We start from the raw sequence: 144,179 nt of genomic DNA on the forward strand, positions 1-144,179 counted from the left end.
GACAGCCGATGGACACAGTTGCCAAGGTTACACTCATTTCCATCTTCAAGCTTGTCAGTAGTTAATACAGTATATTAAGTGTCATTACTATGAAAGGTTGTTGCGGTGACCGCATTACCGTCACACCGGCAGTCATGAGTCAGGGCTCCCGAGTGGCACTGCATCTCCGTGCTAGAGGTGTCACTACAGACCCTAGTTCGATCCCAGGCTGTATCACAACCAGCCGTGATCGGGAGTCCCATAGGGCAGCGCACAATTGGCCCAGTGTCGTCTGGGTTTGGGCAGTGTAGGCCATCATTGTAAATAAGAATTTGTTCTTAACTGACTTGCCTAGTTAAATAAAGGTTAAATAAAAAATCAGGTTGCTAATGGTCTGATACTCTGGGCTCTATTGTCCCTCCATCAGGTCCTAATGGTCTGATACTCTGGGCTCTATTGTCCCTCCATCAGGTCCTAATGGCCTGGTAGTCAGGGCTCTATTGTCCCTCCATCAGGTCCTAATGGCCTGGTACTCTGGGCTCTATTGTCCCTCCATCAGGTCCTAATGGTCTGATACTCTGGGCTCTATTGTCCCTCCATCAGGTCCTAATGGCCTGGTACTCTGGGCTCTATTGTCCCTCCATCAGGTCCTAATGGTCTGATACTCTGGGCTCTATTGTCCCTCCATCAGGTCCTAATGGCCTGGTACTCTGGGCTCTATTGTCCCTCCATCAGGTCCTAATGGTCTGATACTCAGGGCTCCATTGTCCCTCCATCAGGTCCTAATGGCCTGGTACTCTGGGCTCTATTGTCCCTCCATCAGGTCCTAATGGCCTGGTACTCTGGGCTCTATTGTCCCTCCATCAGGTCCTAATGGCCTGGTACTCAAGGCTCTATTGTCCCTCCATCAGGTCCTAATGGTCTGGTACTCAGGGCTCTATTGTCCCTCTAACCAGTCTGACATCAATGCAAATGCAATCAAAAATCACATCAAATACTTATCAAAACAGGATGTTCTTTTAAAACTCACCTCTCCTCACTATAGTTCTGTATTTATAGTGTATGTTTTGATTTCTATGGCATTCTAAGGTTTGTATCATACACTACTAAAGTTCCCAAATAACTCTAAATCTAGCACATAGGACCTGTTTCAAATGATCACTTTTACGCTCAATATAGCCACTTCATATGGGCACGCTCCTCCGGAATGCGAAAAATATCCTATCTATTTTATTCAATTAAGTTCAATTATAATTGTCTTACTATAAAATCATATAATATAAAATAATGGCAAGGTGATTATAAGCATATTGTATCTTGTCAGCTAAATGAATAATCCTAGAGCCTATGGCATGGTGCATAGCCAGATAACATACAGTAGGCCAACTCATATTCTGTTCTTCAGAAATACATTTTCTTCATATCATAATGTTTCTTCAGATCTGCCTAAGATAAAAAAATAGATTTATTGTGATGGTGTATATTACATTGATTTATTATACTTTTTTAACTGCAGATGTTCCAAAAGCTCGCATCATCAGCTCTAATGCATGGTGGCCTGGAGATGCTAAACGTGTTTATGTTAATTAACGGTTAATTACCGTGAGACCAGCAGTCTGTTGCATGACAATAACCGGCTGACAAAATGCCACGGCCGCCACAGCCCTATATAGGTATTTACAAGTTGGAACACTGGAAAGTGAGATGTAATCTACACCTTGATAAGGCTGATAGAAATCCTCAATTTCATTTAATGATTTTCAATTTGAGCAACATTATTTCTATATAGGCTACACCTTCTATTTCCAAGCTGTAATTGTATTGTTGTTTATTTGATTTTGGTTCATTTTGAAGATATTAATGAGTGCCAGGAGTCTAACCCGTGCAACCAGCACTGTCTGAACACCATCGGTAGCTACCGCTGTGCCTGTGAGCCCGGATACCAACTCAGGAACCGCCGCTGTATAGGTGAGCACAGTACACTACAGATTGGGTCGGCACAATAGTGTGAAACGGGTTTTGAAGGTTTCAGTTCTGGACCTGACCTGCTTCTCTTTCTCTCTCTCTCTCCTCAGACATAAATGAGTGCAGACAGAGGGTGTGTCGTTCAGACCAGCAGTGTAAGAACATGCGGGGAAGCTACACCTGTATTGACCTTTGCCCTGCTGGCATGACCAAAGGTGCCAACGGGACGTGTGTGGGTGAGTGTTCCAGAACTGGGCATCAGCCCCTTCATACCTCACTCTTACCCCACTTCAAAAGACACTATTCAAAACTGAAAGGAGGATTTTGTGTCTAGTAGATCTGAGGATAACCTGCTATAAATGTTTAAAGAAAAGGTTGGGTTTGGGTGGATTTTATATACAGCCCTTTCTGTTTGGTGGGGTAATGGTTTCAATGTCAAATATGTATATTCAATATAGAACCTCTCCATGTGTCTTCTCCCTATAGATATAGATGAATGCAGAGACGGGACCCACCAGTGCAGATACAACCAGATCTGTGAGAACAGCAGAGGGAGCTACCATTGTACATGTCCCAGGGGTTATCGCTCTCAGGGTGTAGGACGCCCCTGTGTGGGTACGTACCCCCTCTACCCCCAAACCACCTCACCCACCACCCCTCACCCACTACCCCTCAGACCGCGACCTCAGCTGCCCTGCTTCTGCACGCAGACCTCCACTATCCCTCACCCACTGTACCTCACCTACTACCCCTCACCTACTACCCACTACCCCTCACCCACTATACCTCACCCACTACCCCTCACTCCTTACCCACTACCCCTCACCCCTTGTCCACTACTCCTCACCCCACTACCCCACCACCCCTCACCCACTACCTCTCACCCACTACCTCTCACCCGTCACCCACTATCCTTTACCCACTACCCCTCACTCCTTACCCACTACCCCTCACTCATTTTACATTTACATTTTAGTCATTTAGCAGGCGCTCTTATCCAGAGCGACTTACTGTAGTGAATGCATACATTTCATACATTTTTTTCTCTGTACTGGTCCCCCTCGTTACCCACTACCTCTCACCCTTCACCACTACCCCTCACCCGCTATCCCTTACCCACTACCACTAACCCACTACCCCTCACCCACTACCCCTTACCCAATACCCCTCACCCAATACACCTCAGACACTAAACCTCACCTCAGGGGGTCCTGCTTCTGCACGCATACCTCTCTCCATCTCTCCCCCAGTCCCTGCTCTAAGCTGCAGTCATACCCCAGCCAGCTGTGGCATCACATCCTCCCTCTGCCTTTCTAATGCTAATGTAGCTAAAGAACTGTTGTCTTCTGTGGAAATCCCTTACTATCTCATAACTATCACAAAGAGAAGATGAGCACTAGGTACTGAGTGGCTGTGTAGTTAGAGTGTAAACACAGGGTTAACAGAAAGGTAAGGAGCCACAGACAGGACAACAGGAAAGGGACCTGGAATGAACCTGTCTATCTGTCATCACAAGGCCAGCATCTCTCTCTCTCCCTCTTGGCTCTGTCACTCTTACACCTGAGTTTCCACCTTTGGCCTTTTGACCTTTCACTCTGGGTTGCACCTTAACCTGGGGTCGCTTTGCTTTGTAATGGCATACACTCACTGTCTCTGTCCGTATCTCCTATGACATCATCAACACTGGACACTGATGTCTACTCTGTACCTACTTACCTGTACAATTTGAATATTTTGTTGCATTAAATTAGATATACAGTATGTTTCATTTAAATTTCAAGTGGCAACATTTTAACTGAGCATCATAGTGAGTTAAGAGACTGTTTGGAAAACCTGAAAAAGTATGTGTTTACAATATATACAGATGTAGGTCTCTATCCAATCCGTATTGCGCAAGTTCCGCGTTACAGCATGATTGGAATTTAAAGGCAATGCTCTCACGTTAGCGGAGACTGCATTCATGGTAAACGCTGCATATATCGGCTCAATCGAAAATGATCTTGACATTTCTATCGCACAATCTGTAAAGCTTCAGCGATTGAATAGAGCCCTTGGATTTTATTTAATTCAAGCATTCTTGTTTGGTGTGAGATGTAATGTATTCATTCTCTCATTGAAAAAGTTAAAAGGTGGGCCTCCCGAGTGGCGCAGTGGTCTAAAGAACTGCATCGCAGTGCTAGAGGCATCACTATAGACCTGGGTTTGATCCCGTGCTGTATTACAACCGGCCGTGATCAGGAGTCCCATAGGGCTGCGCGCAATTGGCCCAGCGTCATCCGGGTTAGGGGAGGGTTTGGCCGGGGGGGCTTTACTTGGCTTCTCGTGCTCTAGTGACTCCTTGTGGCGGGCCGGGCGCCTGCAGGCTGACCTTGGTCGTCAGTTGAAAGGTGTTTCCTCCGACACATTGGTGTGGCTGGCTTCTGGCTTAAGTGGGCGGGTGTTAAGAAGCGTGGTTTGGCGAGTCATGTTTCGGAGGACTTCCCGTTGGGAAGTTGCAGTGATGAGACAAGATCGAAATTGGGGAGAAAAAGGGGGTAAAATACAACATAAATAAAAAGTTAAGACACTTTTTAGATGAATACACTTATGCCTTAGGGACATGATATGTATTGTCAAACGTTGGGGTGATTGTTCCTGTACGTTGGGGTGATTGTTCCTGTACGTTGGGGTGATTGTTCCTGTACGTTGGGGTGATTGTTCCTGTACGTTGGGGTGATTGTTCCTGTACGTTGGGGTGATTGTTCCTGTACGTTGGGGTGATTGTTCCTGTACGTTGGGGTGATTGTTCCTGTACGTTGGGGTGATTGTTCCTGTACGTTGGGGTGATTGTTCCTGTACGTTGGGGTGATTGTTCCTGTACGTTGGGGTGATTGTTTTCCATCTCTTCCTTTCTCATCCTCTTGTCTTCCTCACACCACTGTATTCTCCCACTTCATCTGCTTCTTCCTTAACTGCCTTATCCTCTGTCTATCTGTATGTTTCCCCTGCTCCATATCCCCCTCTTTACTCAACTTTTACTCTTGCCTGTTTTCTTCCTTTTCTCCTCCTCTTTCTCTTCCCTCCTTCCTCCTCTCTCTCTTCCCTCCTCCCCCCTCTCTTCCCTCCTCCCCCTCTCTCTCTTCCCCCCTCCCTCTCTTCCCTCTCTCTCTTCCCTCCTACCCCCTCTCTCTCTTCCCTTCCCTCCCTTCTCTCCTACCCCCTGCCCCCTCTCTCTCTTCCCTCCCCCCTCTCTCTGTGGTGCTGTGACATCACCAGACAGTAATGAGTGTGAGCATGCGCCCCATCCCTGCGCGCACCAGTGCCTCAACACCCCCGGCAGCTTCAAGTGTGTGTGCCCGCCAGGGCGCCACCTGCTTGGGGATGGAAAGTCCTGCGCGGGGCTGGAGAAGCTGCCTCCCAGCTACCAGAGCTTCTCATACGGCTACAGCTCTTCCCAGGACTCCCCTGAGCGGAGCGCCTTCCAGCGCCAGTACCACAGCCTGGCCTCTCAGAGCTACCCCTCCTACGCTGCCACAGGGGGGCGCTATAGGCAGCGTAGACGCAGGGAGGCCCTGGCCTGTCCGCAGGGGTACGAGGCCAGGGGTGGCCGTTGCCTAGGTAACTATGGAGGAGGCAGGGGGACAGGCAGAGGGGGAGGAGTTTGAAAGGAGAGGAGGGCCTGGCTGCATGGCTGTGCTACCTGGGGTTTGCTTCCCCTTGTTTTCTAAAACACCTTTATAACATGTTTCAACTGATAAATGTTTCCTGTGTGTGTGTGTGTGTGTGTGTGTGTGTGTGTGTGTGTGTGTGTGTGTGTGTGTGTGTGTGTGTGTGTGTGTGTGTGTGTGTGTGTGTGTGTGTGTGTGTGTGTGTGTGTGTGTGTGTGTGTGTGTGTGTGTGTGTGTAGACATCAACGAGTGTGAGGTGAGGGACACGTGCCAGCATGAGTGTATGAACACTCCAGGGAGCCATAGGTGTCAGTGTCCGGCCGGCTACCGCCTCATGACCAATGGCAAGACCTGCCAAGGTGAGCAGAACCCCTCCACCTCAGTCAGTCAGTCAATCGATGAATCAGTTATTCACATATCTATCCATTCGTCATTGCTCAGAGAGCATCCCTATATTCTACTATAAGAAAATACATGAAATGAAATAATTTGATGAGGAAAATGTATCTATGTAAAAGTTGCAGGTACAGTATACTCAATAACTGCATCGGTTTAACTACCTCCTGTATTGTGGTGTTATGTATCGGTACATGTTGTATAACTAACTCCTGTATTGTGGTGTTATGTATCGGTACATGTTGTATAACTAACTCCTGTATTGTGGTGTTATGTATCGGTACATGTTGTATAACTAACTCCTGTATTGTGGTGTTATGTATCGGTACATGTTGTATAACTAACTCCTGTATTGTGGTGTTATGTATCGGTACATGTTGTATAACTAACTCCTGTATTGTGGTGTTATGTATCGGTACATGTTGTATAACTAACTCCTGTATTGTGGTGTTATGTATCGGTACATGTTGTATAACTAACTCCTGTATTGTGAGGGCAGATATAGATGAGTGTCTGGAGCAGAATGTCCAGTGTGGGACCAACAGGATGTGCTTTAACATGAGAGGAAGTTACCAGTGTATCGATACACCCTGCCCGCCTAACTACCAGAGAGACCCAGCAACAGGGTAAACAGTAAACACACATTGACTCACACTCTTATGTGCATTTGGAGAGTATTCAGACCCCTTGACTTTTTCCACATTTTATTACGTTACAGCCTTCTTTTAAAATTGATTAAATCGTTTTTTCCCCCCTCATCAATCTACACACAATACCCCATAATGTCAAAGCATGAACTGGTTTTTAGAAATGTTGGCACATTTATTAAAAATAAAAACCAGAAATAATACATTTACATAAGTATTCAGACCCTTTACTCAGTACTTTGTTGAAACACCTTTGGCAGCAATTACAGCCTAGAGTCTTCTTGGGTATGATGCTACAAGCTTGGCACACCTGTATTTGGGGAGTTTCTCCCATTCTTCTCTGCAGATCCTCTCAACCTCTGTCAGGTTGGATGGGGAGCGTCGCTGCATCACTATTTTCAGGTCTCTCTAGAGATGTTTGATCGGGTTCAAGTCCAGGCTCTGGCTGGGCCACTCAAGGACATTCAGAGAGTTGTTCTAAAGCCACTCCTGCGTTGCCTTGGCTGTGTGCTTAGGATCGTTGTCCTGTTGGAAGGTGAACCTTCATCCCAGTCTGAGGTCCTGAGCACTCTGTTGCAGGTTTTCATCAAGGATCTCTCTGTACTTTGCTCTGTTCATCTTTCCCTCGATCCTGACTAGTCTCCCAGTCTCTGCCGCTGAAAAACATCCCCACAGCATGATGCTGCCACCACCATGCTTCACCGTAAGGATGGTGCCAGGTTTCCTCCAGACATGACGCTTGGCATTCAGGCCAAAGAGTTCAATATTGGTTTCATCAGACCAGAGAATCTTGTTTCTCATGGTCTGAGAGTCTTTAGGTGCCTTTTGGCAAACTCCAAGCGGACTGTCATGCACCTTTTTAGAGATGTCCTTCTGGAAAGTTCTACCATCTCCACAGAGGAATTCTGGAGCTCTGTCAGAGTGACCACCGGGTTCTTGGTCACCTCCCTGATCAAGGCCTTTCTCTCCTGATTGCTCAGTTTGGCCGGGTGGCCAGCTCAATGGCGGGTCTTGGTGGTTCCAAACTTCATCCATTTAAGAATGATGGAGGCCAGTGTGTTCTTGGGAACCTTTAATGCAGCAGAAATGTTTGGGTACCCTTCGCCAGATCTGTGCATCGACACAATCCTGTTTCGGAGCTCTACGGACAATTCCTTCGACCTCATGGCTTGGTTTTTGCTCTAACATGCACTGTCCACTGTGGGACCTTATATCGACAGGTGTGTGCCTTTCCAAATCATGTCCAATCAATTGAATTCACCACAGGTTCCAATCAAGTTGTAGAAACATCTCAGGATGATCAATGGAAACAGGATGCACCAGAGCTCAATTTCAAGTCTCATAGCAAAGGGTCTGAATACTTATGTAAATATGGTATTTCAGTTTTTTGTTTTTATGAATTTGCCCAAAAAATCTAAATACCTGTTTTCATTTTGTCATTATAGGGTATTGTCTGTAGATTGATGAGGATTTTTTATTTATTTAATCCATTTTAGAATAAGGCTGTATCATAACAAAATGTGGAAAAAGTCGAGGGGTCTGAATACTTTCCGAATGCGCCGTACCATCATACACACAACCACTAACACACACTTGCATACCGGTACCTTCTCCAGCACGTTGTTTACTATACATTTGTTGCATTTTGTCTGAAGAATCATGCAGTATACACACTTAAGACCTAGACTCAATCAGATCAAGTGTTAACCAGGGATAGCCGACACCCACATAGCTGATGTTTTGGCCGTGTCGGAGGTGGAACTATGTTGGAGCTGTAAAATTGGCAAGCAGTTGCTCTTGTGATCATTGTCACAAAGCCATACCCGTCCCACTCACGTTAGAAGTTCAGAATGAGAAGGTGTAGCCTATATAGAAATAATGTTGCTCAAATTGAAAATCATTAAACGAAATTGAGGATTTCTATCAGCCTTATCAAGGTGTAGATTACATCTCACTTTCCAGTGTTCCAACTTGTAAACAGACTGCATTAGATTTCTGTTAATGTGACTCGGTGCAGCCAATGGCAATGTCCCCTTTAGGTATAATTCCAGGAGCCGCTTGTGTATTTGACAGCTCTAACGCTATGCGGATGTCGGCTAAAGCGGATCTGATTGAATAGAGCCCTAAGTACAGAATACCCTAGCGAAGTGTCCATGTTTTGTGTTCTGTGTTCTAGGTTCTGTCTGAAGAAATGCCCTCCCAACGACCTGGAGTGTGCACTGAGCCCTTACGCACTGGAGTACAAGCTGCTGTCCCTCCCCTTTGGCATTGCGGCCAATCAGGACCTGATCCGGCTGGTGGCGTACACGCAGGACGGCGTGGTGCATCCCCGGACCTCCTTCCTGGTGGTGGACGAGGACGTGACGTTGCCCTTCGCCCTGCGAGACGAGAACCTGAAAGGGGTGCTGTTCACAACCAAGGCCCTCCGAGAGCCCCACACTTTCAGGATGAAGGTGCGCTCCCTGTCCTACAGCGCTGACGGAGGCATCGAGTACCAGACTACCTTCATCGTCTACATCGCCGTCTCCGCCTACCCCTACTGAGAGCACTTTAAAACGACGGTGTAAAAAAGGGGGGGGGGCACTGAAAAGGTTGCGACCTCTGTATGCAGCACCACTGCGAACGAGCATGTGTGTGGATGTATGTATGTGTGTGTGTGTGTGTGGTTGGTTGGTAAAGCTGCCACATAAGTAAATGGGAACTAGTAGAAAAAGACTGTTCGTATATGAGAACTAAGGTGGGACAGAACAGCACTGCAATCCCAGGAGGCAGATTAGGAAATGACTCAACACTCGCCCCTGGTGCACACCAAAAAGTTTACAGAATAGCGAGTTCCCCTCGGATGGAAGTAAACATCTATTTATTGGCCAGATATCCTAAATAGAATCCTGTTCTCTCCAATGTTAAGAGGCTTTGTGGATCTAGAATGAATTGTTTGACCCTCTTGTACTTTACACTGCCCTCTCCCGTCCACAAAGTGTTGTGATATTTACAGATGACCCAGACTGCTTCTCCAGGTCCCATGATGAGTCCACCGTTGGCCCAGAATGTAGTCTTCCTCCCCTCCTCAGGCTTAAAGTGGTAGAGACAAGAAACATTAGCTAGCCTTTATTTACATCTACCTATTAACTTATTGGGAAGTGCTTGAATACCAAAAAAAGGGTCAGTTCCCTCCTTTGCTCAACTCTTTGGCTGGTTGCTCGCAGAATGTTGTGACATCAGACCGGAGAACAGAGCAAGTCATTTGATTGGTCTGAAATGGTGCCTGTAGAGACTTGTTGGCGAGAGGAGTTTGGCTGTCTCAGTCAAACTCAGACTTAGATAGACATTGCATCATTGTATCACATCATCTCTATGGTCAAACTCTTGCCCACCTCAGGTAATCACCCCTCTTCCTCATCCCCAGAGTACACAACACACTCCTCCTCCATTACCAGTGTGTCCGATAGGAACAGTAGTAGTCATTACACTCAATACAATCACAACATTAAAGGTTCATAGGATTCTTTTAACCACTTCATCCTTAGTCAGTTACCAAGATGTATTCTATTTTTATGATTTGTATAGAAGTGTTTGCTTTTTCTTGTAATGTATTTCTATACTGTATTACATTTTTATAAAAAATAAAAGATATACAATCATGATAGAGGTGTTTCTGTGACCAGTTATCTGCTGTACCACAAGACTACTTTTCACCAGTAAAAAACTCACAACTTCAAAATCTGTTTTCACAACTTTTATATTATTTAATCACAAACAAAGGAATATTGTTATCGAGTAAGGCAGTTTGTACACCAGTTTGATATGTTCCTTACAATTTTTTTGCAATTGAACATTTCAACTGCATAATTATAAAAACAGATACTAATGTATCACCACTGATGAGATTATTAAAACAAGAAGAAATCCACACATATTTAAAAAAAAAAAAAAAAAGTCATCATTAATCAAAATGTGGTTTCCCCATAGATGATTTATTACAGAGACAGGTTGCATCACAAATGGCACCCTATTCCCTATATAGTGCACTACTTTTGACCAGGGCCCATAACCCTATATAGTGCACTACTTTGACCTGGGCCCATAGGGCTATGGTCAAAAGCAGTGCCGTATATAAGGAATAGGCTGCCATTTGTGACTCGGATATAGAGATAAAACACATAGTGATTCTCAAACAATAAGGGCTTGGGAGGAATGAACAGAAGACACCGATTTGAACGTAAATAATTAGAACATAAAAAAAAAAACTTAAGGACAATTTTTACTTCTCATCAATTACACTGTAGCAAGGTTTTTTTTAGAGCGAGAATGAGCAAAAGCCATAATTTCATGTCAATTTATTAAAAACGGGGCTAATTTATGTCATCAATCATGAAAAACATGATACAGTACATATTTCACCATTATCTGCAAGTCCTGATAGTTCAGTTGACATGGGTTATCTAAACACCTCCCAAGGGCTACTCAGAACATGGATGTAAGTGGCAGTTTCAGTTCAAAACAGACAACTTTCAGAAAAGCAATCAGCTATTTTGGCAACAAATGTGATCTACCAGTAAAGGCAGATAAAGCAGACAGAGAGTTCTGGGTCCCACAATGAATGACACAAAAGCCAGGGAAAGTGTTTGGTTGTGCACCACAAAATACTGTCCTATCTAATGCATGCTAGTATTTCAACCAAACACATTTCCTGGGTTCATATTTCAAATACTTGGTCTTATACAAAAGAAATGCAAGCCCACTGAGGGTACAAAACATTATGAACACCTGCTCTTTCCATGACAGACTGACCAGGTGAATCCAGGTGAAAGCTATGACCCCTTATTGTAGTCACTTGTTAAATCAACTTCACTCATCAGTGTAGATGAAGGGAAGGAGCCAGGTTAAAGAAGGATTTTTAAGCCTTGAGACAATGGGCAAGACAAAATATGAAATGCATTTGAACGGGGTATGGTAATAGGTGCCAGGCGTACCGGTTTGTATCAGGAACTGCAACGCTGCTCGTTTTTGACGCGCAACAGTTTCCCATGTATCAAGAATGGTCCACCACCCAAAGGACATCCAGCCAACTTGATACAACTGTGGGAAGCATGGGAGTCAACATGAGCCAGCATCCCTGTGGAATGCTTTCAACACATTGTAGAGTCCATGACCTGATGAATTGAGGCTGTTCTGAGGGTACAATTCAATATTAGGAAGGTGTTCTTAATGATTTGTACACTGATGGCTTTTTAAAATACTGATCAATTATCAGGAAGAGACCCAAAGTGCCATTTACAAATCACAATAGAAAAACCATGACACTTTAACAAACACAGGTTAAATGTGGGGGTGGCAGGTAGCCTAGTGGTTAGAGCGTTGGGCCGGTAACCGAAAGGTTGCTGGAACGAATCCCCGAGCTGACATGGTAAAAATCTGTCATTCTGCCCCTGAACAATGCAGTTAACCCACTGTTCCCCGGTAGACCGCCATTGTAAATAAGAATTTGTTTTTAACTGACTTGCCTAGTTAAATTAAAATAATACGTCTTGAAAGATACACCATGATTGACTAGCAGTGATGGCATACAAAATATACTGGTGAGGGAATGTGGCCCAACAGAGACAGAGCAAAGAATACATCCAAGGCAAATTCCCTGCTAGTCAAAATACTAATAATCATAGATGAATGAATGGGTCCTTAGTAGGGTTGGAAAATTCTGGAAACTTTAAATAAATTCCCTAGGTATGCGAAAGGATTCCCAGAATCAAGAGGGAATAAATCCGGAATCCTACAAACACGATTTCTGGAAAACCAGGGAATTTATTGAAAGTTTGCAACCCTAGTCCTTAGTAAAACTATTCTTATGTCCTGGAAGCACTACAAATGCATCCCTTACTAAACAATATTACAACAGTCTGACATGATAACGTCCTGTACGTGATTCAGTGAGTGAGAGAACACTGTGGAATAGGCATAGATCTCACCATACTAGGACACCACTTAGACTGCATGCCCTTTATATTAGCTAAGTGGTAGGGTAGTGTTTTTACAGGAACACAGTCTAGGATTAATAACAGTGGTGCTAGTAGTAAAGGGGGCCGTAATGCATCGTGGGTATTAATCCCTAACTAGGGCAGGCAGGATGGCTGGTCCACCCCTGCTGGTGAAAACTTCCCCCACCCGCTCCATCTCTGGCTGTGCTTTTCAGGAGCCTCCCTCCCTCTGCCCCCACGGGTCACAGAAGGGAAAATTAGGGATTTTCTGTGGAATTATAAGCTTTTGTTCCATTAGGAATTCTCTGATCAGCTTTTTAACAAAGACACCAGCCTAACAGAGCTTTAATAAAAAAAGAGTAGCAGTTATAGAGTAGGAGTTATAAAATCGATTTTTTCCTGAGAGAAACAAAGCCATACATACATAAGAAGAGTTCTGTAGCATTGTGCTGGTGTGTGTTTGAGGGTCTAGGGAAGGAAAGGAATGGAGTAAAAATACTAAAAACGATGCCAATTTGGCATGTCTTATGTGTTTGGGTGAATGTGTGAAACAGCTGTGTGTGTGTCGGTGCAGGGAGACAGAGGGAAGTGAGATGTGAAAAGAGAGACAGATAGGAGGGATCTCCTCTGTGACCTACTGGATATCCTCCTTGTGTTTTAATGTGCACCAGAGCAGACGGTCGCTGTGAAGAACATGGCTCCTCTCCTCCTCTGTTAGTTAGACAGTCTTCCTGGCTGTTAGTACTCTAACGATGCATCCCAGGCCACCTGCAGATAGAGCCTGGGACAGAGGGGAAGGAAATTAAGGGATGCCATGTCACTTACATACCTTATCATATGCAACTGTGTTTATCAAGTCTAATTAGTGTGTGTATGGCAGTACTTTTATCAAGTCTAATTTACATGTGTGTTTTTTGTTATCCTCACAGGGATAGTAAAGCAAAGAACGTTCAGACAAGTGGGGATACTCACCGGTATCCACAAGGAAAAAGGCTATTTTAGGCTTAGGGTTTAGGTTTACAATTAAGGTTAGGATTAGTGGTTAGGTTTATGGTTAGAAGTTAGGGTTAAGGAAAATAGGACTTTCAATGGAAATCAATTGTTTGGTCCCCACAAGGACAGTAAAACATATGACGCGTCGATGGCAGTACCTTTTCATGCCACTGCAGCAGGACGGCACTGCTGTTATCCGATGGCGTCTCAAAGCCTTTGTAGATGTACTTCATGAGCAGGTCCACTCTGTTGCTATCCAGAGACTGGACCCCCTTCTCTACGTCACTGCTCTTAAAGGCACTCAGCACCTTCAACACAAGGCCCTCTGCACAGTCCTGACAAAACACAATAAAGTTCCCCTAGAATGTACGCAAAGAAATCTCCAGGGAACCCAACTTAGTAACAGGTCAAAAGAAGCTACGACATAGTCATAGGAACCATGAATGTAGGCTAAGACTCTACTAAATACATTAGGTGGACCTAATGTTGATGTGGGCCTAAATGGAAGTCAGACACATATCAGCTCATTGTAAGTCTTCTTCCAGACTCACCTTGACGTTCTGGTTCTTGGTGTTGAGTGGTGGGTTCTTCAGGACTGCCTGCAAGGCCTCCATCAGGTTCCCTGTGCAGAGAGGGGTTAAGGAGGCAACGTGGACAATATCTGGTAGTCTGGATTATAACACCGTCCTAGAACAACTGTCTGTCCAATCAACCCTAACCTTGTCTTTGGAAAATAAAATAGAACCATTACATCATATCAATACATGGCCATTCAAATCACATCAATACATTGATAGCAAACTGTGACATTCAATCAGACACTTGACAACTCAGTGTATGTAGCTACTGAACAGACAAGCAATCTGGGGTGTATTTACTAGAAACCAAAAGGAATCAAACAGAAGCCAACAGAATGAATTTGTCCAATAGAAACTCTCGTTTTCCGTTTGGAGTAAACGGATTCTGCACTTTCCGCTGCAAAGCGTTTTAAAACGGTTTGCTGAGGTTTTGGTCTGAATGAAAACCCCCCCGGCTACACCAGACAGGAAGCGAGAGGGTTTACTCCGCCCAAAATCTGTCCACGTTAAGCAGATCATTCATTATTAGGAAAGTGAGGATTTTTGAATGGGGGCAATGAGAGAGTGGCGAATTTGGTCAAGACAAAAAAACAAATTGCTATTTTTAATCGTGACGGTTATTTGATCTAAAAGAAGTTTCATAATGCTTAGGAAGCCTAGCGGTTAACCGAAAGGTTGCTGGTTTGAATCCCCGAGCTGACATGTGAAAGATCTGTTGATGTGCCCTTGAGCAAAACACTCAACCCTAATTGCTCCTGTAAGACTCACTGGATAACAGTGTCTGCAAACTTATGTAATTGTAGAAATATAAGTGTTAGTGATACACCGATGTGACATTCTTGGCCGATATTCGATATTTTCCTTGCCAAAAAAATAAAATAACAGCGATACCGATATTAAAAATTTTAGCAGCCTTTATGGTTGGATCCTTTATGGTTGGATCCTTTATGGTTGGATCCTTTATGGTTGGATCCTTTTAAGCATTCTAGTACAGTTAAATAGTTAACACACACACACACACACACACACACACGGACGCAGCGGTCTAAGGCACGAGGCGCTACTACAGTCCCTGGTTCGAATCCAGCCTGTATCACATCCGGCCATGATTGGGAGTCCCATAGGGCGGAGCACAATTGGCCCAGCATCGTCCGGGTTTGGCAGGGTAGGCTGTCATTGTAAATAAGAATTTGTTCTTCACTGACTTGCCTAGTTAAATACAAGTTACACACACACACCAAAAAGTTATTTTGTTGGCATTTACGTGTGTCCCCATTTCCAGTAAAACATAATCAAAACCTATTTCTTTCACTTACTTGCTTTGCTGTTTCGTTGTTCAGTCGTTTCATTCTCAACCAGGATTTCATCATACATGTCAAGCAGTGAAGTGTCAGCTCTGTCTGTCCGTGGCCTCTCTTCCTCGGTGCGCACTGTCACTGTGTCCGTTTCCATCTTGTCCAGCTGTGTATGTAACATTTCACGTAAACCCTGTTTCTTGTCTGCATCGAAGTAGCGATCCTTATACATAGCATCGAGCCGACACAGTAAAGAGGCTCAGAGAGAATACCACCGAATCACTTGTTCACAGCCTCGAGTACTTTTGTAAGTTTTAACCCCAAGGTCTGTGTGGGCAGTTTTGTTGAGGAGGCGTTTCAATGCCATGACAGAGGGTATCACATCTGCTGCAGACACAGTTGATGAGCTTATTTCTCCATTCAGTTGTTCAAATGGCGCTAGGAGTGTGTTCATGTTTCAAACATGTTCTCAAATGCCATTGAAATGGCAGCAGCGGTATGACAACCAGTACATTCTTGAGCATGCAATACGGCTTTCCTCAGTGCGAAATCCTCGTCGACCCACTGTGCTGTCAGACTCAGCATGCTCATGGGGCTGACATCGCTCGTCCAAATGTTAGTCGTGACGCCCATAGCAAGCAGTATAATGACTTCCATTATCTTGGCGTTAATGGATTTCACCTTTGAGTTGTCTCGCTGAAATGTTCTTACTCTTTCAAAAGACTGCTCAACTTGAACTAGTTTAGTTATTGGAAGTGTGCGCTTAGTATTTTTCTGCTTTTGTTCTGTATTTTACGTGGCATCATTACGTCATCTACCTATGTTATATAGGTATGCACGTCATCTACCTACGTTATATAGGTATGCACGTCATCTACCTACGTTATATAGATATGCACGTCATCTACCTACGTTATATAGGTATGCACGTAATCTACCTACGTTATATAGATATGCACGTCATCTACCTATGTTATATAGGTATATAGGTATGCACGTCATCTACCTATGTTATATAGGTATATAGGTATGCACGTCATCTACCTACGTTATATAGGTATATAGGTATGCACGTCATCTACCTACGTTATATAGGTATATAGGTATGCACGTCATCTACCTACGTTATATAGATATGCACGTCATCTACCTACGTTATATAGATATGCACGTCACCTACCTACGTTATATAGATATGCACGTCATCTACCTACGTTATATAGATATGCACGTCATCTACCTACGTTATATAGGTATGGTATGCACGTCATCTACCTATGTTATTATAGGTATATAGGTATGCACGTCAGCTTTGACATCGGTTTTGCACATCAGCGTTAAACTAGACATTGGGCCGATGCTGATGTTGTCATTTTTAGCTAATATCGTCCGATTCCGATATGCTCACCGATATATCGTGCATCCCTAATAAAGGTGATACATGTAACATCCTGGTAACTTTGAGAACTTTATATCATTGTTGTCCCTGATGAAATTCAAGGCCGTCTTCGCATATTCATGACGCTAGCACAGCATCTCGCTCTCGACTGACTACAGGAGGTTAACGTCAACACTGCTCATCGAAAAATAAGTATTCAAATAACGAGATGTATCCACCAATCCAAAGAGAGGAATAGGTGAGAGCTTGACAGCCCACCCTTCCGCTCGATGGACAACAAATCCCATTGTTAGAGCGGAGACACAAGCATCTCATCATTATATCCATTATCTCTGGCTACACCCACCAACACAGAAGACCCGGAGGCAGAATAAAGTGACTAAGGGGGCAATTGAAATCGGCCAGGGGACAAAACATTTTGGGTTTCTTGCGTTGGAATTATACTGAACTCTGCTTATATCACACTATAAACAAAGTTCAAATCCAGAGACTCCAAGATCATTGAGTGCTTTTGAAGATACAGGTTGGCAAGAAATTGGTAGCGTAACATAGGGGCCTTCTAGCAGTAGTAAGGACAAAGATTTAGCAGGAGGCAGGCAGGTAAAGGTGCAAATAAGTGTTGGATTTTTTACACAGCGCCTGTGTTTCAAAGATTATGCTGATATTTACAAATATACACTACACAAAAGTATGTGGACACGCCTTCAAATGAGTTGATTCAGCTATTTCAGCCACACCCATTTCTGACAGGTGTATAAAAATCAGGCACACAGCCATGCAAACTCCATAGACAAACATTGGCAGTAGAATGGCCTTACTGAAGAGCTCAGTGACTTTCAATATGGCACAGAGCCCTGACCTCAACCCCATCAAACACCTTTGGGATGAATTGGAACGGCGACTGCGAGCCAGGCTTAATCACCCAACATCAGTGCCCGACCTCACTAATGCCCGTGGCTGAATGGAAGCAAGTCCCCGCAGCAATGTTCAAACATCTAGTGGAAAGACTTACCAGAAGAATTGAGGCTGTTAAAGCAGCAAAGGGGGGGGACCAACTCCATATTAATTCCCATGATTTTGGAATAAGATGTTGGACGAGCAGCTGTCCACATACTTTTGGTCATGTAGTGTATATAAAATGTTTGGACTTGTCAGCATTCAAAAGATCAATTTAGCCACACCTATTCTTGGCGTGCAGGCCAGGTATATCTATGCACGCTGAAGTGCGCGTGTTCACTCAACATTAAACATGACAGAGAAACAGGACACATGCTCTCCAAACAAAGAAATTGACAGTAAACTGGTAAATGCAATTAAATAAACCTAAAGTGTTGCGCAGTTTGTGAGCTCTCCAAAAAACGTTTCCACTTGGAGAATGAGAATGGTATGAATGTATATTATATTTAATGAATGATAAAAATGTCTATAACCAAACATTCTAAATGAATGGGGGAAAATGTTGAGATTAACAGTAATTTGACTGATGAATATATATTTCACGGGGCATTGATAAAACCTGACTAACAATTGACACAATGAAAAAAAAAATTGTGCGTCTCGAGAGAGACGCGCCCATAGGGGGGAGAGAGACGCGCCCATAGGGGAGAGAGAGAGACGCGCCCATAGGGGGGAGAGAGAGACGCGCCCATAGGGGGGAGAGAGAGACGCGCCCATAAGGGGGAGAGAGAGACGCGCCCATAGGGGAGAGAGAGAGACGCGCCCATAGGGGGGAGAGAGAGACGCGCCCATAGGGGGGAGAGAGAGACGCGCCCATAGGGGGGAGAGAGAGACGCGCCCATAGGGGGGAGAGAGAGACGCGCCCATAGGGGGGAGAGAGAGACGCGCCCATAGGGGGGAGAGAGAGACGCGCCCATAGGGGGGAGAGAGAGACGCGCCCATAGGGGGGAGAGAGAGACGCGCCCATAGGGGAGAGAGAGAGACGCGCCCATAGGGGGGAGAGACGCGCCCATAGGGGGGAGAGACGCGCCCATAGGGGAGAGAGACGCGCCCATAGGGGAGAGAGAGACACGCGCCCATAGGGGGGAGAGAGACGCGCCCATAGGGGGGAGAGACGCGCCCATAGGGGGGAGAGACGCGCCCATAGGGGGGAGAGAGACGCGCCCATAGGGGGGAGAGAGACGCGCCCATAGGGGGGAGAGAGACGCGCCCATAGGGGGGAGAGAGTCGCCCATGGGGGGGAGAGACGCGCCCATAGGGGGGAGAGACGCGCCCATAGGGGGGAGAGACGCGCCCATAGGGGAAAGAGAGACGCGCCCATAGGGGAAAGAGAGACGCGCCCATAGGGGGGAGAGACGCGCCCATAGGGGAGAGAGACGCGCCCATAGGGGAGAGAGACGCGCCCATAGGGGAGAGAGAGACGCGCCCATAGGGGAGAGAGAGACGCGCCCATAGGGGGGAGAGAGAGACGCGCCCATAGGGGGGAGAGAGACGCGCCCATAGCGGAGAGAGGCGCCCATGGGGGGGGAGAGAGGCGCCCATGGGGGGGAGAGACGCGCCCATGGGGGGGAGAGACGCGCCCATGGGGGGGAGAGACGCGCCCATGGGGGGGAGAGACGCGCCCATGGGGGGGAGAGACGCGCCCATGGGGGGGAGAGACGCGCCCATGGGGGGGAGAGACGCGCCCATGGGGGGGAGAGACGCGCCCATAGGGGGGAGAGACGCGCCCATAGGGGGGAGAGACGCGCCCATAGGGGGGAGAGACGCGCCCATAGGGGGGAGAGACACGCCCATAGGGGGGAGAGACGCGCCCATAGGGGGGAGAGAGACGCGCCCATAGGGGGGAGAGAGACGCGCCCATAGGGGGGAGAGAGAGACGCGCCCATAGGGGGGAGAGAGAGACGCGCCCATAGGGGGGAGAGAGAGACGCGCCCATAGGGGGGGAGAGACGCGCCCATAGGGGGGGAGAGAGAGACGCGCCCATAGGGGGGAGAGAGAGACGCGCCCATAGGGGGGGAGAGAGAGACGCGCCCATAGGGGGGAGAGAGAGACGCGCCCATAGGGGGGAGAGAGAGACGCGCCCATAGGGGGGAGAGAGAGACGCGCCCATAGGGGGGAGAGAGAGACGCGCCCATAGGGGGGAGAGAGAGACGCGCCCATAGGGGGGAAGAGAGAGACGCGCCCATAGGGGGGAAGAGAGAGACGCGCCCATAGGGGGGAGAGAGACGCGCCCATAGGGGGGAGAGACGCACCCATAGGGGGGAGAGACGCGCCCATAGGGGGAGAGACGCGCCCATAGGGGAGAGAGAGACGCGCCCATAGGGGGGAGAGACGCGCCTATAGTGGAGAGAGACGCGCCCATAGGGGAGAGAGAGACACGCGCCCATAGGGGGGAGAGACGCGCCCATAGGGGAGAGAGAGACACGCGCCCATAGGGGAGAGAGAGACACGCGCCCATAGGGGGGAGAGACGCGCCCATAGGGGGGAGAGACGCGCCCATAGGGGGAAGAGACGCGCCCATAGGGGGAAGAGACGCGCCCATACGTCATTAACAGTTGCCCAGAGGCAGATGAACACTTTGCCCAGGCGCGAAACACTGTCCAATAACCTTTATCAAACCCTTTGGCAAAGCGGGGGTACAAACTTCCCCGCATGGGCCTTTGTTGAAGCAGGTTGGGTGGTATCCAGATGTTCATATCGTTTCTGTACCATACCGGGGTATACAGTATCACCAGAAGTGCACACAAGGGGCACTATTTAAAAATAATACAATTTAGGCAACAAGGATCTCGATCCAGGAGGGCATTAAAATGTCTCTAGTCTGGGTTACCAGTCTTTTTAACTAACATTCCACTCCTTGCCATCCATGTCATTGACAAATAGACTGGCCTTTCGGCAATCTCAACGTTACATATGCAGCTGGATTTATGGCGGAGTTGCTCATTGGTTGTTGGAAATAACATTAATATACTCTATATATTCCATGTGGAGCCTCGAAAATAGAATTAGAATTATAACAAAGTCAAAAACAAACATTTCGATGTTGGCAAAGCAAGTTGTTGTATTTGAGGCTTAAAATCAAAGCAAAGAGGTTTTGTGGTTGGAATTGCAGTATGTATTTAGTTTGAGGATTTAGAAATGAGCTAGCAACTTTTGACAAGACTGGTTTGATCAGGACAACAACAAAAAACAACGGTTGCTTAGCAACTGGAAAACAAGGTGTTCTGTGGAGAGAAAAAAAAGTGAAAGAGTTCCAATATTTGGATAATCCCTGTGATTGGAGGATAGCAGTGAGGGCTATCAAATCAGGATCAATTCCGCTGTTCTCCTCGAGCTCATTAAGGATAGAATGTTTATATTTGAAAAAGGCAATGACAAGGAGTGGAATGTTAGCTAGAGAGACTGGCACTCAGGCTAGAATGTCTCTGCTGTAACCAAGAAGCTTGATCTTGAAATCTAGCCACTTAGGTAGCAATTTAGCAAACCAAATACAAAGCTGGACCCCTGAACTGGACATAATTTATTTTACACATCTTAAATGTCTTAGAGTTATCCTTAACGTATAGTTATAAGCAGTTATAAGCAGTGGCATAGTATTGAAAATCCTATGATATTTTGAAATGCCCCGGTATATCGTCCAAGACTAGAGCATTCTCTCCCGAACTTGACCCCGCCCTTATAAATCAAAAGCAAATATTACAGGCGGAGGTGTATGACGTTATTCACTTAGCCTACCACAGACATGAGAAGCGTTTTTCCCACTTTTTATGGAAACCCAAAAGGAATCATACCTAACCGCCCAGTGGCTTTCCATAGCCCCCCTAGACACACCATGGCTTGCTCTGTCCATTGTGCTGACAAGATCTATATGAGAAGATCCTAGTTACACAGAATTCATCTGATGGCATTGAAGAGTATACCACTTCAGTCACCGGCTTCATTAATAGAAGCCATAGATTACAGGCAACATCCGCACTGAGCTAAAGGCTAGAGCTGCCGCTTTCAAGAAGAATACTAATCCAGACGCTTATAAGAAATCCTACTACGCCATCTGACAGACAGGCAAGGCATCAATACAGGACTAAGATTGAATACTACTACACCGGCTCGGACGATTGTCGGATGTGGCAGGGCTTGCAAACTATCACGGATTACAAAGGGAAACCCAGCTGAGAGCTGCTCAGTAACGCAAGCCGACGAGACGAGCTAAACACCTTCTATGCTTGCTTCGAGGCAAGCAACACTGAACCAAGGCGTGAGAGCACCAGCTGTTCCGGATGAATGTTTGATCACGCTCTCCGCAGCCGATGTAAGGAAGACCTTTAAACAGGTTAACATTCACAAAGTCGCAGGGCCAGACGGATTACCAGGACGGGTACTCGGAGCATGTGCTGATCACCTGGCAAGTGTCTTCACTGACATTTTCAACCTCTCCCTGACACTGTCTGTAATACCTACATGTTTCAAGCAAACCACCATAGTCCCTGTGCCTAAGAACACCAAGGTAACCTGTCTAAAAGACTATAGCCCCATAGCACTCACATCTGTAACCATGAAAGGCTTTGAAAGTCTGGTCATGGCTCACATCAACATCCCAGAAACACTCGACCTACTCCAGTTTGCATACCGCTCCAAAAGATCCACAACAACCTCTCCCTCGGGCCTCCCGAGTGGCGCAGCCGACTAAGGCAATGCATCGCAGTGCTTGAGGCGTCACTACAGACCCGGGCTGTGTCACAGCCCGCCGTGTCTGGGAGAAGGCGCACAATTGGCCCAGTGTAGTCTGGGTTAGGGGAGGGTTTGGCCGGCCGGATCTCGCTCCAGCGACTCCTTTGTCAGGCCAGGCGCCTGCACGCTGACTTTAGTCGCCAGTTGTACGGTGTTTCCTCCGACACATTGGTGCGGCTGGCTTCCGGGTTGTGTCAAGAAGCAGTGCGGCTTGGCAGGGTCGTGTTTCGGAGGACGCATGGCTCTCGACCTTAGCCTCTCCCGAGCCCGTACGGAAGTTGCAGCGATGGGACAAGACTGTAACTACCAATTGGATACCACGAAATTGGGGAGAAAAAGGGTTAAAAAAAAAAACCAACAAAATAAAAACTCTCCCTCAACATCAGCAAGACAAAGGAGCTGATCGTGGACTACAGGAAACAGAGGGCCGAACACCCCCATTCACATCAACGGGGCTGTAGTACAGTAGGTCGAGAGTTTCAAGTTCCTCGGTGTCCATAAATAGATTTGGCATGGGCACTCAGATCCTCAAAGTTCTACAACTGCACCATTGAGAGCATTATTGTTACTATTTCCTATTTATTTAGCAAATGTGTGTCTTGCTTTTTAAAACTCTGCACTGTTGGGAATGGGCTCGTAAGTAAGCATTTCACTATAAAGTCTACACCTGTTGTATTCAGCATGATTTGACAGCACAGTTAGAGATTTTTTTTGCCCCAACCTGTCACTCAATCATTTGAACTTCTTATTTATTTTTATGTAACGTTAGGGACATAAAACAAAAAACTGAGGGTGTACAAAGTTTGAACTGAGGGGGCAAGGCCCCTTTAGCCCCCTTGTGAAGCCGGGTTCTCAACACTCACACAGGAAGTTCTGCAGAGAGATTCGTCCCGCTGCTACTGACTTATAAGGCATTGAACTCCACTTCCCCATTCAATGTTTATCACAAGCCTCAGATGACATTGTCGTAAAACTTACTCTGAAGGGTATATGAGGGAATCTAAAGGAACCAACGGCTAGTTATATCCCTTTTCTGAGGAGTTGTAAAACAATCCCTGGAATGTGACTACCAGACAGGGTTGGGGTTCTTCATTGGGGTACTTAGGTTATCTTGAGCTGAAATTGAATTGATATTGACCCCAATAATCCTTCTTATCAATGCTTGTAGATAAGTAGCCTCAATCATACGAAACAGCGAGTTTACTTACTTGTGCACATTCACACTTCCCGGCAAATTGAATCTAGACGAGTATTAACGTTTGACATCAATTGGTGCATCTGAAATAGCGTGTACTCTTGTCATTCGTATCGTTTCCAAAACAGGCAGAACCATTCTCAACAATGTTATCCCAGCTTTCATCATCTAGCAATCAAGCAATATCAAGTAGTCCTAATATACTCAGACCTTCTTATTATACCTCAGTGAGTCCGACAGATAACAAGCTAGCCAGCTGCCAACCCTACCACACCTCGCCAGTTGAGACATGATGGCGCTTGGCACCATAATTACAGCAGCACCAACACTAATGCATGCAAACGAACCGGCAGATACACTGGCCAAATGAGCAAAAAAAAAAACATTGCTTTGCTAGCTGGATAAAAGGATATTGTCTGATTAGCGAGTCCACTTCTGCCACGTCAGGACCCAGCTGATTTTCACCTCCATCCTCTTCGTCAACAAATTTGTTCTCGTCGTATTCGTCAACGTCTACTGTTCTGAATCGATTAGACACTGTATTCTTCGACATTGTGCTAAGTTTATGTCCCTTCTTTAGATACAAAATAATGACATTTAGTGATAAAATATGCCGTTTACAGCTCTAGTTTGGGAGGCTTCTTCCTGCCTCTCACCAGCGTCTCGTCAGCAACAACAACACCAAAAACGACAATATTCTAAATAAAAGTGTCTCACGTAACAGTATGAAAGTGTCAATATCCTGTATTTATTCATGATATATGAAAAATAATTGTCCAAACATTAACAGTGATTCCTATTTGTTCATATTTAAGTGACATTTGGGTTTTAAAACATGTTCTAATGTCAAACAAATGTTTGATTTTGTATCATACACATATTTACGTTTTACCGTGGACTTTTATTTTAAAGGCAAAATCCGAAAACCGGAAGTCTTAATGTGGATGGGATTAGAGAGAAAAAGGAGGAAAAGAGAGGACCAACTCGGCAGAAAATCTGTCTCCCTCCAGCAGGTGGCGTTTTTGTGTTGTTTCGCCCACCAAGCAAGCAGTTTTTGTATGTAAGTCAATGAGAGCGTGGAATTTGGTCAACAACAAAAATTATGGCTTATTTGCTACGTGAAGTTTATTTGATCGAATAGAAGTTTTCGTAGTCCTTAACCCTCCTGCTGTGTTCCGGTCGAATTGGACCGATATACAAGTTTTCTCTCTGAAAAATGTAGTTAATTTAATCTGATTGTCATAAGGTTCCATTACTTTGTCCACACACGGCATCTGAACACACAAAATACATTTTGATGCTTTTCATAAAATGTTTGGTGTTTTATTTATCTTTTGTACAACCTTGGTGTTCCCGGTCAAAAATGACCGGTCATTAGAAATGAATGGGTGAGACTACAATTAGTGTATAAAATTGAGTTCAGGCACATGCCCATTCATCAGATGGACACACTTCCTCTCCCAGACCCCCACATGCGTGTGTGTTTGAGCGCACACACACACACCCCACTCCCTTTCTTGGCTTCCATGGCAATCCCCACGGGAACCTTTCCCCAATAGAATATTTCCGCCACGGGAACCACACCTGTTGGCATTCTCACAAACAATCGCTACATTGTATCAATAATATATAGAACTTTTCTAGCAGCTCTGGTATATAAAGCTTTTTTGAGGCCTTGCTCATAATTAATTCTGTGGAACCACAATGATCAAACGATATACTATATGTGAGGCTCTTGATCATATCTTTGATCATGACACTTGTGAGGAGGAGAGAGTCCTTGTTAAACTTTGACACAAGGTAATCTGTGGTAAATAGCACAATACGTTTCATCTGAGTATTTGTTATAGTCAAAATAATCCATACGTTATGTTTTTTTTACTAAAAAACTACTTGTATGAGCTCAAAACTTGTAATGTTCACCAGAACTTAAGTTGATAAAAAGAGCTAACACAACAGTAGGTGATAATATATGTATTATTAGGGATTTATAATCAGCAATAATGGGGCGGTCATTTTGGACCAGGAACACAGAATGAATTAACATGAAACGAACACAACAGGAGGGTTAAATTGTTATGAGTGTACTGATATAAGTAGGGCAGGTGACATCCCAGCAACTTTGAGAAAAATACTTTATATCGGAGTTGTCTCGAGATGGCTATGCATACACAGGATGGCGCTGACAGACATGGCAGCTCTCTACCACCGGCGGAGAAGAGGTATTCGGAGTGGACTTCTAGTCTGACTCAGGAGGCGTGCACTCATCCACCGCTTCCGAGTATATCTCTGGACAATAAAGTAGACGAACTCAGGGCGAGGATCTCCTTCCAGAGAGACATGAGGGACTGTAGCATACTCTGCTTCACGGAATCATGGCTCTATCCGGATATACTGTCCCCGTCCACACAGCCAGCTGGGTTCTCAGCACATCGCGGAGACAGGAATAAAGAACTCTCTGGGAAGAAGAAAGGCGGTGGTGTATGTTTCATGATTAACTACTCATGGTGTGATTGTAATAACGTACAGGAACTCAAGTCCTTTTGTTCACCCGACCTAGAATACCTCACAATCAAATACCAACCATATTTCCTCACAAGATAATTCTCTTTGGTTATAGTCTGTGAGAGAAAAATAACGTATTTACCTGATTTATTTGATATTAATGGTTAACAATTCATATTTAACTAATAGTAAGACATTTCTGTCCTACTAGTGTCTGTGTTTTTATGGTCTCCATTTTAGTTCCCTGCAGCTAATCTGGGCATATGGTCACCAGAGATGGCTTGAGCTGACAAATTAGTTAAAGACTGCTTTACATAGACAATAATGTGTTTTACTAGGGATAGCTTAGGAGTAGAACAATCCCTCATTGTCTCGAAATCATCCTTGCATCTGGGGAATGAGCCAGGGTGGGTTACAGACAACAACCCTGTGCAGATAACGACCGGATGCACCCAGAGTGGCTTATGATGCCCCAATCTGCATGGGATGGGTGGAACCAACCATGACTAAGCATTTTTAGTATCAGCTATATATAGTACTCTCCATTTGTGTAAAGGTTAAGTTACTCAGTCCAACACTCAAGGGTGTGGGGTCGACCAGCTTCATTATTGCAATAATTAATCGATATTGAATAAAGATGATTGTTTGAAGAAATGACAAAGTCTCTCTCACTTGATTAGAATATTCCACGACAAGTCACAGATGTGTATAATCCCCCTCAAGCCGATACCACAACGGCCCTCAAGGAACTACACTGGACTTTGTACAAACTGGAAACCACATATTCTGAGGCCGCATTTATTGTTGCTGGGTATTTTAGCAAAGCAAAGTTGAAAAAAAAATGCTACCGAAGTTCTATCAACACATTGACTGTAGTACTCGCGCTGGAAAAACATGCGACCATTGCTACTCCCCATTCTGGGATACCTACAAGGCCCTCCCCCGCCCTCCCTTCGGCAAATCAGATCATGACTCCATTTTGCTCCTCCCTTCCTATAGGCAGAAACTCAAACAGGAAGTACCCGTGCTAAGGTCTATTCAATGCTGGTCTGACCAATCGGAATCCATGCTTCAAGATTGTTTTAATCATGCGGATTGGGATATGTTCTGGGTAGCCTATGGAAATAACATTGGCGTATACCCTGACTTGGTGGCTGTGTTCATCAGGAAGTGTATAGGGGATGTTGTTCCCACTGTGACTGTTGAAACCTACCCAAACCAGAAACCGTGGATAGATGGCAGAATTTGTGCAAAACTGAAAGCGCGAACCACCGCATTTAACCATGGCAAGAGGACTGGAAATATGGTTGAATACAAACAGTGTAGTTATTCCCTCCGTAAGGCAATCAAACAGGCAAAACGTCAGTACAGAGACAAAGTGGAGTCGCAATTCAACGGCTCAGACACGAGACGTATGTGGCAGAGTCTACAGACAATCACAGATTACAAAGGGAAAACCAGCCACGTTGCGGACACCGACATCTTGTTCCCGGACAAGCTGAACACCTTCGCCCGCTTTGAGGATAACACAGTGCCACCGACGCAGCCCGCTTCCAAGGACCGTGGGCTCTTGTTCTCCGTGGCCGATGTGAGTAAGAAATTTAAGCATGTTAACCCTCGCAAGGCTGCCAGCCCAGACGGCATCCCTAGCTGTGTCCTCAGAGTGTCATGGTTCCTCCTGGCGCCAGAGGGCAGCAGAGACCGCCCTAGAGACTTTTATTGGACTCACGTGTGTCTTATTATTTCATGATTGTGTCCCTGTTAAAAGAGATGTGTTTTCTGTGGTCCTTTGCAGAAACTTGAATTGTTGACCGTGTGCATTTGTTTCCTGAGGGAGTTTTCAAGACTTAGTGTTTGTTGTTTTTTAAAGTGTACTGTGATCCTGCGGCTATCGTTTCTCAGTAAAGTATTATGTTTATCCTTAACCACTGATTCCTCGTCTGGTCTCTTCTCTGCACCTGAGTCCAACCTAACCACGTCACACAGAGCATGGGAACTGTACTAAATGACTATCGCCCCGTAGCACTCACTTCTGTCATCATGAAATGCTTTGAGAGGCTAGTTAAGGATCATTTCACCTTTGCCTTACCTGTCACCCTAGACCCACTTCAAATTGCATACTGCCCCAATAGAACATTCATCGCACTACACACGGCCCTATCCAATCTGGGCAAGAGGAATACCTATGTAAGAATGCTGTTCATTGACTATAGCTCAGCCTTTTACACCATAGTACCCTCCAAGCTCATTATTAAGCTTAGGGCCCTGGGTCTGAACCGCACCCTGTGCAACTGGGTCCTGGACTTCCTGAAGGGCCGCCCCCAGGTGGTGAAGGTAGGAAACAACACCTCCACTACGCTGATCCTCAACACAGGGGCCCCACAAGGGTGCGTGCTCAGCCCCCTCCTGTACTCCCTGTTCACCTATGACTGCGTGGCAATGCCCGCCTCCAACTCAATCATCAAGTTTGCAGACAACACAACAGCAGTAGGCTTGAATACCAACAATGACGACACAGCCTAAAGGGAGGAGGTAAAGGCCCTAGCAGAGTGGCGCCAGAAAAATAACTTCTCCCTAAACATCAACAAAATGAAGGAGCTGATCGTGGACTTCAGGAAACATCTCCTGAGGGAACACACCTCTATCCACATCGACAGGACCGCAGTGGAGAAGGTGGAAAGCTTCAAGTTCCTCGGATTAGACATCACTGACAATCTGAAATGGTCCACCCACACAGACAGTGTGCTGAAGATAGCACAACAGTGACTCTTCAACCTCAGGAGGCTGAAGAAATCCATCTTGGTCCCTAAGACCCTCACAAACTTTTACAGATGCACAATTAAGAGCATCCTGTCAGGCTGTATCACCGCCTGGTACGGCAACTGAAACTCCCGCAATCGCAGGGCTCTCCAGAGGCTTGTGCGGTCTACCCAATACATAACCGGGTGCACACTGCCTGCCCTCCAGGACACATACAGCACCCAATGTTACAGGAAGGCCAAAAAGATCATCAAGGACATCAACCACCCGAGCCACTGCCTATTCACCCCACGATCATCCAGAAGGCGAGGTCAGTACAGGTGCATCAAAGCTGGGACCGAGAGACTGAAAAACAGCTTCTATCTCAAGGCCGTCAGAGTGTTAAATAGCCATCACTAACCGCTTACCACCCGGTTACGCAACCCTGCACCTTAGAGGCTGCTGCCCTATATACATGGACATGCAATCACTGGCAACTTTAATAATGGAACACTAGTCACTTTAATAATGTTTACATACTGCTTTACTCATTTCATATGTATATACTGTATTTTAGTCTATGCCACTCCGACATTACTCGTCCTAATATTTATATATTTCTCAATTCCATTGTTTTACTTTTAGATTTGTGTGTATTGTTGTAAATTGTTACATACTACTGCACTGTTGGAGCTGGGAAAACAAGCATTTTGCTACACCTGCAATAACATCTGCTAAATATGTGTATGTAGGTGTAGAATGTTCTGCATGCTTTCTCTCTCAGTTCATTCACTGCCTCATTAGGTGTCCAGTTGAGCTTCTTAAACCTCAGTAGTTGTAGTGAGGGCAGTATTCTATATATTTTAACCTTAGTAGTTGTAGTGAGTGCAGTACTCTGTATATTTAAACCTCAGTAGTTGTAGTGTGTGCAGTACTCTGTATATTTAAACCTCAGTAGTTGTAGTATGTGCAGTACTCTATATATTTAAACTTCAGTAGTTGTACTGTGTGCAGTACTCTATATATTTAAACCTCAGTAGTTGTACTGTGTGCAGTACTCTATATATGTAAACCTCAGTAGTTGTAGTGAGTGCAGTACTCTATATATTTAAACCTCAGTAGTTGTAGTGACTGCAGTACTCTGTATATTTAAACCTCAGTAGTTGTAGTATGTGCAGTACTCTATATATTTAAACCTCACTAGTTGTAGTGTGAGCAGTACTCTATATATTTAAACCTCAGTAGTTGTAGTGAGTGCAGTACTCTATATATTTAAACCTCAGTAGTTGTAGTATGTGCAGGACTCTATATATTTAAACCTCAGTAGTTGTAGTGTGAGCAGTACTCTATATATTTAAACCTCACTAGTTGTAGTGTGAGCAGTACTCTATATATTTAAACCTCAGTAGTTGTAGTGAGTGCAGTACTCTATATATTTAAACCTCAGTAGTTGTAGTGAGTGCAGTACTCTATATATTTAAACCTCAGTAGTTGTAGTGTGAGCAGTACTCTATATATTTAAACCTCAGTAGTTGTAGTGAGTGCAGTACTCTATATATTTAAACCTCAGTAGTTGTAGTGAGTGCAGTACTCTATATATTTAAACCTCAGTAGTTGTAGTATGTGCAGTACTCTATATATTTAAACCTCAGTAGTTGTAGTGAGTGCAGTACTCTATATATTTAAACCTCAGTAGTTGTAGTGTGAGCAGTACTCTATATATTTAAACCTCAGTAGTTGTAGTGAGTGCAGTACTCTATATATTTAAACCTCAGTAGTTGTAGTATGTGCAGTACTCTGTATATTTAAGCCTCAGTAGTTGTAGTATGTGCAGTACTCTATATTTTTAAACCTCAGTAGTTGTAGTGAGTGCAGTACTCTATATATTTAAACCTCAGTAGTTGTAGTATGTGCAGTACTCTATATATTTAAACCTCAGTAGTTGTAGTGAGTGCAGTACTCTATATATTTAAACCTCAGTAGTTGTAGTGTGAGCAGTACTCTATATATTTAAACCTCAGTAGTTGTAGTGAGTGCAGTACTCTATATATTTAAACCTCAGTAGTTGTAGTATGTGCAGTACTCTGTATATTTAAACCTCAGTAGTTGTAGTATGTGCAGTACTCTATATTTTTAAACCTCAGTAGTTGTAGTGAGTGCAGTACTCTATATATTTAAACCTCAGTAGTTGTAGTATGTGCAGTACTCTATATATTTAAACCTCAGTAGTTGTAGTGAGTGCAGTACTCTATATATTTAAACCTCAGTAGTTGTAGTGTGAGCAGTACTCTATATATTTAAACCTCAGTAGTTGTAGTGAGTGCAGTACTCTATATATTTAAACCTCAGTAGTTGTAGTGAGTGCAGTACTCTATATTTTTAAACCTCAGTAGTTGTAGTGAGTGCAGTACTCTATATATTTAAACCTCAGTAGTTGTAGTGAGTGCAGTACTCTATATATTTAAACCTCAGTAGTTGTAGTGAGTGCAGCACTCTATATATTTAAACCTCAGTAGTTGTAGTTTGTGCAGTGCTCTATATATTTTGTACCAATTGAGAACTTTGGTATAATTTCCTGAGAACTTTGGTCTAATTTCCTGAGATCTGGATCTTCTCTGGAAAATCATGTTTTTTTTCTTTTTGGGGTTTACTGCCAGGGCCCAGGTCTGGCTGTACTGTTCTAGCAGGTCCAGGTTCTGCTGTAGGTCATTTGCTGTGGGTGACAGCAGGTACAGGTCATATGCAAGGAGCAGGCATTTAACCTCTGAATTATGGAGACTAACACCAGGTGCTGAGGATTTTTCGAGAATAGTGGCCAATTCTTTGATGCAACCCCGCCCCTGGTTAAAGAATTCTGTTATTTTCTTGCCAATTTTGATGCTGCAAGTATTGCCAGTATATGTTGATTTAATTATGTCATATGTTTTACCCCCTACATGACTTTCAATAACTTTGTAGAACATTCCTGTATGCCAAATAGAATCAAATGCTTTTTGGAAGTTGATAAAGCAAGCGTAATTTTTTTTATTATTTTGGTGGACATGTTTATCTATCAGGGTAAATATGACCTGTCATGCGATGTTTTGGTATAAATCCAATTTGTCTTTTACTTGAGACATTGTGCTTATTGAGAGCACCAATAATTGTTAGGGTCAAATTTGTCTCCGTTCATAAAGATTGGGGTTATGAATCCTCGATTCCAGATGTCAGGGAAATAACCGTTCTCTCTCCCTGTGTTTTATATTTTTGTTCAGTATAATATTTTTTATCTTATATAAAGGAGCCATTTTCTTTCGTTTAGATATTCCCTCCATGTAGTCCATTTTTTTTTTTTACATTGGTAGGCCACAAGCTCACAGAACGGTCAAGTGTCGGCTGAAGTTGTGTAAAGCTCGCAGCCATTGGACTCTGGGTTTGGCAGATGCAAAGAAAACGCTACCTGCCCCAATGCATTGTGCCAACTGTAAAGTTTGGTGGAGGAGGAGTAGTGGTCTGGGGCTGTTTTTCATGGTTTGGGCTAGGCCCCTTAGTTCCAGTGAAGGGGAATCTAGACAATGCTGTGCTTCCAACTTTGTGGCAACAGTTTAATGAAAGCCCTTTCCAGTTTCAGCATGACAATGCCCCCGTGCACAAAAGGAGATCCATACAGAAATTATTTGTTGAGATCGGTGTGGAAGAACTTGACTGGCCTGCACAGAGCCCTGACCTCAACCACATCAAACACCTTTGGGATGAATTGGAACGCCGACTGCGAGCTAGGTCTAATCACCCAATATCAGTGCCCGACCTCACTAATGCTCTTTTGGCTGAATGGAAGCAAGTAAACGCAGTAATGTTCCAACATCTACTGGAAAGCCTTCCCAGAAGAGTAGAGGCTGATATCGCAGCAAAGAGGGGACCAACTCTATAATAATGCACATTATTTTGGAATGAGATGTTCGACGAGCAGGTGTCCACTTATGTAGTGTAGTTCCATCCTCTCCCACTACCCATGACTGGACTTCCTCTCACTACCATATTTGGTGGTGAGAAAAACATTCTAAATGTCTGTTGTGTCACTAGTCATGAGGCTAATCTGACTGTCATCACAGTCACCATTTTATTTAACTAGGCAAGTTAGTTATGAACAAATTCTTATTTTCAATGACAGCCTAGAAACAGTGGGTTAACTGTCTTGTTCAGGGGCAGAACGACAGATTTGTACCTTGTCAGCTCAGGGATTCAATCTTGCAACCTTTCGGTTACTAGTCCAACGTGCTAACCACTAGGCTACGTTACCGCCCCATTGATTCCACTTAGTTCCGCAAACTGCTCCCTACTCTGGTCAGAATGTGGTACTGCGCTGAAAGACATTTTTAATTCAATTCAAGGGGCTTTATTGGCATGGGAAACATATGTTAACATTGCCAAAGCAAGTGAAGTAGATAATATACAAAAGTGAAATAAACAATACAAATGAACAGTAAACATTACACTCACAGAAGTTCCAAAAGAATAAAGACATTACAAATGTCATATTATGTATATATACAGTGTTGTAATGATGTGCAAATGATTAAAGTACAAAAGGGAAAATAAATAAAAATAAATATGGGTTGTATTTACAATGGTGTTTGTTCTTCACTGGTTGCCATTTTCTTGTGGCAACAGGTCACAAATCTTGCTGCTGTGATGACACACTGTGGTGTTTAACCCAGTGGATATGGGAGTTTATCAAAATCGTGTTTGTTTTTGAATTCTTTGTGGATCTGTGTAATCTGAGGGAAATATGTGTCTCTAATATGGTCATACATTTGGCAGGAGGTTAGGAAGTGCAGCTCAGTTTCTCCTCATTTTGTGGGCAGTGTGCACATAGCCTGTCTTCTCTTGAGAGCCAGGTCTGCCTACGGCGGCCTTTCTCAATAGCAAGGCTATGCTCACTGAGTCTGTACATAGTCAAAGCTTTCCTTAAGTTTGGGTCAGTCACAGTGGTCAGGTATTCTGCCACTGCGTACTCTCTGTTTAGGGCCAAATAGCATTCTAGTTTGCTCTGTTTCTTGTTAATTCTTTCCAATGTGTCAAGGAATTACCTTCTTGTTTTCTCACGATTTGGTTGGGTCTAATTGTGTTGCTGTCCTGGGGCTCTGTGGGGTCTGTTTGTGTTTGTGAACAGAGCCCCAGGACCAGGTTGATTTCTCTGTAGGTGATGGCTTTGTTATAGAAGGTTTGGGAATCGCTTCCTTTAAGGTGGTTGTAGAATTTAACAGCTATTTTCTGGATTTTGTTAATTAGTGGGTATCAGCCTAATTCTGCTCTGCATGCATTATTTGGTGTTTTACATTGTACACTGAGGACATTTTTGCAGAATTCTGCATGCAGAGTCTCAATTTGGTGTTTGTCCCATTTTGTTCATTCTTGGTTGGTGAGCGGGCCCCAGACCTCACAACCATAAAGGGCAATGGGTTGTTATTGGTATGTCACATTTGATGTTCCTTTTGATGGCATAGAATGCCCTTCTTGCCTTGTCTCTCAGATCGTTCACAGCTTTGTGGAAGTTACCTGTGGCGCTGATGTTAAGGTCGAGGTATGTATATATTTTTTTGTGTGCTCTAGGGCAACGGTGTCAAAATGGAATTTGTATTTGTGGTCCTGGCGACTGGACCTTTCTTGGAACACCATTATTTTGGTCTTACTGAGATTTACTGTCAGGGCCCAGGTCTGGTAGAATCTGTGCAGAAGATCTAGGTGCTGCTGTAGGCCTTCCTTTGTTGGTGACAGATTTGACATTTGCTCAGAACATTGTTTTCACTGAGAACATTTACTAGTCTGCTGTTAATGATAATGCAGAGGATTTCCCCAAGGTTGCTGTTGACGAATATCCCACGGTAGTTATTGTTGTCAAATTTGTCTCCACTTTTGTGGATTGGGGTGATCAGTCCTTAGTTCCAAATATTGGGGAAGATGCCAGAGCTAAGGATGATGTTAAAGAGTTTTATCATAGCCAATTGGAATTTGAGGATACCATCAACACCACAGGCCTTTTTGGGTTGGAGGGTTTTTATTTTGTCCTGTAGTTCATTCAAGGTAATTGGAGTCTAATTGGAGGACTGGCAGTCTTTAATCGTTGATTCTAAGATTTGTATTTTATCATGTATATGTTTTTGCTGTTTGTACCTTGTTATAGAGCTAAAAAGATTACAGAAGTGGTTTACCCATACATCTCCATTTTGGATAGATAATTATTTGTGTTGTTTGTTTAGTGTGTTCTAATGGAAGTAGTTACATTCTATGGATTGAGCTGATTTCTGACATGTTGTTCCTTCTTTTTCCGTAGTGTATTTTTGTATTGTTTTAGTGATTCACCATAGTGAAGGCGTAGACTCAGGTTTTTTGGGTCTCTATGTTTTTGGTTGGACAGGTTTCTCAATTTCCTTCTTAGGTTTTTGCATTCTTCATCAAATCACTTGTCATTGTTGTTCCTTTTCTTTGGTTTTCTAATTGACATTTTTAGATTTGATTGGGAAGCTGAGAGGTCAAACATAACTGTTAAGATTTTCTACTGCCAAGTTTACATATTCACTATTACAGTGGAACGTGTTGTCCAGGAAGTTGTCTAAAAGCGATTGAATTTACACTACATTCTGTCCATCTATAGCATTTCTTAATATTACTCAGTTCCTTTCGGCTTTGATGCCTCATGACTGAGTATTGCTCTGTTCAAGTAGACTGTGATTTTGCTGTGATCTAATAGGGGTGTCAGTGGGCTGAATGTGAACGCTCTGAGAGACTCTGGGTTGAGGTCAGTGATAAAGAGATGAGCTATAGGTGTACCTACCATAGGAGTTCCCTCAAAGCCTACCATTAACTATGTACATACACAGCGTGCGACAGAGCTGCAGGAGTTGTGACCCGTTGTTGTTGGTTATGTTGTCATAGTTGTGCCTAGGGGGGCATATGGGGGAGGGAATGCTGTTACCTCCAGGCAGGTGTTTGTCCCCTTGTGTGCTGAGGGTGTCAGGTTCTTGTCCGGTTCTGGCATTTAGGTCGCAACAGACTAGTACATGTCCCTGGGCCTGGAAATGATTGATTTCCTCTAAGTGTGAGCAGAGAAGGTGAGTGTCTGGTACTTGCCATTAGCTTGGGCTAGTGTAAGAGTGGGGGTGGGGCTTGTTTGCCTGCTCACGGCTTGGGTGTATGTTTGACTTCCATGTTGAGGCCCTCTTAGCGGGAGGGGGGGGGGCATGGGGTCCCGCAGGTCTGGGAGAGTGTCTCGCTGGTCTGGGCGGGGTGCCTATTGATCTGTTGCTCCTGTGTGAAGTGTTAGGGCTGCGTTTGAGTGCGATGTCCTTTAGGGTCAGGACGAAGGTAGGCATTGCTGCCTTGTATAGGTGGACCTGGTCATAAAGGCTGTTCAGGTCTAGGGTGGAGTGGTGGGCCAGGTAGGCATTTGGTTTTGAGGCACAGTCACATGAAATACTTGCGTTTATCCGCTGCATGGTAGCAGGGTGGAAGTCTTTTCGTGGTAGCAGGGTGGAGATAACCACTTGTGCGTTGGGGAAAGTAGAAGAAGCTTTTTCAGTCTCTCCCTTGAATGCTGTGGCCACCCTTTCCTGCTGTGCTCTCAGGTCGTTTGTTCCTGTGTGAATTATTATGTGGCTGGGTGAACCTAGTTGGTCCTCACCTCTCTAGTGGGTTGTTCTCTGTCACACGCCATCCCCCTCACACTCTCTTCCAGCAGTCTGATCCTCTCCCTCCATCACCTTACCCTCTCCTCCAGCAGTCTGATCCTCTCCCTCCATCCCCTCACCCTCTCCTCCAGCAGTCTGATCCTCTCCCTCCATCCCCCTCACCCTCTCCTCCAGCAGTCTGATCCTCTCCCTCCATCCCCCTCACCCTCTCCTCCAGCAGTCTGATCCTCTCCCTCCATCCCCCTCACCCTCTCCTCCAGCAGTCTGATCCTCTCCCTCCCTCCATCCCCCTCACCCTCTCCTCCAGCAGTCTGATCCTTTCCCTCCATCCCCCTCACCCTCTCCTCCAGCAGTCTGATCCTCTCCCTCCATCCCCCTCACCTCTCCTCCAGCAGTCTGATCCTCTCCTCCATCCCCCTCATCCTCTCCTCCATCCCCCTCACCCTCTCCTCCAGCAGTCTGATCCTCTCCCTCCCTCCCTCCATCCCCATCACCCTCTCCTCCAGCAGTCTGATCCTCTCCTCCATCCCCCTCACCCTCTCCTCCGGCAGTCTGATCCTCTCCTCCATCCCCCTCACCCTCTCCTCCAGCAGTCTGATCCTCTCCCTCCATCCCCCTCACCCTCTCCTCCGGCAGTCTGATCCTCTCCTCCATTCCCCTCACCCTCTCCTCCAGCAGTCTGATCCTCTCCTCTAGTGCTCTGTTCTTCTCCTGCTCTTGCTTTTTATATTGTTGAAGTTGTCTCAACAAAGTCCAGAGTGCAGATGTGTCTCTCTCCACCTCCAGCTCTCTGGGTCTGGTTAAGGGGGTGTTGTTGTGCTGGACTGTTGTCTGGGTCTGTGCTGACTGGAGTGTAATCACCTGCTGTTCCAGCTCCACCTGCCTTACCTCCAGCTGGGTGAATGTATCCTTCATTTCAATGAGGGAGTAGTACTCTGTGCTGGGAGGTTGACTTTCCGCTTGGGGTGGCTCGTCTGTGGGGTTATATAATGAAGAGGTCTGGTCTGACCCGCTCGGGGTGGGGGTATCTGTCTCAAGGGAGAGCTTCTCCTGCTGGGCTAATTCTTTGATTGTCTGACTGTCTTTCTTAATGTATGTTAACAGAGGGGTAGTGTGCTAATATAGCACTGTGCCATGCCAGGGGATGGTCTGGTTAATATAGCACTGTGCCATGCCAGGGGATGGTCTGGTTAATATAGCACTGTACCATGCCAGGGGATGGTCTGGTTAATATAGCACTGTGCCATGCCAGGGGATGGTCTGGTTAATATAGCACTGTGCCATGCCAGGGGATGGTCTGGTTAATATAGCACTGTGCCATGCCAGGGGATGGTCTGGTTAATATAGCACTGTGCCATGCCAGGGGATGGTCTGGTTGATATAGCACTGTGCCAGGGGATGGTCTGGTTAATATAGCACTGTGCCAGGGGATGGTCTGGTTAATATAGCACTGTGCCATGCCAGGGGATGGTCTGGTTAATATAGCACTGTGTCATGCCAGGGGATGGTCTGTGTTAATATAGCACTGTACCATGCCAGGGGATGGTCTGGTTAATATAGCACTGTGCCATGCCAGGGGATGGTCTGGTTAATATAGCACTGTGCCAGGGGATGGTCTGGTTAATATAGCACTGTGCCATGCCAGGGGATGGTCTGGTTAATATAGCACTGTGCCATACCAGGGGATGGTCTGGTTAATATAGCACTGTGCCAGGGGATGGTCTGGTTAATATAGCACTGTGTCATGCCAGGGGATGGTCTGGTTAATATAGCACTGTGCCATGCCAGGGGATGGTCTGGTTAATATAGCACTGTGCCATGCCAGGGGATGGTCTGGTTAATATAGCACTGTGCCATGCCAGGGGATGGTCTGGTTAATATAGCACTGTGTCAGGGGATGGTCTGTGTTAATATAGCACTGTGCCATGCCAGGGGATGGTCTGGTTAATATAGCACTGTGCCATGCCAGGGGATGGTGTGGTTAATACAGCACTGTGCCATGCCAGGGGATGGTGTGGTTAATACAGCACTGTGCCAGGGGATGGTGTGGTTAATACAGAACTGTGCCAGGGGATGGTGTGGTTAATACAGCACTGTGCCAGGGGATGGTGTGGTTAATACAGCACTATGCCAGGGGATGGTCTGTGTGGAAGATAAGGTTGCTGATGTTCCCATTTTTATAATAGTCAGCAAAAAGTGTCTCTTGGTTTTCCATAAGGAGCTTCATTTTGTGATCTTTTCTTGCCTTATCATTCTTTACATACACAGAGTACCGTATTTTAATTACCTCTGAACAGCGGGAGGCAGCTTCTAAGGCCTCTCCTTCTGGTTGGAGTAGACAGCGACTCTCCTGCTATTGTTGGGCTAAAGGGTCAGTGCTAATTGAAGTTGTATCAAGCTTGGTAGCCTTAACTTAGCATTCAGTCCTTATAAAGTAACGTAATGTATTTTTCTTCTTGGCTTTTGGAAATAAAATATAGCTTCAGACTAAACATGACTCACTCAGTTCCAGGTTGGATGGTGTTTTCAGGTTTCTGTTGTTTTCCAGAACATTTGCTGTATAGCGTTGAAAAAAATCCACGTTTATCTAACTCTAAATCTAGCTTTTTTTTTAAGAACATGCTGAAAAATGCAGGAGCTCATCTGCTCATGATCTCTCTCTCTCTCTCTACCTCTCTCTTTTTTTATCTACCTCTCTCTACCTCTACCTCTTTCTACCTCTGTTTAACTACCTGCCTATTTAACTCACCAGGTGGCACCAGAGCATAGGAAATAGATTAGTGAGGTAGTATCAAAAGCTGTACAGTAAAGGTTTATTAAAGAGTTAAACAGACCCAGTGTGTAAAGTACTTAAGTAAAAATACTTTAAAGTACTACTTAAGTCGTTTTTTGGGGTTTCTGTACTTTACTTTATTATTTACATTGTTGACAACTTTTACTTCACTACGTTCCTAAAGAAAATAATGTACTTTTTACTCCATACATTTTCCCTGACACTGTTTGTAAATGAATGTCAGAGTGTTATAGTGTACTGTTGGCTATCCGTAAAAAAATTAAGAAAAAAAAGAACATTGTGCTGTCTGGTTTGCATAATATAAGGAATTTGAAATTATTAATACTTTTACTTTTGATACTTAAGTACATTTTAGCAATTACATTTACTTTTGATACTTTAGTATATTTAAAACCAAATACTTTTACACTTTTGCTCAAATTATATTTTACTGGGCAACTTTCACTTTTACAAGTCATTTTCTATTAAGGTATCTTTACTTTTACTACAGTATGACTTTGGGTTATTTGTCCCCCACTGAATAGGCCTTCATTTTAAATAATAATTTGTTCTTGATTGACCTGCCTGGTAAAATAAAAAAAATAAAAAAACGAATGTATGTGCAGTGCATCTACTGAAACATATGTTTGGTAATTAGACCATGTATTTCTAAACCACTGTAGTGTTTTCTTTTAGATCAAATGAACTACTATCATATGTTCACTTTAATGGATTAGAGTTGAATACAAGATACATGTACTTCCTCCATTGATAGAGAGCATGGTTTACTTCGGAAGCTGAGGATCTAAACAGATTACATAGTACAGCTGTTCACTGTGTGACTCACCACACTCACTACTCGTAAAAGGCTATGATGGAAGTATTTACTTTACCGAACATGCTGTGCTGGTCACGGGTGGTAACTGCCTGCAAGTCAACCATGGTGGTCCCCCATATAGGAACTCCGTGCAGCATACACTCCACCGCAACTCCGTGCAGCATACACTCCATGATGTCACGACAGCGTCAGATGATGAAAGTGCTATTTTTTGTTTTGCAGGAAATAGAGACAAAGTTTCCCATTTCCAGCTGGTTTTTATCTTTGTCATCATGAACCCCACAGATGGTCTTTGTTAAAAGAACATATTCCCAAAAATTGCACATGAAAAATATTCCTGACTCATAATTAACTTCACTTACTGGTAGAGCCTGGATATCAAAATACTGGTGTGGCACTCATGAGAATGGACACACCCTAATATTAGTGGGAATTAAGAGTAACATTTCTAATGGGCCGTGTCTAGATTGTTGGCCTTTTATCTCTTGTTGAAGATAAAAGACAACACAAACATTATTTCCCACTGGGTCAGACATGATGGACCTCACCACTGGGTCAGACATGATGGACCTCACCACTGGGTCAAACATGATAGACCTCACCACTGGGTCAAACATGATGGACCTCACCACTGGGTCAGACATGATGGACCTCACCACTGGGTCAGACATGATGGACCTCACCACTGGGTCAGACATGATGGACCTCACCACTGGGTCAAACATGAAGGACCTCACCACTGGGTCAGACATGATGGACCTCACCACTGGGTCAGACATGATGGACCTCACCACTGGGTCAGACATGATGGACCTCACCACTGGGTCAGACATGATGGACCTCACCACTGTATCTGACGGGCTGCCAAGTCCCGGTCTGTGCCAGCTGTGTGAGAAAGGACTGCTCACTGTGTTATGTGTGTGACTGTGTTGGGTGTGTGACTGTGTTGGGTGTGTGACTGTTTTGGGTGTGTGACTGTGACTGTGTTGGGTGTGTGACTGTGTTGGGTGTGTGAGTGTGACTGTGTTGGGTGTGTGTGTGTGACTGTGTTGGGTGTGTGTGTGTGACTGTGTTGGAGTGTGTGGTGGAAGAAAATGGAATCTGACAAACTGGACTAGAATAGTACTGTGTGGTGTAGGAGAAAGTGTGAGTATAATAGAGACAAGACGGACCTGACTGACCTGATATGTACCACACACAGTCTGACTGACCTGATATGTACCACACACAGTCTGACTGACCTGATATGTACCACACACAGTCTGACTGACCTGATATGTACCACACACAGTCTGACTGACCTGATATGTACCACACACAGTCTGACTGACCTGACATGTACCACACAGTCTGACTGACCTGATATGTACCACATAGTCTGACTGACCTGATATGTACCACCCACAGTCTGACTGACCTGATATGTACCACACAGTCTCACTGACCTGATATGTACCACACACAGTCTGACTGACCTGACATGTACCACACACAGTCTGACTGACCTGATATGTACCACACACAGTCTGACTGACCTGATATGTACCACATAGTCTGACTGACCTGATATGTACCACACAGTCTGAATGACCTGATATGTACCACACAGTCTGACTGACATGATATGTACCACACACAGTCTGACTGACCTGATATGTACCATACAGTCTGACTGAACTGACATGTACCACACACAGTCTGACTGACCTGATATGTACCACACAGTCTGACTGACCTGATATGTACCACACAGTCTGACTGACCTGATATATACCACACACAGTCTGACTGACCTGATATATACCACACAGTCTGACTGACCTGATATGTACCACACACAGTCTGACTGACCTGATATATACCACACAGTCTGACTGACCTGATATATACCACACAGTCTGACTGACCTGATATGTACCACAGTCTGACTGACCTGATATGTACCACACACTGTCTGTCTGACCTGATATGTACCACACAGTCTGACTGACCTGATTATTACCACACACAGTCTGACTGACCTGATATATACCACACAGTCTGACTGACCTGATATGTACCACACAGTCTGACTGACCTGATATGTACCACATAGTCTGACTGACCTGATATGTACCACACACAGTCTGACTGACCTGATATGTACCACACAGTCTGACTGACATGATATGTACCATACACAGTCTGACTGACCTGATATGTACCACACAGTCTGACTGACCTGATATTTACCACACACAGTCTGACTGACCTGATATGTACCACACAGTCTGACTGACCTGATATATACCACACAGTCTGACTGACCTGATATGTACCACACAGTCTGACTGACCTAATATGTACCACACACAGTCTGACTGACCTGATATGTACCACACAGTCTGACTGACCTGATATATACCACACAGTCTAACTGACCTGATATGTACCACACAGTCTGACTGACCTGATATGTACCACACAGTCTGACTGACCTGATATGTACCACACAGTCTGACTGACCTGATATGTACCACACAGTCTGACTGACCTGACATGTACCACACAGTCTGACTGACCTGATATATACCACACAGTCTGACTGACCTGCCATGTCCCACACAGTCTGACTGACCTGATATGTACCACACACAGTCTGACTGACCTGATATGTACCACACAGTCTGACTGACCTGACATGTACCACACAGTCTGACTGACCTGATATATACCACACAGTCTGACTGACCTGCCATGTCCCACACAGTCTGACTGACCTGATATGTACCACACAGTCTGACTGACCTGATATGTACCACACAGTCTGACTGACCTGATATGTACCACACACAGTCTGACTGACCTGCCATGTCCCACACAGTCTGACTGACCTGATATGTACCACACAGTCTGACTGACCTGATATGTACCATACAGTCTGACTGACCTGATATGTACCACACAGTCTGACTGAACTGATATATACACCACAGTCTGACTGACCTGCCATGTCCCACACAGTCTGACTGACCTGATATGTACCACACAGTCTGACTGACCTGATATGTACCACACAGTCTGACTGACCTGATATGTACCACACAGTCTGACTGACCTGATATGTACCACACGCAGGTTGATGCCTGCAAGTGTGCATAGGTTATTGTAAATCTAACATAGGTTATTGTAAATCTAACATAGGTTATTGTAAATCTAACATAGGTTATTGTATATATTTATTTCATAGTAAATCTAACATAGGTTATTGTATATATTTATTTCATAGTAAATCTAACATAGGTTATAGTAAATTGTTCTCCACAATGATACTCGTTCTATAGTTGATACACAGTACACTGTATGATAGTAGAGGCCTGTGTGTGTCTGGTTGCGTGCGTTCCTCCAGAGCAGCCCCGTCTTGGTTACTGGGGTGCACCACAGCCTGTCTGTGTGCGGTGAGAATGACTCAGCACATCAAGAAGAAAACATGCAGGCACATACATGACCCTTACGTGTGGTGTGTGAGAATAACATAATAACACGCCAATATGAAAATCATTCTCACCTCACATACATTAAGAAAGACAGGCAGACAGCACTCTAGGGCGACAAGGCTTTTGAGTGCAGCCTTCAAAGGTCTTGAAGGTTTCTGAATGGCTGTCTGTGTGTCTGCCAGGCATGGCTGTGCTGTGCAGCTAGGCTACAGTAAGCGGAGCACGTTAAAGTCAATCCAGAGGGCGTTAGGCGAGTGGTTTTCATGCCAGAGAGGAGGCACCCTCAGACGTGCACCGCAGCAAACTATCCTAAGCACATAATTAGTACTCTCACATGATGGGAATATTACTTTTGCATGATGATTTAATTGGAAAATGTAATGATTTACTGTGCGATGTGCTTCAACAGGTTTCTAACCAGCCTGTGGGTGGCTACGGTTATGTTCTGTAGCTAGAGGAAGATTCTGCTAAGAAACTGCCTGGGCTTCATTTTCTGAAGGTTTCAGGTGGATTATTTTACTGTGGCCACATTGTCCTTGTTGTGATGGGGTTTCCCATAGTAGCAGACTATGAAAAAGACACAGCCAGATCTAGGTCATTTCCTTTCATAAGCCTAAAATATGTTTTCCAGTCCAGTGAAAGTTACAGTGTGTGTGTTAAACCTGATTTCCGGGGGCTACATGGTCGTGAATTCAAGCATCAAGTTGCCATTTTTATAGTGGAAACGTTGCATGACATGAATAGTGTTAGCAAGTACTTCTACAACCTGGATGTTTTCCCTTTTCCTAGTCACAATAACATGTATAGTGGGTGTTGGACTACTGAGAAAGAAGAAAACGGGGGACTTTTATTCAATTACATGTACGTTGTACATAAACATGGTGTATGTTATTGGTTAAAAGAATAAAAATGACATAGTAAGAAAAGCAGAAGTGTATGACTATACTACTTGGGTATTCTCAGTTTGAAACCCTTTTAACACTTTATTTCCCATAATTGTAAAAATTGCAAAAAAACAAAAAAATAAGACTATAGTCCATATTTACTGTAGTCCAAGACAGCTTTACATGAAAAAAAGACAAATATTTCCTACTCTCCATGTACTCATTCTACCTAAGAGAATAAAATCCATTAAATAAAAAGGTGCCACACAGGTGTCCTGAAAAGATCAAGCGGTATGACTGTCATTGCTTGTGCGACGTTGCACAAAGTACAGTATGAAATGGAATTCAGTATGAAAATAGCCAACAACAATATGACAATCTCTGGGAGACCTAAAGCAGTGGAGGCTGCTGAGGGGAGGACGGCTCATAATAATGGCTAGAACAGAGCGAATGGAATGGCATCAAACACCTGGAAACCAAGATTTCTTGGAAACCATGTGTTTGATGTATTTGATACCATTCCACTCCAGTCATTACCACGAGCCTGTCCTCCCCAATTAAGATGCCACCAACCTCCTGTGACCTAAAAGTAATAAACAATAAGGTTAAAGGGTCAAAGAATGCAGAAATATTAATTTGCACAAAAGAAAATACACAGTAAAAACACACAAAAAACAAGTTGCCAGCTAGAAGTAATTGAAGTTTGGGCTACTGTGATAAAAGATTAAGAAAATCACCTGTTTTACATAACATTGTTTTAAAAACTAGGCTTAAATGTGAGCTCAGGCAGACCATGGTCAGCAGACAGTGTTTTCTGTTCTGTGTAAAATTCCACAGCACACTGGATACCCCTTGACCCCTGCAAGTGAAGGTGTAGTATGTCAGACAGTTCTCTTCAGACGCTGCTGCAGGTGTAGGTGTAGTGTTTGAAATTCCATTGTGTGCCGACAAGAGCCGTGAAGCCATCACACCACACCCTCTCCAGGGTTACACCCCACCCCTCTCACCCCACCTCAGCACAGACACACCAGACCATATCTGCGGGGAAGAGTATGGGAGGATGGTGGGGGTGAGGAGGGATCACAGTGGGAGGAAATTACTCTGCCCCCAAAAAAACTTGGTCTGAGTATATAAGGGGAAGCCTGAAATAACACAGTCAGGAAAATAAACACACTCTAACGTGAGAGAGGACTATAAAGGAGGCAGACAGAAAGGCCGTTTCTATGGTGTTGAGTGTTGTTTGTTGTTGGAGCCACTCCCTGCGTTGAATAAACATAATTGAGATGTTTGAGGAATCCAGACAGTTGCACTTGGCGGTGTTTTAGTAGTTGGCATCGAACACAACCTGATGGTTTAAGGACGCCTCTTCTTCTATGGTTTCCATGGTTTCCTATGAGATCACTTGTTTAGATCAGTAAGAACTGTTTACAACTATACTGTAGGAAAACCCTCTACATTAAAAACACATAATACATACATGAGTAGCACTTATAAAAATGGAAAGTCAATTAAGGAGCCTAGAGTTTAGTTTACTGCTATTTTAACATCTCTTCAGACTTTATATCACTCAACTTTAGGGTCCATAACAAGTCTTTGTCATGTTGTTCAGTGATATCCACCACTGGTTTCCATGTTTTACACCAAACCCTCTTTATTCACATTAGATGGACAAAACAAACCAACAAAGTTTCCCTAATGAAAAATTTAAAAATATAGGAAAATCTCCACTCTCCAATTGCACAGTTTCGTCTGATAGCTTGACCTTGCTCTTCCCAGCATTCCGGCTCTCACTTCCGGGGTTTCTCCCGCGTCTCCCGCTTCAGGAACATTTTGTTTTGGATCTCGTTCAGTGAGAGGGACACGGAGCAGCGGGATGGATTCTCCTTCCTGTACATGATGCTCTCTTTAATGGCCTCTTTTATCACCTGGTCAAGAGAGAGGTGGAATGGATAAAACACTCTGTATTAACCTACACAAGTGGTTAGTCAAATGACCGTTAACAAGAAATCATAATTAATTTAAATGTGGTTAGAGGTTAGATAAAAAACAATCAGCATAGGCCTACACAGATGTTTGAAGTTCCATGTCCAGGGGACCCCTAGTTACTGACGGATAATTGAGCAAACATTGATGTTGCTGGAATGTTTTACATACATTACATCTGCCTGGCTGAACTGACATTTACGTTGTTGCAATGTTGTTTTACATACATTAGTTCTGGCTAACCAAACTGACCTCTGTTGAGGGTGGTTTGAGCAGGAATCAGGAGCAGGAATCAGTATCTACCTACATACAGTACTTCTGTCATATCGAGAAACCCATTTAGTCATTGGCATATTAGGTCTGACCGACTGAACTGACCTTTTGATTCGTGGGATCTTTTTAGACAGCCACACAAAGTGCATAAGAGCCAGAACAACTGAATGTCAATTTGACCTTGATGTTATAAAACACACCAACACCATAACACACCAACCCCAGAGAAAACTAGTATGGCTCCAGCATTCAAATTGACCTTGATGTTTGAACATTCCATATCGACATACCCGTTTTTAGAGTTCCTAATTGATTTAACTCTTCCAAAGACTGTCCGACCTTCTAACATATTTAAAAATGGAGGTACAGTAGCCAGTGGTGAGGCAGTTGAAGGCTGAAGTACCTCGATGTTGTTGAGCGTGTTGAACTCCATGAGGTCGTGGAGCTGTGTGAAGGCCTGGTTGGAGTACTGGAAGTTAAACGTGGAGTACGGCGTCTCAGGGTCGTCGAAGATGTCAAAGTCAGCCATCTCCTTCTCCTTTTCTGTCTCACGAGGAACTCCTTCAAACACACAGCAACAGGATGATATGTACTTCAGAAAGTATCAACACCCCTTGACTTTTTCCACATTGTGTTGTGTTACAGCCTGAATTTAAAATGGATTAAATTGAGATGTTGTGTCACTGGCCTACACACAATACCCCATAATGTCAACGTGGAATTACATTTTTTTACAAATTAATAAAAATGTAGAGCTGAAATGTCTTTAGTCAATAAGTATTCAACCTCTTTGTTATGGCAAGCCTAAATAAGTTAAGGAGTAAAAATGTGCTTAAAAAGTCATGGACTCACAGATAAGTGTTTTTAACATTATTTTTTTAGGACTACCTCATCTTTGTACTCCACACATAAAATTATCTGTAAGGTCCCTCAGTCGAGCAGTGAATTTCAAACACATGTTCAACCACAAAGACCAGGATGGTTTTTCCAATGCCTCCCAAAGAAGGGTACCTATTGGTAGATGGGTAAAAAAAAGGAGACTTCAAAATCCCTTTGAGCATGGTAAAGTTATTAATCACACTTTGGATGGTGTATCAATACATCCAGTCACTACAAAGATACAGGAGTCCTTCCTAACTCAGTTGGCAGAGAGGAAGGAAACCGCTCAGGATTTCACCATGAGGCCAATTGTGACTTTAAAACAGTTATAGAGTTTAATGGCTGTGACAAGAGAGAACTGAGGATGGATCAACAACATTGTAGTTACTCTCCAATAAAAACCTGAATGACAGAGTGAAATGAAGAAAGCCTGTGAATACTTTCTGAAGGCACTATATGTCCTTCAGGATGATAGTGACTATGACTAACTAATAATTGGCCATATACCATTCTTTCCCTGTGTGACAGTGATAGCTAATACTAGCCTATATCATATGACTCATTCAGAACTATGGATGTTTCAGCCCAAGCTCCAGGGTGATGGTGAGCTGTCAACCCGTTTTAACAAACGATGGCTAGTCATTTTATTTACATGGCAATTTCTCCTCCTGTTAACAGGCAATACGAGTGCCTGTTATCATCTTATAACTGTAACAGTATCTCTTAAACCGTGAGTTATGGCTCTGAATGTCATGGGTTCAATAGAACATCCCTAAAAGATGCACAAAAAACAATATAAGGTTCAGAATGGTTGACTCTTTCCTTTTAACAACTCGGAATGAACGCCTTAACTTAACCCTTGAGGTTAGCTTCGATTTCACTGTTGAGTTAGAGCTGGGACGATAAACTGCAAATGATTGACACCGACCATACCGATCACTTATCGCAGGAATTTTGCTGATATCGTTCATTGTGATAAGTGGTCTGTACATGAGAAATGTGAAGTTTGAAATGAAATAAGTTTGCTAATACGGGTGATTGTTAATTGGACAATTGATGGCTACAACCATAGTACTTTACAACCATAGTCCGACGGGCCTCGACATTATACATCGAGTCAGGGCCTGTTTTTCCATCAATAACTAGGGTACGGGCAAGGCTCGGGTATCACTAAATCGATTACTAACATTTTTAAGCTGAGCCATTTGCTTGTGCTCTGCTGCGCAATACAGCCATATCTGACTGAGATCGAAGATCATAACATGGTGTCAGAAGTGCTTCTATCTCAAATATATTTCACAGAAAATAATAATGTTCCTCGAGTTTTGTCAGAGTTTAGTGGTAAAAAGTAGCTAACCGCTAACTGCTTTCTCATGTCTCATCATTGAGCAGAGCAGCCCAAGTGGAGCCGTTGCTTTGGATACTCACAGACGCAGAGCCACCATGAGCAGAGCGCATGCAGAGTGAGCAGCGCACAGGGAGCGGGTGACAGACAGAGAGGAGCAGCTAATGGATTTACTAACAGAGGAAGTTATTTCTGATTTTGGGTTTCGGGCAGGGTCGGGCCTTTAAATTTGGCAGAAGCAATCGGGCATGGGTAGGGCTTAACATTCATGCCCATGCAGGGCTCTAAGTGAGGACGTGGACTAGACAAAATGGCCACACACTACGTAATCTGTTGCCTGCAGGTACGGCAACTATTTCCGTCTGCCTTACGAGGTTGGGTTGGGTTGTTAAAACATGTCTTCTCATGTATTTCCTAATTCCATGAATGAATGATCACTAAATGATGGCACACTTGTCACTGACTCTACAGGGAAATACCAGACCAGTGATATGGCCTACTCTCTCTCCTACACAACACAAATACAGCAGAGGATATATACATGTGAGTGTTCCTCGTTCGTGAGGCCCTAAAACACTATAATTCAGTGTGTGAGCTGAGGAGAGAGGCCTGGCCAATGTCTATGTGTGTCCCTGTCTTCCTATGGCCGATGATGTATACCCTGTTTACACACACTTCGCTCCCAGCATAGCAAGAGATTCCCACCATAGCACCTGGTCACAGATCTTCTCCTTATGAGTCACCCCACCAGGCAGCTTTTAAGATACCAATCCCACACACAACCCTCTTTTCTAGCATAAACCTTCAACTTCCTTAGGAGCATATTCCCTATGGGCAAACACAGTCAGTAAGGAGCATACTCTTATGTATGGAATACACTACCGTTCAAAAGTTTGGAGTCACTTAAAAATGTCCTTGTTTTTGAAAGAAAAACACTTTTTTTTTGTCCATTAAAATAACATCAAATTGATCAGAAATACAGTGTAGACATTGTTAATGTTGTAAATAACTATTGTAGCTGGGACTTATTTTGAATGGAATATCTACATAGGCGTACAGAGGCCCATTATCAGCAACCATCACTCCTGTGTTCCAATGGAACGTTGTGTTAGCTAATCCAAGTTTATCATTTTAAAAGGCTAACTGATCATTAGAAAACCCTTTTGCAATTATATTAGCACAGCTGAAAACTGTTGTTCTGATTAAAGAAGCAATAAAACTGGCCTTCTTTAGACTAGTTGAGTATCTTGAGCATAAGCATTTGTGGGTTTGATTACAAGGTGAGAAATTGCCAAGAAACTGAAGATCTCGTACAACGCTGCGTACTACTCCCTTCACAGAACAGAGCAAACTGGCTCTAACCAGTATAGAAAGAGGAGTGGGAGGCCCCGGTGCACAACTGAGCAAGAGGACAAGTACATTAGAGTGTCTAGTTTGAGAAACAGGCGCCTCACATGTCCTCAACTGGCAGCTTCATTAAATAGTACCCGCAAAACACCAGTCTCAACGTCAACAGTGAAGAGGTGACTCCGGGATGCTGGCTTCTAGGCAGAGTTCCTCTGTCCAGTGTCTGTGTTCTTTTGCCCATCTTAATCTTTTCTTTTTAATGGCCAGTCTGAGATATGGCTTTTTCTTTGCAACTCTGCCTAGAAAGCCAGCATCCCGGAGTCGCCTCTTCACTTTGCACACATTTCTAAAAACCTGTTTTTGCTTTGTCATTATGGGGTATTGTCTGTAGATTGATGAGTAAAAAAATGATTTAATCCATTTCAGAATAAGGCTGTAACGTAACAAAATGTTGAAAAAGTCAAGGGGTCTGAATACTTTCCGAATGCACTGTATTATGTTATTTTATGGCTGGTTAGGACACCTACATGAGTGTCAAAAATGTATTTCTGTTTCAAAGTTTGTTTCTTAAGTCCTTTGTTGTTGTTGTAATGAATTATGTATATTGTGATTTTTTTTCTTCATAATGTATTTAACATATTATGTTAAATATCTAGCAGAAAATACGCTTCATGACACTGTCATGAAGCATTATGACCATCCTGTGTCATGTTACTTGGACTAAGTAAATACACTTTATGACATTGTCAAGAAGCATTATGACCATCATAATCATATAAGTCAGATAGGCCTAGTCCTGAAATCTTTTTCTGCATTCATCCCAGTCATCAGCAACAGAACATTAAATAAAGGTTAAAAAAACAGTATGCTAGGGCTGTCCCCGATAAATTGTTTCCATATACAGACACATCCTATGTATTTTTGTCAAATCAACTATATGCACTGAGCTTGTCTGATGCTTTAAGAAAATTGTAATTAAGACACACAAATGACTAGAGGATTGCAATTGACTTGATTGTGCTGGGCCTGGCTCAGACTTGCTGCACAGTGTTAAAAAAAAGACTCTCCTCCCTGCTGTGTCAAACCACCACAGAACATCAACAGTGTTTATCACGCTGTACGTGTTCCTGAAGCTGCAACATATTCACAGCCATTTCTGACTGAAAAGTTCGGTTACCGAAATCCATCATTTGTTAAGAAAAACATTCCCTATTCCCTCAACCCTTGCTCTCTTTATGTGACACATATATGCTTTACATGCACGTGACCAATAGGGCCTGACATATAGCATATCATTACCACATCAATAAACTGGTTATATACTCGATAAACTGGTTATAAACTCGGAGGCTACCGAGTGGCGCAGTGGTCTAAGGCACTACGTCACTACAGACACCCTGGTTCGAATCCAGGCTGTATCACAACCGGCTGTGATTGGGAGTCCCATAGGGCGGCGTACAATTGGCCCAGCATCGTCCGGGTTTGGCCGGGGTAGGCCGTCATTGTAAATAATAATTTTTTCTTAAGTGACTTGCCTAGTTAAATAAAGGTTAAATAGAAAAATCAACTCACAACGTAACACATTACATAAAAATGGATGCACACGACGTGACAAATAAACTTGAAACGGGTGAACGTTTACTGGTTGCACAGGAGGTAAAGGGGAAGTCAGATGTGTGGAATACATTTGACTAGTTGTGGAAAATACTGGAGATCAAGAAAAATAAGGTAATGAGCAAGCGCTTGGTACATATTATGTGTGCCAAACAGCTGCTGTTAGATTACAACAATTTTTCTGACCGTTTGGAACAACGTAAACAACACTAAATAAATTGTAAGCGTACTAGAGAGTCTGTTGTAACATTTTTTTTTGTTTTTTTTGTAAAGCCTCTATTACGTCAAAGTCAAAAACAGTCGCATTCATTCGGTAATGAAATTTCCCGAAATGGAACAGTTTAGGCCTATTTATTGTTTATGCTAATAATTATTTTATTTTAAAACTTAAATGCTTGATTGCATTTCAAATCATGAATAACTCGTATGCTGTGTGATGACATGAACAAATAAATGATTGATTGATACAGTAGCCTATATAAGTATTGAAATATAGGCCTACGTAAGTTACGTTATTAAGACTAAAGAGGATGCTCTCTTTGGCCTACAGCTCAATGGTGGTTCTACAAGACTGCTATACTAACCTTACTAATGATAATGACATTACTTATTATTATAATGATGATCATAATAATAGTAATAATAACAATAAGAAGGAGATCAAGGAAAAAGGAGGGTTATTATTATTATTATAAATTATAATTTGGAACAGTGTAAACAACATTAAATACATTATAAATAATACCAGAGGCTGGTCTAACAAAACAAGTGTAAAGCCTTTATTACAGCATAGCAAAGATTAAAAACAGCAAGAGGATTGCTGCTCACGGAATCATTAGACCACCAACCAAACAGTAAAACAGGCAACAGAAGCAGCATGTGTCTTATTTCTGTAGATATGGATGATTTATAAAGCCAGGCACATTTAACGGTTAGGCTATTGATTATAGACCTAATTAAGTTGGGGTTTCCTCTCTCCTCACTTTTCTTAGACAATTAAGGCAAGGATTGTTTTCTCATCTCCTAACTCCACTGCTGCCTCCGCCACATTGTTCTCAACACCAATATGCTGTTTAACTTTACCATTATGCACATAGCAACAAGCGCCAATTCAACAGCGCACTGATGTGTTTCAGAACCGCGGATAGCGACCATTTGTTATAAAAACTGTATTTGTATTGCACCATTGTACATAATATAAGTCTTAGACTGATGGACTGTGTCATCCCCACGGCCTCCACAATGGATCAGTCCACTCAACCAGGCACGAATCAGACAGGTGTCTTATACACCATGATTTTCTTTTTCTTTTTTTTTCTTGTAAACCAGACTACTGCTCGACTAAAGAAATCTAATATATTTCCCATACACAACCTGTACAGACATGCATATGGTATACACAAGAGTTGTGGACTCGAATAACAGTGACTTGGTCCTACCTCAGTTATACAGTACACATACAGTACTTACCAGGGGCTTTGAACGTCCTGAAGTTGATGTTGACCAGGACAAAATGGATGACAGTGGGGCAGTTCCTTTCCCCCTTTTTTGGCTTGAAGACGTAGCACTCTTTCAGGCCCTCGCGGTCAAACACTTTAGGGTCGATCTTAGGGAACGGCAGTTTGTTCATCCGGGCCCACTTCTCAGCCAGCAGAAGCTCCTATATACCAAACACAAGTAAAAAAGCTAGCCTCTTGATTGCTATTTCATAGTTCAATTATTAAAACTTTTATCTTAACACCTTAATAATTACACAGAAATTGCTCACAAAAAAATTATCAATGATAAAATGAAATAAACACATAAAGATTTTAAAACCAGGAAGTACTGGCAGGTAGCGCTTGTCATCACAATGACCTTGAAGGGCGGGCTGGAGTCGCTGGGGCGAGCTGAGAAGTCAAAGGAGATGATGAGGTCGACGCCACGCTGCGGCCGCAGGATGAGGGGGTACGGGAGGTTATAGGTCAAACCACTGTCTACTATATGGATCTTCTTACTCTTCACGTCCAGGGGCTCGTAGATATCAGCAAACTCATCGGGGTCTGAGAACGTTATGGAATACGATGCAGAATAAATACAGAACGTGTTAAGGTAGAAATGTTGTGTGGATGGGTATGTGGAGGTGTGGGTGTGTGTGTGTGTGTGTGTATGGTCATACTATAGCGGTTTCCATTTGTACACAGTCTGGCATTTAGTAACGCTATTGTGCTGTAACTGTACTGTAATTGAGGCAGTTTTATTATGCACTCAGACTTAAATAAAATCACCACCATAACCTTTCAATAACTCCACCGTAAGTCTATTGAATAGTACACAGCTCCAACAAGAGCTCTATTGCCAAATTCTACTGGATCTAGAATCTGCTTTATTTAGACTGTAACAACAGTCATAGACCTGTCAAACAGGTATATCTGGAATCTAGAATCTAGAATGTGTTACATCTAGAACTCCTGGATCACCAGATTTGACATCTGACCTGTGACAGCGTCCACCTCATCCTCAACGGAGGCGCAGGAGTTCTGGTACATGAAGTCTCCGAAGGTGGAGAAGGGCATGTTGGTGTTGAGGTTGAGGCCCAGCATGAAGTTATGGACCTTCCCCGCCCGCCCCTCCCGTGTGTTGAACAGGGAGGAGTCGCTGAAGAGGGAGGTGATCATTCGCTGGACCCAGCTGTTCTGGGCAGTGCGGTGGTACTCATCATCCGGGTTCTCACTGCCTCCTGGAAAGGAGAGATATTGAAATCAGAAAAGATGCAAGGGAGAGAGAAGGGGACAATGTTGATAAAGAGAGGCACATGGGATGCACTTGTAGGCTTACAGGATAATTGGTAGCTAGAGGTGCTTGATAGTCCTTGATCTGAAGTGCACACCTGTAGATCTTGACTTTTCTCCCTGGCACTTACAGTTGAAGTCGGAAGTTTACATACACTTAGGTTGGAGTCATTAAAACTAGTTTTTCAACCACTCCACAAATTTCTTGTTAACAAACTATAGTTTTGGCAAGTTGGTTAGAACATCTACTGTGTGCATGACACAAGTAATTTTTCCAACAATTGTTCACAGAAAGATTATTTCACTTATAATTCACTGTGTAACAATTCCAGTGGGTCAGAAGTTTACATACACTAAGTTGACTGTGCCTGATGTCATGGCTTTAGAAGCTTCTGATAGAATAATTTACATCATTTGAGTCAATTGGAGATGTACTTGTGGATGTATTTCAAGGTCTACCTTCAAACTCAGTGACTCTGCGTGACATCATGGGAAAATCTGCCAAGACCTCAGAAAAAAAATTGGAGGCCTCCACAAGTCTGGTTCATCCTTGGGATTTCCAAACGCCTGAAGGTACCACATTCATCTGTACAAACAATAGTACTAAAGTATAAACACCATGGGACCACGCAGCCGTCATACCGCTCAGGAAGGAGACGCGTTCTGTCTCCTAGAGATGAATGTACTTTTGTGCGAAAAGTGCAAATCAATCCCAGAACAATAGCAAAGGACCTTGTGAAGATGCTGGAAGAAACAGGTACAAATGTATCTATATCCACAGTAAAACGAGTCCTATATCAACATAACCTGAAAGGCCCCTCAGCATGGAAGATGCCACTGCTCCAAAACTGCCATAAAAAAGCCATACTACGGTTTGCAACTGCACATGGGGACAAAGATCGTACTTTTGGAGAAATGTCCTCTGGTCTGATGAAACAAAAATAGAACTGTTTGGCCATAATGACCATCATTATGTTTGGAGGAAATTGGGGGAGGCTTGCAAGCCAAAGAACACCACCCCAACCGTGAACCACGGGGTGGCAGCATCATGTTGTGGGGGTGCTTTGCTACAGGAGGGACTGGTGCACTTCACAAAATAGATGGCATCATGAGGGAGGAAAATTATGTGGATATATTGAAGCAACATCTCAAGACATCAGTCACGAAGTTAAAGCTTGGTCGCAAATGGGTCTTCCAAATGGACATACTTCCAAAGTTGTGGCAAAATGGCTTAAGGAGAACAAAGTCAAGGTATTGGAGTGGCCATCACAAAGCCCTTACCTCAATCCCATAGAAACTTTGTGGGCAGAACTGAAAAAGCGTGTGGGAGCAAGGAGGCCTACCAACCTGGCCAAAATTCACCCAACTTATTGTGGGAAGCTTGTGGAAGGCTACCCGAAACGTTTGACCCAAGTTAAACTATTTAAAGGCAATGCTACCAAATACTAATTGAGTGTATCTAAACTTCTGACCCACTGGGAATGTGATGAAAGAAATAAAAGCTGAAATAAATCATTCTCTCTGCTATTATTATGACATTTCACATTGTTAAAATAAAGTGGTGATCCTAACTGACCTAAGACAGGGAATTTTTACTAGGATTAAATGTCAGGAATTGTTTAAAACTGAGTTTAAATGTACTTGGCTAAGGTGTACAGTGAGGGAAAAAAGTATTTGATCCCCTGCTGATTTTGTACATTTGCCCACTGACAAAGAAATGAGCAGTCTATAATTTTAATGGTAGGTTTATTTGAACAGTGAGAGACAGAATAACAACAAAAAAATCCAGAAAAATGCATGTGAAAAATGTTATACATTTATTTGCATTTTAATGAGGGAAATAAGTATTTGACCCCCTCTCAATCAGAAAGATTTCTGGCTCCCAGGTGTCTTTTATACAGGTAACGAGCTGAGATTAGGAGCACACTCTTCAAGGGAGTGCTCCTAATCTCAGCTTGTTACCTGTATAAAGGACACCTGTCCACAGAAGCAATCAATCAATCAGATTCCAAACTCTCCACCATGGCCAAGACCAAAGAGCTCTCCAAGGATGTCAGGGACAAGATTGTAGACCTACACAAGGCTGGAATGGGCTCCAAAACCATCGCCAAGCAGCTTGGTGAGAAGGTGACAACAGTTGGTGCAATTATTCGCAAATGGAAGAAACACAAAAGAACTGTCAATCTCCCTCGGCCTGGGGCTCCATGCAAGATCTCACCTCGTGGAGTTGCAATGATCATGAGAACGGTGCGGAATCAGCCCAGAACTACACGGGAGGATCTTGTCAATGATCTCAAGGCAGCTGGCACCATAGTCACCAAGAAAACAATTGGTAACACACTACGCCGTGAAGGACTGAAATCCTGCAGCGCCCCATAGGTCCCCCTGCCCAAGAAAGCACATATACATGCCCGTCTGAAGTTTGCCAATGAATATCTGAATGATTCAGAGGACAACTGGGTGGAAATGTTGTGGTCAGATGAGACCAAAATGGAGCTCTTTGGCATCAACTCAAGTCGCCATGTTTGGAGGAGGAGGATTGCTGCCTATGACCCCAAGAACACCATCTCCACCGTCAAACATGGAGGTGGAAACATTGCTTTGGGGGTGTTTTTCTGCTAAGGGGACAGGACAACTTCACCGCATCAAAGGGACGATGGACGAGGCCATGTACCGTCAACTCTGACCTCTGTGATTGCCAACAAGGGTTTTGCCACCAAGTACTAAGTCATGTTTTGCAGAGGGGTCAAATACTTATTTCCCTCATTAAAATGCAAATCAATTTCTAACATTTTTGACATGTGTTTTTCTGGATTTTTGTTGTTGTTATTCTGTCTCTCACTGTTCAAATAAGCCTAAAATTAAAATTATAGACTGATCATTTCTGTCAGTGTGCAAACGTACAAAATCAGCATGGGATCAAATACTTTTTTCCCTCACTGTATGTAAACTTCCGACTTCAACTGTAATTGATCAATCAATCAGTCCACACACCTGAATACCCAGGTATAATACTATCACATACAGTATATACTGTAAAGTAGGTATATTCAGTCTGATAGTACAAGGACTGGAGTTGTGACTGGAGATGTGCACCTGTGCCCTTTTTACTTACACATGACCAAGCACCTTCCCTCTCTATCATCTCTCTCTCTCTCCCTATAATCTCTCTCTATCATCTCTCTCTATATATAATCTCTCTCTATCATCTCTCTCTCATGTCTCTTTCTAATCTCTCTCTATCATCTTTCTATCTCTCTCTCTCTCCACAACACTAACACCTACCACCTAAAAACAGAGATTGATCACCTCAGAGGCTAGCCACCCACACATTCTTGACCCACAACAGGTTTAACAGAGACAAAAAAATCCTCAGAGCCATTATCTACCAACCACACCCACATTAAAAAAATACTACAGTTAACTATAGAATACTACAGTACTTACTATAGAATTCTATAGTAAACTGTAGTATAATGTAGAATACTATACTACACTGTAGTATCCTTCAAACATGTAGTACTTGAAATGTTGTATAAAATGTGTAGTATACTGTAGAATACTATAGTACATTCTACAGTATTATCCACAAAAAAAGCACTCAGGTAAATACTACAGTAATGTCCGCAAAAACACTAGACTTTTTGAACAATATTAAATACTACAGTATTTCATTTGAATACACCAGCCCATTCCCCTCCCCCTATCGCAATTTGTGCCAGACCATATTTTGTGTTCCCTACAGGTTGTAGAAAAGAGCAGAATCTCTGAACTATCTGTTCAGACCCCAGTCCTAACTCCCTACAGGTTGTAGAAAATGTGCTCTTCTAGTATTTCTCCAGTAGGTTTCCTGAAGGAGAAATAATCCACTTCTATGTCAAAGATAAAACAAAAACACTACAGTAAATACTATATTACAATCTGCAAAAACACTACATTAATTACTATATTATATACTACAGTTTTATTTTACTACAGTATTTATACTATAGTTAACTGTAAATTGTAAATACTACATTATACAACAGTAACTAGTACAGTATTCACTATAGTATTTATACCATAGTAAGTATACTATAGTATTTTTACATGTGGGCACAAAGACAGCCACGCTAGCTACATCTGCAAAGAACAACCACTGACAGCTAGTTGAACCTGATGCAACACGGTTGGTTTAATTGCCAGGGGGTGAAATTAAGTCTGATGCACTCACCTCAACTTATGTTCCAGCATGATGCATAAATACATAAGAATGTGTTATAATTAAATAAAGGAAAGAGACGTAACGTATGAAAAATGCAGCGTCGGGGCGGTGACTTCCCAGAAGCAGTTTAAATATGTCAAAACAGAAGCTGATGCATTGCAGAGATTTGTTTCAACCATTAGACCATACACTTCTTCAAGATTCTGTTTATTTCCTATGAATCGTTATGCTTCATGGGTATTGTAGTCCTCACCTTTCCGAGGCTCCTCGTCATTGTCCATACTCTCCTCCCCCACGATGTGTTGAGGTTTTATCTGTTCTGTGGGAAGAGACAAGGACATCTTCCTCAATCACACTTTCACTGACATCCAAGTCTTCAGTCACCATCTCAAAAACGTAGAGCTTATCATGGCCTAACCGGTGTCACTTATATTAGGCTGTCCAATTAGCTTTCAATTGTTTAGGCCCTACCTTTTTATAAACTATGGCTTACATAACAAACACAATAAAACAATCTGCGTATAACATAAATCAGTCTGTTCTTGGAATGTGTGTAGGAGTATATGTGTAGTCACTGCACTTGCAAGCTGGTATGTACTGTATTGTTGTGTAGGTGTGGGTGTTGGTGAATTACCGGTATGTGTGTGTGTGTGTTGGTGAATTACCGGTGTGTGTGTGTGTTGGTGTGTTAAAAGGTAAAATCAAACCTCAACAGCCCATTAACCAAACATCTTCATAAGCCTTTATAAATAGTGACAGGAAGCTGAACATAATCTTTGTTTCCATTGAAGGGAATCACACCCTCATCTGAGAAACCCCAGGAGAAAGTTATTTTGGGAACCGATTGACGGGTGTGATGTGAGTTGGCATCAGGTACAGCTGTCACTCGCGTGTCACATAAAGCTGCGTAATAGGAAACAGACTACAATGGGAGGTGCAGTTGGCCTGCGTTGTGCAGAGCAGACACGACACATTGGAATGGGGACTGTGGGCTAACACATCAAATTGGAACTAAGCCTTTGAGATTAGCACAATAAGTGCCTCCAGGTATCAGTCACTGGGACAATGCTGTATGAGCTGCACTGTAAGTAGATACTAGAAAGATGTACGCAGGGCTCTTAATTAAACATGTTCAATGGTAGCAGTAGTGCTCCCAACTTTAAAAAGTTAGGTGCACCAGAAAATATAACCTATATGAATTCTAGGTACTTCTGAAGCATACACTACATTACCAAAAGTATGTGGACACCTGCTCGTCGAACATCTCATTCCAAAATCATGGGAATTAATATGGAGTTTGTCCCCCCTTTGCTGCTATAACAGAATCAACTCATCTGGGAAGGATTTCCAACTAGGCAAATCAGTTAAAAACAAATTCTTATTTACAATGATGGCCTACCCCGGGCCAAGCCCTAACGACGCTGGGCCAATTGTGCACCGCCCTATGGGACTCCCAATCACGGCCTGGAGTTGAACCAGGGTCTGTAGTGATGCCTCTCGCACTGAGATGCAGTGCCTTATCCCACTGCGCCACTCGGGAGCCCTATGAACATAAACAGGGCTCTAACTCCTCTAGCTCCACAATAAGATGCAGGCCAGGCAGCTGGTGGATAGCCAGCCTGCCAGCTTAGTGGAGTCTGCCACTTGCACAGTCAGTGTAGTCAGCTCAGCTATCCCCATTGAGACCGTGTCCGTGCCTCGATCTAGATTGGGCAAAAGTAAACATGGCAGTGTTCGCCTTAGCAATCTCACTGGAATAAAGACCTCCTCCATTCCTGTTATTATTGAAAGAGATTGTGATATCTCACATCTCAAAATAGGGCTACTTAGTGTTAGATCCCTCACTTCCAAGGCAGTTATAGTCAATGAACTAATCACTGATCATAATCTTGATGTGATTGGCCTGACTGAAACATGGCTTAAGCCTGATGAATTTACTGTGTTAAATGAGGCCTCTCCTCCTGGTTACACTAGTGACCATATCCCCAGCTACCCGCAAAGGCGGAGATGTTACTAACATTTACGATAGCAAATGTCAATTTACCAAATCAAAATGACTGCGTTTTCATCTTTTGAGCTTCTCGTCATGAAATCTATGCAGCCTACTCAATCACTTTTTATAGCTACTGTTTACAGGCCTCCTGATCTGTACATAGCGTTCCTCACTGAGTTCCCAGAATTACTATCGGACCTTGTAGTCATGGCAGATAATATATATATTTTTTGGGTGACTTTAATATTCACATGGAAAAGTCCACAGACCCACTCCAAAAGGCTTTCGGAGCCATCATCAACTCAGTGGGTTTTGTCCAACATGTCTCCGGACATACTCACTGCCACAGTCATACTCTGGACCTAGTTTTGTCCCGTGGAATAAATATTGTGGATCTTAATATTTTTCCTTATAATCCTGGACTATCAGAACACCATTTTATTACATTTTCAATTGCAACAAATAATCTGCTTAGACCCCAACCAAGGATCTGTTACAGATCCCCCCGGTACTGCTGCTCATTCGGTTCACCAGTTCCGGAGGTCGACGTCACCGGCCTTCTAGGCTTCACTGAACTGGGAACATTATCCTCAACCCCGGAATGTCTTGTCTGATTACGCACACCTGGTTCCCATTTCCCCTGATTAGTATGTTATATATGTACCCTCCGTTCCCCATTGTCCTTGTCGGTTATTGTTCACATGTCCGTTGGTCGTATGAGTACCTCTGCGTTGTTTCAGCTTCTGTGCTGCGTCTTTTGTGCATTGTGTATTACGGGTCTCGTTCCGTGTCGTTCTACTAGCTTTACCCTCGCTCGTTTGTTTGGGTACACCCCACTATTTTGTATACGTGTTTGTTTTGGGCATATTAAAAACCCCTTATTATGTATTCCTGCACCTGTCTCCAAATCCTTTATACCAGCGTGACAGAATAACCGACCAACAAATGGAGACAGCAGGAAAGGCCGAGATGGCGACCATTGCTTGTCGCCTCCTTCCTCTGCCTGGGCTTCCGTTGGCCATGCAAACCGTGGAGGCACGCGTCTTCCGGCACTACGGGATCCCGGAGGATATTGTGTCAGACTGTGGCCTACAGTTCACCTCACGTGTATGGAAGGCGTTCATGGAGGTAGGCAGGTTCCTGAGGTGTTACTGTCAGGATCGGCCAGGGTATGGGTGGATGTTCTACCTTGGGCGGAGTACACGCAGTTCATCTTGATGTTTGTACAGTCACCTCAAATAAAACTGTGAAGGACCTCGGTGTTACTCTGGACCCTGATCTCTCTATTGACGAACATATCAAGACTATTTCAAGGACAGCTTTTTTTCCATCTAAGTAAAATTGCAAAAATCAGAAACTTTCTGTCCAAAAATGATGCAGAAAAGTTAATCCATGCTTTTGTCACTTCTAGATTAGACTACTGCAATGCTCTACTTTCCGGTGATGGGTTCAGATTTCTAAACGTTGAATAATATGAATCATTAGTTATGCTAGAGACATGAGGGGTGCCATAGTCGAGGGTATATGCCAGGAGTTAATGGTTATCTGTAGGAGGGTCATGGTGGGTGCAATTAAGCTTGGTATGTGCTGAGTGCAGGGAAAACATGTGGCAGTATTGATCAATCAAAAATATCAAATGTATTTATAAAGCCCTTCTTACATCAGCTGATGTCACAAAGTGCTGTACAGAAACTCAGCCTAAAACCCCAAACAGCAAGCAATGCATATGTAGAAGCACGGTGGCTAGGAAAAACTCCATAGAAAGGCCGGAACCTAGGAAGAGAACCGTGAATAAGGGGGTCGAGGTCATATCAGGTCACGTTAAGGGAAGTGGAACCATTTATTGCCCGTATCACTTAGTTTCCTGACTTGCAATAAAGATACAATGTTTAGCGAGAAGGAGAAGACTCTTCCCAAAGTGGGATACATTTACCACCACTATTGTAAACATGCTTTTGTCGATTCAGCTGTTCGATCCTTTGGGAAGGATACACTTGGTTTAAGCTTTCATAGTGTTCATCAAGTTCTTTGATAATTAGAACCTAACACCGACTACCCGGATAAAGCACTAAATACACTTCAGTTAGTGCTAAACACGGCTGCTAGAATCTTGACTAGAACCCAAAAATGTGATCATATTGCTCCAGTGCTAGCCTCTCTACATTGGCTTCCTGTTAAGGCAAGGGCTGATTTCAAGGTTTTACTGCTAACCTACCTATCTCTCCGATTTGGTCCTGCCGTACATATCTACACGTACGCTACGGTCAGAAGACGCAGGCCTCCTTATTGTCCCTAGAATTTCTAAGCAAACAGCTGGAGGCAGGGCTTTCTCCTATAGAGCTCCATTTTTATGGAATGGTCTATCTATCCATGTGAGAGACGCAGACTCGGTCTCGACCTTTAAGTCTTTATTGAAGACTCATCACTTCAGTAGGTCCTATGATTAAGTGTAGTCTGGCCCAGGAGTGTGAAGGTGAACGGAAAGGCTCTGGAGCAACGAACCGCCCTTGCTGTCTCTGCCTGGCCGGTTCCCCTCTCTCCACTGGGATTCTCTGCCTCTAACCCTATTACGGGGGCTGAGTCACTGGCTTACTGGTGCTCTTCCATGCCAACCCTAGGAGGGGGGTGTCACTTGAGTAAGTTGAGTCACTGGTGTGATCTTCCTGTCCGGGTTGGCGCCCCCCCTGGGTTCGTAATGTGGGGGAGATCTTCGTGGGCTATACTCAGCCTTGTCTCAGGGTAGTAAGTTGGTGGTTTGAAGAAATCCCTCTAGTGGTGTGGGGTCTGTGCTTTGGCAAAGTGGGTGGGGTTATATCCTGCCTGGTTGGCCCTGTCCGGGGGTATATTCGGACGGGGCCACAGTGTCTCCCAACCCCTCCCGTCTCAGCCTCCAGTATTTATACTGCAATAGTTTATGTGTCGGGGGCTAGGGTCAGTCTGTTATATCTGGAGTATTTGTTCTGTCTTATCCGGTGTCCTGTGTGAATTTAAGTATGCTCCCTCTAATTCTCTCTCTCTCCCTCCCATACCGGAGGACCTAGGCCCTGGGACCTTGCCTCAGGAATACCTGGCCTGATGACTCCTTGCTGTCCCCAGTCCCCCAGGTCGTGCTGCTGCTCCAGTTTCAATTGTTCTGCATGCGGCTATGGAACCCTGACCTGTTCACCAGACATGCTACCTTGTCCCGGACCTGCTGTTTTCGACTCTCTAAACCGCACCTGCTGTCTCTAACTCTGAACGCTCGGCTATGAAAAGCCAACTGACATTTACTCCTGAGGTGCTGACCTGTTGCACACTCTACAACCACTGTGATTATTATTATTATTTGACCCTGCTGGTCATCTATGAACGTTTGAACATCTTGGACATGTACTGTTGTAATCTCAACCCGGCACTGCCAGAAGAGGACTGGCCACCCCTCAGAGCCTTGTTTCTTCCTAGGTTCCTGGCTTTCTAGGGAGTTTTTCCTAGCCACCGTGCTTCTACATATGCATTGCTTGCTGTTTGGGGTTTTAGGCTGGGTTTCTGTATAGCACTTTGTGACATCGGCTGATGTAAAAAGGGCTTTATAAATACATTTGATTGATTGATTGTTTGATTGTATGCTGTAGTGTTAAGATCTCCCTTCAATGGAACTAAGGGGCCTAGCCCAAACCATGAACAACAGCCCCAGATGATTATTCCTCCTCCACCAAACTTTACAGTTTGCACTATGCATTGGGGCAGGTAGCTTTTTCCTGACATCCGCAAAACCCAGATTAGTCCGTCGGACTGCCAGATGGTGAAGCGTGATTCATCATTCCATAGAACGTTTTTCCACTGCTCCAGAGTCCAATGGCGGCGAGCTTTACACCACTCCAACTGACACATTTGGTGATATAGGCTTGTGCGCAGCTGCTCGGTCATGGAAACCCATTTCATGAAGCTCCTGATGAACAGTTCATGCGCTGACGTTGCTTCCAGAGGAAGTTTGACTTGGTAGTGAGTGTTGCAACCGACGACAGACGATTTTTACGCGTAACGCACTTGAGAGCTTGGTGGTCCCGTTCTGTGAGCTTGTGTGACCTACCACTTCACGGTTGAGCTGTTTTTGCTCCTAGACGTTTCTACTTCACAATAACAGCACTTACAGTTGACTGGTGCAGCTGTAGCAGGGCAGAAATTTGACAAACTGACTTGTTGGAAAGGTGGAATCCTATGATGGTGCCACGTTGAAAGTCAATGAGCTCTTCAAAAAGGCCATTCCACTGCCAATGTTTGTTTATGGAGATTGCAAGGCTGTGTGCTCGATTTTATACATCTGTCAGCGAAGGGTGTGGCTGAAATAGCCGAATGCACTAATTTGAAGGGGTGTCCACATACTATACTGTTGTATAGTGTATGTTGTGCCCAAGAAACTAATACAGTATGTAACCATGTAAATACATGTGTTTATTATAAAAAGTGTTGATACAAATACCTGTCATTGAAATTAAAATGTTATTTGTGGAATGTTATGTTTCTACATAATTTAAAAGCACTATTTTCCTATTGAGATGCATTACATTGAATCTTTTTAAGAGCGTCAAGTGCAAGTCATCTGTCATTCATTAATTGCTATGATCCTGTACCTTTCTTTCTGTGCCTCCAAATGTAGGTAAAGTTACCAGGTTGTTAGCTAGCTAGCCAATGAGGTAACATGACCGAACAAAGTGTAAACGACATCGATGCGCAAGTAGTTTTATAGAACGGTCCACGACATGATTTATGAATGTAAAATGAGGCTAATAAAAACATTAAAAAGTAGGCCTATTGATAAAACAGATCCACTTGCCGTTCGTAAGAAGATCGCATAGCAGCATGTTGCCAAATATATTTATTTTACTTTTATTATATATGCCTAAATTATAATCATATTAAACGGCAAGTCTCTCCTTTTCTGACGTGACTGGTTTATTAGGCTGTAGGTAGGATTCACTTTTAAATTGTTCGATAGACAATCAATCTTGCAGAATGCACGACCAGTGTTTGGCACACAATATAGGCTATAGTCAGTACAAAAGATTGAAACATTCTGCCCACATCTCTACAGAAATGTGATCAAATTTGCTGCCCTTGTGCTTTCTTAGAAACTGTCATGGCCCAGTTCAAACATCTCCAAATCATACAGAAAATGAGGGTGTTCTTGTTATTATAAAAGGTGAATGGAGGGTGTTTTTCAGGCGGGATTGTAACGCTTGTTTACCAGAGCAGAAATATAGTATGGCTCTGATTTATCAATGAAAACATGTTTACGTATATATGTTGCATGCGACAGTTTGATAATTCCCAATCATTTGTTACACACTCAAATCCTAGAATCTCCAAGTACGCCAGAATGAGGCCCCATGTGGCATTAATTCATTGTATTGGTCGCACTTTAGAGATTGGTCACACTTACAGCCCTGGGTATACGTGCTGTATTACTGTGGAGGAGACCAGGATTTGGTACTATATCTACACGGGATGCATGACTTCATTGGGGTCAGGGTTCAGACAAGAGGTTGGGGTTAGGATTGGAGTTAAAAGGGAAGTGTGTGTGGTTTCTTACCAAGCTCTTCCTCCATGGTGCTCCCCCCGACTGTGTCTTTCACCCCCAGAACTCTGTTGAAGAGAATGGAGAAGGCACTGCCCCACACCCCTAGAGAGAGAAGCCACAACATCAATATAATGTAATGAATCATGAATATCATGTTTGACAGCTTATCTTGAGTAAGTGCCATGAGGAAGTGCCAGGGATATTCTGAGTGTTTTCCTACCCATAAGGAAATGTAGTGGGTTCTCCTCATACCGCTTCACAGCGGTTCCCATGAAGAATTTGCTTCCAAAAAGGTCAGGGGTCATGAACGTTCCGTACTTTGCCATTCCAATCTCATATGGGCTGAACTCCACCCAGTCTGTGAAAAAAACAACAAATCAAAATCCAAACAGTGTATGTATGTCAATAACTAACGCTTTCATTAGGAGAGCACACGGTAAGTACAATGTCATTGGGAAAATGTGTACGCCCTTTCACAAATCTGCAGTAAATATGCATTTATATGTGTATGTGATGGAAAGAGGGCAATCCAGGTTTACAGTAACAGTACAAGCCCAGGTAGACCCTACATGACTACTTTAGTGACACAACAACACGCACACATACTTTAGTAATGTTTACATACTGATTTACTCATCTCATATGTATATACTGTATTCTATTCTACTGTGTTTTAGTCAATGCCACTCCGACATTGCCCGTCCTAATATTTATATATTTCTTAATTCCATTATTTTACTTTTAGATTTGTGTATTGTTGTGAATTGTTAGATATTACTGCACTGTTGGAGCTAGGAACACAAGCATTTCACTACTCGCCACTATAACATCTACTAAATATGTGTATGTGACCAATACAATTTGATTTGATTTGACATATATTTACTATTAGGCACAACACAACACACTGTTTCATACATTACATGTTTGAGTTCCTCAGAACAACAATCACCTTTCAGCCTATTCTTGGAAGTGGAGTAAGGAGGATAAGGTTACCACTGTGTCAGCTGGCATTATTTTAGCCTTTCTCTAGAATGGGTGTCAATGTATTTCCTTGTCACACCAGTGTTAAAAGATGGGGGATTTACAGATAAAACGAGTACCTGACTAACTGAAGCAAAATTCTATTCCAGTTCATCTGCAAAATTGTCACACCCTGATCTGTTTCACCTGTCTTGTGCTTGTCTCCACCACCCACTAGGTGTCTCCCATTTATCTCCATTATCTCCTGTATATTTATACCTGAATTTTCTGTTTGTCTGTTGCCAGTTTGTCTTGTCCCGTCAAGTCCTACCAGCGTGTTCCCGTGTTTCCTGTATTCTAGTTTTTGTTTTCTAGTGTTCCCAGTTCTGACCTTTCTGCCTGTCCTGACCCTGAACCTGCCTGCCGTCCTGCACCTGCCTGACTCTGATTTGGATTTTGACCCTTTGCCTGCCTTGACCTACCGATTGCCTGCCCCTTGTATTGTAATAAACTCTGAGACTCGTACTATCCGCCTCCTGTGTCTGCATCTGGGTCTTAGCCTGAGTCCTGAAAATAATACACTATAGGCCAAGTTATGGGTCACAGTTCCCAAAAGTCAAGCTGCCATTGAAATTAAGAATTTGTTCTTAACTGACTTGCCTAGTTAACTAAAGATTAAATAAAAATATGCACAGCCTAGGAACAGGCACAGTAGATGTATGAAACATTAATGGAGGACTTTTCAATGCTGTCTAATATCTGAAAGCCCCATTTGGATATCAGCCCACCATGACACATCAGTTGGTGGTAAACCAGAGACATGCATTGAGAGAGTTGGGCCAGTTTTTAGAACAGACGTCATGTTAGCTCCTTTCTTCTCCAACTGTTGGTGATGGAACAATAGGACAGAACCTCCGACAGTTCCCTCTGAAATGAACCCGCTGTCAACAAGCAGAACAACTTATTTCATTGATTATAATGTGTATCCAAGTCTGTACGGTGTTGTGGTGTCAACAATTGCATATCTGCTTACACTGGACATCTTCATTGGTTTAGAAAAATATTCGAAATAAACAGCGCAATGCGGAAGCCTCAATTATCACTTAGCAACGGCTACGGAGGAGAAAGTGGCTCTATCGGAACGTTCAGACAGAAACCACATTGGCCCAACTCTCTATATATATATGACTGTGGTAAATTAGTGATGCTACAAGGAAATGTAGTGTACGGAAATTTGAATGTGGGAGATAGGATCTCTGGTGACATATTATGCAAAACTGAATACACATACTCATTCTACTAGAGCCACACACACACACACACACACACACACACACACACACACACACACACACACACACACAGCCCAAATAGGCTCATTCAGAACTTGGACCATCCATTCAAACTACGTGACCAGCACTGCGAACACACAACCACACTACGTGCATGAACTCCTCACAGAAATGCTACGCTTTGTTGAACAACTGAGGGGAGCCTTGGAGCCACACTGGGCTTGTGATCTACTGTAATACACACACATAACGCATACACACTCACTGACCTGCAAACATGAGCTCGGATACGTCCGGTTTGACGTGCAGACAGGTGAACAGAGGAAGGGGACACTGGGCCTCGTTTACCTTCTCATGCAACTCACTCAGCTTTGTGTCCATTCTCTGATGAAAAACAGAGAAACACTTTTGGAGTCAGGGCCTCTTGAAGACGGAGAGAGAGAAACAATGAAAACAGATGTCTGCGGTCCTCTCACCGCAGGAATGAGTGTCTCTCCGATGAGCATGCCAAAGATGTCTGTGAAGGTGACGGGCTGTCCGTTGGCCTTCTTGCTCCACAGAGCCTGGATGTAGTTGGTGATGTGCTGGGGCAGCAGCAGTCTTAGAGGGTTACTGCTCACACTCTTCATCAGCTCTGCATTGATCTCCTTAGGCCCCTTAGAGGGGAACTCTGGGTGGGAGAACAGGGTTGACATGTACCTGGGGGGGAGATAGTGAGGGAGGGAGGGAGATAGTGAGGGAGAGAGGGAGGGAGATAGTGAGGGAGAGATAGAAAGAGGGAGAGATAGAGGGGGGAGAGGTAGAGGGAGGGAGCGAGAGAGAGGGAGGGAGAGAGAGATGAGGGAGAGAGAGATAGAGGGAGGGAGAGATAGAGGGAGGGAGAGGTAGAGGGAGGGAGAGATAGAGGGAGGGAGGGAAAGATAGAGGGAGGGAGCAATAGAGGGAGAGCGAGAGAGGAGGGAGCGATAGAGGGAGAGAGAGGGAGCGAGAGAGAGGGAGGGAGAGATGATGGAGAGAGAGAGGGAGAGAGAGATAGAGGGAGGGAGAGTTAGAGGGAGGGAGAGGTAGAGGGAGGGAGAGGTAGAGGAGGAAGAGGGAGGGAGGGAGAGAGATGGAGGGAGAGAAAGAGAGAGGGAGAGGTAGAGGGAGGGAGAGGTAGAGGAGGAAGAGGGAGGGAGGGAGAGGTAGAGGGAGAGGTAGAGGAGGAAGAGGGAGGGAGGGAGAGAGATAGAGAGATAGCGGGAGGGAGAGAAAGAGGGAGGGAGAGGTAGAGGGAGGGAGAGGAAGAGGGAGTGAGAGGTAGAGGAGATAGAGGGAGGGATAGGTAGAGGGGGAAGAGGGAGGGAGGGAGAGGTAGAGGAGGAAGAGGGAGGGAGAGAGTGAGTGAAGGTGGGAGGGAGTGAGGGAGATAGGGGGAGGGAGACAGAGGGAGGGAGACAGTGGGAGGGAGGGAGATAGAGGGAGGGAGGGAGGGAGAAAGATAGTGATGCAGAAAAACAAACATGGAGATCACTACATAAAAACACTGGGCAAACATTGATGCAGAGGTAGATATTGTAGGAGGAGAAAAGTGGGAGGGAGATGTTTTCTTTATTTTATCTTAGCAAGTCAGTTAAGAACAAATTCTTATTTTCAATGACAGCCTAGGAACAGTGGATTAACTGCCTTGTTCAGGGGCAGAACGACAGACTTTTACCTTGTTAGCTCGGGGATTCAATCTTACAACCTTTCGGTTATTAGTCCAATTCTCTAACCACTAGGTTACCTGCCCGCCCCATGGAGGAGCGGAGAGGAGTGAGAGGGAGGGAGGAGTGGGAGGGAGGAGAGGAATGGGAGGGAGGAGAGGAGTGGGAGGAGAGGAATGGGAGGGAGGGAGGGTTTGTGGAAGAGAGCATGGTATAAACAGATGAAAAGATGACTGACCAGGTGGATCCAGAGAGGCCAGCGATATAGGTGGCACAGTCCAGGACCCCAGACTCATACAGGGCCTTCATCACCCCAGAGAACCCCACCATGGCCCTGAAGCCTCCCCCTGAACCCACTATGGCTATCACCGGCACCTGCACAGACAGACACATGCAGGAAGAGATAGGAATGGATTATACAATAAAATGTATACCCTGTCATAACATGACTCCTTGAGATTCATAGCAGAACTGTCAGAAACCCCTACTTCCTTATGTTATTTCCCTCATTCTGTCTACAGTAGATGATTGTTATTGTATCACTCTACCTCCATGTACTGCATTTTCTGGGCATCTTTCCAACTCTGCACTGGCTTCTCTGAACTCGAGCCACAGTCATATCCGTAGACAATTCCAACAAATATTCAGACCACGCTGACACAACAACTGCACAGGATTCATCATAGTGTGTGTGAGACAGTGTATTGACTGATTGAGTCTGTAATGCACCACAGCATGCGTTTTAAAGGCAGTGTATGGTGTGTGCGAGACAGTGTGAGTTGTTGGCCTATGCCCTCTCACCCTGGCTGTGCCCCTACCCAGTCATGTGAAATCCATCAATTAGGGCCTAATTAATTCATTTCAATTGACTGATTTCCGAACTGTAACACAGTAACATTTTTGAAATTGCTGCATGTTGCATTTATATTTTTGTTCAGTATACATAGTTTTAGATGTTCCAGAGCCTGGAGTGTTTTTTTTTACTTTGTTTTTTCACTCAAACCTCCCGCAGGCCACATTGAATGGCCTCCCCTGTTCTAGACAGTAGTATTTACTAGCCCCAGTGGGAATGCAGTGTGGCAGCTCAGCAGCTCTGCAGCAGTACTGTTATGTGGTGGGTTATTATCTCATTATGGCTGGTAGCTTCCGGACCATGTGAGGACACAGGCAGGCAGGAAGGGCCTACAGTAGCTGGCCAGAGGTGAGGGTACACACTACAACCAGGAACACAAGGCCAAACCCAGTCACAGAAACACAGCCCAGTCCAACCAGGGGAGGAATGCAGAACTCAGAAGCTGAACAGGCCCTGAGAGCTCTCGGTCTAAGAGGAAGTTAGCGGCGACAAAGTGATCACATGTTGGAATACTAATAGGTCTAAATGTGTGAATGTGGTGCATGTGTATATACAGCATGTAAAAAAGGGTGTTGTTTGCTAATATCAGCTCTTGTCTACAAACTTGACTACTATGCTAAGCAATATTGCAGGGTAAGCCCACTTTCTATGGCAATATATGTTTTATTTAGCCCATGTCTATTATATTGCCATGCCGTTTTGGAGTGGTTACCATTCTATGACGCATTAAACCTGCAATGCACCCTAATAAATGAGGTATTACATGTCAAACACTGCATTTGAATCTAAGACCAACATTCTAAATTATAAAAAAAAATGACACTGTGGCTGGACGTAGGCCGCTCTTGGAGCCAGGGCCCACAGTACTCGGGTATGCCCACCTCCTGAGGGGTGCTGGGGAGGAAGCGAGGCTTCTCCATGTCTAGCAGCTTCTTGATGCCCAACGTCACCTTCTCTCTGCGGGCCTGTCTGAACAGTTTCTCCTTGTCACACAGGGCCAGGCTGAACCGCAGGTCCAAGTTAGTACTGTAGACAAAGACACACAACAGATAAAACAATGACAGAGATATTTCACTGGATGTATAAATATAAAAATTGCGTTGTTAAGGAGTGCAAAGGTGAATTGAGTTATTGCACATACGCATTTCACAGAGTGGGCTTTCCCTAACGGAAATATGGAGATGTTGGGGCGGCAGGTAGCCTAGTGGTTAGAGTGTTGGGCTAGTAACCGAAAGGTTGCTAGATTGAATCCCTGAGCTGACAGGGTAAAAATCTGTTGCTCTTCCCCCGAACAAGGCAGTTAACCCACTGTTCCTATGCCATCATTGTAAATAAGAATTTGTTCTTAACTGACTTGCCTAGTTATTATGTAAAGATGTATGATAGAACGGGCCAATAGGATCTAAGTAGCTCATGCTTGGCTCTGCCCACTATGACTCATCTGTTCCCATTGGAAATGACAGGCTGTGGTCTATCTTGGTTTGGTTATAAAAAAAATATTTGCTATAAGCCTGCATATTGGTATCATAAGCAAGACATGTTTATCAAATAAATATTCTTGAAGAATCATATCTGACAAATGGAATAATGTATTATCAATTTCGATTGTTGTTCAATTTCGAGTGCTCAGTTGAACATGTGCCACTAGGACATTATTTACAGAACACCTGGAGATTATTATCACAAGTACAAAAGATTATTCATTTTTTTCTCAAAGTAAGAAAACCTATTCAGGAATTGACTAAATTTATATTTTAAAAAATGCATTCAACAATTTACTGGATTAAAAAATGTTTAATATAGTGATATCTGATCATTCTCTGATATCATGTTTAATTACACCAATAGAAAATTCACTTAGCAACAGAGTTTGGAGAATGAACAGAGCTCATCTTCTGGACCTGAAATGTTATAATATGTAATTGAAAAAATAAAAACCTTTACCATTATAAATGTTGACACAGAGGACAGAGAAAAGCTGACCTCTGATATAATTTGGAATGCCTTTAAGGCGTACATTAGGGGAATGATAATCTCATACTCGGCAAAAGCTAAATATGATTTAGAAATTGAAATTAAAGAAAAATAAATCACTATCTTAGAAAAAGGCAAGGAAGAAAATAAAATGTCTGAACTTAAGCAGGAATACGATCTTTAACTTTGAAGAGAGCCAACAAATACAGGTTAAACTCAAATAAAGCACACTACTTAATGGCAAATAAACCTGGTAAATATCTCACAGCTCTCACAAAATGAATATATCCTAAATGAGCTATAATTTTCTAAATCTCGCGAGAGAGATACAAAAGCGATAATCTACATGGGCACATAAAATTCATAGAATAAAAAGGAAAGTTTTACATCTTCCTAAGTCTGAGGGTGGTTTTAACCTTCCTGAGTCTGAGTGTAGTTTTAAACTTCCTGAGTCTGAGGGTGGTTTTAACCTTCCTGAGTCTGAGGGTGGTTTTAAACTTCCTGAGTCTGAGGGTGGTTTTAAACTTCCTGAGTCTGAGGGTGGTTTTAACCTTCCTGAGTCTGAGGGTGGTTTTAACCTTCCTGAGTCTGAGTGTAGTTTTAACCTTCCTGAGTCTGAGGGTGGTTTTAACCTTCCTGAGTATGAGGGTGGTTTTAACCTTCCTAAGTATGAGGGTGGTTTTAACCTTCCTGAGTCTGAGTGTAGTTTTAACCTTCCTGAGTCTGAGGGTGGTTTTAACCTTCCTGAGTATGAGGGTGGTTTTAACCTTCCTGAGTCTGAGGGTGGTATTAACCTTCCTGAGTCTGAGTGTAGTTTTAACCTTCCTGAGTCTGAGGGTGGTTTTAAACTTCCTGAGTCTGAGTGTAGTTTTAACCTTCCTGAGTCTGAGGGTGGTTTTAACCTTCCTAAGTATGAGGGTGGTTTTAACCTTCCTGAGTCTGAGGGTGGTTTTAACCTTCCTGAGTCTGAGGGTGGTTTTAACCTTCCTGAGTCTGAGGGTGGTATTAACCTTCCTGAGTCTGAGGGTGGTTTTAACCTTCCTGAGTCTGAGGGTGGTATTAAACTTCCTGAGTCTGAGGGTGGTATTAACCTTCCTAAGTCTGAGTGTAGTTTTAACCTTCCTGAGTCTGAGGGTGGTATTAACCTTCCTGAGTCTGAGTGTAGTTTTAACCTTCCTGAGTCTGAGGGTGGTTTTAACCTTCCTAAGTCTGAGGGTGGTTTTAACCTTCCTGAGTCTGAGGGTGGTTTTAAACTTCCTGAGTCTGAGGGTGGTTTTAACCTTCCTGAGTCTGAGGGTGGTTTTAAACTTCCTGAGTCTGAGGGTGGTTTTAACCTTCCTAAGTCTGAGGGTGGTTTTAACCTTCCTGAGTCTGAGGGTGGTTTTAAACTTCCTGAGTCTGAGGGTGGTTTTAACCTTCCTGAGTCTGAGGGTGGTTTTAACCTTCCTGAGTCTGAGGGTGGTTTTAACCTTCCAGACTTGGAATTGTATCAAATTGCTACTCAGGGCTTTTACTTGCGACATATAGTTAAATACACTAAAGAGGAACAATGGGAACATATTGAAGATGCTCATGCTCATCCCCAGAATATTTTGATGTATCTATTTTCAAAGGATAGAGCTAAGAACATGAACAACTTCATAGTTAAGAACACTATACAAATATGGAAGAAAATGAAACATATTCTACAAGAACCAATATTACTTCCTAAAAACACAACCTTATGGAAAAATACTTGGATAGCTTTCAGAATTCACTAATAAATTGGTCCACATGGAAAACTAAATGCATAGAAAACGTAAATTACTTGGTAACAGGAAATGCATTTATTTACATGACAGAATTAAAAAGTAATTTCTGACTGACCAACATAGAAACTGTTGTTTCAAATACATGCAACTTAAAGTTACATATCACAAAATGTAAATTTGAAATCTTTTGGACATCAGAGCAACCTTGAGGGAATCTTATTTTGAGTCAGAAAATGACATTCATATGATTGGGAAGAGAACATATCCAATTGACAATCTCTTAGAAAAAACATAAACTATTCGAACCAAGACTTAAAAATAACTGATGTTGGAACAAGAAGGAGGGAAAGTTGGAGCATAACTAATGAAATGACAGTTAATGAAAATGTACGCTTAATCCAGCATAAACTAATGTATAGAATGTATTATACAAGTGATACAATTCACAAATTCTACAGAACAACGGCAGCGTAGTGTCTTAAGTGTAACTCTAACAACGACTCAATTATCAATGCTTTCTCGGAATGCTATAAAGTCTGGAAGTTGTGGGAGGAGCGAGAAAGTTGACTGTCAAATCAAATCAAACGTTATTTTGTCACATGCACCAAAACCAAGGTGTAGACCTTACCATGACATTCTTACAAGCCCTTAACCAACAATGCAGTTCAAGAAAGAGTTAAGAAAGTATTTACCAAATAAACTAAAGTAAATTTTTTTTATAAAAAGTAACACAATAAAATAACAATAACGAGGTCATTTTGTACATGTAGGTAGGGGTGAAGTGACTACGCATAGATAATAAACAGCGAGTCGCAGCAGTGTAAAAACAAATGGAGGGGGGGTATCAATGTAAAAAGTCTGGGTGGCATTTGATTAATTGTTCAGCAGTCTTATGGCTTGGGGGTAGAAGCTGTTAAGGAGCCTTTTGGTCCTAGACTTGGTGCTCCGCTTTGCCCCAGTGATGTACTGGGCTACACGCACTACCCTATGTAGCACCTTACAGTCAGATGCTGAGCAGTTGCTATACCAGGAGGTGATGCAACCGGTCAGGATGCCCTCGATGGTGCAGCTGTAGGGCTGGGCGATATGGCCACAATATCATATCAACCGGTCAGGATGCCCTCGATGGTGCAGCTGTAGGGCTGGGCAATTTGGCCAAAATATCATATCAACCGGTCAGGATGCCCTCGATGGTGCAGCTGTAGGGATGGGCGATATGGCCAAAATATCATATCAACCAATCAGGATGCCCTTGATGGTGCAGCTGTAGGGCTGGGCGATATGGCCAAAATATCATATCATGGCATTTTTTAAGATGTTGACGGTATGACAGTGTTTTATGTTTTTGATTAATAAAAGTTCAAAATTTGCTTTGTGAATAGTGTGTGACCCTAGGTTAGCAACACATATATTATACATTATTTCAATGGGTCTTTCTCCATTCGGATTGTTTTACACAGTTCAATTCAAAATCATTTTCTGCATTTCCATCAATTTCTGCATTTCCTGCACTCCTTTGAGATCATTTCCACACTGCCACGATATGGGCAAAAATACTAGGCCTTATTTTTAACTAAATGTTGCAATTGCGATTTAGATCAAAACACTTGGGTGAACTTTTGGATACCGGTATATAGTAAAATACGGTATACTGCCCAGCCCTATGCAGCTGTAGAACTTTTTCCGAATCTGGGGACCCATGTCAAATCTTTTCAGTCTCCTGAGGGGGTTGTCGTGCCCTCTTCACGACTCTCTTGGTGTGTTTTGACCATGTTAGTTTGTTGGTGATGTGGACACCAAGGAACTTGAAACTCTCGACCCGCTACACTAGAGCCCCGTCGATGTTAATGGGGGCCTGTTCAGCCCACCTTTTACTGTAGTCCACGATGAGCTCCTTTGTCTTGCTCACATTGAGGGAGAAGTTGTTGTCCTGGCACTCTCTGACCTCCTCCCTATAGGCTGTCTCATCGTTGTCGGTGATCAGGCCTACCACTGTTGTGTCGTCAGCAAACTTAATTATAGTGCTGGTGACGTGTTTGGCCATGCGGTCGTGGGTGAACAGGGAGTACAGGAGGGGACTAAGCACGCACCCCTGAGGGGCCCCAGTGTTGAGGATCAGCGTGGCAGATGTGTTGTTGCTTACCCTTACCACCTGGGTGCGGCCCGTCATGAAGTACAGGATCCAGTTGCAGAGGGAGGTATTTAATGCCAGGGTCCTTAGCTTAGTGATGAGCTTTGTGGGCACTAAGGTGTTGAACGCTGAGCTGTAGTCAATGCACAGTATTCTCACATAGGTGTTCCTTTTGTCCAGGTGGGAAAGGGCAGTGTGGAGTGCGATTGAGATTGCATCATCTGTGGATCTGTTGTGGCAGTATGTGAATTGGAGTGGGTCTAGGGTATCTGGGATGATGCTGTTGATGTGAGCCATGACCAGCCTTTCAAAGCACTTCATGGCTAATCATTTAGGCAGGTTACCTTCGCTTCCTTTGGGCACAGGGACTATGGTAGGTATTAGAGACTTGGTCAGGGAGTGGTTGAAAATGTCAGTGAAGACACTTGTCAGTTGGTCCGCGCATGCTTTGAGTACACGTCCTGGTAATACGTCTGACCCCGCGGCCTTGTGAATGTTGACCTGTTTAAAGGTCTTGCTCACATCGGCTACCGAGAACGTTATCACACAGTTGTTCGAACAGCTGGTGCTCTCATGCATGCTTCAGTGCTGCTTGCCTCGAAGCGAGCATAAAAGGCATTTAGCTGGTCTGATAGGCTCGCATCACTGGGCAGCTTGCGGCTGGGTTTCCCTTTGTAGTCGGTAATAGTTTTCAAGCCCTTCCACATCCGACGAGCGTCAGAGCCTGTGTAGTAGGATTCAATCTTAATCCTGTATTGACGCTTTGCCTGTTTAATGGTTTGTCTGAGGGCGTAGTGGGATTTCTTGTAAGTGTCCGGACTAGTGTCCTGCTCATTGAAAGAGGCAGCTCTAGCCTTAAGCTCGATGGGGATGTTTCCTGCAGGTAGAAATGAGGTAAAACGGATTTAAGTTTGCCTACATTAAAGTCCCTGGCCACTTGGAGCGCCGCTTCTGGATGAGCATTTTCTTGTTTGCTTATGGCCTTATACAGCTCGTTGAGTGCGGTCATAGTGGTAGTATCGATTTGTGGTGGTAAATAGATGGCTAGGAATAATATAGATGAGAACTCTCTTGGTAGATAGTGTGGTCTACAGCTTATCATAAGGTACTCTACTTCAGGCGAGCAATACCTTGAAAGTTCTTTAATATTAGACATTGCGCACCAGCTGGTATTGACAAATAGACACACATCCCTGCCCCTCGTCTTACCAGACATAGCTTCTTTGTCCTGCCGATGCATGGAAAATCCTGCCAGCTCTATATTATCCGACTCGGTGCAACATAAGATATTACAGATTTTATGTCCCGTTGGTAGGATAGTCCTGATCGTAGATCATCCATTTTGTTTTCCAATGATTGCACGTTCGCCAATAGTACGGATGGTAGTGGAGGTTTACTCTCTCGCCTACAAATTCTCAGAAGGCAGCCAGACCTCTGACCCTTTTTTCTCTGTCTTTTCTTCACGCAAATGACGGGGATTTGGGCCTGTTCCCGAGAAAGCAGTATATCCTTCGCGTTGGACTCGTTGAAGAAAAATCATCAAATTCAAGGTGAGTAATCGCTGTTCTGATATCCAGGCGGGTGTTAAGAAGAGTGGTTTGGCGGGTCATGTTTCAGAGGACGCATGACTCAACCTTCGCCTCCTGAGCCCGATAGGGAGTTGCAGCAATGAGACAAGATCGACATTTGGGAGAAAAAGGGGGTAAAATACAAAAAAAATTATCAAATTAAAAAAGGAAAAAGGCCTGTTTATGGGGTCAGAGATTTTCAGATGTGTGCTGTTGAGTGAAATGCAGTAAGATTAGTTTAGGAGACCTACAGTAATAACCATAAACAAAAGCGCACAAAACATATTCACAGTTGAAACAATGACTGGTAAATTATCCAAGACCAGCTCAGTTAACCCCTACCATTGTGACAATGAGTTGTCATAATGCTGCATCAAATGTACATGATCTTAGGGACATTGGCAAACACAATGTAAGTAATTTGATATATGTACCCCTAATTGCACCAAATACATCTGTTTATCCTACAGCTATTGTAAGCAGTAATCATGAGCCTATAAACCAGAGTTACACTGTTGGCACTGAGGCGGTGTGCAATAGTAGGAAGACCACTTTATACAGCTCACCCTGCAGCTCCAATGTAAATAACAAGTCTGCATCTGATAAGCTTCCCTGTAAAGCATTAAAAACAATCAAGCAACCCAGAAAAGTGCTAAAAATATCCCATATTAACATATGTAGCCTAAGAAACAAGGTCCATGAAGTCAATAACTTGCTTGTAACAGATGCCATTAATAATCTGACTATCTCTGAAACTCACTTAGATAATACCTTTGAGGATACAGTGGTAGCAATACATGGTTATAACATCTACCGAAAAGACAGAAATGCCAACAGAGGCGGTGCTGAGGTCTATATTCAGAACCACATTCCTGTAACGCTTAGAGACAATCTAATGTCAAATACTGTTGAAGTAATATGGCTACAGGTTCATCTGCCTTACCTAAAGCCCATTCTTGTGGGAAGCTGCTATAAGACCACCAAGTGCTAACAGTCAGTATCTGGATAATATGTGTGAAATGCTTGATAATGTAGGTGATATCAACAGAGAAGTATATTTTCTGGGTGATTTAAATATTGACTGGCTATCATCAAGCTGCCCAAACTGTAACCAGTGCCTGCAACCTGGATCAGGTTGTCAGTCAACATACCAGGGTAGTTACAAACAGCACAGGAATTAAATTATCAACATGTATTGATCACATCTTTACTAACGCTGCAGATATTTGCTTTAAAGCAGTATCCAAATCCATAGGATGCAGTGATCACAATATAATAGCCATATCTAGGAAAACCAAAGTTCCAAAGGCTGGGCGTAATATTGTGTATAAGAGGACATATAATACGTTTTCAAATCAAATCAAATCAAAGTTTATTTGCCACGTGCGCCGAATACAACAGGTGTAGACCTTACAGTGAAATGCTTACTTACAGGCTCTAACCAATGGTGCAGAAAAAAAGTATGTGTGTGTGTGTGTGTGTGTGTGTGTAAGTAAAGAAATAAAACAACAGTAAAAAGACATTTGAAAATAACAGTAGCAAGGCTACATACAGACACCGGTTAGTCAGGCTTATTGAGGTAGTATGTACATGTAAATATGGTTAAAGTGACTATGCATATATGATGAACAGAGAGAAGCAGAAGCGTAAAAAGAGGGGTTGGCGGGTGGTGGGACACAATACAGATAGCCCGGTTAGCTAATGTGCGGGAGCACTGGTTGGTCGGGCCAATTTAGGTACTATGTAAATGAATGCATAGTTAAGGTGACTATGCATATAAGATAAACAGAAAGTAGCAGCAGCGTAAAAGAGGGGTGGGGGGGCACACAATGCAAATAGTCTGGGTAACCATTTGGTTACCTATTCAGGAGTCTTATGGCTTGGGGGTAAAAACTGTTGAGAAGCCTTTTTGTCCTAGACTTGGCACTCCGGTACCGATTGCCATGCAGTAGTAGAGAGAACAGTCTATGACTGGGGTGGCTGGGGTCTTTGACAATTTTTAGGACCTTCCTCTGACACCGCCTGGTGTAGAGATCCTGGGTGGCAGGCAGCTTTGCCCCAGTGATGTACTGGGCTGTACGCACTACCCTCTGAAGTGCCTTGCGGTCGGAGGCCGAGCAATTGCCGTACCAGGCAGTGATGCAACCAGTCAGGATGCTCTCGATGTTGCAGCTGTAGAACCTTTTGAGGATATCAGGACCCCTGCCAAATCTTTTTAGTTTCCAGGGGGGGAATAGGCTTTGACGTGCCCTCTTCACGACTGTCTGGGTGTGTTTGGACCATTCTAGTTTGTTGGTGATGTGGACACCAAGGAACTTGAAGCTCTCAACCTGCTCCACCACAGGCCCGTCGATGAGAATGGGGATGTGCTCGGTGCTCCTTTTCCTGTAGTCCACAATCATCTCCTTAGTCTTGGTTACATTGAGGGATAGGTTGTTATTCTGGCACCACCCGGCCAGGTCTCTGACCTCCTCCCTGTAGGCTGTCTCGTCATTGTCGGTGATCAGGCCTACCACTGTTGTGTCATCAGCAAACTTAATGATGGTGTTGTGGTGTGTAATGACGAGCAACCAGACGCTGCACTTGACGCATTTATGAAACTACTTATTCCTGTTACTAATAAGCCTGCACCCATTAAGAAAATGACTGTAAAAACTGTTAAATCCCCTTGGATTGATGAGGAATTTAAAATGTGTATGGTTATAAAATGTGTATGGTTGAGAGGGATGAGGCATGAGGTATGGCAATTAAGGCCAACTGATTGGCAAATGTACTGAAAATTAAGAAATCATGTAACTAAACTAAATAAAAATAAACTACACTATGAAACAAAGATAAATTATATAAAGAATGACAGTAAAAAGCCTTTGGGGCACCTGATATGAAATTTTGTGGAAAAAAGACAACTCGGCTCCTTCATTTATTGAATCAGATGGCTCATTCATCACAAAGCCCACTGATATTGCCAACTACTTTAATGACTTTTTAATGGTGAGATAAGCAAACTTAGGGATGACATGCCAGCAATACACGCTTACACTACAAATCAAAGTATATCTGACCAAATTATGAAAGACAAGAATTGTACTTTTGAATTCCGTAAAGTCAGTGTGGAAGAGGTGAAATAAGTATTGTTGTCTATCAACAATGACAAGCCACCAGGGTCTGCCAATCTGGATGGAAAATTACTGAGGAAACTTGCAGACGATATTGCCACTCCTATTTGCCACATCTTCAATTTAAGTCTACTAGAAAGTGTGTGCCCTCAGGCCTGGAGGGAAGCAAAAGTCATTCCGCTACCCAAGAATAGTAAAGCCCCCTTTAGGCTCAAATAGCCGACCAATCAGCCTGTTACCAACCCTTAGTAAATTTCTGGAAAAAAATTGTGTTTGACCAGATACAACACTATTTCACAGTAAACAAATTGACAACAGAATTTCAGCATGCTTATAGGTGCTTGGCTGAGAGAAATTGATGATACAATGATTGTGGGGGCTGTCTTGTTAGACTTCAGTGCAGCTTTTTACATTATCGATCATAGTCTGCTGCTGGAAAAACATATCTGTTATGGCTTTACACCCCCTGCTATAATGTGGATAAAGAGATACTTGTCTAACAGATCACAGAGTGTGTTCTTTAATGGAAGCCTCTCAAATATAATCCAGATAAAATCTGGAATTCCCCAGGGTAGCTGTTTAGGCCCCTTGCTTTTTAAAATGTTTACTAACAACATGACACTGACTTTGAATAAAGCCAGAGTGTCTATGTATGCGGATGACTCAACACTATACATGTCAGCTACTACAGCGACTGAAATGACAGCAACACTCAACAAAGAGCTGCACTTAGTTTCAGAGTGGGTGGCAAGGAATAAGTTAGCCCTAAATAGTTCTAAAACTAAAAGCATTGTATTTGGATCAAAACACTCACTAAACGTTAAACCTCAACTAAATCTTGTAATAAATAATGTGGAAATTGAGCAAGTTGAAATGACTAAACTGCTTGGAGTAACCCTAGATTGTAAACTGTCATGGTCAAAACTATTGATGCAGTAATAGCTAAGATGGGGAGAAGTTTGTCTACAATAAAGCGATTCTCCGCCTTCTTAACAACACTATCAACAAGGCAGGTCCTACAGGCCCTAGTTTTGTCGCACCTTGACTACTGTTCAGTCGTGTGGTCAGGTGCCACAAAAAAGGACTTAGGAAAATTGTAATTGGTTCAGAACAGGACAGCACGGCTGGCCCTTGGATGTGCACAGAGAGCTAATATTAATAATATGCATGTCAATCTCTCCAGGCTGAAAGTGGATGAGAGATTGACTTCATCACTACTTTTATTTATGAGAGGTATTGACATGTTGAATGCACCGAGCTGTCTGTCTAAACTACTGGCACGCAGCTTGGACACCCATTCATACCCCACAAGACATGCCACAAGAGGTCTCTTCACAGTCCCCAAGTCCAGAACAGACTATGGGAGTCACAACATAGAGCCATGACTACATGGAACTCTAATCCACGTCAAGTAACTGACACAAGCAGTAAAATTAGATTTAAAAAAGAGATAATAAAACACCTTATGGAACAGCGGTGACTGTGAAGCAACACAAACATTGGCACAGACACACACACACGCACGCACGCACGCACACACACACACACACACACACACACACACACACACACGGATTTAGTACTGTAGATATGTGGTAGTGGTGGAGTAGGGGCCTGAGGGCACACAGTGTGTTGTGAAATCTGTGAATGTGTTGTAATGTTTTTAGAATTGTATAAACTGCCTTAATTTTGCTGGACCCCAGGAAGAGTAGCTGCTGCTTTGGCAGCATCCATAATTAATACAAATACAGTTGTGTAATTACATATCAACAACAGCTTTAAAACATCAAATATTTTCCCATATGGAAACAGACATGTAGTAGACCTCTTGGTCAGCCATAATGATTGATTTTATGTACTGTAGGTTACTATGTACGCATGACTGTAAGTCACTTTGAATAAAAGCCTCGCTCCAAGATGGTCTGGTCTGAGACAGACCTCCTGAAACAAACCCAGCCAAGACCTCTGACGTCCTACCTCCAAAACATGCCAAACATATCCTCCCCTTCATCTGAAGCAACAGCCCTTTGTGATGCAACAGTACAGTAAATCCAAGCCATGTGTTTACTGAAAACAGTTACAGTCTTTAAAAGTAGAAAGAAATGTACTTATCATTCTGGTGTGGGTTAAATAGCTTGATGTGAATTCCTGTGTTTTGTTTAACCTGAGTATAAAGTATTGTTCCACCCAGTGCTACAGTTTGAAGGGTTATTATCTGGCTGTGTGCTTATTTTTTTTACATGGAGAGAGAGCGAGATGCCAATAAAGCAATTTGACTTTGAGAGAGGCCTTCAGGTGAACCAGAGAAGCCACAGTGTTTAAGATAGCATCTGTAAACCAGACAGGCTTCCTGACAGACAGACAGACAGACAGACAGACAGACAGACAGACAGACAGACAGACAGACAGACAGACAGACAGACAGACATGAGGAGAGGAGAGGAGAGGAGAGGAGAGGAGAGGAGAGGAGAGGAGAGGAGAGGAGAATTAATGAAAGTGTACCTACCAGACCTCCAGGGCCATCTCTAAGTACACATTGGTTGCCTGTAAAAACAACACAAAGACGCTGTGGTTATTGTAGAAGAGAAAACATTGATTAATATGTCAACTGCAAAACACCCTGGGATAGAATACAACATCCACAAGCAGAGGGAGGAGGGATGAGAGGAGGAGGGTGATGAGAGGAGAGAAGGGGGAGAGATGCAGGTGGGTAGGCTACAGTAAGGAAGAGGGGGAGTGAAGAGATAGAGGGAAACAAAGAAAAAAGAGGGATATTCAGGAAGAGAAAAAAGATGAGAAAGAGAGGAAAAACTCTCATAGATAAGTCATCACTCAACAGACAACTACAGTCTGGTGAGAGTGAATGTATTTCAGACACACTTTCTGCTGTAGGTTAATGTAGTTACTACAGACATAAAATATAGAGAGCTTACTTTGCCGATAAGAAAAGGCACCGTTTCCGTCTGACCAGTTTTCAACATTTTAGAGATGTTGTACGACGCAGTCCCAAGTTTCTCATCCATCACGTAGTTGGCATCCATTAATGTTATCTGATTGAGTAGTAAAGCACCAACAAACAAGCTTCAGGTAACCATTGTACTGTAGTGGACTGGGCCTGACATAAAATGAGTTACATTTGACTGTTTTGATTTTACTAGACTTTTTGTTCACCTCTAGAAAGTTCTCCTGGTTTGGGTCTAGTATGAAGTCAAAGGTTTCGTTCCATTCAGGGTTGATGTCGTTGTCTATGTGGCGCGTTCGTTTCCTGCTCTCGGGGGAAGTTGGGATGAACAGCTCCACATAGGGGTCAGGAGTGTCCACTGCAGACAGAAACACACAAATGTATGTGTTACATACAGTTCATGAGAAATGGACTACAGGAAACGGAGGGCCAAGCACGCCCCCATCCACATAGACAGGGCTGTAGCGGACAGGTCGAGAGCTTCAAGTTCCTCAGTGTCCACATCACTAAGGAATTGTCATGGTCCACACACACAAACCCAGTCATGAAGAGGGCACGACAATGCTTCTTCACCCTCAGGTCCAGAAAAGATTTGGCATGGACCCTCAGATCCTCAAAAAGTTCTACAGCTGCACCTTGAGAGCCTCTTGACTGGCTGCATCACCCCTTGGTATGGCAACTGCTTGGCATCTGACTGCAAGGCACTACAGAGGGTAGTGCGTATGGCCCAGTACAGCACTGGGTCCAAACTCCCTGCTATCCAGGACCTCTATACCAGGCGGTGTCAGAGGAAGGGCCTAAAAATTGTCAAAGACTCCAGCCACCCAAGTCATAGACTGTTCTCTCTGCTACCACACAGTAAGCGGTACCAATGTACCAAGTCTGGAGTCAACAGGGCCCTGACACACTTCTAAGACTGCTAAACAGTTAGTTAAATAGTTTATTAATAGCTACCCGGACTATCTACATTGACACTTTTTGCACTAACTCTTTTGACTCATCACATACACTGCTGCTACTGTCCTGTTGCCGAGTCACTTTATCTCTACCTATATTTACACATCTACCTCAATTACCTCGTACCCCTGCACATCAACTCAGTCCTGGTACCCCATGTATATTTATTTTTTATTTAACCTTTATTTAACTCAGCAAGTCAGTTAAGAACACACACTTATTTACAATGATGGCCTACCCCGGCCAAACCCGGACGACGCTGGGCCAATTTTGCACCGCCCTATGGGACTCCCAATCACGGCCGAATGCGATACAGCCTAGATTTGATCCAGGGACTGTAGTGGCACCTCTTGCACTGAGATGCAGTGCCTCAGACCGCTGTGCCACTCGTGAGCAACGGTCTATAGGCAATAGAGGTCGACTGATTATGATTTTTCAACGCCGATACCGTTACCGATTATTGGAGGCCCCAAAAAAGCCGATACCGATTAATCGGCCCATTTTTTTGCCATGAATTTGTAATAATGACAATTACAATAACACTGAATGAACACTTATTTTAACTTAATATAATACATAAATAAAATCAATTTAGCCTCAAATAAATAATGAAACATGTTCAATTTGGTTTAAATAATGCAAAAACAAAGTGTTGGAGAAGAAAGTAAAAGTGCAATATGTGCCATGAAAGAAAGCTAACGTTTAAGTTCCTTGCTCAGAACATGGGAACATATGAAAGCTGGTGGTTCCTTTTAACATGAGTCTTCAATATTCCCAGGTAAGAAGTTTTAGGTTGTAGTTATTATAGGAATTATAGGACTATTTCTCTCTATACGATTTGTATTTCATATACCTTTGACTATTGGATGTTCTTATAGGCACTTAGTATTGCCAGTGTAACAGTATAGCTTCCGTCCCTCTCCTCGCTCCTACCTGGGCTCGAACCAGGAACACATCGACAACAGCCACCCTGCAGAGCAAGGGGAACAACTACTCCAAGTCTCAGAGCGAGTGACGTTTGAAATGCTATTAGCGCGCACCCCGCTAACTAGCTAGCCATTTCACATCGGTTACACCAGCCTAGTCTTGGGAGTTGATAGGCTTGAAGTCATAAACAGCGCAATGCATTGCGAAGAGCTGCTGGCAAAATGCACGAAAGTGCTGTTTGAATGAATGCTTACGAGCCTGCTGGTGCCTACCACCGCTCAGTCAGACTGCTCTATCAAATCATAGACTTAATTATAATATAATAAACACACAGAAATACGAGCCTTAGGTCATTAATATGGTTGAATCCGGAAACTATCATCTCGAAAACAAAACGTTTTTTTCTTTCAGTGAAATACGGAACCGGTCTGTATTTTATCTAACGTGTGGCATCCCTAAGTCTAATATTCCTGTTACATTACACAACCTTCAATGGTATGTCATAATTACGTAAAATTCTGGCAAATTAGTTCGCAACGAGCCAGGTGGCCCAAACTGTTGCATATAACCTGACTCTGCGTGCAATGAACGCAAGAGCAGTGACACAATTTCATGTTAGCAGGCAATATTAACTAAATATGCAGGTTTAAAAATATATACTTGTGTATTGATTTTAAAGAAAGGCATTGATGCTTATGGTTAGGCACATTGGTGCAACGACAGGCCGTCATTGAAAATAAGAATGTGTTCTTAATCTGACTTGCCTAGTTAAATAAAGGTGTAAAAATATTTATTTTTTAAAATAGAAAATCGGCAAATCAGTGGCCAAAAATACCGATTACCGATTGTTATGAAAACGTGAAATCGGCCCTAATTAATCGGCCATTCCGATTAATCGGTCGACCTCTAATAGGCAAGTTATCATTACTCATTACGTATTTATTCCTTGATTAGTTATTTTTCTCTGCATTGTTGGGAAGAGCCCATAAGTAAGCATTTCAGTGACAGTTTACACCTGTTGTTTAGATTGATTTGATTTACATACAAGTTAATTGAGTGTTAGAAACATACATATCAACAAATAGATGACACTATAGTGTTATGACTTTAATAATATCGCTATTACTTGGCAGCCTTCCATTTCACGACACAACATTAATTCTTAGTTTTTACAGAAATGACAACTCCCTGTGGTGTGTTTTTATGTTGGAGAATTTGTGATTGTTAACGTGTGAACTAGGAGCATGTAGAATAACAAGTGTTGCCAGACTCACACAGGTCACCCAGGGCTCCCTTGGTGACATTCTCAGCTCGTACCACCGTCACTCTGAACTTGTGAGAGAACTGCTGCTCCACCTGCACAGAAATACAACACATCACATAACAGACAGTCTGTGAGCCAGGACACACTCCTCACACAAACACAAATCTATCACACTTGAACTCCAACATAGAACTACTTAGGTACAGTGAGTACAATTTCAACTGTGATTTGTGTCCAAACCTGGGCTGAAGATGATAACCTGTGTCTCGTGAGTCCTATCCTTCTATTACTGTTTTTATTTCACCTTTATTTCACCTTTATTTAACCAGGTAGGCCAGTTAAGAACAAGTTGTCATTTACAACGGCGACCTGGCTAAGATAAAGCATAGTAGTGCGACAAAAACAACAACACAGAGTTACACATAAACAACGTACAGTCAAAAACACAAAAGAAAAGAAAAATAGAAAGATCGATGTACAGTGTGAGCAAATGTAGAAGAGTAGGGAGGTAAGGCAATAAATAGGTCATAGAGGCGAAAATAATTACAATTTAGCTTTAATACTGGAGTAATATATGTGCAGATGATTATGTGCAAGTAGAGATACTGGGGTGCAAAAGAGCAAGAGGGTAAGTAATAATATGGGGATGAGGTATTCGGGTGTGCTATTTACAGATTGGCTGTGTACAGGTACAGTGAAAGACGATCAGATCCCATACTCTTACTATGGGGCAGACAACTGTAGTTTTGTTGCTTTCTTGTTGTTTTAGGTAATTTGTAAACATAAGGTCTGATGATGTTATTTGTCTAATCACCATTCCCCTGGAAGTGAATCTGCAGATCTGCTAGTCTCCACTACAGCATAACAGTGATGAGTGAGGCTTTGCAGCAGGCATCGACTTTCAATAGGAACTGAGCAGCCAATGGGGCTACAGTGGAATATCTCCATGTCAAGACAACAGGGTACATTTGTAGTGGGGTAATATTTGATATGTGTATATTATATTTACCTCACATGCGACCAGTGATAAGAATAAGACTATGCAATTAGCCTATTAAAATGTTTACCTGACTCCTTAAAGATAATTAAAATATGCAAGAGACTATTCCCCCTCAGGAGACAGAAAAGATTTGGCATGGGACCCCAGATCCTCCAAATGTTCTACAGCTGCACCATGGAGAGCATCCTGACTGGTTGCATCACTGCCTGGTATGGCAACTGCTTGGCATCTGACCATAAGGTGCTACAGAGGGTAGTGCATGCAGCCCAGTACATCACTGCCATCCAGGACCTCTATACTAGGCGGTGTCAGAGAAAGGCCCCAAAAAATTGTCAAACACTCCAGCCACCCCAGTCATAGACTGTTCTCTCTGCTGCGGTACGGCAAGCCTAGGTCCAAAAGGCTCCTTAACTGCTTCTAGCCATAAGACTAATGAACAATTAATCAAATGGCTACCCGGACCAATTGCATTTTTTAACGCTGCTGCTACTCGCTGACCCCATGTACATATTACCTCAATTACCTCGACTAAATTGTACCCCACACATTGACTCTGTACCGGTACCCCGTATATAGCCTCGTTGTTATTATATTGTGTAACTTTTTTTTACTTTAGTTTATTTAGTAAATATTTTCTTGACTCTTGTTTATCTTAAAACTGCATTGTTGGTTAAGGGCTTGTAAGTAAGTGTTTCACAGTAAGGTCTACACCTGTTTTATTCGGCACATGTGACAAATTACATTTTATTTGAATTAGTTGAGTTACAGTAATAGGCAACCAAGAAATGTCTGAGAATGTAATTCTAAATAGTCTATTTAATTACTTTGTCAAATGAAGGATACATTATACAAGGAATAAACTTAAGTTACAAATCATTAACAAGCATTACAAGACATTATTCTAAGCATGATCAGAGAGGGAGAGTGAGAGAGAAGTCATGACCTGAAAGGCCATGCCCCAAGAGACCCTGGGGTGGAGAGAGAAGTAATGACCTGAAAGGCCATGCCCCAAGAGACCCTGGGGTGGAGAGAGGTCATGACCTGAAAGGCCATGCCCCAAGAGACCCTGGGGTGGAGAGAGAAGTAATGACCTGAAAGGCCATGCCCCAAGTCCCTGGGGTGGAGAGAGAAGTAATGACCTGAAAGGCCATGCCCCAAGAGTCCCTGGGGTGGAGAGAGAAGTAATGACCTGAAAGGCCATGCCCCAAGAGTCCCTGGGGTGGAGAGAGAAGTAATGACCTGAAAGGCCATGCCCCAAGAGACCCTGGGGTGGAGAGAGGTCATGACCTGAAAGGCCATGCCCCAAGAGTCCCTGGGGTGGAGAGAAGTCATGACCTGAAAGGCCATGCCCCAAGAGACCCTGGGGTGGAGAGAGAAGTCATGACCTGAAAGGCCATGCCCCAAGAGACCCTGGGGTGGAGAGAGGTCATGACCTGAAAGGCCATGCCCCAAGAGTCCCTGGGGTGGAGAGAAGTCATGACCTGAAAGGCCATGCCCCAAGAGTCCCTGGGGTGGAGAGAAGTCATGACCTGAAAGGCCATGCCCCAAGAGTCCCTGGGGTGGAGAGAAGTCATGACCTGAAAGGCCATGCCCCAAGAGACCCTGGGGTGGAGAGAGAAGTCATGACCTGAAAGGCCATGCCCCAAGAGTCCCTGGGGTGGAGAGAGAAGTCATGACCTGAAAGGCCATGCCCCAAGAGACCCTGGGGTGGAGAGAGGTCATGACCTGAAAGGCCATGCCCCAAGAGACCCTGGGGTGGAGAGAGGTCATGACCTGAAAGGCCATGCCCCAAGAGACCCTGGGGTGGAGAGAGGTCATGACCTGAAAGGCCATGCCCCAAGAGACCCTGGGGTGGAGAGAGAAGTCATGACCTGAAAGGCCATGCCCCAAGAGACCCTGGGGTGGAGAGAGGTCATGACCTGAAAGGCCATGCCCCGAGAGACCCTGGGGTGGAGAGAGGTCATGACCTGAAAGGCCATGCCCCAAGAGACCCTGGGGTGGAGAGAGGTCATGACCTGAAAGGCCATGCCCCAAGAGACCCTGGGGTGGAGAGAGGTCATGACCTGAAAGGCCATGCCCCAAGAGACCCTGGGGTGGAGAGAAGTCATGACCTGAAAGGCCATGCCCCAAGAGACCCTGGGGTGGAGAGAGAAGTCATGACCTGAAAGGCCATGCCCCAAGAGACCCTGGGGTGGAGAGAGAAGTCATGACCTGAAAGGCCATGCCCCAAGAGACCCTGGGGTGGAGAGAGAAGTCATGACCTGAAAGGCCATGCCCCAAGAGACCCTGGGGTGGAGAGAGAAGTCATGACCTGAAAGGCCATGCCCCAAGAGACCCTGGGGTGGAGAGAGAAATAAACAGTGTAGGTATCTAACCAGTGCAGGTCAGGAACAAAAAAGAGAAAGAGGCTATTAATCTAAGACCCTTTATAACATCTGATCATGTGTAGATAAAGAATTGTTGACCAATACCATGTTGAGTTAACTGTTGAGTTAACTTCCAATCAGATGTCAAAGCTACAAGACGTAAAGACAACTGAACCTCTGCTACCCAGAGGTGTGACAAGATGGGGCTGGTGAGATAACACATAGAATGTTGAATACCAAAGACAACAGAAAGGAAATCCTTGCATACAGTTGATCTGAGTCACTTCGGGGGCTAGGCCACCCTACACCTTCTTTATCCTATCATGATGAACACTAGGCCTACCCCTAGCCCTGACAGCTGTACTGAGAAGACAGCTGTAATGAGAAGAGAGCTGTAGTGAGAAGAGAGCTGTAAAGAGAAGACAGATGTAGTGAGAAGAGAGCTGTAGTGAGAAGACAGCTGTAGTGAGAAGACAGATGTAGTGTGAAGAGAGCTGTAGTGAGAAGAGAGCTGTAGTGAGAAGAGAGCTGTAGTGAGAAGAGAGCTGTAGTGAGAAGAGAGCTGTAAAGAGAAGAGAGCTGTAGAGAGAAGACAGATGTAGTGAGAAGAGAGCTGTAGTGAGAAGACAGCTGTACTGAGAAGACAGCTGTAGTGAGAATAGAGCTGTAGTGAGAAGAGAGCTGTACTGAGAAGACAGCTGTACTGAGAAGACAGCTGTACTGAGAAGACAGCTGTAGTGAGAAGAGAGCTGTACTGAGAAGACAGCTGTAAAGAGAAGACAGCTGTAGTGAGAAGAGAGCTGTAGTGAGAAGAGAGCTGTAGTGAGAAGAGAGCTGTAAAGAGAAGACAGCTGTACTGAGAAGACAGATGTACTGTGAAGAGAGCTGTAGTGAGAAGACAGCTGTACTGAGAAGACAGCTGTAGTGAGAATAGAGCTGTAGTGAGAAGAGAGCTGTACTGAGAAGACAGCTGTACTGAGAAGACAGCTGTAAAGAGAAGACAGCTGTAGTAAGAAGACAGATGTAGTGTGAAGATAGCTGTAGTGAGAAGAGAGAGAGCTGTAGTGAGAGCAGAGCTGTAGTGAGAAGACAGCTGTAGTGTTTCTTTTTTATTTTATTTAACTTGGCAAGTCAATTGAGAACAAATTCTTAATTACAATGACGGCCTACACCGGCCAAACCCAGACAACGCTGGGCCAATTGTGCGCCGCCCTATGGGACTCACAATCATGGCCGGTTGTGATACAGTCTGGATTCGAACCAGGGTGTCTGTAGTGACGCCTCAAGCTCTGAGATGCAGTGCCTTAGACCGCTGCACCACTCAGGAACAAGTGAGAAGAGAATTGTAGTGAGAACAGAGCTGCCCACTAATCTAATGTTGATAGATTGAGACCGAACAAATATAAGGTTTTCTACTGAAGTAATACTGCTTTATCAGAAACACTATGTGGCCAAAGATAGTCTTATCGAGAGTAGTAGGTTCCTTCTTCTGGAACACATGACTCACTGGCCTTAAGGTGAAGTTGTAAGAAGCTGTTTGTTACACTACCAAAATACCAAGTAAATGTATGCAAAACATGCAGTATAGTAAATACCTAAGAATTTGCAAGTAACCGGACTTACGATAATGTACTGGTAGGGGTCTATTGAAGACATGGTTGGCTGGTGGGAGAGTTGGTGTCAGCTACTGTAGGAGGAGAGTCTCTGTCCAGTCTCCAAATGTGTCCTTGAACTTATGAAGATCCTCCAGGAACACTGGGTAGAATCTACAGACTGGGGACACAGAGCATCATAATGGAAGGGATGGTGTGGACAGACAGATATGACATATGGTAACTTGTGGCAGAGTTAGTGAAACAATAGCCTTGCTTGACAGTTGTATACTGTCCTAGTCCAATGACACATTGCTGGTGAGTGAAACTGTTTGAAACAGTGATGATGTAAAATACTAATAACTTGAAATAACTGGTTATCAGCTACTGAAATAACTGGTTATCAGCTACTGTAGTGAGTGTAGGACCAGGGAGAGGGGATGTACTGAAGCCACAAGACTGAGATAGGCCTGTGTGTGTGTGTGTGTGTGTGCGTGCGTGCGTGAGTGTGTGTGAGAGAGATAGAGGCCTATGTGACTCAGCGAAGTGAGAGATGCTACCACAGCCTAATAATGTGTGTGTGTGTGTGTGTGTGTGTGTGTGTGTGTGTATTACAATAGATCACAAGCCCAGTGTGGCTCCACGGCTCCCCTCAGTTGTTCAACAAAGCGTAGCATTTCTGTGAGGAGTTCATGCACGTAGTGTGGTTGTGTGTTCGCAGTGCTGGTCACGTAGTTTCAATGGATGGTCCAAGTTCTGAATGAGCCTATTTGGGCTGTGACGTGGTGACCTGCATGTGTTCCACATTTCTAAACGATCCATCCACAAAGCAATAAGAGCTGAGCGGATTGGACTGGAACACAGACCGCTTGGCCTGACCACTGAGTGGGATTTTGGTTGTTTTGGTACAAGAAAGCTGTGCCAATGTGCTTAACTATCTGGTCTCATCATTAAATTAGTATTAAATTACCATAATGGTTATTCATTCAAAAGTCAATTCAATGACTGAATTGTGATGTTCCTAAACGCAAGGCCATGGACTTAGGCATACCTGTAATCAACAGGCTTAATTGCCATGTTGTAACACTTGTGTTATTACTATGCAATAAGGTATCCTCTGCTCATAGACAATGGCTGGACCCACTGACTGCATCAAATGAATGTAATAACAAAAGCAAAGGGAAAATAATAACATTTTACATGGCAAGACACAGCAATGAAAACAAATTATGCACCAATCCATATAATTCTTAATAACCTACATTTGCCAAATATCTTCAGTGGGATTGATAAATTGATGATGAGTTTCATAATGTCTTTCAAATGAGAGTTCAACATGTGAAAGTGTTTAAAAACGTTTTAAAACTAAAATGTCTTACTTGCTGATTTAGGCTAGTCTATTCTTGTAGAAATTAACGCAATCATTTGAAAATTAGAATAATATATTTCCAGTTCTGATCGAATAATAATCGAATTATATAGTGGTCTAATAAGACTATTTACTGCCGTTGACTTGCCGTTTACGGAAAGACCAAGTTAATGCACTGACTCGACACACCACCGCGCACAGCAAGCTCGAAAAGCGCGGTGTCCAAAGTTAAATAGGCTACACCAACATACAGAACAGGCTTTACGTGTTTGTATTGTAACAAAGATGCAACACTGAGGAATGCCAGTTACTTGTCCACCTACCTTGAGAACAATATCAGCTCATAAATCCTAGGAAATATGTCATCCACGCCTGAAGTATGGCTCCACTGTACACCGTATACGATGAGCCGGAGGAGGTGCTAAACACCGCCTCTCGAAAAACGTACACACCTCGTAGCGGAACTCAACTTTAAGCTTTGGTAATTTGTGGGGAGACTAATCGAAAACTGAAATTTGGCGCATGGGTTGTATCAGAGACATTGTTCGCTACTTATCTGACCTCAAAGACTGCCCATGAGAGTCGAAAGATTTGCAGAAAATCCCTGAGAGAAGTATGATGCAACTTGCGGATGTTTCAATTTTTTCTACTGAGCCATTTACTTTAACTTCGTATTCTTATCTTTTATTATTGTTGCATTGTGCAGAAGGAACCTGCACGTAAGCATTTAGTTGGACGGTGTATACCATGTGTATCCCGTACATACGACTAAAAACATTTGAAATGTGAAATTTTGGTATGCGACGTATGTACGCAATCATTTCTACAAGTACAATCCTACTTCCAGCTTGGTTCTGCCAGCAGCACAAACGATGTCGTAATTTATATGGTAATATAAACCTTCAGATTAAAAGTCCGCATTTCAAAACATTGCATTGTCGATGACTCATACAAAGTATATTACATTTTAGTCAATGTCTTTTTTTATTGTGCTTATAAGTAAATGCAAGAAGGAATTAATGAAAACAATGTCAAATATTTATGAAATTGAATATGATTACATTTTGTTTAAGAACGATATTAATCAAATACAATGTTGACTGGTATGTTCACAATATTGGGTTGTAAAATAACTATTCTTTAAACTGAGGTAAAAGTGGGCTTGACAATAGTCTACTCAGTGGTGTCTCTTCTAACTACTGCCAATTCATTTATTCTGTTCTGCATGCAGCTATGGAACCTTGACCTGTTTAACATGACGTGCTACCTTGCCCAGGACCTGCTATTTCGACTCAATTCAGTTTCAATTCAATTTAAGGGCTTTATTGGAATGGGAAACATATGTTAACATTGCCAAAGCAAGTGAACTAGATAATTAAGAAAAGTGAAATTAACAATAAAAATTTACAGAAAAGACTAAACTCACAAATGTTCCAAAATAATAAAGACTTTACCAATGTCATATTATGTGCAAATAGTTAAAGTACAAAAGGGAAAATAAATAAAAATAAATATGGGTTGTATTTACAATGGTGTTTGTTCTTCACTAGTTGACCTTTTCTTGTGGTAACAGGTCACAAATCTTGCTGCTGTGATGTATTGTTGTATTTCACCCAGTAGATATGGGAGTTTATCAAAATTGGGTTTGTTTTCTTTGTGTATCTGTGTAATCTGAGGGAAATATGTGTCTCTAATATGGTCATACATTTGGCAGGAGGTTAGGAAGTGCAGCTCAGTTTCCATCTCATTTTGTGGGCAGTGTGCACATAGCCTGTCTTCTCTTGAGAGCCAGGTCTGCCTACGGCGGCTTTTATCAATAGCGAATGCTCGCTGAGTCTGTACATAGTCAAAGCTTTCCTTAAGTTTGGGTCAGTCACAGTGGTCAGGTATTCTGCCACTGTGTACTCTCTGTTCAGGGCCAAATAGCATTCTAGTTTGCTCCGTTTTTTGTTAATTCTTTCCAATGTGTCAAGGAATTATCTTTTTGTTTTCTCATGATTTGGTTGGGTCTAATTGTGTTACTGTCCTGGTGTTCTGTGGGGTCTGTTTGTGTTTGTGAACAGAGCCTCTTCTCCAGGTTCATATCTTTGTAGGTGATGGTTTTGTTATAGAAGGTTTGGGAATCGCTTCCTTTTAGGTGGCTGTAGAATTTAACAGCTCTTTTATGGATTTTGATAATTAGCGGGTATTGGCCTGCATACATTATTTGGGGTTTTACGTTGTACACTGATTATATGTTTTGCAGAATTCTGCATGCAGAATAGCCAACAACAAAAAAACTTGCCGAATTCCAAAACGAACAAAAACGTCCCAAACTGTCATTATAATATATACACGAACTCTACCAAACTGTTTTGGCTGGGAAGCCCGCCTTAAGGAGTCACCAGCACTCCGTGTTAAATCAATTGCCCAGCACAAGAGACCAGATTTCAATTCTAGAGATTCTTTTGAGTAATTCCAACAACATATATTAATGTGTAATTAAAAGTGTATTTCTGCAAATATACACAATAACTTTCAACATACCCGTCTTTGTGTATTCTTTCAAGAGAACTGCTGGTATAAATAATTAAATATTAAAAATAAAAGTACCTCAAATTATGCATAATTTTTTCCATAGTGGTTGCACCACAGCGTTGGTTCTGCCATCATCATTTCCTGCTGCTAAGGGAACGGTAATACAGTTTCGGTATGCTCTCTCTGATACCAACCCACTCTTGTATGATCACTGCAAGTAAAGTATCTCCACGCGAGGTCGCGCAAAGACTGGTTGTTTACTGGTTATTTGCTAGTTGATCCTGTGATGTTGTTGTGATGTAGATGTTGGCTGGTGGTCTGCAAAAAAATATTTAGAGATTAGGCCTACAAAGTGTTTCCCCCCAAGCACCCATACCAAGATTGACTTGAAAAGTCTGACAATATGAGGAGCCTATACATTAAATGTGGACATTATTCGTTGACAAACAAAATTATTAGAATTGAGATTCAGACATTGAAAGTAAGATTAACATGAGCAACATAATACATAAAACAGTGAAATAACATTAATTGGGCGGAATTCAGCAGTCACATTACTGTAATATATATATTTATTCTGTAACCTCAATAACGAAAAATGTGTGGAAATTAATAGGAAATCAATTAAATCAAATAGTCCTTTATTATCATTCCATGTAGGGGAGAGTGAGATAAGTTGAGCTATTTAAAAAAACAAATCAGCATTACTTTGCCAAGGGAAATATAGTATTCTTTCTAACAAATATATCTATATATATTTCAGGATGTTGTGTATCCCTGGAAATCATCCGAATGAATGTAAACATTACAGTGGTCTGTTGGCACATCGCACCCCGGGTATAGAGTATTAGTCAATTTTAATAACCCTCTTAACATAGGCCAGGCCTTGTTGTTCCCTCATATCCCAGCGATATTGCCTTGCATGATGCTTGGGATAAAAACATTTCAATTGGCTCAACCTTTGGCTCAATTTACCCCAAGGCAAACATTTTGACTATATTAGCCCACACAGCTACAAGGATGAGCTTTCATGCTAGCTTTAGGACCTCATATATAGAGACCCCAACTGATGTATAGAACAATTTTAAAGTTATCTGTTTTGGTTTAGAAACAAGCATCAAGAAACCTCTTAACACAATAAATTAATTTGACTTGGTGAAAATCTGTTTTTTGGACCTAACTTGCTTACAACTTTTTCTATGTGGTTTCTTCCTTCACATAATATATGAAATGATAACCTTTTCCAACACATTTGGTCAAATTATTAATTTGCGGTATGCTTTCCTAGAAACAAGGTTAGCTTAATTTACTTTGTCTCTATTTACCCCACTCTTCCCCATCATTAGGTCTATGAATAATTGTGAGTAATTGCTGATTATTTCCTATAGCTTAATATTCATTTGACTGAGATTGTTTATTATTACCAAAATTGGTGTTAAATCCTCATTACAAATATTTCCACTGGTCAGTTCTAAATCGTAATCTATCGATTAAGACCAGAGGTTGAGCCAATAGCTCGCTCTGTCAAATTCACGCCCACATCAAGTATTATAAAACGTGTCCTCGCCGCACACAGGTTCATTCACAACCTCAGAGTTGGATACCTCAAACGGAAGAGAAAACAGAGTTGCGCTGTCGATAAAAGACATTGGAATGAACAGAATCATATCCGCGCTTCTATTTCTGCCTCTGGGCATAATATTTGTCTGCGAAGGAGGTAAGAACATGATGAGATATAAGTTATTAAACTTTGATTCAGTTTAAATGTGTTCGTTTGAACATATCATATGTGCAACGTGTTAACAAAATGTGTCTAAAAATTGTATTGACTCTTCTAACCATTATTCAATCAGCTATCGAAGCATTATGAGTTTCTTTTTATGCTATATCAAAAAACATATTTTGGATTTGATAGCCTAGGCTATATTTGGATATATAGGCCTATCTATGTGAATGATTTGATACAGTATGTAGGTCTATATGTACATAGAAATGATCAGATAATGACACGTTTTTGTGATCATAATTTTTATCACACTCAGTCTAACCTAACCAAAAATGTGTCTATGCAGGCAACCCTTGCTGTTCGCAACCATGCCTGAACCGCGGCGTGTGTACTGCCATGGGCTCAGAGGACTATGAGTGCGACTGCACACGCACTGGATTCTATGGCCACAACTGCACACAACGTAACGTACATCCAATATATACCGATAGCTGTATAAAAATCAACATAAAAACAACTCAATCTTTTCTCTCTAGACCCTTAATTAATATGCTTTTATTCGGATTTGACAGCTGAATTTCTCACGTGGATTAAAGTGTGTCTGAAGCCTACCCCGAACACAGTGCATTATCTCCTCACCAACTACAAGGCGTTCTGGAACATCATCAACAGCATTTCATTCCTCAGGGATGCTATCATGAGATATGTTCTGACATGTGAGTTGAGTTCAATAATGTCATAGTCTTCATTAGCTTTTCTCTCTTGCCATTTGACAATGTCAAAACTATTGATGTGAAGTTTTGCTTTGTCAAAACTATTTGATAATTAGGGTTACAATAACATATAAAGTCATCCCTGTTTATTTTGAGTTCATGTTAATCAATTTTGTTCTCGCTCTCTCTCTCTCAAGCCCGCTCTCATCTGATCGACAGTCCACCGACCTTCAATGCAGACTATAATTATAAAAGCTGGGAAGCCTACTCCAACCTGTCCTACTACACACGCACCCTCCCTCCTCTGCCCAAGGATTGCCCAACCCCTATGGGAGTCGTAGGTAATCTGTCTCTCTCTCTCTCTCTCTCTCTCTCTCTCTCCAAACCTGTTCTCTCAGATTTCTTTTAAAAACCTCCATTACATCATGCACATGCCTGACAGTCCTTGTAGCGTAGAGTTGGCTGCTTCGCGGAGGTTTTCGATGATGCAAAATCACAGCACAAATTCATACTCACTGAGCCACACCGGCATTCTTGTGGCATTCCCATGCAGTGATTGTAGCATACTAATTGTAATGAGAAAGGATGTTTCACTGATTTCAACACAGGGATTTTGCAATGGCGGATATAAGGCAACACCTTTTGATACTGTTACCTCACAGAGGCTTGCTTTTGGTTTGGTGGACATAGGATCAGGTTAGGTTGTTTCCATGCAAAATGTTCATTTGAAAGATGTATAAAGAAAAACAATCAAACCATAACTTAGTCATTGATTAGTAATTAATTCCAGGTATAAGCTCAAATTGAAAGTGAGGTTCTCTAAATTGACAGAAATATTGTATTTCCCCCATGCAGGTAAGATAGAGCTACCTGATGCTAAGATGCTGGCTGAGAAGCTCCTGATCAGGAGGAAATTTATCCCCGACCCCCAGGGTTCCAGCCTGATGTTTGCTTTTTTCGCCCAACACTTCACCCACCAGTTCTTCAAATCTGACCAGAAGATGGGGCCGGCATTCACTAAAGCCAAGGGCCACGGGGTGGGTAGAGTATATACATATATGCATAACAGCACAGCACAGCACAGCACAGCACAGCACAGCACAGCACAGCACAGCACAGCACACAACAGACATGCACTGAACAATACAACATGGTTTCACCCAGAGAGATGGAGTTAACTGAAAGAAGATGTATGTATTTTGGCCTATGTGACTGATTTCGATGCTTGTTTTCCAGGTGGACCTTGGTCACATCTACGGGGAAAACCTTGAGAGGCAACACAAACTGCGGCTCTTCAAGGATGGCAAGCTGAAGTTTCAGGTACTGAAACCATAAACCACCTTGAACATCACTGAACTTATACTGTTTGTCACAGCTCCAGCTGACGGTCTCTTCTCTCACCTTTGCTCTCTCTAGGTGCTGGATGGAGAGGTGTACCCACCTACGGTGAAAGAGGTAGGGGCTGATATGCACTACCCTCCCCATGTCCCTGAGTCTCACCGCTTCGCTGTGGGCCATGAGGCGTTCGGCCTGGTGCCTGGTCTCATGATGTACGCTACTATCTGGCTGAGGGAACACAACCGCGTCTGTGATGTCCTGAAGGAGGTCCACCCGGACTGGGATGATGATAGGCTCTTCCAGACATCGCGTCTCATTCTCATTGGTGAGTAGTCTAAGCGAGCAGCATGTGGAAAAAAGAGGTGTAGGACTTGCTGCTCATAATTATATGATGAGGTTATACTCATGTGGTCAGATCTTACATAATATCTGAATTAACATAGTGTATTGTAACTTGTGCCCATCAAATACTGTAGGTTAGCTGAATTTGCAAACAGCTGTTTTTTGTTTCTAAAATAGAGACATCTAGATCCAATATTTGATTATATTGCGAGCTAATGAACCGAAGTATGACCCCACTACCTCTGGATGGGTCTGACCACAGGGAGTGGTGTTCTCCTTCACATGAACTTCTCTATAGTTAAGTGTTAATGGCTGCTACCTAAAGTTGTCGGTCGGTCACTTTGTTAATATGCCTGATGTGTCGGCAGTTCAGTGGTACCATACAAATAGGGGTAGGTGAGAATTGATAATACTGAGACATTATTTTAAAATGGACTTTATGGAGGTTTTTAATAACTTCTAACTAACTGCTCTATCTTGTAAAAGGGTAGGTGAAGAAATAAATAATATAACGAAAACAAAAGACTCTAGCTAATTGTCCCTCCCCTTGCTCCTTCTTATAGGTGAGACCATCAAGATTGTGATTGAGGACTACGTGCAGCACCTGAGCGGCTACAACTTCAAGCTGAAGTTCGACCCAGAGCTTCTCTTCAAAGAGCGTTTCCAGTATCAGAACCGCATCTCGTCAGAGTTCAACACCCTGTACCACTGGCACCCACTGATGCCTGATGCCTTCCACATCCAGGAGCAGGTCTACTCCTACCCACAGTTTGTCTTCAACACCTCTGTGGTCACCACACACGGCATCTCCAACCTGGTGGAATCCTTCACCAAGCAGATCGCTGGACGGGTAAGAGACTCTCTGCGTGGGATTTAAGTTGTGGGCTCTGAGTTTCTCTCTAGGTTTCTTCCTAGGTTTTTTGCCTTTCTAGGGAGTTTTTCCTAGGGAGTTTTTCCTAGCCACCGTGCTTCTTTCACATGCATTGCTTGCTGTTTGGAGTTTTAGGCTGGGTTTCTGTACAGCACTTTGAGATTTCAGCTGATGTACGAAGGGCTATATAAATACATTTGATTAGATTTGATTTGAGTGGCCAGTTGAGGTGGCCGAAATATGGGTGGATGATGTTGCATGTTATTGTGTTTTAAGCAAACTTAATCCAACTATTTTACCTCAGTGTTTACTCTGAGGGAATGTCAGTAATTCAAAATAAAAAGAAACTCATTGTTGTTTGAGGCTGGTCGACTTACTTCCTATCCCTCGTCCGTCCTCAGGTTGCTGGAGGTCGTAACGTCCCCCCTGCAGTGATGATGGTTGCTCTGAAGTCCATAGAGAACAGCAGACAGATGCGCTACCAGTCCCTCAACGCCTATAGGAAACGCTTCTCCATGAAGCCATACGCCTCCTTCGAAGACCTCACAGGTGAGAGAACCACCATTAGCATCACAGCTATAACATAAACACTGATCACCCTGTAAGCATTGAGATTGAGTTAGATGATTATGTAGTGATGAATTAGTGTAATTTCCGTTTAACAGTAGAAGGTGTAACATCCTGTTTGGACAGGAAATCATTAAAACCAGTTAAGACTGGTACTAAATAACTCTAATAACTAAAGGTGTCTCTAGTTGTTACTGATATTATATCATAGTTCACATTTGCATTTTAACTGTGACATTTTTTAAAAACTTTTTGAAATAGTAAAAAAACTGGCCTGGGGAGATACAGTAGATCCTGTATAGGGATAGGAAGTACTCCAATAAGTTTTATATTGGAGTAAACCTACAGTGGGGCAAACAGATGTGCACTTTCGTTCCAGAAAGCAGTTAGTGATGGCAGAGTGCCAGGTCTAAACAGAGGAGTGTTTGGGGGGTTGACAGGCTCTGCACTGCCTCACAGAAAGAGGAAGATTTTCTTTAATAAGAGTGTGAGAATTAACCAGAAGGGTTTCTGTGTGTGTGAGAGATACAGTGTATATTTCCATGTATATTGTATTGCATCAAGACTGTCAAACGTACTCTCTAAATCCTTGTGAAACAGCTCTCAAACTGAGTAGAGTAACTAACGTAACATTTCCTTTAGAAGCCAGGTTGAGTAGAGTAACTAACGTAACATTTCCTTTAGAAGCCAGGTTGAGTAGAGTAACTAACGTAACATTTCCCTCAGAAGCCAGGTTGAGTAGAGTAACTAACGTAACATTTCCCTCAGAAGCCAGGTTGAGTAGAGTAACTAATGTAACATTTCCTTTAGAAGCCAGGTTGAGTAGAGTAACTAACGTAACATTTCCCTCAGAAGCCAGGTTGAGTAGAGTAACTAATGTAACATTTCCTTTAGAAGCCAGGTTGAGTAGAGTAACTAATGTAACATTTCCTTTAGAAGCCAGGTTGAGTAGAGTAACTAACGTAACATTTCCTTTAGAAGCCAGGTTGAGTAGAGTAACTAATGTAACATTTCCCTCAGAAGCCAGGTTGAGTAGAGTAACTAATGTAACATTTCCTTTAGAAGCCAGGTTGAGTAGAGTAACTAATGTAACATTTCCTTTAGAAGCCAGGTTGAGTAACTAACGGAACACTTTCCTCTCTGTGTGTTTCCCAGGAGAAAAGGAGATGGCTGCAGAGCTGGAGGAGATGTATGGGCATGTGGATGCTGTGGAGCTCTACCCAGGTCTGCTGGTGGAGAAGCCCAGAACCAATGCCATCTTTGGGGAGACCATGGTGGAGATGGGTGCCCCCTATTCTCTGAAAGGCCTGATGGGAAACCCCATTTGCTCACCAGAGTACTGGAAGCCCAGCACCTTTGGCGGGAGCGTCGGCTTTGACATCATCAACACCGCGTCCTTACAGAGGCTGGTGTGCAGCAACGTCAAGGGCCCCTGCCCTGTGGCATCCTTTCATGTGCCCGACGTAGAAGACAATAGATCCAATACCATCAATTCCAGTACAGCACAGTCGGGGAGCAACGATGTCAACCCCACAGTACTTCTGAAAGAAAGGACCACTGAGCTCTGATAAGACATCAGCTGAAATAGTTTCTGGAATAAAACTTTTAAATGTATTTTAAATGTAACTTTTTATTTATTTATTTTAATATTTATTTAATTTATTGCATCCTGGAATCTTTATTGAGAAATGTTGTTGAGAAATGTTTTCTTCTGCCTCTGATTGTTTTGACATTACTTTTGTAAGTTCAGAGAAAACCAATCCTTTTAGTTGTATTTATTCTAAGAGCTAATTTAAAGATGGAATCCGCAGCAGGGGGAAACAGCGCCATTGGCTGCCACATTGTCAGGGTTTTTGGTGCAGAGCAGCATGGTACATATTGGGCTGCAGCAGCATGGTACATATTGGGCTGTTCTATCACGTGTGCAGTGATGTCCGAGGGGGAAAAAAGGGTTTGTTGTTTGCATTAATGTCTTTGTTGTTGAATTATTGTGAATGGATGTGGCTGTTTCACCATTAAGGATTCCAGTTTTAATAAATTATGTTCTGTTATTGACCTCAGAAAATAGCACTGGCAATATTGTTTATGTATGTAAGTTGACTTTGTTTTAAAACTGATACTTGAATTTAACACATTTAGTTTACAACCTGATACGTTATGTTCTGCCTTAACTGCATGTTACAATGTTACATTCCACCTAACTGTTTTCTCCTTGGTGCAAGGGAAAATATAGCAGGTAAAATACTGTACCTAAAGCTAATAGATACAAGTCATTGTACTATGATACTGTAACCCATAAAGTATTTTCTTAGTGTTTTGTTAAAATACTTGAGCTGACTCCTTATTGTTTTAATAAAACACCATCTATTGAAATACAAACATGACTCCCTCATCTTTCCACATTTACATAATGACCATGCAGCCCTATTCAGATTCAGTCCTCTTGCTGCATTACTGTGATATTCTCTGCTGACTCAAGTATTGTTGTTTAAGAGGGCACTGTGCACTGTGCACTGTGCACTGCAGTAGAGGCTGGTGAGGGGAGGACAGCACATAATAATGGCTGGAGTGGAGCAAATGGAATGGCATCAAACCATGTGTTTGATGTGTTTGACACCATTCCACTCCAGCCATTACCACGAGCCCGTCCTCCCCAATTAAGGTACCACCAACCTCCTGTGGGGTACTGTGTACTGTGTACTCTCTGTTTAGCGACTAATAGCATTCTAGTATGCTCTGTTTTTGGGTAAATTATTTTCAATGTGTCAAGTAATTATCTTTTTGTTTTCTTGTTTGGGTGTAATTGTGTTGCTGTCCTGGGGCTCTGTGGGGTCTGTTTGTGTTTTCTCTCTCTTTCTCTCTCTCTCTCTCTCCATTTTTGTCCTCCATATCTGCTGCAGAAGTTTATTTTACATTGGGACACACACACACACACAGTCTTGTACAACTAACATTGTGGGGACACACATTCAAAATCCAATTTCCCCTTAACCTAACCCGTACCCTAACCCTAAACCTAAGACTACCTCCTAACCCGAAAACGAACCCTAGCTCCTAACCCTAACCCTTGTTACGTATACGTCAGGAAGCGGGTGCAGAAGGAGAGTTTCACAATTAATAAATGCAGATTAACAAAACAAGAGAACGTAAAACAAAACTGTCTGATGACTGAGGCTACTGAGGGCTAAATAAAGGGAAGGTAATCAAGGTGCTGATTAGGTCCAGGTGGGCATAATGATGGGGTGCAGGTGTGCGTAATAATGGTTGCCAGGGCCAGTGATTAGTAGACCGGTGATGTCGACCACTGGAGAGGGGGAGTGGGAGTAGGCGTGACCAGGGGCGAAAATCTGATATCAACTTTGGAGGGGACAATTACATGAAATTTTCTCAAGAGCAATTCCTGAGGGGGACACCAAAAGTAGTGCTGTAACACATAGCCTACATTGTAATATGGTAAATGTATATTGAGGAACCAAAGAAATAAGGTGTTTGCCGTACTCCTAACTACCGTTACCCAAAACTACACAACTAATCACAACAGCAATACCATTGCCTTTAACAAATCTTAGTTCAGTCACCAGTTTAAGTTGAGAGTGGGGGTATCCATGGCATTTTCCAATTATGTTCCTATTTTACAAGTCAAAAAAATTGAGAACCTTTCATGTTGCCAAACAAAGACTCAACAAACTTACCTGAGACTCCGTCTCTGCCAGTCTGTCCCTGCATATCTGTCCCCAACTCTGCTGTCTGTGTGCCATCTGTTGCCTGCTCTGCCTAATGACATCATTGTGAAACATTTCCATTAGAATTTCATTTCTTTCTTATGAACATTTTATCAACTAGTCTTTGAGATATTAGGCTACTAGGGTTCTTACTTTGCGTTTTGGTGTACTGAAAAATACTCTGATGTCCGTCTTTTATTTTTCTGCCATTTTTCTAACTGGCTGGCTGGCTGGCTGGCTACACACACACACAGTGTGTAGGTTATTTACAGTAGGAGATGGGCTTCTATCATCTTATCTTTTATCATTCTATTTGGGCTTCGATCTAAAAGGTAGCTAGCAAATGTGAAACGGATTAAAATGACAAGAGTTGACAGCTGTATGAGTTCACCATTTACACAACATATGCTGCAACCTTTTGTAATTTTAATAGTTTGTTTCATATTGGCTGGCTTCCAACAATAGCTGAATTTGCAAAGCTAGCGAGCACCAATTCCGTTTCAGTGGTGTTTGCTATAATCTTTGCTACCCGGGTTAAATAAAGGTGAAATAAAATAAATAAATAAAAGTTCCCTTGCGACAATTTAGCTTTTGCAACGAGACCATTAAATATATTTAAGACAATGGTAGAAGAGAGTGTAGTTCTGTTCAGTTTGGACTTCAGTTTATCACTAACCTTATCACAGGGACTTTGAAGCACTAACTTACATCATCTGCATGCTGATCTTGGAATAAATTGACGATAGCAAAGATCACGCACGCACGCACGCACGCACGCACACGCACACACACACACACACACACACACACACACACACACACACACACACACACACACACACACACACACACACATACACACACACACACACACACACACACACACACACACACACACACACACACACACACACACACACACACACACAAATCAGATTGAATGAGTCATGAGTCATGTGCATCAGTTGTCATCCCATCCTAAAGCTGTCCCCCTCATAATCTATAGTCCTCCCTAACTTCAAAGAGCTGGGCGTAGGATGGTCTGTCATATGTCGTTTCACTTGGCCCATCACGGCAGGAAAATGACCGAATTGCACGTGCAACATTATTAGTGTTCCCCTTTCCGAGTGGCCTGGGGTTGAGGCTGCTGCAAAGGGCCTATGTGGCCCAGGTATGAGCTCTGTGAGGAGCGAGCAGGGGAACACATCTTCCATTGTGTGTGTGTAATGAGCATGAGTGAGTGGGTCGTGAGCGGTGGTGCGGGAGAGTATCAGGGAGATAGACCTGTGTGTTTTCCCTCCGACCACTCTTCACATCCGCCTCCGCGGATGCCGTGCAGTGGGGAAAGTGTAATGTGCTGGTCCACTGGTGGTGGGTAGCTACCTGAAGCAGCCCCGGCCACCGGATAGGGTACCGGGAATTGGACACCTCCACCATAGACTTCTATAATGATGGCCTGCACACACACAACGGCCTGGCAGGGAGATGGCACTGCTGATTGGCATAAATGTTAATGATGCAAAACATAAACACACCAGCAAAGCACACATGATATGGTGACAGTTTCTGGCTGACAAATCAGTTTTGTTCGTTGTTATAATGACAGCTTTTTGCGCCGTGTGTTGTGGTTAGATGTGTGAATGTATGTATGTATGTATGTATGTATGTATGTATCTTCACATACTGTGTGTGTGTGTGTGTGTGTGTGTGTGTGTGTGTGTGTGTGTGTGTGTGTGTGTGTGTGTGTGTGTGTGTGTGTGTGTAGGTGTGTGTAGGTGTGTGTGTGTGTGTGTGTGTGTGTGTGTGTGTGTGTGTGTGTGTGTGTGTGCATCTCCATGTCTCGGGCATTTGTTTATGTGTTTGTTTTGAATGCATGCTGTAGCTGGGCACAAACTGGTTGAATCAACGTTGTTTCAAGGTCATTTATCAATGTGACATGGAATCTACGTGGAAAATACATTGGATTTGAAAAAAGTCATCAACAGGATAACATTTAGACCACAGGATTTTGTTGTCATGGTAACCCCATTTCAACATTAATCTACAAGACCCTGCTACGTAAAGTCCCCCCTTATCTCCGCTCACTGGTCACCATAGCAGCACCCACATGTAGCACGCGCTCCAGCAGGTATATCTCTCTGGTCACCCCTAAAGCCAACTCCTCCTTTGGTCGTCTCTCCTTCCAGTTCTCTGCTGCCAATGACTGGAACGAACTACAAAAATCTCTGAAACTGGAAACACTTATCTCCCTCACTAGCTTTAAGCACCAGCTATCAGAGCAGCTCCCAGATCACTGCACCTGTACATAGCCCATCTCTAATTTAGCCCAAACTACTACCTCTTCCCCTACTGTATTTATTTATTTTGCTCCTTTGCACCATATTATTTATTTTTTAACTTTGAACTTTCTTCAAATTACAAATCTACCAGTCCAGTGTTTTACTTGCTATACTTTATTTACTCTGCCACCATGGCCTTTTTTGCCTTTACCTCCCTTATCTCACATCATTTGCTCACTTTGTATATAGTCTTATTTTTTCTACTGTATCATTGATTGTATGTTGTTTTACTCCATGTGTTTTTGTATGTTGTCGAACTGCATTGCTTTATCTTGGCCAGGTCGCAATTGTAAATGAGAACTTGTTCTCAACTTGCCTACCTGGTTAAATAAAGGTGAAATAAAAAAATAAAAAAATAGAAAAACCTTGTTTATGTTTAATATGTACCTTTAAAACTACATCAGATCTTCAATGTTATATCCACTATCAGAAAAAAAAACTATTGGCTGGGCAGGACTTCCTATTGGAGAATTGATTTATCTACATCTACTCTGTTCCCCGGATGCCGAAGACGTGGATGTGGATTAAGGCAGCCCTCTGCACCTCTCTGATTCAGAGGGGTTGGGTTAAATGCGGAAGATACATTTCAGTTGAATGTATTCAGTTGTACAACTGACCTGGTATCCCTTTTCTCTTTCCCTTCGGTCTCCCATCCAGGATTGTAACCAAGCCCAGTTCTGCTATCGTGAGAGTGATCGTTTAGCGATCCCACATAACATGAAATAGACTTACTGCTGCTATCAAAGTCATCCCAAAGGGAAGGTTTAACAGAGCAAATTAAATGTGACTATACTCTATCATTAATATATTATAACTTACGCTATTTAGGATTATATACAGTGCCTTCAGAAAGTATTCAGACCCCTTGACTTATTCCACAATTTGTTGTTACAGCCTGAATTCAAAACTGATTAAATAAAAAAACATTCTCACCCATCTACATACAATACCCCATAATGACATGTTTTTAGAAATGTTTGGTAATGTATTGAAAATGAAATACAGAAATACCTAATTTAGATAAGTATTCACACCTTTGTAGAAGCACCTTTGTCAGCGATTATATGTCTGTATCAGCTTTGCACATCTGGATTTGGGGATTTTCTCCCATTCTTCCTTGTAGATTTTCTAAAGCTCTGTTAAGTTAGATTGGTAGTGGCGGTGAACAGCAATCTTCAAGTTTGGGCTTTGGCTGGGGCACTCAAGGACTTTCACATTCTTGTTCTGAAGCCATTCCAGTGTTGCTTTGGCTGTATGCTTAGGGTCATAGTCCTGTTGGAACGTAAATCTTCGTCCCAGTGTAAGGTCTTTTGCACTTTGAAGCAGGTTCTCATCAAGGATTTTCCTGTATTTAGCTTCATTCATTGTTCCCTCTATCCTTACCAGTCTCTCATTCCTTGCCGCTGAAAAGCATCCCCATAGCATGATGCTGCCACCACCATGCTTCACGTTAGGGATGATGTTAGACGGGTGATGAGCTGTGCCTGGTTTTCTTCAGACATAGTGCTTTGCATTCAAGCCAAAGAATGATCAAAGGAAATTGGATGCACCTGAGCTCAATTTGGAGTGTCATGTATGGCAAAGGGGTGTGAATACTTATGTAAATTAGATATTTATGTATTTCAATACATTTGCAAAGATTTCTTCATTGCTGTTCACCGTGATCCCCATCTTACTTAACAGAGTTTCAGAAAATCTGCAAGGAAAATCCCCAAATCCAGATGTGCGAAGCTAATACAGACATATATCGCTGTGTAAACAGGTGTGTTTTTTATTTATTTTTAATACATTTTCAATTCAGGCTGTAACACAACAAAACATGGAATAAGTCAAAGGGTATGAATACTTTCTGAAGGCACTGTAGCATTTGCAAAGTCATCAACAGCTAAAAAAAGACAACCAGGTGAGGGGAGTTCTTTACTAATTAGTGACCTTATTTATTTTCCGGCCGGCAGATAACTTAGTGGTTAGAGTGTTGGGCCAGTAACTGAAAGGTTGCTGGATTGAATCCCCGAGCTGACAAGGTAAAAATCTGTCGTTCTGCTCCTGAACAAGGCAGTTAACCCACTGTTCCCCGGTATGCCGTCATTGTAAATAAGAATTTGTTCTTAACTGACTTGCCTAGTTAAATAACCATATCAACAACCATATCTCAAACATCAGAGGGAGACAACCATCAGAAACAAAAAACATCTCTCAAATATCAGAGAGAGACAACCATCTCTCAACTATCAGAGAGACACAACCATCTCTCAACCATCAGAGACAACCATCTCTCAACCACCATAGAGAAGCAAGCACTATGGCAAATGGAGAGAGTTGTCGTAGGCAACAGAGTGTGGTGTCGTCTGTAGGTTACGGAGTGTGTTGCCGTCTGTTAGCTCTCAGTCAAACTGCGGAAATGTACAACTGTAACTCACCTCTACAGTTAACAGTATGAATTAATTCAGATATTTTTGGTTAAGTTTAGGCATTAGGGTTAAATTTAGATTTTCATTGTGACTGGTTAAGATTAGGGCTAAGGTTGAAGTTTAGGTTAAAACAGAAAACTAGTGCCTAGCACTGAGATTGAACCTGCGATGTTCAGAGCCATAGATTGCAGATTTACTAGATGGTACAAGGCACCCGCGTTGCCACTAGTGGATGGTTGGAAATTGCCATGGAAATAAGACGACAAGCCATCCCATAACTTCACCATTCCAATAATACCTGGACACCATGTAGTCCACTGGAGTTGGCCACAGAATGGAGTAAGAGGATGCAGAAAATCAAGACTATTACCAGAAAGAGGGTTGAAAATCAAACAAGGAAGAGGAACAAACTAGAATCAACTGGTGACAATGGAGAAAATTCCCCCAAAAATCCACATACAGGAAGTTTCCGGTTTCATGTTAACTTGACAAAATAATAATAAATACATTGGAAATCTTACTCACTAGAGCTCTTACATGTAAGTAGTTCTGTAAGCCTGTCCTTTCAGACTACCGGTATTCCTACTTTGTGAATAGGTCAGATTGTGTAATGAAAAGCCAACAAATCTCTCAATCAATCAATAATTCATCTGCTTGATTGTCATAAAGCAAACAGGTTGCTTCAAAGTCAGATGCTCAAATAGTCTTCTGTCATACCCACATCATGACCACATTCAAGGCCTATACTTAGACTGCTACTGGAAGACTAATGTCTTAGTGACAGAGAAGTCCAAACAAGGAAACAGAAAAAATTATTGGGTTGTCGCTTTAAAAGATGCATATGATCCTCTGTGGATAAGTCATGCTCTCTGCTGAATGATTGTTTTTATTTCTGTATAGACAGATGTAATTAGGCCTATATACTTTTAGCAAATTTATTTCAATTGGCACCTATCAACTATGATCTAGTGTTGTGAATACGGATAACAAATAACATATGTCTAGATCATTCTGGTGTATCCACTGTGTGTACAGACATTTTCTGACATCATTATGACCATCGCAAGATAGCTCATTATGACGTCATGTATGAGAGAATTCCAATGACTGACTGTGTAAATGGCAGTGATCACCTGCTGGACTTTCCTACAACTATCCCCATGATGCTCTATGTACAATCAAAGAATAAACAACGTTGATGAATATGAAACCACACTATGAGTGAGTACAGTAGCAGGCTTTCTTCAGCTTTATTCAGAAGTGACCTACAGTAGGTTACACTACCATGTAATTGCTGAGTCAGAGCTGTTTCCTATCTACTTGCTCTACCCAAACATGAATCAGTTGGCTCTGTTATTCAGCTGCGGTTCCAGTTACGTGCTGAATTCAGATACCAGTTAGACTACGGGTAGCTGCATTGTGTAGAACCTGAGCCAATCACAGTGTAGGACAGCCCAGCAGCACTGCCAAATACTTTTCCTCAATCAGTCTGAGCCAGTCCAGCAGCACAGCTAAATATTGTTCCCCACTCCAATATAGATACATTATAGACCAACAACTCTATATCAAAACCACACTTCCAGTCACAGAGAAGGAAAACTACTAAGGGAAATCTGGCCAAAATATAACATTTTGTTTTTCTTTGTCATTTCCTGCTGTTTTTGTGGCTTAAATTTGATCAGAACTGAGCAATGATTGCATAGCGATTGAAGGGGAGCAGCTTAAATTGGGGCTTGAACCAGGCTTGATGCCACAAGGCAAGTACACCAGCACCTGTGACATAGGGATTGTGTATCCCCCTGGCCTCTGAAGCCTGGTCCCTTAGACAAACAAGTTGTGCACCTTTGATAAAGATTAAATACACTTTTATTTGCCACATGTTTCATAAACAACAGGTGTAGAGTAGACTAATAGTGAAATACTTACTTTATGGGTCCTTTTCCAACAATGCAGAGTTAAAGATAAAACACATCTAAATAGAAATAGTGACAAGAGGAATAAATCACAGTGACTAAGGAATAACAATAACAAGTAAAAAATAACATGGCAATATACAGGGAGTAGAAAATAACATGGCTATATACAGGGAATAAAACATAACATGGCTATATACAGGGAGTAGAAAATAACATGGCTATATACAGGGAGTAGAAAATAACATGGCAATATACAGGGAGTAGAAAATAACATGGCTATATACAGGGAATAAAACATAACATGGCTATATACAGGGAGTAGAAAATAACATGGCAATATACAGGGAGTAGAAAATAACATGGCTATATACAGGGAATAAAAAATAACATGGCTATATACAGGGAGTAGAAAATGACATGGCTACATACAGGGAGTAGAAAATAACATGGCTATATACAGGAAGTAAAACATAACATGGCTATATACAGGGAGTAGAAAATAACATGGCTATATACAGGGAGTACTAGTACTAGTAGATATACTAGTGATCACACTTGACACAGTGGACCTACCTTAAGTATACATTCCACAGTTGCAGTAGAATGTACTTGTTAATCTTTTGCAGTTTCGTGATAGGTAGTGCAATGTGGTTATTTTTTATGCTTCTATGGTTAGGAAAATATTGGATTTTCTTCATGGTGAGATTAAATTCGTTGGCAGTAATGACTGAAAGTGTGTACAAATCTTAGAAAATGTAGCTATGGGGATATTGCATTGACATGTTTTGTTATCTTAACTTTTTAGGGCTAGGGGGCAGTATTCCAAAATTCGGATGAATGACATGCCCAAAGTAAACTGCCTGTTACTCAGGCCCAGAAGCTTGGATAGGCATATAATTGGTAGTATTGGATAGAAAACACTCTGAAGTTTCTAACACTGTTAAAACAATGTCTGTGAGTATAACAGAACTGATATGGAAGGTGAAAACCCGAGGAGAATCCATCCATTCATTGTTAACTTTGTGTATTATTAATTAACAGCTTCTATCCGCAAGCCATAAGACTCCTGAACAGCTAATCAAATGGCTACCCAGACTATTTTCATTGCCTCCCCCCTCTACGCTGCTGCTACTCTCTGTTTATTATCTATCTAGTCACTTTAACTCTACCTACAGTATATGTACATATTACCTCAATTACCTCGACCTGCCGGTGCCCCCGCCATTTGACTCTGCACCGGTACCCCCTGTATATAGCCTCGCTATTGTTATTTTACTGCTGCTCCTTAATTATTTGTTACTTTTATCTAACATTTTTGAATGATCAATTTTCTACTTAACACTTATTTTTCTTAAAACTGCATTGTTGGATAAGGGCTGTTACCTGTTGTATTCGGTGCATGTGACAAATACAATTTGATTTGTTACAAAAGAGGCAACGTTTGCTTTAGAACCATGCGGACACATCCGAGCGGTCGGGTAGGCTGTTCGGAATTGTTTATCCGACTGGCAAAATAAAAATAAGTAAATAATATTATGTTCCCCCACGCAAAATTTTTTATTAAATTATAATATTATGTCCCCCCCACTTCTAAAACCAAAGTTGCGCCCCTGCTAAGACTGATATGTAAAGCCATAGATATATTAGAGTGAGCTATGTCAAGAGTAAATATATGGTTTGTTTAATAAACAGTGTAACTAAAATACAATGTAGAGCAGTATAACTTTTACATACAGATACAGTATGTCGAGAATACAGTATTTAAATGCACAGTGTGAAACGGGAAGTGACCAGTGGTTCAATCTCTTTATATCAAGGGACAGCAGTGTTGGATGTGTGTATGTGTGTGTGTGTGTGTGTGTGTGTGTGTGTGTGTGTGTGTGTGTGTGTGTGTGTGTGTGTGTGTGTGTGTGTGTGTGTGTGTGTGTGTGTGTGTGTGTGTGTGTGTGTGCATGTGATTGTGAGTATGAGGTGTGTATGTCAGTGGCGATGTTCAGTTTCACACAACAGCTAATCTCATGCTATTTTACACATTTTGCCATGAGGCTGAGAGAAAATCTTGTTGTTTTAGAGCTCAGGGATTCTTATTTTTCTAGATATAGAACGCAAAACAACACTTATAAAGCAAACATTATCCCTGCCTGTAAATACTTCAATTGTTTAAGCATATGTTGCAGAACAGTGATTGAAATATTTTTTTCTGAAAATAGAAAAACAATCGATCTGAAGGGGTTTAGCCATCATTGACGGAGTTGACAAGCCACTGATGGAGTTACTCAAAACAGACATATTTTTGCCTCTAAAAATAAAAGTTCAATACAAGCATTTGTAAAATATGGAAAATTATTAATTTCATAATATATTTGAACCAAAATTCATAATGTGACGATCGTCGAAAGGAGTAGACCAAGGAGCAGCGTGGAAAGTGCTCATATTTATTGTAACTCAAAACACTAAACCAAAATAACAAAACAACGGAAAACGACCGTCACGTTCTGCAGGCTTTACTGAGCAGTACAAAACCAAGATCCCACAACAGAAGGAGGGAAAAAGGGCTGCCTAAGTATGATTCGAGTGTGGTTCCTAATCAGAGGCAGCTGTCTATCGTTGTCTCTGATTAGGAACCACACTCGGCTGAACACAAAGAAATAGAAAACATAGAATGGAACATAGAAATACAACAACCTAGATTGCCCACCCCATATCACACCCTGACCTAACCAAACTAGAGGAAAATAAAACGTCTCTGTAAACGTCTGACACATATTCTATCAGCCAGATGGAGTTGACAGTTTATGGTTGTGACCATGGTGATTGCAATATTGTTTGTTTAAATCTGTCAAAAGTAGAGAACTTTCCAGACCCTGAGAAGCCTTGTTGCACTACAGGTAATGAGGACATGAAGAAAGGGTCCTTATGGTAGAGCTGACCCTGCTCATTCCTGATTCATTTAGGATTTTAGACAAAAAGTTCACCAAATCTCCGGACACATCTTTTAGGAATCACAGTTTTGAGAGAAACTGTGAGGGCTATTGCAAGATACTACATAATATCGTTTTTCAGTTAATATCCATTACTTCCATTTAAAAAAATTTTTTAAACACTTATTGGGAGAGTTTGGAATTGGGATCCTTTGCTCCGGACAAAGGCATTTCCAGGCATAGAGATGACAGGGAAATGAATTATACTGAAAGTATTTGGAAAACTCTGAAAATAAATATTTTCCCTTATAAAATTCACTAAATGTAAGTTTTAAGCTAAAACAACTATACAAATAAAGTTTGTGTGCATTATCTGGTGATGGTTGTTAAACAGTCTGATAGCTTAGTAATATAAGCAGTTTTTAGAATTTTCTTTTTTTTCTCACACGAGCCGAGAAGCATTCCACTCTCTCCTCTTCCTTATTGACATGTTAAAAAGTGACTTTACATAAACATTAGGTGTTCCTCATTTTGTAAGAGAATTTGATGAAAATTGATGAGCTTTCTAATCTCGTCTTGTGAACGACTATTTGGAATCAGTCCGTCTCCCAAGCCTACTCATGCTCAGACAACATGGAAGTCCACATGGAAACCACACAAGCAATAAGTAGTATTCTACTCTCCCCTTTTCCACTTTCACACTTCTTCCATCGCCATGGAAAGTGCCTCTTTGTAGCATTCCAATCTGGACTTTCTGACGCCATCCTGCCCAGATGTGTTTACTAAGACAAATTAGTGATGATGTTATTTGGTACTTCTGCATAAACATTTTCAAGTTGTTGACTCTCACCAGTGCTGGCTTCTGAGTAGGGGCGTCATGCACTCCCAAAATCTGAGGGGGCCCAAAGTACATGTGGAGTGTCTGGTGGGGGTTGGTCCGGAGGGATGCTATCCCCCTATCCGTAAATTGGAAAAAAATGTAACACCTGAAACAAGTTTTTCCTCTAATCCAGAGCCATATGCTTAATTCTATGTAACAAATATGTCAATTGTTCTACATATCTAGGCATACATCTTGAGCTGTCAGTATCCTACTGACTGGTGGTTCTTTTTTTAACTTCTTTGGGCAAGGGGGCAGTATTTTGACGTCTGGATGACAAGCGTGCCCAAAGTAAACTGCCTGTTACTCAGGCCCAGAAGCTAGGATATGCATATAATTAGATTTGGATAGAAAACACTCTGAAGTTTCTAAAACTGTTAAAATAATGTCTGTGAGTATAACAGAACTGATATGGCAGGCGAAAACCTGAGGAAAATCCATCCAGGAAGTGGGAATTTTTCAATTTAATGGGTTAGGGGCCAGATGGCAGTTCCTATGGCTTCCACTAGATGTCAACAGTCTTTAGACATGGTTTCAGGCTTGTTTTCTGAAAAATGAAGAAGAATGAGACCTTTTTGTCAGGGGACTATGGAATCATGCAGTACTGCTTTGTGCGCGTGATTGTGTGTGCGCTCTTCATTGTTTTTCCTTTCTATTGAATACGCTATTGTCTGGTTGAAATATTATCGATTATTTAGATCATTGACAACCTGAGGATTAATTATAAACATCGTTTGACATGTTTCAACGAACTTTACCGGTACTTTTAGGATGTATTTGTCTGCATGTTTTGACCGCCTTTGAGCCAGTGGATTACTGAACAAAACGCACCAACAAAACAGAGTTTTTGGGATATAAAGAGGGACTTTATCGAACAAAATGACCATTTATTGTGTAGCTGGGACCCTTGTGATTGCAACCAGATGAAGATCTTCAAAGGTAAGTGATTAATTTTAACGCTATTTCTGACTTTCGTGACTCCTCTACTTGGTTGGAAAATGTTTGTATGCTTTTGTAAGTGGGGCGCTGTCCTCAGATAATCGCATGGTATGCTTTCGCCGTAAAGCCTTTTTGAAATCTGACAAAGCGGCTGGATTAACAAGAAGTGTATCTTTTAACCAATGTATAACACTTGTATTTTCATGAATGTTTATTATTACTATTTCTGTAATTTGAATTTGGCGCTCTGCAATTTCACCGGATGTTGGCCAGATGGACGCTAGCGTCCCACCTTGCCCAAAGAGGTTTTAAAATAAACAAAATATGCTTTTCTGCATCTCTGCTAAAATATGGGTAAAAGATTGAAAGGAACGTGAGTCTTATTCAGTACATTTAGTTATTGCTTGGCAAGTCTACCGACATTGCCAGCAGGCATGCCAGCTAAGATAGTTAGACAAGCTAGCTATTCTAACTTGATTGATAGCCTGAAATTGATACCTTGGTAGCTAGTTATGAGGTTGGGAGATTGGGAACCTATCTGGGCTATCTTAAGCCAATTTCATATAATTGCTAAGTAGCTAGTAGTATTACAAAGAAAAAGCAAACATTCACATTTTTTCCCCCAGGAAAAAAATCTGAGGGGGCAAGTGCCCCTGTGAACCCTATGGGATGACACCTCTGCTTCTGAGCCTCTGTACTGTGGACACATTAGACTAAAGTAGGCCTAATTCATGCTGACCCTTTGACTATGGTGTGTGGGTTGGTTTGTGCGAAAGTCTGCTCTAAACTTAAAGTAGAGCAGGAATGGAGATATTCCCTTGTTTACCAAACTATGAAAATTATTGATGTAGTGGGAGCGTGGGCTTTGAAGACCAGTAGGTGGTTGTGTATGTTTATGTTTACAGGCCAGGAAGCTGGGAAGCTGGGAATGTCCATGGCGGAGATCAGATGTGACGTCTTCTTACAGTATATTTCCTACAGTAGATGGGAAAAAATAAATATATATATATATATATATATATATTTAACCTTTATTTAAATAGGCAAGTCAGTTAAGAACACATTCTTATTTTACAATGATGGCCTCCTGCTGGGACAGGGGCTGGGATTAAAAATACAAATAAATTAAATAAAAATATAGGCCAAAACACACATCACGACAAGAGAGACAACACAACACTACATAAAGAGAGACCTAAGACAACAACGTAGCATGGCAGCATCACATGACAACACAGCATGGTAGCAACACAACATGACAACAACATGGTAGCATACTTAAAATGCCCACTAATTAATGCCAACTACACTGAACTAAAATGCAAACGCAACATGCAACAATTTCCCAAATTTTACTGAGTTACAGTTTGTATAAGGGAATCAGTCAATTGAAATACATTCATTAGGCCCTAATCTATGGATTTCACATGACTGGTAATACAGATATGCATCAGTTGGTCACAGTCACAGATACCTTTAAAAAAAGGTAGGGGCGTGGACCAGAAAACCAGCCGGTATCTGATGTGGCCACCATTTGCCTCAAGCAGAGTAACACATCTCCTTCACATAGAGTTGATCAGGCTGTTGATTGTGGCCTGTGGAATGTTGTCCCACTTCTCTTCAATGGCTGTGCGAAGTTGCTGGATATTGGCGGGAAATGGGACACGCTGCAGTACACGTCAATCCAGAGCATGGCAGGCGAAAGCCCGAGGACAAACCATCCAGAAAAAGACAATTTCAGCCCACCACTGTTTCCAATGGCTGTCATGTTTAATATGAAAGTAAAACTTCCCAGATTGCAGTTCCTATGGCTTTCACTAGATGTCAACAGTCTTTAGAAAGAGTTTCAGGCTTGTTTTTGGAAAAATTAGCAAGAATTTGCAGTTTTTCTAAGTGGCTCCCATTTTTGCTGTAGTGTTTTCATGCACGTGGATGAGAGCGCGTGTCGAGGTGGGTCGCTAGCGCCACGCCTAGCCATAACAGGTTTTAAACATTCATTGCAAAAACGGTCCTAGAAAAATCACTTTACACTTTACATTGCACAAAAACAGTTTTCATGTATAGTAGCAAACGGGGAACAGAACCTGGAATTAATCCACTGTGCTACTGGGATGGGACTAATATGTATATCAATCTGTTTACCTCTTTACTCTGACTTCCAGGTTGTGGTCTTTGTCTTTGCAAATGGGAGGATAACTAACTCTAGAAAAATGAACATTTGGATGTTTTGATTTTTATTTTCCCTACAAACTTGATTTCAGAAATCATGTTCAAATATTTCCTGGCACCCAGCTAACAACAAACGTTCCCACAACTTTGCCATGTTCACAGAACATAATATATTAATATTCTAGACACGTTTCATGGGAACGTGGGAAAAACATTAATGTGTTTACTCACACCACAGTGATTTTAACAAACAGTACAGTGTTGTCAACTGACATATTTGACATGTATGATTATATAGTGCATGTTCATGTAGATATATACAGTCCATTTCAGGTAATGGTTAATCTGACTATCTCATCATTGATTTGATTGACTTTTTTTCTTTTTCGTAGCCGTCTATTTACCACCACAAACTGATGCTGGCACTAAGACCACTCTCGATGAGCTGTGTAAGGCCATAAACTAACAAGAAAATGCTCACCCAGAATTGTCGCTCCTAGTGGCGGGGATTTTAATGCAGGCACATTTAAATCTGTTTTAACTCATTTCTACCAGCATGTCACATGTGCAACCAGAGGAAAAAAAATCTATACCACCTTTACTCCACACACAGAGATGTGTACAAAGTTCTCCCTCGCCCTCCATTTGGCAAATCTGACTATAATTATATCCTCCTGATTTCTACTTACAAGCAAAAACTAAAGCAGGAAGTACCAGTGACTTGCTCAATACGCTATAGGACTGATTTGCTAGCACAGACTGGAATATGTTCTTGAATTCATCCAATGGCATTGAGGAGTAAACCACCTCAGTCACCGGCTTCATCAATAAGTGCATTGACGATGTCCCCACAGTGACCGTACGTACATATCACAACCTGAAGCCATGGATTACAGGCAATATCCGCACTGAGCTAAAGGCTACAGCTGCCGCTTTCAAGGAGCGGGACACTAATCCGGACGCTTATAAGAAATCCTGCTATACCCTCAGAAGAACCATCAAACAGGCAAAGCGTCAATACAAGACCAAGATTGAATCCTACTACAAAACCTCTGATGCTTGTCGGATGTGGCAGGGCTTGCAAACTATTACGGAGTACAACGTGAAACCCAGCCGCGAGCTGCCGAAACGAGCTAAATGCCTTTTATGCTCGCCTCAAGGCAAGCAACACTGAAGCATGCATGAGAGCACCAGCTGTTCCGGATGACAGTGTGACCACACTCTCCATGGCCGATGTGAGAAAGACCTGTTTGGGTTTGACCCCCTTCTTCTCAATTTCTGCCTGAAGACATACCCTAATCTAACTGCCTGTAGCTCAGGCCCAGAAGCAAGGATATGCATATTCTTGGTATCATTTGAAAGGAAACACTCTGAAGTTTGTGGAAATGTGAATTGAATGTAGGATAATATAACACAATAGATCTGGTAGAAGAAAATACAAGGAAAAAACATAAGTTTTCTGTTTTTTATTGTTGCTGTATCATCTTTCAAATGAACAAGAAAAGCCAAACATTCAGATAGGATGCTGGGGATAATTTCAATGAAGATCATAAGAGGGCAACAGTAGTTGAGCAAAGTTTTAGACAGATAACTTCAGGAATGAGTGAGCTACATGACATTGTGCATGAAGTCACCCAGGTGTCCAACACAAGTTGCCCAAATGTACCAAGTGGCTGAATTTGTACAGTGATACATTTTGATGCAAATAACTAAATACAAAATACTAAGATGATACTCTAACACACCCCAATTTTTTAAATAAAAATGAAACAAAAAATGTACATTTTAAAAATAAAAATAACAAGGGTAACTATTTACACACTTTCAATTCATAATATTGTGAAGACCCTCAGTCCTCTACACAATATTGTGCTGCTGATGCCATAGCCCATAGCAGTCTCTTTCTGGTGTAAAGCAGAGGGTCACCGAACAAGTGGTGCAGGTGACGAGGGTTTTCCTGTGGCAAAGAGCACAACGGCGCCTCCCTACTGTTTTCTTTTTGCCCTGAGGCACATTCATGTCTGCAGAGATGAATTTGGGCATGTGAACACCACTGGTTGAATGAGCAGAAGGGACAGAGGTAGAGGGGACAGAAGGTGATGCAGTGGACTTGATGTAGCTAGCAAGCTCCTGGATGAGCAGCTCTCTGAAGGCTAGCTGTGAGATGGGGGTATGTCCACAGCTCTTAGCCATTTCCTTCTGGAGGATGAATGAATTCACCACAGCAATGTCGATGAAGTGATAGAACAATGTCTTGTACCATTTCATTGTCTTGTGGAGAACATTGTAGTAACCTATCAGCGCGTCTGACAGGTCCACACCTTCCATGCTCTTGTTGCAATCCTTCACAGCAGCTGGAATGGGGACATTTTTGGTGGTCCATGCCCCAGTAGCGTCCTTCACATGCCTGACGACATGATCGCCACTGAAGGACTTGTGGATAGTGGTGCACATGACCACCTCTCTGGTATCCACCTACTTCACAAAGAGCAGGCCATCTTCGCGAATCCATCGCATGGTCCCCCGATCAGCCCACTTAGGCATGTCGTTCACCTTGGTTTTTGGAAAGCCCACTCTGTTGCTACGAATGGTGCCACAAGCCCACATATCCAGCTTCCTCAGGTCTGTAAACAGGTTAGGGCTTGTGTAGAAGTTGTCCACAAACAGTTTGTAGCCCTTCCCCAGCAGTTGAAAATCCAATAACTCCATAACGGAATCATAGCTAAGTCCCTTAATGGTCGCAAAATGGCTCTTCCCCTCAAACAAAAAAATAGCACGTGTATGCACACGCAAAATCAGCCAAAACAAACAGTTTGTAACCCCATTTAGTTGGTTTGTTACGCATGTATTGTTTGAGGCCAGTTCTGGCCTTTGAGGCTACCATCCTCTCATCTATGGAGAGGTTCTGGGCGGGCTGAAAATAGGTCTTGCAAGCCTCATGTTGTGGTAGAGAGGTTTTATTTTGCAGAGCCTATCAAACCTTTCTGTGCCTCTCTTCTTCTCATTGTCCTCATCAACTTCTGGGTCACTGATATGAAGCGCCTGTGAGATAGTCAGAAACCTTTTGGAAGACATGACAGTGGTGGGGAAAGGCAGTTGATAGAGGGGTGCAGTTTTCCAGCAGTCCTTCAGGGTTTTTAGCTTCACAAGACCCATGTAAATGACCATTGAAAGATAACAAAAAAGGTCTGGCATGGAAATGGGCTTCCATGCCTCTTTCTTGCCTGCCTGCTTCTTAGCCCCATACTTACTAGTGTTAGACACCAGGGAATCAACAAATGACGAGGTGAAAAACAGCTGAAAAAGTTCAAGGGGGCTGTACTTTGTAGTCATGTCTAGCTGAGGGCCTGGCTGCCTTTTTGGTCTAAATGTTGGTGGATGTGGTGCCACATCATCTTCGAGCACAGTGTGCCAATGCCCCTCTGCCTCTTTTTCGGCAGGTTTCACACTTCCCCTCCTTCGCTTCTTTATCACTGACTTCACACCTCTAGATGGCCGGGCGGGGGTAGGTGTGGAGCCGGAGACAGCAGGGGTCCGGCTGGATGAACCAGCTTCTGTGGGGGATGGGCACCTTGGCACCGGGGGCTTCCAGACAGAGTCAGTAGGACTGTGAAAGAAAGAAATTCAGTAAGAAGACTTTCACGTCTGAAAACTGTATCAACACGTAAAATAAACAGATATGTATTATATAGAGATGAGGGAACAGAATCACTTTGGTGAAGTGCTGTTCCATTCTACTCCATTCCATGTTTATATAAAATAAAAAATAAAAATATCTAATATATACAGACACACAGACACACACCCACAATGTATAGCCAATGTGTACTTTACACATTTCATTACACATTTCATTACTGATTATATTTTTATATATTGCAAATAAATACAAAAAATCTCAAATGAATAATATTTGATATTATTAATTTCAAACAACGGCATGAGAAGAACTTATCAGTCCAGAAAGAGGTCCTCTCCGTACAAAAACATCTCTTCTGTTCGTGAGTCAAAACTGTGTTCACTAAATGAGTCATCATGAAGCAACTCTGTCTCACTTTCCCTATCAATTTCGTCAATATTTTGGTGTATATCTGTATACTTAGACTTTGCTTTTTCTGATTTAGCCGTAATGTTTTATATAAAATAGCGGAAAATGCTCTCAACCCAATACTGCTATGTGTAACCCGCGTGGCTGCTTCCAGTAAAATTTTCAATGACGAATGACCCTCTTTACACTTGAGTTTCAAACAAGGGCTGGTCTTCCAGCATATAACCATTACATATTTCCGTTTACCTCAGCTCATTGGCTCTCTACCAAGCAAGATTTCAAGACGATCAGTGGTCATTGGGCCAAAATACAGTCAATCAACGAAACACCGGACATATCATTAGTGCGCAATGAGGTCATTGTTTGATGTGTTCAAATCAGTTCCTTTCGGTCAATACGTCCCGCGAAAAGAACAATGAAGTATGGTTGTGTTACTAACAACCAGAGGATTACAATGAAACCAACCATGACTGGATAAACGTACATTTAGTGTGAGTAATTACATTGAATGTTTCGTCCAATGTTGAATGAGACGGAATTCACAACACAAGCGGTTTACAAAATGTTTCGTGTTAGGCTATAAAAATGGATTTTATCAAACAAAACGACCATTCATTGTGAAGCTGGGATACCTGGGATTGCAAAGAGAAGAAGATCTTCAAAGGTAAGTGATTAATTTTATCACTATTTCTGACTTTCGTGGCGCTGCTGCTTGGTTGGAAAATGTTGTTATGCTTTTGTAAGCGGGGCGCTGTCCTCAGATAATCGCATAGCATGCTTTCGCCGTAAAGCCTTTTTGAAATCTAACAACGCGGTGGATTAACAAGAAGTTAAGATTTAAACTATGTAAGACGTGTGTTTTTTGATGTTGGCGCTCTGCAATTTCACTGGATGTTGTCGAGGTGGGTCGCTAGTGGAACGCCTGCACCAGAGAGGTTAAACAGGTCAACATACACAAGGCTGCGGGGTCAGACGGATCACCAGGACGTGAACTCAGAGCATGCGCAGACCAACTGGCAAGTGTCTTCACTGACATTTTCAACCTCTACTCTCCTGTAATAGCGTCATGTTTCAAGCAGACAACGATAGTCCCTGTGCCCAAGAACGCAAAGGTAACCTGCCTAAATGACTACCGCACCATGGCACTCACGTCGGTAGCCATGAAATGCGTTGAAAGGCTGGTCATAGCTTACATCAATGCCATCATCCCGGAAACCCTAGACCCACTACAATTCACACACCGCCCCAACAGATCCACAGATGACGCTATCTCAATTGCACTCCACACTGCCCTTTCCCACCTGGACAAAAGGAAAACCTATGTGAGAATGCTGTTCATTGACTACAGCTCAGCGTTCAACACCATAGTTCCCTCAAAGCTCATCACTAAGCTAAGGATCCTGAGACTAAACACCTCCCTCTGCAACTGGATCCTGGACTTCCTGACATGCCGCCCCCAGGTGGTAAGGGTAGGCAACAGCACATCTACCACGCTGATCCTCAACACGAGGACCCCTCAGGGGTGCGTGCTTAGTCCCCTCCTGTACTCCCTGTTCACCTATGACTGCATGGCCAAGCACGACTCCAACACAATCATTAAGTTTGTTGATGACACAACGGTGGTAGGCCTGATTACTGACAACGATGAGACAGTCTATAGATAGGAGGTCAAAAACCTGGCAGTGTGGTGACAGGACAACAACCTCTCCCTCTGACTATGGACTACAGGAAAAGGAGGGCCGAGCACGCCCCCATTCACATGTACGGGGCTGTAGTGGAGCAGGTCGAGAGCTTCAAGTTTGTTGGTGTCCACATCACCAACAAACTATCATGGTCCAAACACACCAAGGCAGTCGTGAAGAGGGCCATCGAGAGCATCCTGACCGGTTGTATCACCGCCTGGTATGGCAACTGCTTGACATCCTGACCGTAAGGCGCTGCTGAAGGTAGTGCGCACTGCCCAATGCATCACTGGGGCCAAGCTTCCTGCCAACCAGGACCTCTATACTAGGCGGTGTCAGAGGAAGGCCCAAAAAATTGTCAAGGACCCCGCACGGCAAGCAGTACCGGAGCGCCAAGTCTAGGTCCAAAAGGTTCCTTAACAGCTTCTACCCCCAAGCAATAAGACTGCTGAGTAATTCATCAAATGGCCACCCGGACTAGTTGCATTAACCCCCCCACCCACCCACTTTAGTCACTTTAACCCTATCTACATTTACAAATGACCTCAATTACCTCGACTAACCTGTACCCCAGCACATTGATTGTACCCCCTGTATATACCTTAGTTGTTGTTATTTTATTGTGTAACTTTTTTTTACTTTAGTTTATTTAGTAAATATTTTCTTAACTCTATTGTCTTTTTTTCTTCTTTTTATTTTACCTTTATTTATTCAGGTTTTTCTCATTGAGATAACATCTCTTTTCCAAGATAGACCTGGTCCAATAGCAGCAGGTGGAACAACGTTTCAGACAAAACAACTTACATACACTATCACAACATTAAAAAAACTATAAACACACAAACAGTACAACAATTACATATTACGTTAAAAACACGAAAGTCTTGACTAAAAACAGCTGTCCTAAAGACAATTACACTCTTCTATGATGTATACATCGATCAAGTCTATTTTCTTTAAACTGCATTGTTGGTTAAGGGCTTGTAAGTAAGCATTTCACGATAAGGTGTACCTACACCTGTTGTATTCGTCACATGTGACAAATACAATTTGATTCGATTTCATTTGACCAGGGTGGCTTGCCTGTAAAGGAGTGAAGCCAAAGCCTATAATCTCTGCTCCAGTGTTGGAAGGAAGCCTCTGCTTTGTGTTCCTGCAGCTCCTTCTAGTGGTGAGTCAGTGGCAGAAGCTGACACAGAGTAAGTCATTGTTTCCCCAGAAGATAATACATCTGAATCAAAAGGAATCAGGCCACGGCAACAACAGGGGCTTGTCACTCTCTCCTCACTCTACCACGCAGGTCCACTGAAACCGACCGTGGTGATTGTTGTGTAACCAGAGTGTGATCGCACACGCGCGCGCACACACACACACACACACACACACACACACACACACACACACACACACACACACACACACTGTGTGAATCAGGGATCAACCATCTATGGAGAGATTAAAGCTAACCTCCAAAATCCCAAATGGGTGTTTCTCCTACTGTGAAATATCCTGTCTCCTCAGACTTTCTCTTCTTTCACAACCACACGGGAGTGAAAAGGAAAAAGGGGAAATATACTGTAGCTCAGAGACTATTATAATGTCATGACCATATGTGTGTTGGACTGACAGGATGGTATCTACGGAGGTAACGTCAGACCCCATGAGAGTTTAGACTGGCTCGTCTGTCTCATGTCCACGAGAGTGGAAAAGGAGTTGGGAGGACAGTTGACTACAGTTTGGAGGCCTCTTCTTTGTGATAGATAAATTAATTGGATGATGATGAAGCTAACTCAGTTAGCTGAGCTCTTTCAACACTACCACATAGTTTTGTCAACATCTAACTGAGATTTGCCACGGGCGTACAGTTAGTAATCTCATTCTATGATGCAGATGGGATCACACAATAAAATCAATGCTTTTGTATATTGAAGGTGCTCATAGACTACACCCGTGAGTTTGACTTTGGCACGATAAACTCTTTCAGTTGATTGATTGAAAATCATCTTAATTTCATAATGAAAACGTGCAGGCTGTGACAAGATTGAGGTTTTCTCTGTGTGTGTGTGTGTGTGTGTGTGTGTGTGTGTGTGTGTGTGTGTGTGTGTGTGTGTGTGTATAGACAGTATAGGTCAAAAAGAGGTCACAGAAAGTAGGATAATGTTTTTCATCATATGACCATGGTGTCTAACATTTCCTAATCTCCCAGCCCTTCTAATGCGACTATCCCTGATGCTCCTCCCCCTTTTTCCCCTGCCCCACTACAAAGTTTCTCCCTGCAGGCAGTCACTGAGTCCGAGGTGCTAAAGGAGCTCTGAAACTTGACCCCAAAAAACATCTGGGTCAGATGGTTTAGACCCTTTCTTCTTTGTTGCTGCCCCTATCATCGCCAAGCCTATATCCAAACTTTTTAACCTGTCTCTCCTTTATGGGGAGGTTCCCATTGCTTGGAAGGCATCCACGGTTCATCCTTTATTTAAACGGGGAGATCAAGCTGATCCTAACTGTTATAGGCCTATTTCTATTTTGCCCTGTTTATCAAAAGTGTTGGAAAAACTTGTCAATAATCAACTGACTGGCTTTCTTGATTTCTATAGTATTCTCTTGGGTATGCAATCTGTTTTCCGCTCAGGTTATGGATGTGTCACTGCAACCTTTAAGGTCATAAATTATGTCACCATTGCCTTTGATTCTAAGCAATATTATGCTGCTATTTATATTGACTTGACCAAAGCTTTTGATACGGTAGACCATTCCATTCTTGTGGGCCGGCTCAGGAGTATTGTTGTCTCTGAGGGGTCTTTGGCCTGGTTTGCTAACTACCTCGCAAAGAGTGCAGTGTATAAAGTCAGAAAATCTGCTGTCTCAGCCACTGCCTGTCACCAAGGGAGTACCCCAAGGCTCGATTTGCCAACAATGCTCCTTATAGGACACATCACTGCACTCTATACTCCTCTGTAAACTGGTCATCTCTGTATACCCGTAGCAAGACCCACTGGTTGATGCTTATTTATAAAACCCTCTTAGGCCTCACTCCACCCCTATCTGAGATTTCTACTGTAGCCTTCATCCTCCGCATACAACACTCATTCTGCCAGTCACATTCTGTTAACCTGTTGGGGATAGGGGGCAGTATTTGCATGGCCGGATAAAAAACGTACCCGATTTAATCTGGTTACTACTCCTGCCCAGTAACTAGAATATGCATATACTTGTTTGATTTGGATAGAAAACACCCTAAAGTTTCTAAAACTGTTTGAATGGTGTCTGTGAGTATAACAGAACTCATTTGGCAGGCCAAAACCTGAGAAGATTCCAAACAGGAAGCGCTCTCTCTAACTATTTCTTGGCCTTCTTGATCATCTCTAACCAAAACAGGGGATCTCTGGCATAACGTGACATTTTCTAACGCTCCCATAGGCTCTCAGAAGGCGCCAGAACGATGAATGGTGACTTTGCAGGCCATGGCTGAAAAACAGTAGCGCATTTGGATAGTGGTCGATCTGAGAACAATGAGACTTGGGCGCGTGCACGAGCTGACACCATGTTTTTATTTTTTCGTCTTTGAACGAAAACAGGGTTTCCCGGTCGGAATATTATCGCTTTTTTACAAGAATAATCGCATAAAAATTGATTTTAAACAGCGTTTGACATGCTTCGAAGTACGGTAATGGAATATTTTGACATTTTTTGTCACGAAACACGTCGGGCGCGTCACCCTTCTTTACCCTTTGGATAGTGTCTTGAACGCACAAACAAAACGCCGCTATTTGGATATAACTATGGATTATTTGGAACCAAACCATCATTTGATATTGAAGTAGAAGTCCTGGGAGTGCATTCTGACGAAGAACAGCAAAGGTAATCCAATTTTTCTAATAGTAATTCTGAGTTTGGTGAGTACCACACTTGGTGGGTGTCAAAATAGCTAGCCTGTGATGGCCGGGCTCTACTCAGAATATTGCAAAATGTGTTTTCACCGAAAAGCTATTTTAAAATCGGACATAGCGATTGCATAAAGGAGTTCTGTATCTATAATTCTAAAAATAATTATGTTTTTTGTGAACGTTTATCGTGAGTAATTTAGTAAATTCACCGGAAGTGTTCGGTGGGAATGCTAGTCACATGCTAGTCACATGCTAATGTAAAAAGCTGGTTTTTGATATAAATATGAACTTGATTGAACAAAACATGCATGTATTGTATAACATAATGTCCTAGGAGTGTCATCTGATGAAGATCATCAAAGGTTAGTGCTGCATTTAGCTGTGGTTTTGGTTTTTGTGACATTATATGCTAGCTTGAAAAATGGGTGTGTGATTATTTCTGGCTGAGTACTCTGCTGACATAATGTAATGTTTTGCATTCATTGTAAAGCCTTTTTGAAATCGGACAGTGTGGTTAGATTAACGAGAGTCTTGTCTTTAAAATGGTGTAAAATAGTCATATGTTTGAGAAATTGAAGTAATAGCATTTCTAAGGTATTTGAATATCGCGCCACGGGATTACACTGGCTGTTGAGTAGGTGGGACGCAAGCGTCACACCTAGCCCATAGAGGTTAAAGGTCCCCAAAGCACACACATCCCTGGGTCGCTCCTCTTTTCAGTTCGCTGCAGCTAGCGACTGGAACGAGCTGCAACAAACATTCAAACTGGACAGTTTTATCTCAGTCTCTTCATTCAAAAACTCAACTCTTACAGACAGTTGTAGCTGCTTTTTGTGATGTATTGTTGTCTCTACCTTCTTGACCTTTTGTGTTGTTGTCTGTGCCCAATAATGTTTGTACCATGTTTTGTTCTGCAACCATGTTGTGTTGCTACCATGTTGTTGTTATGTTGTGTTGCTACCATGCTGTGTTGTCATGTGTTGCTGCCTTGCTATGTGTGACGATCGTCGTCAAAAGGAGTAGACCAAAGTGCAGCGTGGTAAGTGCTCATGCTATTTCTTTATTTAACTCAGAACACTAAAACAAAACAAAAAAACAACGGAAACCGACCGTCACGTTCTGCAGGCTAACTGAGCTGTACAAAAACAAGATCCCACACTGAAGGAGGGCAAAAGGGCTGCCTAAGTATGATTCCCAATCAGAGACAACGATAGACAGCTGCCTCTGATTGGAAACTATACTCAGCCAAAACAAAGAAATACAACACATAGAATGCCCACCCCACACCCTGACCTAACAAAATAGAGAAATTAAACATCTCTCTCAGGTCAGGGTGTGACACTATGTTGTTGTCTTAGGTCTCTATTTATGTAGTGTTGTGTTGTGTCTCTTGTCGTGATGTGTGTTTTGTCCTATATTCATATTTTATTTATTTTGTATTTTTAATCCCAGCCCCCGTCCCCGCAGGAGGCCTTTTGGCTTTTGGTAAGCCGTCTTTGTTACAGTTTTTCTCAGTCGCTTTGGCGCATTTCTTAGATAAAAAGTGCCATTCTTGATACTACTTGTACAAATTCCAAATCATCTAGTCACTTGTGCACATCATTAAAGCAATTTCTTATTCCTTTGAACAAATTGCAATTGCTTTTGTACATATTGCAATTGATAATTGCAATTGCCCTTAATCTCACACAAATTATTAATGAACCCACCAGGTACAACCCCAAAGCCGCAAACACTGGCACCCTCATAGATATCATCCTAACCAACGTTCCCTCTAAATACACCTCTGCTGTTTTCAACCAAGATCTCAGTGATCACTGCCTCATTGCCTGCACCCGTAATGGTTCAGCGGTCAAACGACCTCCACTCATCACTGTCAAACGCTCCCTGAAACATTTCAACAAGCAAGCCTTTCTAATCGACCTGGCCCTGGTATCCTGGAAGGATATTGACCTCATCCCGTCAGTAGAGGATGCCTGGTTATTTTTTTTAAATGCCTTCCTCACCATCTTAAATAAGCATGCCCCTTTCAAGAAATTTAGAACAAGGAACAGATATAGCCCTTGGTTCTCCCCAGACCTGACTGCCCTTAACCAACAAAAAAATATCCTGTGGCGTTCTGCATTAGCATCGAACTGCCCCCGCGATATGCAACTTTTCAGAGAAGTTAGAAACCAATACACACAGACAGTTAGAAATGCCAAGGCTAGCTTTTTCAAACAGAAATTTGCTTCTTGCAACTCAAACTCTAAAAAGTTCTGGGACACTGTAAAGTCCATGGAGAATAAGAACACCTCCTCCCAACTGCCCACTGCACTGAGGATAGGAAACTCTGTCACCACCGATAAGCCCACTATAATTGAGAATTTCAATAAGCATTTTTCTACGGCTGGCCATGCTTTCCACCTAACTACCCCTACTGCATTCAACAGCACTGCACCCCCCACAGCTACTCGCCCAAGCCTCCCCCATTTCTCCTTCTCCCAAATCCATTCAGCTGATGTTCTGAAAGAGCTGCAAAATCTGGACCCCTACAAATCAGCTGGGCTTGACAATCTGGACCCTTTCTTTCTAAAACTATCTGCCGAAATTATTGCAACCCCTATTACTAGCCTGTTCAACCTCTCTTTCGTGTTGTCTGAGATTCCCATAGATTGGAAAGCAGCTGCTGTCATCCCCCTCTTCAAAGGAGGTGACACTCTTGACCCAAATTGCTACAGACCTATATCCATCCTACCCTGCCTTTCTAAGGTCTTCGAAAGCCAAGTCAACAAACAGATTACCGACCATTTCGAATCCCACCGCACCCTCTCCGCTATGCAATCTGGTTTCAGAGCTGGTCATGGGTGCACCTCAGCCACGCTCAAGGTCCTAAACGACATCGTAACCGCCATCGATAAGAAACAATACTGTGCTGCCGTATTCATTGACCTGGCCAAAGCTTTTGACTCTGTTAATCACCACATCCTCATCGGCAGACTCAGTAGCCTTGGTTTCTCAAACGATTGCATCGCCTGGTTCACCAACTACTTCTCTGATAGAGTTCAGTGTGTCAAATCGGAGGGCCTGCTGTCCGGACCTCTGGCAGTCTCTATGGGGGTACCACAGGGTTCAATTCTTGGGCCAACTCTTTTCTCTGTATACATCAATGATGTCGCTCTTGCTGCTGGTGAATCTCTGATCCACCTTTACGCAGACGACACCATTCTGTATACTTCTGGCCCTTCTTTGGACACTGTGTTAACAACCCTCCAGACGAGCTTCAATGCCATACAACTCTCCTTCTGTGGTGTCCAACTGCTCCTAAATACAAGTAAAACTAAATGCATGCTCTTCAACCGATCGCTGCCTGCACCTGCCCGCCTGTCCAGCATCACTTCTCTGGACGGTTCTGACTAGGTGTCTGGTTAGACTGTAAACTCTCCTTCCAGACTCACATCAATCATCTCCAATCCAAAGTTAAATCTAGAATTGGCTTCCTATTTTGCAACAAAGCATCCTTCACTCATGCTGCCAAACATACCCTCGTAAAACTGACCATCCTACCAATCCTCGACTTCGGCGATGTCATTTACAAAATAGCCTCCAATACCCTACTCAACAAGCTGGATGCAGTCTATCACAGTGCCATCCGTTTTGTCACCAAAGCCCCATATACTACCCACCACTGCGACCTGTACGCTCTCGTTGGCTGGCCTTCGCTTCATAATCGTCGCCAAACACATTGGCTCCAGGTCATCTACAAGACCCTGCTAGGTAAAGTCCCCCCTTATCTCCGCTCACTGGTCACCATAGCAGCACCCACCTGTAGCACGCGCTCCAGCAGGTATATCTCTCTGGTCACCCCTAAAGCCAACTCCTCCTTTGGTCGTCTCTCCTTCCAATTCTCTGCTGCCAATGACTGGAACGAACTACAACAATCTCTGAAACTGGAAACACTTATCTCCCTCACTAGCTTTATGCACCAGCTATCAGAGCAGCTCCCAGATCACTGCACCTGTACATAGCCCATCTATAATTTAGGCCAAACTACTACCTCTTCCCCTACTGTATTTATTTATTTTATTTATTATTTTGCTCCTTTGCACCATATTATTTATATTTTACCTTTGAACTTTCTTCAAATTATAAATCTACCATTCCAGTGTTTTACTTGCTATACTTTACTTACTTTGCCATGGCCTTTTTTGCCTTTACTTCCCTTATCTCACATCATTTGCTCACATTGTATATAGTCTTATTTTTGTCTACTGTATCATTGATTGTATGTTGTTTTACTCCATGTGTAACTCTGTGTTTTTGTATGTTGTCGAACTGCTTTGCTTTATCTTGGCCAGGTCGCAATTGTAAATGAGAACTTGTTCTCAACTTGCCTACCTGGTTAAATAAAGGTGAAATAAAAAAAAAAAAAAATAATGTACAAGTGTCAGCTTTTTTCCACATTTTCAATTGCTCATGTCATGTTGATCAAAATATAGTAGATGGTTCTCTGTTGAATAGTCTTACCCCTCAAAACAGCTAGACATTAGTTCCTTGCATAAGCCATTACATGCAAAATTGTTGAACTATTTGTCATAAACTGTCAAGCATAGTTTTACACATTTCTATTAGACCTTTTGTACAAAAACGTGAATTGATGAATGGTGCAGGTGAAATTGACCCTCACTCATGAAGGAATGTAAAGTGTTAGTTCAACCAACAATCAACCAGTTGTCTAAATTGCTCAAAGGTGCATCTCATGAAGAATCAATTGGCAAGCATATATAGACAGACCACAACACAGAGTTGCAATTTTCCAATAATGGATGGACCAGGAAACGAACAGGGTCAACAGCCAAGAGGAGGAAGAAGAGGAGCAAGGATGCGTGGTGGAAGGCAAAACAGAGGAAGAGGCAGAAGAGGACATAGGCGCATATCTGATAACAGAAGGGCCACTATTGTAGACCATGTTGTCAATCATGGCCTTACAATGGCTGAGGCAGGTCGAAGGGTGCAGCCGAATATTGGGAGATCAACCGTGTCCTCAATAGTTCAAATGTTTCGAAGAGAGAACAGGTATGTCCACCAATGTACAGTGCACAGTTACTGTATATAAGCAGTATACTGTATACTTCATACAATGCTTCATATTACAGTAGTCCACTTGTATTTCACAGCATACATAAATATACTCTATACAGATACATACTGCACCTTACATGCACCTTACACCTGTATGTTTTACAGTAAAATGTGTGTTCGCATAGTTTTTGTCTATGTGAAAGTGTGCGATGCATCACTGCATTTTTCCCCACATAGGACTGCAAGATTACCTCAAACCGGTGGCAGAGGACGCCTTTTCACACCTCAACAGGAGGAGGCTATTTGCACCATGGTCCGAGCAAACAATGCCATGAGACTCAGGGAAATACAAAGGACCATTATAGAAGACAACGATGTCTTTGAAAACATCCATACGGTTAGCATCTCAACCATCGACAGGGTTCTGCATAGAAACCAGATGAGTATGAAACAGCTGTACCGTGTACCATTCCAAAGGAATGAGGACAGAGTTAAGGAGCTACGGTACCAGTATGTACAGGTAAAACATATATCTATGTAACTACTTTACAGCAACATTTTGTAGTGATACACAGTACAGTAAGCATAAACTGCACACATTTCCATTGCTGTGGAAGGAACATGCAATATATGTACATTTTATGTCACTCTTCCTTACCAAAACAAATTCAACTGTGTGTTCTGGGATATAGCGTATAATGGAGTTGGAATCAAGTGAAACCCTCTCACAACTTTGTATACGTGGATGAGGCTGGCTTCAACCTGACCAGATGCAGAAGGCGGGGTGGGAATATCATCGGTCACAGAGCTACTGTGGATTTGCCAGGCCAACGGGGAGGAAATATCACCATGTGTGCTGCTATTTCAGAGCATGGTGTCCTAACCCATATCCCCCTTATAGGGCCATACAACACCCAGCATCTACTCAACTTTTTAGAGACTCTCTACAGGGCTCTCATCCCTGATGATGAGAGGGGTCTGTTTAGAGAGGATTTGCCAAAGTATGTGGTCATTTGTGATAATGTGAGTTTCCATCGATCAAACATCATAAGGCAATGGTTTGTGACCCACCCGAGGATGCTCATAGAATTCCTCCCACCTTATTCACCATTCCTTAACCCAATTGAGGAGTTCTTTTCAGCATGGAGGTGGAAGGTGTACGATCGTCAGCCACACACACAGATGACCCTGCTGGCTGCAATGGATGCAGCATGTGAGGACATCACAGTAGACGCCTGCAGAGGATGGATAAGGCATTCCAAAAGATTCTTTCCACGTTGCATTGGAAGGGAAAATATCCGGTGTGATGTGGATGAGAATATGTGGGCCGACAGACAGGAACGTCTGGATGTGTAGAGACAGCACTAGAACAGTGCTGCGGGAAAAGTTGTGCCTTAGGGGTGGTTTCCTGTGTTTTCTTTCTAATTTAGTTTTTTTTTCCTTTGTGCCCCTTGGGTTGTCCAGTCTCTTTCAATCAATAACCCACATACAGTAATATGTAAATAGTACTGTTGAAATTGATATATGCCATAGAAGTGCAGCCTTGTGCATTTTCAATACAGTAACTGTCATCCAAACTGTAGCCTAAGTTTACATCAGGTAATACTGTCAAAGTACACAGTTCCATTGACAACATGCCTAAACATTTTGACGACCTTGTTCGTGAACAATGACTCAATGACATTCTGATGACACTGACATGATCATTGGCATGAATATTTACTTTTGAGAGATGTACTAAGGATTTTTAGTGACTGACTAGCTTTAGAAACACATCTATTGTATATTGCAGTTTGTACAAATTGTTCTGAGAAATGCACTTATTATTTTGCACATGTTAGGGATGATGTGAAAAATGCACCAAAGCGACTGAGAAAAACTGTAATAAGAATTTGTTCTTAACTGACTTGCCTAGTTAAATAAAGGTTAAATAAAATAAATATGAAAAGAATCTGCACTGTTTTCCCCAAAGTAGATCTAAACAGATCGCGGTTACATTTCTCCTTTGTTCTTTGTTCTGAGCGTGCATACAGTAACCTTGTGCATGGTGACAAATTAAAGACAGTCATTTAGCATACAGAGGAACTAACCACAATGAATCATTCAGACCAATGTCAAGATCCTCAGGAAACTAGCAATCCTCTCCCTAATGACCAGAAACACACACACAAACATGCACACTCCCAAAGACACGCAGACACACAACACGCCCAAAGATACACAGACACACACACTCGCACAGACATGCAGACACACACATGATTAGTCACACAGAGGAAAATTTTTATCCAGACATTCATAAAGCACATACACATGTACTGTAGATAGATGCAGAGACTCGTATACTGTAGATAGATGCAGACTAATTTGCATGTAAATACAAATCCTGCGCAGAAACGCAAAGACACTCAAACATGCTCACACAGTGAATGATGAATACATATGTCGCGACCCCAATCCATCAGTGATTGATTGCCAAAAATGAGATTGCTGTAAAAGCTATCCCTGCAACACCATCAGTCATTCATTCATGTTACACCTTATCAAGCCCTCTTTATTCATCCCTTTGTTTGTTTAGTTTGTTAGCAATAACTCAATACCACACGGCTGCTTGGTTTAGCTACGAAGCCATATTTCAAAAGTTCAGCAGTGTTGCTTGATTTATTTATTTATCAGGCTGACTGAAGCAGCCGCTACCCCAGAACCATGGCCCCCTGCTCACCTCTATGTCTGTGGTGGGAGAGAGCGAGAGAGAGAGAGAGAGAGAGAGAGAGAGAGAGAGAGAGACAGACAGAGAGAGACAGAGCGAGCCAGTGGAAAACATCAGTGGCAAGACACACGTTTGTTATGTTTTCTACTTAAGAGGGGAAGTGACAGAGCTTGAGTCATAGCAACCGGATTAGATTTTACGTCACCATACAGCATCTTGGACTTTCAGACGGCTAGTAATAATGTGATAGTAATAACAATGTAGCCAGATCTTTCTTCTAAACAGGCCACATGTTCTAAACAGGCCAGATATTCTAAACAGGCCAGATATTCTAAAGAGGACAGATATGCGAAACAGGCCAGATATTCGAAACAGGCCAGATATTCGAAACAGGCCAAAAATACAGCATCACAAAATGTGTCTTTAAAGAGCGACACAGAGAAATGACCATGTGCCTTTACAGAACGCCACAGAGAAATGACCATGTGTCTTTACAGAACGCCACAGAGAAATGACCATGTGTCTTTAAAGAGCGACACAGAGAAATGACCATGTGTCTTTACAGAACGCCACAGAGAAATGACCATGTGTCTTTAAAGAGCGACACAGAGAAATGACCATGTGTCTTTACAGAACGCCACAGAGAAATGACCATGTGTCTTTACAGAACGCCACAAAGAAATGACCACGTGTCTTTACAGAACGCCACAGAGAAATGGCCACGTGTCTTTACAGAACGCCACAGAGAAATGACCACGTGTCTTTACAGAACGCCACAGAGAAATGACCATGTGTCTTTACAGAACGCCACAGAGAAATGACCACGTATCTTTACAGAACGCCACAGAGAAATGACCATGTGTCTTTACAGAATGCCACAGAGAAATGACCATGTGTCTTTACAGAACGCCACAGAGAAATGACCATGTGTCTTTACAGAACGCCACAGAGAAATGACCACGTGTCTTTACAGAACGCCACAGAGAAATGACCACGTGTCTTTACAGAACGCCACAGAGAAATGACCATGTGTCTTTACAGAACGCCACAGAGAAATGACCACGTATCTTTACAGAACGCCACAGAGAAATGACCACGTATCTTTACAGAACGCCACAGAGAAATGACCATGTGTCTTTACAGAATGCCACAGAGAAATTACCATGTGTCTTTACAGAACGCCACAGAGAAATGACCATGTGTCTTTAAAGAGCGACACAGAGAAATGACCATGTGTCTTTACAGAACGCCACAGAGAAATGACCACGTGTCTTTACAGAACGCCACAGAGAAATGACCACGTGTCTTTACAGAACGCCACAGAGAAATGACCATGTGTCTTTACAGAACGCCACAGAGAAATGACCATGTGTCTTTACAGAACGCCACAGAGAAATTACCATGTGTCTTTACAGAACGCCACAGAGAAATGACCATGTGTCTTTACAGAACGCCACAGAGAAATGACCATGTGTCTTTACAGAACGCCACAAAGAAATTACCACGTGTCTTTACAGAACGCCACAGAGAAATGGCCACGTGTCTTTACAGAACGCCACAGAGAAATGACCATGTGTCTTTACAGAATGCCACAGAGAAATGACCATGTGTCTTTACAGAACGCCACAGAGAAATGACCATGTGTCTTTACAGAACGCCACAGAGAAATGACCATGTGTCTTTACAGAATGCTACAGAGAAAGTAGGTGAAAGTTTATGGGAGTGTCTGGGTTTTGGTTTTCAAGGTGGTGCTTATCAAACAATGTATGAGTAATACGTCCAAGTGAATTTCTATACACCAGTGTGTAGTTGTTTGAACTGAAGAAAAATTGTAATTATTTATTTGGGTAAAAGGTGATGAGAACAAAACAGCCACCACAAATAATGACAACATGATATAGATAGTTTTACTTCCATTCAAGCCAGAGGTTTCGATTAGTAATGCCATGGCAACCACAAAAAAAGGAATGTCTGTACGTGCAGCCTCTGCCCCACCCTTTTATGACAAATCAGTGAGCAGTGTGGGACTAAAAGCTGCCTGCTGCCCATTGAACCCCTACATACCTGTGGAATGCAAGGTTGAGAATAGTAGTGACTAACATGAGAAACAAACCCTTGATGAAAGAGCAACACATTTTACACAGAGTGGGAGAAATACTAAATCATGTTGCATTCAAGTACTTACACCCAAGACTTACATTACACTGCCTTTTTTTCATGATACCTGACTGCCTGTATGGCATGCAATTTTCTTCACCACTATGGGAGCACAACTGACACTCACTCAACGCTGTGACTCCCACTGCCCCTCACCCTGTTTCCACTCTCACTGTCCCTGTGTTTTTCAATTTCTCACACATACCTAATATCTCCCTAAAAGTATGAAGTTGATTTAATTTAAAAATAACATTTATGTGATTAGGTAGAGTTTCTCATGATAAGCTGTAGACCACACTATCTACCTAGAGAGCTTTCATCTGAATTGTTCGTAGCTGTCTACATAACACCACAGACCAAGGTTGGCACTAAAACCTCACTCAATGAGCTGTATTCTGCCATAAGCAAAGAGGAAAATGCTAATCCAGAGGCGGCGCTCCTTGCTATCACAGACTGGAATATGTTCCGGGATTCTTCCGATGGCATTGAGGAGTACACCACATCAGTCACTGGCTTCATCAATAAGTGCATCGAGGACATAGTCCCCACAGTGACTGTACGTACATACCCCAACCAGAAGCCATGAATTACAGGTAACATTCATACTGAGCTAAAGGGTAGAGCTGCCGCTTTCAAGGAATGGGACTCTAACCCGAACGCTTATAAGAAATCCCGCTATGCCCTCCGACGAACCATCAAACAGGCAAAGCGTCAATACAGGACGAAGATCGAATCATACTACACCGGCTCTGACTTTCGTCGGATGTGGCAGTGCTTGCAAACTATTACAGACCACAAAGGGAAGCACAGCCGAGAGCTGCCCAGTGACACGAGCCTACCAGACGAGCTAAATAACTTCTGTGCTCGCTTCGAGGCAAGTAACACTGAAACATGTATGAGAGCATCAGCTGTTCCGGACGACTGTGTGATCACGCTTTCCGCAGCCGATGTGAGTAAGACCTTTAAACAGGTCAACATTCACAAGGCTGCTGGGCCAGACAGATTACCAGGAGGATAACCAACTGGCAAGTGTCTTCACTGACATTTTCAACCTCTCCCTGTCTGGGTCTGTAATACCAACATGTTTCAAGCAGACCACCATAGTCATTGTGCCCAAGAACACCAAGGTAACCTGCCTAAATGAATACCGACCCATAGCACTCACGTCTGTAGCCATGAAATGCTTTGAAAGGCTGGTCATGGCTCACATCAACACCATTATCCCAGAAACCCTAGACCCACTCCAACAACCTCTCCCTCAACGTGATCAAGACAAAGGAGACGATTGTGGACTACAGGAAAAGGAGGACCGAGCACGCCCCCACTCTCATCGACGGGACTGTAGTGAGCAGGTTGAGAGCTTCAAGTTCCTTGGCGTCCACATCACTAACAAACTATCATGGTTCAAGCACACCAAGACAGTCGTGAAGAGGGCACGACAAAACCTATTCCCCCTCAGGAGACTGAAAAGATTTGGCATGGGTCCTGAGATCCTCAAAGGGTTTTTACAGCTGCACCATCGAGAGCATCCTGACGGGTTGCATCATTCCCTGGTATGGCAACTGCTCAGCCTCCGACCGCAAGGCACTAAAGAGGGTAGTGCATACGGCCCAGTACATCACAGGGGCCAAGCTTCCTGCCGTCCAGGACCTCTATACCAGGCGGTGTCAGAGGAAGGCCCTAAAAATTGTCAAAGACTAAAGCCACATTAGTCATAGACCACTCTCTTTGCTACCGCACGGCAAGCGGTACTGGAGCGTCAAGTCTAGGTCCAAGAGGCTTCTAAACAGCTTCTATCCCCAAGCCATAAGACTCCTGAACAGCTAATCAAATGGCTGCCCAGACTTAGAACTCTACCTACATGTACATATTACCTGAAATTACCTCGACAGCGGTGCCCCCGCACAATGACTCTGAACGGGTACCTCCTGTATATAGCCTCGCTATTGTTATTTACTCCTGCTCTTTAATTATTTGTTATTCTTATCTCTTACTTTTTTGGGGGGTATTTTCAAAAGAACTGCATTGTTGGTTAAGGGCTTGTAAGTAAGCATTTCACTAAAAGGTCTACACCTATTGTATTCGGCACACTTGACAAATACAACTTGATTTGATTACAAAACCAATGTATCAGCTATTTTTCCTATTAACACTATCAGCACATAGATTTGGCACCTTTAGACTGGCACCAACACTATCAGCACATAGAACTGGCACCTTTAGACTGGCACCAACACTATCAGGACATAGATTTGGCACCTTTAGACTGGCACCAACACTATCAGGACATTCAACTGGCACCTTTAGACAGGCACCAACACTATCAGCACATAGAACTGGCACCTTTAGACAGGCACCAACACTATCAGCACATAGAACTGGCACCTTTAGACTGGCACCAACACTATCAGCACATAGAACTGGCACCTTTAGACTGGCACCAACACTATCAAGACATAGAACTGGCACCTTTAGACGGCACCAACACTATCAGGACATAGAACTGGCACCTTTAGACTGGCACCAACACTATCAGCACATAGAACTGGTAGAACTAGCAACTTTAGACTGGCACCAACACTATCAGCACATAGAACTGGTTAACTGGCACCATTAGACTGGCACCAACACTATCAGCACATAGAACTGGTAGAACTGGCACCATTAGACTGGCACCAACCCTATCAGCACATAGAACTGTCACCTTAGACTGGCACCAACACTATCAGCAGATGGGAGAAATGTCAATAACCTTTAATAACACAATAATAAGTCTAGTGACCATCAACCTTGCACAAACAGAATCATGTTCATTACAGAAAGGAAAAGTATAATACATTGCGTTTTCAGGTGTTTGTAAACACTACAGCGGAATGTCAAACTTTCACACTGTTTTGCGGTATCCTGCTCATGCTTTTTCAAATTCCAAATTCCAATTTTCAGTTCTTGGAAAAACAACAGAACTCTCATACCCAAGAGGGTCAATCTCAATCCAATTAAAGGTCTGTCTTTCTGTCTGTCTTGTGTACACTTTTTTGTCATCATCTCCTGTTTACCTGTCATGTTGTTTAATACCTTTTTCCTCTCATTCCCCGTCGCTCTTTCTTTCTTCCCCTCTCCCTCTCCTTACTCCCAACGGGCTAGATACAGACAAAGGCCTCGGGTGATTAGTGACAACAAGTGATTAAAGTTGGGACTAGAGAATAGAGTGAGGCTGAAGAAAGAAGAGGATTCATGTAAAGGCATCTGCTGTTAATTACCATGAGACATGTTATCATGGCATGGAGGCATTTCAGTACCAGATGTGGATGCAAATCCTGTGGTTGGATTGTAATGTGGTCGTGATCAGATTTGACAAGCCCTTTCTAATGCCTGGCTGGTGTAGACATTTTATGGGACGGGCCATAATATTTTTTGACCAATGGCTGAACAAGGCTGCCCTCTAGTGGATACAGAGGGAAATGCATATTCCCTGATCTCTAATTTCCATAAATCACTCTCTCCGCTGTGATTAGGCTACTGATGTGTGATGAGCTTTCTACAATATATATTGTATCGAGAACAGCAAAAACAAGCAAAAATGACCCCGAACACATAGCCTATTAGCTATACAATTGTAATGTTATACCCCTGAAACGGGGGAAATATGAGAAATGACACGTAGCATCAACGACGAAACATTTTTAGAACTGTATTGTTTGCATTTTGATGATATTTTAATGTCAGCCTATAAGGAAGCTAGGCCATGTTGAGATGTTCATATTGAAACACATCTTCTTTCTTTTAAGTTCCTGACTTGTTTGATTAAATGTGTACAGATTTGCTCAGGGGACCCCACATGGGGCCCGACCCCAAGTTTGGGAACCACTGTACTAACCTCTGCCTCTGCTTGCATCCTCTCTCTGTCTGTCTCCTCTCCTCCTTACTGTATGTATTGCAGCCTGCCTCAGCGAGACCACTGTGCGCCATATCACTGTCTGTCTCAGTAGCCTACTCTCTGTAAAGCAACGTTATTATGAGAACTCAGTAGCATAGTCTTGGTCCTGCTGACGTAGGCTCAGTTTAAGGTTAGCTCTAGCTTCTAACTTCATCCTTCTAACTGGCTAAGTAATACTAGCCAGAGCCCTTCAATGTTATTGCAATAGGAGCAGTATAGGAGTGAAACATTCTTCCTTAGTTGTTAATTTTCTCGAAATGTAAAGGCACAACCTAGATTTAAACCAATGCCTTAAGTAGTTGAACATGTTATTACTCCAACCTTGTGAAAGTAACAAAGTAACACATTTACATTTTCATCAAAAACAACTTTATATCGAAGGAGTGCCTTTGATTTGATGGCCTACACATGCACATTCGGAGCGAGACACCCGTTAGAGAGCAGATTAGGTGTTTGTAAGCATGAGCTTAGCTAGCCAATGTCGCCATGACATCGTCTACAAGTGTGATCTGGGATTTCTATTGGAGAAGCAGTTTTAGCCTATCTTCATACCGTACTGTCATTGATGTAAGTCTCTGACGGAAGCTAGCCACCTGACTGACTGACATATCTGTAAGTGACTATTTTCCAGTTGTGCACTCATTCTCTGAGAGTCGGTTTTTGTTTGTTTGGGGGATGTCTGTAAACACAGGCAAGAGTCACAGGACAGTTTTAAAACAGAGAGTCAACTGGGGTAGTTTGTTTTACGTCTCAGGCCCTTGGCTTGTGCCACGAGAGGGCGGAGTTGAGAAGGGTGCAAGTGCTGCCTGCATTTCGGGGCGTTCCTGCATGTGGTCATTCCTGCATCTGCAGGAACCACTATTTATACATCTATTGGTCCATTTTTAAGCTAGGACAGGCGTGCGTGCTCCAGTACAGTAAATGGCGTTAATGCAGAATAACGTTGGATTCCAGTCG

The 144,179-nt window shown here is 42.9% G+C and overlaps 4 protein-coding genes across 4 annotated transcripts in view; 2 read left to right on the plus strand and 2 right to left on the minus strand.

Annotated features, from left to right (window-relative positions):
* Positions 1-10,280, plus strand: part of hmcn1 (hemicentin 1) — a 240,835-nt gene extending 230,555 nt beyond the window's left edge. The window contains exons 100-107 of the mRNA XM_029706242.1: positions 1-26; positions 1,834-1,947; positions 2,055-2,180; positions 2,431-2,559; positions 5,200-5,541; positions 5,831-5,950; positions 6,487-6,613; positions 8,811-10,280. The exon at positions 1-26 is cut by the window's left edge and continues 109 nt beyond it. Coding sequence (XP_029562102.1) covers positions 1-26; positions 1,834-1,947; positions 2,055-2,180; positions 2,431-2,559; positions 5,200-5,541; positions 5,831-5,950; positions 6,487-6,613; positions 8,811-9,177 — 1,351 coding nt within the window. The 3' untranslated portion in view covers positions 9,178-10,280. The remainder of the gene's footprint in view (positions 27-1,833; positions 1,948-2,054; positions 2,181-2,430; positions 2,560-5,199; positions 5,542-5,830; positions 5,951-6,486; positions 6,614-8,810) is intronic.
* A 1,838-nt stretch (positions 10,281-12,118) lies between these two features.
* On the minus strand, positions 12,119-24,440 carry arpc5b (actin related protein 2/3 complex, subunit 5B). Its single transcript, XM_029708064.1, has 4 exons — positions 24,168-24,440; positions 14,154-14,226; positions 13,761-13,937; positions 12,119-13,390 (listed from the first exon to the last, which is right to left on the minus strand). Exons 1-4 carry the CDS (start codon positions 24,305-24,307, stop codon positions 13,328-13,330), a joined length of 453 nt encoding a protein of 150 aa, XP_029563924.1. The 5' UTR covers positions 24,308-24,440; the 3' UTR covers positions 12,119-13,327.
* Positions 24,441-44,574: 20,134 nt separating this feature from the next.
* On the minus strand, positions 44,575-95,267 carry pla2g4ab (phospholipase A2, group IVAb (cytosolic, calcium-dependent)). The gene is made up of 18 exons (XM_029708065.1): positions 94,696-95,267; positions 93,035-93,184; positions 88,056-88,137; positions 85,107-85,255; positions 84,869-84,985; positions 84,442-84,479; positions 72,277-72,421; positions 70,781-70,917; positions 69,334-69,556; positions 69,127-69,241; positions 66,823-66,960; positions 66,615-66,704; positions 59,306-59,371; positions 54,554-54,796; positions 53,935-54,119; positions 53,548-53,737; positions 47,296-47,453; positions 44,575-46,561 (listed from the first exon to the last, which is right to left on the minus strand). Exons 2-18 carry the CDS (start codon positions 93,065-93,067, stop codon positions 46,424-46,426), a joined length of 2,247 nt encoding a protein of 748 aa, XP_029563925.1. The 5' UTR covers positions 93,068-93,184; positions 94,696-95,267; the 3' UTR covers positions 44,575-46,423.
* Positions 95,268-98,475: 3,208 nt separating this feature from the next.
* ptgs2b (prostaglandin-endoperoxide synthase 2b) lies at positions 98,476-104,825 on the plus strand. The gene is made up of 10 exons (XM_029708067.1): positions 98,476-98,606; positions 98,962-99,078; positions 99,188-99,331; positions 99,526-99,669; positions 100,184-100,365; positions 100,565-100,648; positions 100,745-100,991; positions 101,572-101,858; positions 102,281-102,428; positions 103,602-104,825. Exons 1-10 carry the CDS (start codon positions 98,543-98,545, stop codon positions 104,012-104,014), a joined length of 1,830 nt encoding a protein of 609 aa, XP_029563927.1. The 5' UTR covers positions 98,476-98,542; the 3' UTR covers positions 104,015-104,825.
* The last annotated feature ends 39,354 nt before the right edge of the window (positions 104,826-144,179 follow it).

This window comes from Salmo trutta, chromosome 22 (genome assembly GCF_901001165.1).
Source record: "Salmo trutta chromosome 22, fSalTru1.1, whole genome shotgun sequence".
Taxonomy (NCBI): Eukaryota; Metazoa; Chordata; class Actinopteri; order Salmoniformes; family Salmonidae; genus Salmo; species Salmo trutta.

Coding starts and splice junctions, on each gene's coding strand:
- pla2g4ab (XM_029708065.1), bottom strand. CDS start 93,067: ATGTCTTCAATAGACCCCTACCAGTACATTATC. Junction 70,918..72,276: donor TCCCCAGCACCCCTCAGGAG/GTGGGCATACCC, acceptor CTGTCTGTGCAG/GTGCCGGTGATAGCCATAGT. Junction 54,797..59,305: donor TGACGAGGAGCCTCGGAAAG/GTGAGGACTACA, acceptor TCTCCTTTCCAG/GAGGCAGTGAGAACCCGGAT.
- ptgs2b (XM_029708067.1), top strand. CDS start 98,543: ATGAACAGAATCATATCCGCGCTTCTATTTCTGCCTCTGGGCATAATA. Junction 99,670..100,183: donor AACCCCTATGGGAGTCGTAG/GTAATCTGTCTC, acceptor TCCCCCATGCAG/GTAAGATAGAGCTACCTGAT. Junction 100,366..100,564: donor CTAAAGCCAAGGGCCACGGG/GTGGGTAGAGTA, acceptor CTTGTTTTCCAG/GTGGACCTTGGTCACATCTA.
- arpc5b (XM_029708064.1), bottom strand. CDS start 24,307: ATGTCGAAGAATACAGTGTCTAATCGATTCAGAACAGTAGACGTTGAC. Junction 14,227..24,167: donor GTGGACTCGCTAATCAGACA/ATATCCTTTTAT, acceptor CCCTCTCTGCAC/AGGGAACCTGATGGAGGCCT. Junction 13,938..14,153: donor CCAAGAACCAGAACGTCAAG/GTGAGTCTGGAA, acceptor GTGTTTTGTCAG/GACTGTGCAGAGGGCCTTGT.